Raw genomic sequence first — 144179 nt, forward strand, 5'->3', positions numbered from 1 at the left:
GCAGGCCTGTAGGCACTGCAGCAGGAGAGACAGACGGAGGGTGGGAGGGAGAGAGAGAAAGGAAGCAGAGGTGGGAGAGATGGAGGGTGGGAGAGGAAGGAAGGAGAGAGAAGAGAGAGAGCGAAAGAGAGAGAGAGAGGGAGATAAAGAGAGTCAAGAAGGAGGGATGAAGAGGAACAGAGAGGTAGACAGACCGGGAGAGAGAGAAAAGAGAAAAGATAGGGAAGACAGAAAGATAGGGAAGACAGAAAGCGAGAGATGAATGAAAGAGAAGGAAAAACATATTTTGCTCCTCTACCTGCAATCCCTCCCTCTTATCCCTCATCTGCTCTCCTCCTCTCCTCTCCACTCCTCCTTTCCTCCCCCACTCAATCCCCTCCTCCCCGTTCATCCCTCTCTCTCTAATGAGTTATTGGGCCTGTCTGGCCCAGGAAGAGAGCAACCATCTCTCCCCAGGCTGGCGCCCTGACAAGCCTAAATCACTACCCCCCATCATCCCACCTTCCTCCATCTCTTCCCCTAGGTGTCCGGGACACCCCATCCCTCTCCCCCTCCCTCCCTACCCCCTGCCTGCCTGCCTGGCTGGCTGTGCTGAGGTGTGTAAAATATTAATGGTGCCCCATTGATTGGGGCAGGCGGCGTTAGGAGGCCATTTGTAGGAGGGCTCAGGTCTCTTCCTGAACACAACAGACAGCTCATTGGTAGCTACAGCAGGAGGTGGGAGGGAGGGAGAGGGAAAAGGAGAAGGGGGCGGTAGGGCACAAGTCTCAACTGAGGAGAGGTCCCCACTACAAGACAGCTCACTTACAGAGAGGGAGATGGAAGGAGAGAAGGGGAGGGATGGAGATGGAAGCAGAGAAGGGGAGGGAGGGAGATGGAAGCAGAGAAGGGGAGGGAGGGAGATGGAGGGAGGGAGGGAGACGGAAGGAGAGAAGGGGAGGCAGGGAGACAGAAGGAGAGAAGGGGAGGCAGGGAGACGGAAGGGGAGGCGGGGAGACGGAAGGAGAGAAGGGGAGGGAGGGGAGGGAGACGGAAGGGGAGGGAGGGAGATGGAAGGGGAGGGAGGGAGACGGAAGGGGAGGGAGGAGGGGGTATTTTGTCAGAGCTGATGGGAGGATAGGGGGTTACCGGGTGCTTTCCTCTCCCTCTCTCCCTCTCTCCCTTTCTCCCTCTATCTCAGACTCCTGTTTCTGTGACGACTGTCAGTTGCCGTGACGAGGAAACATTGTGGTAATAATATTCTACAGCTGCGTCTCACTCCACCTCACTCTGTAATTGGTACATTGGTGGAATGAAACAGGATCACACACTACCTAAAATGGACAAAAGAGACGTGTGTGTGTGTGTGTGTGTGTGTGTGTGTGTGACACCTGGCTGACAGTGTGTCTGGCTGTCTTGCTGTCTGTGCTGTAACATCTCTCTCTGTCACTGCTGCCGCCTGAGAGGAGATGAGCTGCCATGTGTTCTGTTACTCATCCATCACATATGGCAGAACACAGCCACACATATATGTACACACACAGACCAAAGACAGAGTGCACACACACACACACACACACACACACACACACACACACACACACACACACACACACACACACACACACACACACACACACACACACACACACAGATGAAGAAAAGAGACACAACATAGACACAACCTTTGTCTGTCATTATGTTGCTGGCTGTCTCCCTTTATCAACCCTCTCCCTCCGTTTGTGTTTAAATGGCCCAGGCAGGGTAACATCATGGTTTGTGTTTAAATGGCCCAGTCAGGGTAACATCATGGCCCAGGCAGGGTAACATCATGGTTTGTGTTTAAATGGCCCAGTCAGGGTAACATCATGGCCCAGGCAGGGTAACATCATGGCCCAGGCAGGGTAACATCATGGTTTGTGTATAAATGGCCCAGTCAGGGTAACATCATGGTTTGTGTTTAAATGGCCCAGGCAGGGTAACATCACGGTTTGTGTTTAAATGGCCCAGGCAGGGTAACATCACGGTTTGTGTTTAAATGGCCCAGTCAGGGTAACATCATGGTTTGTGTTTAAATGGCCCAGGCAGGGTAACATCATGGTTTGTGTTTAAATGGCCCAGTCAGGGTAACATCATGGTTTGTGTTTAAATGGCCCAGGCAGGGTAACATCATGGTTTGTGTTTAAATGGCCCAGGCAGGGTAACATCATGGTTTGTGTTTAAATGGCCCAGTCAGGGTAACATCATGGTTTGTGTTTAAATGGCCCAGTCAGGGTAACATCATGGTTTGTGTTTAAATGGCCCAGTCAGGGTAACATCATGGTTTGTGTTTAAATGGCCCAGTCAGGGTAACATCATGGCCCAGTCAGGGTAACATCATGGTTTGTGTTTAAATGGCCCAGTCAGGGTAACATCATGGCCCAGTCAGGGTAACATCATGGTTTGTGTTTAAATGGCCCAGTCAGGGTAACATCATGGCCCAGGCAGGGTAACATCATGGCCCAGGCAGGGTAACATCATGGTTTGTGTTTAAATGGCCCAGTCAGGGTAACATCATGGTTTGTGTTTAAATGGCCCAGTCAGGGTAACATCATGGTTTGTGTTTAAATGGCCCAGTCAGGGTAACATCATGGTTTGTGTTTAAATGGCCCAGTCAGGGTAACATCATGGTTTGTGTTTAAATGGCCCAGTCAGGGTAACATCATGGTTTGTGTTTAAATGGCCCAGTCAGTGAGTCCCAAATAGCATCCTATTCACTCTGTTGCACTACTCTCTTTTTTATAATATTGACAGTGGGCTGCCATTAGAGAAACAACCTGGTAGACTGGATGATGCTGCTGATGATGACAATGACGAAGACGATGATGAAGACGGTGATGACGAAGACAATGATGAAGATGTTGATGCTGCTGATGAAGATGATGACGAAGATGGTGATGACGATAATGATGAAGACCTGTGATAGGTTCTCTCTGTTATTCAACAACAGTGTTTATACCTAAACTGAATGAAAATGGTTGCTTAGATTTTCCATTGTTTGTTTTCAGGGTTAGCTCTCCTATCAGACAATCACATATTCATATCCCTCATTGTTCTTTTGAAGATAAGTGGGGTTTAATCCCCCATAACAATTCGTAATAGTGTGTTTTATTCACGTTCAATTACCACACGCCTAGTTGACCTCCGCTCCCATCTCACAGAACCTAGCCTTGCGTTTTATTGGAACATGTGCTACGATGTCTCAGTCCTACACACACACACACACACACACACACACACACACACACACACACACACACACACACACACACACACACACACACACACACACACACACACACACACACACACACACACACACACACACACACACACACACACACACACACACACACACACACACACACTAGCTGGCAGGATGAATTGTAGTAAGAGACTATTAAAGCGTGTGTGACAGGGGTCTCTATCTCTGCTCTCCTCCTGTAGCGTTTCATTCAGAACCCATTTGTCTCCTCCATAGATTTCCTATTTTTAATGGAACTGAGCACAGGGCAGGGTGAGGGGGGACGGGGGTGAGGCAAGGCGGTGAAGGGTGGGGGTGAGGGGGGACAGGGGTGAGGCGAGGTGGTGAGGGGGGACAGGGGTGAGGCGAGCGGGGACAGGGTGAGGCAAGGTAGTGAGGGGCGGGGATTAGTGTGGGACAGGGGTGAGGTGAAGTTGTGAAGGGTAGGGGTGAGGTGGGACAGGGGTGAAGGGTAGGGGTGAGGTGGGACAGGGAGGAAGGGTAGGGGTGAGGTGGGACAGGGGGGAAGGGTAGGGGTGAGGTGGGACAGGGGTGAAGGGTAGGGGTGAGGTGGGACAGGGGTGAAGGGTAGGGGTGAGGTGGGACAGGGAGGAAGGGTAGGGGTGAGGTGGGACAGGGGTGAAGGGTAGGGGTGAGGTGAAGTGGTGAAGGATAGGGGTGAGGTGGGACAGGGGTGAAGGGTAGGGGTGAGGTGGGACAGGGGTGAAGGGTAGGGGTGAGGTGGGACAGGGGTGAAGGGTAGGGGGGAGGTGGGACAGGGGTGAAGGGTAGGTGTGTGGTGGGACAGGGGTGAAGGGTGGGGGTGAAGTGAAGTGGTGAAGGGTGGGGGTGAGGTGAAGTGTGGGGTTAAGGGGGAACAGGGGTGAGGCAAGGGGGGACGGTGTGAGGCAAGGTAGTGAGGGGCGGGGATTAGCGTGGGACGGGTGAGGTGAAGGGTGGGGTGAGGGGGGACAAGGGTGAGGTGAAGTGGTGAAGGGTGGGGGTGAGGTGGGACAGGGGTGAGGGGAGGTGGTTAGGGGTGGGGGTGAGGGGGGACAGGGGTGAGGTGAAGTGGTGAAGAGTGGTGCTGAGGGGTGGGGGTGAAGTGGTGAAGGATGGGGGTGAGGGGTGGGGGTGAAGTGAAGTGGTGAAGGATGGGGGTGAGGTTGTGGGGGTGAAGTGGTGAAGAGTGGGGCTGAGGGGTGGGGGTGAAGTGGTGAAGGATGGGGGTGAGGCATCGGGGTGTTAAATAATAGATACTCCTCCGTCCTCGTTCCCAGTTCCCCTCGCCCCGGGGTGTGTGTGTCACTCTCCACCACAACGAGGAATAGGAGAAATTCTCTCGGCGCCTTGGGGGGTAGGGGGGGGTATGGTAAACTGTCCATTTGCCATTATCACTGGACTGTCGTGGTAACCCCTCTACCCCCACGGTAAAGGACGTTTAGCATGAAGAGCGGGTGGATATGGCGTGAGGTTGATATATCGCCGTGGCCAGGCGGGAATGAATAGGCTGGTAATTACTCTGTAAAAAGGCTGGTCGGACAAAAAGAGCAGCGCTATAATTTGAATTGTTTTGTTTCCCTGCAGCCAGAGCTGATTGACACCTAGCCAATGGGAACCGTTATCTATATCCATCGAGCTAATTGTAAAATTGAATAACGTTCTTGAGGAGGGGTTTGATCGATATCTCTCTCTCTCTCTCTCTCTCTCTCTCTCTCTCTCTCTCTCTCTCTCTCTCTCTCGACATGGAAAGTTAAATTACTTACATTGTCAAAGTATACATATAACAAAAATTGTAGGACCAACAGCATTAATAATAACAGTAGTAGTGGAAATGGGACTACCATTAACAGCAACTACAACAACAATATTAATGAGAATAATAATACATTAAAGCAATGGTAGTAGACCAGTCTAAACATGACATGGTATGAAAGCCAAAACAAAACTAAATGGGAAATATTATTGACATTTCATTGCACTTTCACTCGCTGTCCCTCAGGTTGTGGCAGGAGGACACATATTTGGCTTTTCACCCAATAAATATTAGATTTTTTCTTCCTATTTTATCATTTCAAATTCTTTGTACTGAATGTACCCAACTGAATGTTGGGAAAGAAAGATTTTATTACTTGGGTCTGAGTATTTGTCACAGTGTAATAGGAAATGCAGCTCTTTCTCTACCTCTCCCCTGGAGCAGAGTGAGCAGAGCCTGTCCTCTCTGGGCAGTCATATTTGCCTGTGACGACCGGTCTCTATAGCCAGACTGTGCTCACTGAGTCTGTACCTAGTCAATGTTTTCCTCAGTTTTCTATCAGTCACAGTGGTCAGACAGTACATGGTGGCAGACTGTCTGTTTAGAGCCAAATAGCATTGAAGTTGACTTAGATTTGTTGTGGTGTCTTCTCTTGCTTAATTTCTGACATTGTAGAGCTGTGTGATGGAATGTTTTGGGGTCACTTGTTTTTAGATGGTTGTAAAATGTGATGGCTCCTTTTTCTATTAGATTGAGGAGAGGGTTTTGGCCCAATTCTGCTCTACATGTGTTATTTGGAGGTTTTCTTTGCATTTGCAATAGTCTTGCAAAACTGTGCATGCAGTATTTCGTTTGGATGTTTGTCCCATTTGATGAATTCATTATTAGAGATTGGACCCCATACTTCACTGCCATATAAAGCAACTGGTTCTATAACTGATTGGAAGATTTTTAGCCAGATTCTAATCGGTGTGGCCGTGGCTAGGGGGTCCAGGGTGCTGGTCCCGGGTGTTGTGTCAGTGATCTCGGCGGGGTGGAGATTGCTCCGCTGTTCCTGGGTGGAGAGGTCGGGCTGCGGTTTAAAGCAACGTCCTTGAGAGTCTTGGCAAGGATGGGGACTGTCTCCCTGTCCGGGTGAACATGGTCATAGAGACAGTCCAGATCGAGGGTGGGATGGTGGGCCAGGTGTACATTGGGTCGCAGGGCACAGGCTGGTTTTTATTCTTTGGATTGTGGCAGGGTGGAAGTCCTTCCTCTGTTGAAGGGTTGACACCACAATTCTTGAGTTGGGGAAGATTGCGGAGGCCTTCTCAATCACTCCCCGTAGTGAAGTCGCCACCGTCTCCTGCTGAACACGCAGGTCGTTGCTGTTGATTATGTGGCTTGGCGACCTGAGCTGGGTCTTATTGAGCAGCTCCATGGCACACTGCATTGTTGGGCACCACACCTTTCTCGTTTTGTGTCTAGGGAAAAGTTTATTCTCCTGAACATACGTCCATTTGAGTCCATTAACAGGACAATGTCAGCCAGTGTTTCTTCTGGAAAGGAGGGGATAGTGTGGAGGCTGGTGGGTGTTGGAGCTGGGATGTGGCTGGTCTGTGCCGATGCTGCTGTCAGTGGGTGGCTGCTCTGTGGGCTGGGGGGAGGTTACAGAGTGGTGATCTAGATGCACCAGCAGCCTGTCCTCTGTTCTTTGTTCTCTCCTGCAGCTCTCTCTCTCTCGCTTTCTTTGTCTCTCTCTTTGTCTCTCTCTCTCTCTCAATATAAGGGAAACAGAGGTTGACATTGCGAAAGCAAGTGAATTTAACTACACAAGTCAGTTAAGAACAAATTCTTATTTACAATGACGGCCTATTCCGGCCAAACCCGGACGACGCTAGGCCAATTGTGCGCCACCCTATGGGACTCCCAATCATGGCAGGTTGTGATACAGCCTGGAATCGAACCAGGGTCTGTAGTGACACCTCTAGCTCTGAGAAGCAGTGCCTTAGACCGCTGCGCCACTCGGGAGTAAAAGTGAAATAAACAATAAAAAATCTATTATTTTTTTAAGTTCCAAAAGAATATAGACTTTTCAATGTCATATTATGTCTACGTACAGTGTTGTAATGATGTGCAAATAGTTAAAGTACAAAAGGGAAAATAAATAAACATAATATAGGTTGTATTTACAATGGTGTTTGTTCTTTATTGGTTGCTCTTTTCTTGTGGCAAAAGGTCACAAATCTTGCTGTTTTGATTGCACACCCAGTAGATATGGGAGTTCATCAAAATTGGATTTGTTTTCGAATTCTTTGTGTGTCTGTGTAATCTGAGGGAAATATGTGTCTCTAATATGGTCATACATTTGGCAGGAGGTTAGGAAGTGCAGCTGTTTCCTCATTTTGTGGGCAGTGTGCACATAGCCTGTCTTCTCTTGAGAGTCAGGTCTGCCTGCGGTGGCCTTTCTCAATAGCAATGCTATGCTCACGGAGTCTGTACATAGTCAAAGATTTCCTTAAGTTTGGGTCAATCACAATGGTCTGGTATTCTGCCACGGTGTGCTCTCTGTTTAGGGACAAATAGCATTCTAGTTTGCTCTGTTTTTTGTAAATTCTCTCCAATTTATCGAATAATTATATTTTTGTTTTCTCATGATTTGGTTGGGTCTAATTGTGTTGCTGTCTTGGGGCTTTGTAGGGTCTGTCCCTCTCTTTCTCTTTCGGCTTCTTGCCGACCTGCCGACCTTCCTTTTCACTCATCCTGGTCCCTTAACCACCCTATCTCTCTCCCCCTGTGCTTCTCTCCTTCTCTGTCTCTCTCTCCCTCTGTCCTTCTCTCCCTTTCTGTCTCTCTCTGCCCCTGTCCTTCTCTCCCTCTCTCCCTTTCTCTCTGTGTGTGTGTGTGTGTGTGTGTGTGTGTGTGTGAGAGAGAGAGAGAGAGAGAGAGAGAGAGAGAGAGAGAGAGAGAGAGAGAGAGAGAGAGAGAGAGAGAGAGAGAGAGAGAGAGAGAGAGAGAGAGAGAGAGAGAGAGACTAGGGTAATTGAGCTCAGAGGGATTTCTGTTTTCAGTGGCAGAGAGGAAATTAGAATCTTCAGAATCCATTAGAGATGCTTCTCCACAGTTGATGTGTTTGTGCGTGGCACCCTATTCCCTATGTAGTGCACTACTTTTGACCAGGGCCCTACAAAAGGAATAGGATGCCATTTGGGACACACCCTACCTCTAACACAGAATTTGGAGGTTTCTTTAAAATTCAAATCAAAGCTGTTGAGGTTCGCTAATATACTTGATACAGTATGTATTTTACCAATTAATAACTGACCTATTGCAAAAGAATACGAAATTAACATATTAGACTCTTTAAGTAATTTGATTGGATGAGAGAAAATACGTGTTCTTTGTGCATTGCATCATCCATGACTTAATCAGTCATGTCATGTTTAGTGTGTGTGTGCACACGCGTTTGTGTGTTATACAGGTGTGCTGAATGCTTCTCTGACACTGAGTGAGTGTAACTCCACAGGATGCAAATATAGAGAGAGGGGATGGAGGGAAGAGATGGAGACCAGGGGAGCAAATGAGAAAGAACAGCAGATGGTCTCATGCATCCTCCCTATAGAGCAATCACTCTCTCTGCCCCTCTCTCTCCCTCTTTCTCTCTCCGTTTATCTCACCATCTCTCTGCCCCTCTCTCTCCCTCTTTCTCTCTCCGTTTATCTCACCATCTCTCTGCCCCTCTCTCCCTCTTTCTCTCTCCGTTTATCTCACCATCTCTCTCTATTTTACTCCCCCTCTCTCTGCCTGTTCATTTGCACAAATCTGCACAGCACAGTGCATATGTAGGTGTGCTTACAGAAACTCACACACAGTGCATTCGGACAGTATTCAGACCACTTTACCTTTTCCACAATGTTAGTTTACAGCCTAATTCTAAAATTGATTAAATACGTTTTTTTCCCTCATCAATCTAATCACAATTTTTAGAGGAAAACCCCCCCATAAATAACTTATTTACATAAGTATTCAGACCCTTTGCTATGAGACTTGAAATGGAGCTCAGGTGCATCCTGTTTCCATTGATCATCCTTGAGATGTTTCTACAACTTGATTAGAGTCCACCTGTGGTAAATTCAATTAATTGGACATGATTTGGAAAGACACACGTTTGTCTATATAACATCAGTTGACAGTGCATGTCAGAGCAAACACCAAGTCATGAGGTCAAATTAATTGTCCGTAGAGCTCCAAGACAGGATCGTGTCGAGGTATAGATCTGGGGAAGGGTACCAAGAAATGACTGCAGCATTGAAGGTCCCCAAAAACACGGTGTCCTTCATCATTCTTAAATGGAAGAAGTTTGGAACCATAAAGACTATTCCTAGAGCTGGTCGCCCAGGCATACAAGCAATCAGGGGAGAAGGTCCTTGGTCAGGGAGGTGACCAAGAACCCAATGGTCACTCTGACAGAGCCCGAGAGTTTCTCTGTGGAAATGGGAGAACCTTCCAGAAGGACAACCATCTCCGCAGCACTCCACCAATCAGGCTTTTATGGTAGAGTGGCCAGACTGAAGCCACTCCTCAGTAAAAGGCACATGACAGCCCGCTTGGAGTTTGACAGAAGGCATCTAAAAGGACTCTCAGACCATGAGAAACAAGATTCTCCGGTCTGATGAAACCACGATTGAACTCTTTGGCCTTAATACCAAGAGCATCCCGGAGTCACTTCTTCACTATTGAAGTTGACACTGGTGTTTTGTGGGTACTATTTAATGAAGCTGCCAGTTGAGGACTTGTGAGGCATCTGTTTCTCAAACTAGACACTCTAATGTACTTGTCCTCTTGCTCAGTTGTGCACCGGGCCCTCCCACTCCTCTTTCTATTCTGGTTAGAGACAGTTTGCTCTGTTCTGTGAAGGGAGTAGTACACAGCATTGTACGAGATATTCAGTTTCTTGGCAATTTCTCGCATGGAATAGCCTTAATTTCACAGAACAAGAATAGACTGACGCATTTCAGAAGAAAGGCCATTTTGAGCCTGTAATAGAACCGACAAATGCTGATGCTCCAGATACTCAACTAGTCTAAAGGACAGTTTTATTGCTTCTTTAATCAGGACAACAGTTTTCAGCTGTGCTAACATAATTGCAAAAGTGTTTTCTAATGATCCTTAGAAAGCCTTTTAAAATGATAAACTTGGATTAGTTTACACAACGTGCCATTGGAACACAGGAGTGATGGTTGCTGACAATGGGCCTCTGTACGCCTATGTAGATATTCCATTAAAAATCTGCCGTTTCCAGCTACAGTAGTCATTTACAACATTAACAATGTTTACACTGTATTTCTAATCAATTTGATGTTATTTTAATGGACAAAAAATGTGCTTTTCTTTAAAAAAAAACAAGGACATTTCTAAGTGACCCCAAACTTTTGAACGGTAGTGTATGTAAATGTGATATTTCAGTTTTTAACCTCTTTTTGCTTTGTCATTATGGATTATTGTGTGCAGATTGATGATGACATATTAAAATCCATTATAGAATAAGGCTGTAACGTAACCAAATGTGGAAAAAGTTCATGGGTCTGAATACTTCCCGAAAGCTCTGTATCTGTGGGGTTGTGAAGAGCTAACAATCTGATCAGATTTACTCAGATTCACTTCTGTCACTATTGGGAAAAAGTCAAGGTGACAGTAATATTAAAAACCAAGGTGACAGTAATATTTGTCTGTTTGCTTTTGGAGAATGTGTTGGCATATGCAGCAGTGGGGGTTGGGTGAACTGCATTATGGTAGTATCTTAAGACCTGAAGACTTGTTTTTGCCATCAGAGCTGAAGCCCTATCATACTGGCTGTGTGTGGTGAAACTAATTTGGATCTATACACTCAATATGTTATCACACAGGCCCTTAGCTCATTTTAAAGGTGTGTGAGTGTGTTATGTTGTGTGTGTTTGTGTGTGTGTGTGCATGCATACGTAGGTTTATATGCACATTCATGTGTACTTGCATGCACTTGTAGGTGTGTGTGTGTGTGTGTGTGTGCATGCATACGTACGTGTATATGCACGTTCATGTGTACTTGCATGCACTTGTAGGTGTGTGTGTGTGTGTGTGTGTGTGCGGAACAATTAGCTGGTTTAGTCTGACTTCATCTCCCGACGTTCTGTGACAAACGTTACATTTAGGCACACAGAATCAACTCTCCGCTAAGGTTAGGCATTCACTCCAACTGGCGTAAGTTAAAGGGTTAAGGTTTGGGATAGTGCTAAAACAGAAAAATAATTCCACGGTTAAGTTTAGGCATTGATTTTGACTGGGCTAAATCACTGTGGACGGATGGAGGAGTGGACTAAGATTAAGAAACAAGCTCCTGCTCTGTGGACTGCTGGTTCTGTCCCAGGCACTTTGTTGTTGCCTCAAGTGGCCAGTTTGGACGGTGTCTCTCGACGTCCTGGGGACCTGAACAAATGTTGAATTTGGCCTTGGATCTGGGGTGGTCCCACTGGGTTCTAATGGGGAAATAATGTCAGAGCCAGTGGGAACTTTAATCCATCTGGGTTGATTCTGTTTCCATCACAGTTATTGATCACTAGTCAGGTGACAAATCAAACAGGAGGTCGCTCTGCTCTGCTCTGCTCGCTGGCAGGGTCTGGTGTGTGTGTGAGTGTGTGATTGAGTGTGTGTGTGAAAGAGTGTGTGTGGGGCATGTCTGACACAGCATGTTAGTGTGTCTCCATGCATTACAGAATCAATAACAACAGAAACAACTGCTGTTAGAAAGTGTTTTGGGACAGCATCAGGTTAGATAAAAGTCCTCTGTCAGTGATGCCTGGGACAGCATCAGGTTAGATAAAGGGCCTGTCAGTGATGCCTGGGACAGCATCAGGTTAGATAAAAGACCTCTGTCAGTGATGCCTGGGACAGCATCAGGTTAGATAAAATGCCTCTGTCAGTGATGCCTGGGACAGCATCAGGTTAGATAAAGGGCCTGTCAGTGATGCCTGGGACAGCATCAGGTTAGATAAAGGGCCTGTCAGTGATGCCTGGGACAGCATCAGATTAGATAAAAGTCCTCTGTCAGTGATGCCTGGGACAGCATCAGGTTAGATAAAGGGCCTGTCAGTGATGCCTGGGACAGCATCAAGTTGGATAAAAGGCCTCTGTCAGTGATGCCTGGGACAGCATCAGGTTAGATAAAGGGCCTCTGTCAGTGATGCCTGGGACAGCATCAAGTTGGATAAAAGGCCTGTCAGTGATGTCTGGTTACATCTAATTGAGCAGTAGGTTGGCTACCTCTGATTCTATATTCATTGATAACAGTGAAATAATGCTTTAATGCACCCATCCTTCTCTGTGTTTAATCTCTGTATCTCCTCTCTAACCTTACCAATAGCACCTCTATAACACTCCTTCTCCCCCTCTACTCCCCTCCTCACTCTTTCTTTCTTTCTTTCTCTCTCCATCTCCTCATCCCCCTCTCCTACTCGCTTTCCCTCCCTCCCTCATCCCCTTCTCTGTCAATGCTATTGGCTTTAAAGGGGCAGCAGATCAGCTGCTGATTAATGCTGCATTTTGGGGGCCATTTGTCTGCACTGCTGCTCCCGTCTCTGATTACCCCTCTCCCTACCTCCTCCCATCCCTCTCTCCCACCACGTCACCCTTCTCCATCACCTCCTTCCTCCCATCCTGCCCTCTGCTGCCCCTGTCTATGACAGCTCCCCACCACCACCTCAACGGAGATGAATGACCCGCTCTGTTGCTGGGGGATTAAAGTAGTCCTGGTTACCTGACTGGACAAAGTGGTTGTGATTGGTGACCAATGCACTTGAGAGCGGGGGGGATCTCTCTCTCTCTCGCTCTCTCTCTCTCTCTCTCTCTTTAAAACAGAGCAGGTTTTGTCAGTGTGTCAGCAGGTTGTGTGTGTTTCTATCAGGGCAGGGTAAGGTCCCGGCTGTGTGACACTGATCATGGCAGACAGAGATTGGCGAGGGCCAAATAGGGAAGAGACTGGAGAAACCATTTACCGGCCACCGCTGGACACTGATGAATGGACACGGGCCGTTATCGAGCACTACCCTAATCAGCCCAACGATCCACTAGCAACAACATCAGTTTTGTCCCAGCTCATAAGGGGCGGGACATCAGCCACGTCAGGTCCCATTGGCCCAGCCCTCTGTCACTTGGAACAGACCATGATTAGGTACATTGCCCGATTATCAAATACAAGGAGCTCGTCTGGGGGACGGGGACGGGGGGATGGGGGGGGGGGGGGGGGGGAGGTGTGTGTGTGTGTGTGGGGTTCGGTGTGGAGGGAGGGGTGTGTGTGTGTGTGTGTGGGGTTCGGTGTGGAGGGAGTGTTGTGTGTGTGTGTGTGTGTGTGTGTGTGTGTGGGGTTCGGTGTGGAGGGAGGGGTGTGTGTGTGTGTGTGTGGGGTTCGGTGTGGAGGGAGTGTTGTGTGTGTATGGGGGGTGTTTATTACTGATACATCAGGCATTGTATGATAATAAATCCGAAAAGTACATCGTTTTAAGAATTAACAAAAACTCAGGAGAGGACCATAGCATTTTAACTAGTTGCCTTATACTTTTCCTTCAATTCGCAAGAGGCTTGAATGTATCTCACCAGAGAATGAATCCTAGCGAGCGAAACAGCACCCCTCTGTCTCTGTATGTGTAGCCCATCTATATGATCCTGTCTGGTCCAAACGAGTATGACATTGTTGCCGCCCATAGCATTCCTTGATAAAAAATTAGAATAAAATAATAGCCAATCAGCTTTGAGCTAAACTGAGTGAGCTCAACAATGAATGATCCTGGCGTACCAAAAGAAAAAGTGTCAATAGGAGCCAGCTTGGATTTGGCTTCACTCCAATCACATCACATCGAGAGCATACGCCATTGACAGAAACTCGTTGTGCACCTCGTTGTGTTGATGACCTTAGTTGGCTGGCTACCTAGCTAGCTAGCTAAAATTGGCCCTTTCCTAAATTAGCCAAGAATGGAGATAGAGATTTGGACTTGTGGTTTTACTTAATTTTCTGTACTGTCAAATGATTATGAAGGCGATTCTGATCCAACCATACATTCATATGTGCCCCTGGCCTGGGAGGATGGAAGTTCAATATGTAGTAGGCTAATTTTAAACTATCTAATGTTGCCCATGAATCAACAGCCTGATCAAATGGAAATGGCAGACTGAAGACAGAGGTGCAGAATGCCTGAAGATAAAAACGAAATATTAAATATCTGTAAATTTGACTAAATATTAGCACTCCACTTCACATCCTGGTGGGCAATAACCTTCAATCTGGATAAAAACAAATCATAAGGCTAGAGAAATGTATCAACCAATATTATCAACACAGTCAACACCAAAACATGTCGGAGAGTAAGCTTGGAGAACCAATCCCTAAAAGAAAAAGGAGACTCCTCGACTGGAACAGTCGATTTATGCTTTTCACCACCTGGAACTGTAAGTGTAGAAACCGACCTGATAAAGTTGATAAATGATAAACATACTAGAACTAGTCAGTAAAGATGTACAGGAGTTGAAGGCGAGCCTCGAGATGAGTGACGTAAAAGCTGCGACAATGGAGAAACAAACAAACAAGCTACAGTCAATACTATTGAAACGGACGTTAAAGAAGTTAAAAAAGAGGACATGTTTCTGAGAGAAGCCTTACTTGAAATACAGACTAGATCTATGTGAGAAAACCTGGTACTTACCCTTATTAAAGAAAATGAGCGTGAAGATCCATAGAGTGTGCTGAAAGAATTCCTGGCGCAACAGATCGACAAACTCGAATGTGTACATCGTTTCTGACAAAGAAGACAGTGATACGAGCGCCCAATCATTGCCAAATTTGCATTCTTTAAAGATAAAGTAATGGTTAAAAGCCTGGGCAAAAGACTCTCTGTCACAAAAATAGGCATGAATGATCAGTTCCCAAAAGAATTGCAGAACAGCACAAAGTTCTGTACCCAATCTTCAAAGTGAATAGACTAAAAGGGAAACATTTAGCTCTCGTAGACGATAAACTGTACATTGATAACCAACAGGTTGCGAGACACCAAGACTCCTCCATGGCTATTCTAAATAATACAAAGTTCCCATAGAGGAGTCGAATAGTGGAACACCCAATACTAGCCATGGTAGGGATTGTAATAACAAACAGGAAAACAATCAAATACAACAATTGACAAATACTCTATACCATTCAAGATAGGGAATGTTGTAAAATAATTAGTATTGGGCTTCCTATTTATAGTATTTATAAATAGATAATACAGCATTAGAAGAAATTATTATTCCTTCTATCTTAAACTAGAAGGAACAGGAACACAAAAGTAGTAAAAAGCCCAAAATGAGTTAGGAATCAACATGGTAGAGATAAAAACACAGCAAACAGAGGATATAGAAGGCACCGTATGTGAGGACAGTATATGTGGGGGAGTGTGGTTGTGATGGAAGATGGGGGGTGTGTTTTTGTGATTTGAAAAGTGTGATGAGTTAAGTTTTTATTTAACTAGGCAAGTCAGTTAAGAACAAATTCTTATTTTCAATGACGGCCTAGGAACGGTGGGTTAACTGCCTTGTTCAGAGGCAGAATTACAGATTTTTACCATGTCAGCTCGGGGATTCGATCTTGCAACCATTCAGTTTCAAGTCCACGCTCTAACCACTAGGCTACCTGCTGCCCCAAGTGAGTGAAAAAGAAAAATGGTTGCAAACGCCAGAGCACATGTGTGTCTGCGAGAAGGAGTTGTGAAAGTTTTCAATTTTGTGCAGATATGGGATATACATTTAAAATAACTGAACATCTGTGCTTGTGGCTGTTTGTGGGGCAAGGGTGGGGAGAGCATGTGTATGTATCCCACATCTGTTGCTATGGGGTAATGATGTTAGGGACAGTATAGGATGAATCACAATAACAACTTCTCCCTCAATGTGAGCAAGGCAAAGGTGATGATTGTGGACTACAGGACAAGGAGGGCCGAACAGGCCCCCATTAACATCCACGGGGCAGTAGTGGAGCAGGTCGAGAGTTTTCAAGTTCCTTGGTGTCCACATCACCAACAAACTATCATGGTCCAAACACAACAAGACAGTCGTGAAGAGGGCACGACAACACCTTTTCCCCCTCAGGAGAATGAAAAGATTTGGCATGGGTCCCCAAATCCTCAAAAGATCTACAGCTGCACCATCGAGAGCATCCTGAACGATTGCATCACCGCCTGGTATGGCAACTGCTCGGCATCTGACTGTAAGGCACTACAGAGGGTAACCTGTTAGACACATGGCTACCACAGCATTCTGCAGCAATACGCCATCCCATCTGGTTTTTGACTTGGACTATCATTTGTTTTTCAACAGGACAACAACCCAACACACATCCAGGCTGTGTAAGGGCTATTTCACCAAGAAGGAGAGTGATGGAGTGCTGCATCAGATGACCTGGCCTCCACAATCCCCCAACCTCAACCAAATCGAGATGGTTTGGGATGAGTCGGACCACAGAGTGAAGGAAAAGAAGCCAACAAGTGCTCAGCATATGTGGGAACTCCTTCAAGACTGTTGGAAAAGCATTCCAGGTGAAGCTGGTTGAGAGAATGCCAAGAGTGTTCAAAGCTGTCATCAAGGCAAAGGGTGGCTATTTGAAGAATCTCAAATATAAAATATGTTTGGATTTGTTTAACCCTTTTTTGGTTACTTCATGATTCCATATATGCTATTTCATAGTTTTGATATCTTCACTATTTTTCTACAATGTAGAAAATAGTAAAAATAAAGAAAAACCCTTAAATTAGTAGGTGTTCTAAAACTTTTGACTGGTAGTGTAGGTATTACAGAATCGGTCAGGGAGAGATTGAAAACGTCAGTGAAGACACTTGCCAGTTGGTGAGAGCATGCTCGGAGTACAAGTCCTGGTGATCCGTCTGGCCCCGCGGCCTTGTGAATGTTGACCTGTTTAAAGGTCTTGTTCACATCGGCTACGGAGAGCGTGATCATACAGTCGTCCTGAACAGCTGGTGCTCTCATGCATGCCTCATTGTCGCTTGCCTCGAAGCGAGCATAAAAGGCATTTAGCTCGTCTGGTAGACTTGCGTCACTGGGCAGCTCGTGGCTGGGTTTCCCTTTGTAGTCCGTAATAGTTTGCAAGCCCTGCCACATCCGACGAGAGTCAGAGACGGTGTAGTTGGATTCAATCTTAGTGCTGTATTGACGCTTTGCCTGTTTGATGGTTTGTCTGAGGGCATGGCGGGATTTGTTATAAGCGTCCGGATTAGTGTCCCGCTCCTTGAAAGCGGCAGCTCTAGCCTTTAGCTCGGTGCGGATGTTGCCTGTAATCCATGGCTTCTGGTTGGGTAATGTACATGCGGTCACTGTGGGGATGACGTCGTCGATGCACTTATTGATGAAGCCGATGACTGAGCTGGTATACTCCTCAATGCCATTGGATGAATCCCGGAACATATTCTAGTCTGTGCTAGCAAAACTGTAGTGTAGCATCCGTGTCATCTGACCCCTTCTGTATTGAGCGAGTCAATGGTACTTCCTGCTTTAGTTTTAGCTTGTAAGCAGGAATCAGGAGGATAGATTTGTGGTCAGATTTGCCAAATGGATGGTGAGGGAGAGCTTTGTATCCGTCTTTGTACGTGGAGTAAAGATGGTCTAGAGTTTTTTCCCCTCTGGTTGCACATGTGACATGCAGGTAGATATTAGGCAAGCTGATGGAAAAGATGATTGTCAATAGATTGTTCTATTTCCTGGAGCACAGAGGTTTATTGAGTCAATGTCACAGTGGATGCTGTAAAGGTAGATCTACCTTGGATGCATTAGTAAAGGTGAGCAATGAAATGGAAAAAACTGGTCATGAAAGAAGTTTTGACATAGAAAATGACTACGATACTATTGGAGCTTCCTTATATGCTGACAATGGAGCGATTTAGAAGAGGGGAAGGAATGTCTCTCGTGATCAACAAGCTATATTGGCAGTTGAAAGATGGTCGATTGACTGTATGTTCTTCTCAAAGAAGAATGTTGCTGATAATAAGCAGTTTGGCTCGAAAGCATGTGGGTAGGGTTTCTATGTTCAAATATTAAAGTGTATGGTTCAATGAGAGATATACAGATATCACCCTATTCCCTATATACAGTGGGGAGAACAAGTATTAGTTCGTGTAGTTCTGGGCTGATCCCTCACCATCCTCATGATCATTGATGCCCCACGAGGTGAGATCTTGCATGGAGCCCCAGACCGAGGGTGATTGACCGTCATCTTGAACTTCTTCCATTTTCTAATAATTGCGCCAACAGTTGTTACCTTCTCACCAAGCTGCTTGCCTATTGTCCTGTAGCCCATCCCAGCCTTGTGCAGGTCTACAATTTTATCCCTGATGTCCTTACACAGCTCTCTGGTCTTGGCCATTGTGGAGAGGTTGGAGTCTGTTTGATTGAGTGTGTGGACAGGTGTCTTTAATACAGGTAACGAGTTCAAACAGGTGCAGTTAATACAGGTAATGAGTGGAGAACAGGAGGGCTTCTTAAAGAAAAACTAACAGGTTTGTGAGAGCCGGAATTCTTACTGGTTGGTAGGTGATCAAATACTTATGTCATGCAATAAAATGCAAATGAATTACTTAAAAATCATACAATGTGATTTTCTGGATTTTTGTTTAAGATTCCGTCTCTCACAGTTGAAGTGTACCTGTGATAAAAATGACAGACCTCTACATGCTTTGTAAGTAGGAAAACCTGCAAAATCGGCAGTGTATCAAATACTTGTTCTCCCCACTGTAACTGGAAATATCATGCCATTAGAGTTGAAACAAAGTGTAACAAGGTGGTGAATCTCATGCTCTGTGGTTATGAACGGGGTGCTGATAGACAATCACTTATAGACAGCTATAGAGCTCTGATCAGAACAGCAATTGTTAATGGGTGAGTAGTTTATGGAACAGTTGCGAATACTTTCCTTCAGAGGCTGGCCAGAATCCAGTATAGAGCTTTAAGGATATGTATTAGTGCATTTAAATCAATACCTGTAAGTGCATGATTAGAAGAGACAGGAGAGATGCCTTTGGACATATGCCAACAGAAATTGTTGTTAGCTTATTGGCTTAGACTGAAAAGTTGTAAGGTTGGTCATCCCACTGGTACTGTTCTAGATGACTGTCGGGAATATACTAGTAGACAAGGCAGTGGTTTTGGTTGGACAGTTGGAAAGCTTGCTGATGAGAGTGGTCTGACGGAGTTGGATGTTTGCCCCTCTGTGGTGACGGTGGATGCTCCTCATTGGTTACTACCAGATCCTGTTGTTGATTGAACCTTGTTAGAGAAAATAAAAGATTGATCAGAAGTGAGTGATATATATAGGGGAACTGGTTGACAATTATATTGGTAGAATCGAAAGATAAGGTGTAGTAGTGAGATTCCGCTGGGTCCCAGTGTGAATGAAACAGTAGATCAGGTAGCCAAAAGGGCTTTAAAACGAGATATAATTGATATTTGTGCTCCATTGGGTAGAGGCAAGGCCAAATGTAAGATTAGAGCCATTATGATAGATGCTTGGCAGAAAATGTGGGACAGCAAGCCCAAGGGCCGGCATTTGTAAGACATTGTACATTGAACTCGTCATTAAATCTGGTTGGCAAACATGTGAATGCTTTGTGTACAGAGTGCATGGTTGATGAAATAGTGAAACGTGTTGACGTATTGTTGTAAGTACCAGTATGTGGAAGAGTGGGAAAGATTGATGTGCACGGTTATTGAAATTGGACAGGGATGGGGGGGGGGGGGGGGGGGTGGAATGGATTTGGGGGATGGGTGGGGGTTTGATAGTAGTTAGTAAGGCTTTTCTTATTAGTACAGGATTAGATAGGAGGGTTGAAGGTAACATATGGAATTGTAATAAAATGGTCATACATGGACCATTTAGCTATTTTATTTAGAATTTTAAAACCCCTTTAGGTATAAAAATGTTTTATATTACTTGATGAAATATTGAATTTGGTTTTTACTACTATAGCCCATAGAAACGCATTGAATAACACATTCATAAATGGCAAAAAAGACAGTCAAAAAATGTATCATAAGGAAGAAGGTTTTGAAGTGTCTGTCGTATATCTAGGAGATATAAGAAAGCTCAGGAAATATTTTTGTATTTTTGTTGGAACAAAAAACCTTCCTCCATCCTTCCATTCGTTTGTATAGGCAACCTTCAGACCAGTCCTGGGACACCTATTGGTGTCGGACGCTACAAATGTTTTCGGGATGTCTTGGGGTCTGACAAACATCGCTGTAGCTCCACCACCTTCCACCGCAGAGGCAGAAGGCCGACTGTGGCAGAGAGTAGGCCAGAAGGCTAAACTAAAAAACCTTAAATGGAATGTAAGCCTACTTAAACAAAATATCCGATGGCGGATGTCACGCCCTGGCCTTAGTTATCTTTGTTTTCTTTATTATTTTAGTTAGGTCAGGGTGTGACATGGGGGAGTGTTTGTGTGTTTTGTCTAGTCTAGGGTGTTTGTATTGTCTAGGGGGTTTTGGTAGAGTTCATGGGGTTGTGTTCAGTGTAGGTGTTTATGTAAGTCTATGGTTGCCTGGATTGGTTCTCAATTAGAGACAGCTGTCTATCGTTGTCTCTGATTGGGAGCCATATTTTAGGCAGCCATAGGCATTAGGTAGGTTGTGGGTAATTGTCTATGTTTTGACATTAGTTGCTTGTGTCTGCACTTTCGTTTGATAGCTTCACGGTCGTTTGTTGTTTTATCTAGTTTGTATTAGTGTTCGTGTTCGTTTCTTCTTCTATTAAAAAGAAGATGTATTTATATCACGCTGCGCCTTGGTCCTCTCTTTCACCTAACAACGACCGTGACAGCGGAGCCGCAAAAGCACATCTGTGCAAGGGTGTTTACTTACATAGTGATTCCCCCAAAAAACAGTACTGCCCCAAAAGTATAGACATAAATGATGGGGCCAGGTAGTGCTGCCCCGTCAATGTATCAATGGAAAAATCCCCCTTTTGAACTGATAGAGGGGCTCCTTATGTAGGGGGAAGCCCCTCCCATCAGAACAATGAATTAATCAAGGCATAACTCATTATAGCACTTAATATATTAATATAACACATTTACATAACTCCACCGCTACTGACATGGTGTCTTACAATACACACATTCACATGGACTCGCAATTCAGGACATGCACTACAAAGCCAGCCCGATTGCAGTAGCTCGGGTCCTTATTCTAGCATACCCGGAAGCTACATAGACGGAGAGAGAGGGACAGAAACAAACGGAGCGCTCATCCAAAACATTGATAAGTACAATAATCACTTAAATTAAACATGAAAGCTTGTCTGTGTATTCTTTATACCATACCAACCTGCTAATGAAGGTATGTATGAATAATGTGTGTAATGTATGAGCTGAGATGGCTAGGTTAACTTGTGTGTCGACCCACATTGCTAACGTAGCTGAACATGGAGCAAAGAGGGGGAGATGCTTACCAGATGCTGCCTGTGGCCAGTGACGGACTTCTCCGTCACGCGGATGCGGTGGATTGAGATGCAGCCCATGCAAAAAAAACATATCTCTAGCTTAAACTGATGGATTTTGTGTGGGATTTTTAAAATGATGTTACCTAGATTGACGCACGGGTACTTCAATAGACTTTTAAGGATTGACTATTGCCTTGAAAGCAGCTCCTCAACAAGCATCAGCTGCTAATCAGAGGTGTAAAGTACTTAAAAATACTTTAAAGTACGTTTTTTGGTATCTGTACTTTACTTAACTATTTATATTTTTTTACTACATTCCTATAGAAAATATGTACTTTTTACTCCCATACATTTTACCTGACAACCAAAAGTACTTGTTACATTTTGAATGCTCAGGAAGGACAGAATTATGTTCCATGAACCTATCAATATAACATGTTGCCATCCCTACTGCCTCTGATCTGGCGGACTCACTGTACACAAATACTGCGTTTGTAAATTATTACTGAGTGTTGGAGTGCGCCCGTCTATCTGTATATTTAAAAAAAACTAGAAAATCGTGCCGTCTGGTTGGCTAAATATAAGGACTTTGATGTATAGCATCAAAGTATGACAATTGAGTACACTTTCCACCACTGTATACAAGTACATTTAAAACCAGATACTTTTAGACTTTACTCAAGTAGTATTTTACTGGGTGAGTTATACTTGAGTAATTTTCTATTAAGGTACCCTTACTTTTAATCAAGTATGACAATTTAGTACTTTTTCCACCATTGCTGCTACTCATTGGTAATCAGCATCCACACCTGTCCTCACTCTAAACCTGACCAAACAAACACACTTCCTCTTTGTTCTGCAGTGCATGTTGCATTGCACGTCACTGTGCGTTACTAGCCTTAAGTTTTGCATCCCTCTTCCTCCTCTTCTATCTAGTATCTCTTAGGTTCTTCCAAGGATCACTTGGGGGGGATTGCCATCACCACAGCCTAACTCCCACAGCCTGAGGATGATGTCTACAACCCTAACTCCCACAACCTGAGGATGATGTCTACAACCCTAACTCCCACAGCCTGAGGATGATGTCTACAACCCTAACTCCCACAACCTGAGGATGATGTCTACAACCCTAACTCCCACAGCCTGAGGATGATGTCCACAACCCTAACTCCCACAGCCTGAGGATGATGTCCACAACCCTAACTCCCACAGCCTGAGGATGATGTCTACAACCCTAACTCCCACAGCCTGAGGATGATGTCTACAACCCTAACTCCCACAACCTGAGGATGATGTCTACAACCCTAACTCCCACAGCCTGAGGATGATGTCTACAACCCTAACTCCCACAACCTGAGGATGATGTCTACAACCCTAACTCCCACAACCTGAGGATGATGTCTACAACCCTAACTCCCACAGCCTGAGGATGATGTCTACAACCCTAACTCCCACAACCTGAGGATGATGTCTACAACCCTAACTCCCACAGCCTGAGGATGATGTCTACAACCCTAACTCCCACAGCCTAAGGATGATGTCTACCAGCCTAAGGATGATGTCTACCAGCCCGAGGATGATGTCTACAACCCTAACTCTACAGAGTCCACGCACGGCATCCGGTTCACTCTCCTCTTCCTGAATCCTCATTCTCACATTCCTTACATTTCCTCAATAAATATTCAAAACCCATTTCAATGTCTGGTCCTTAAACTCGTGGAAAAATGAATATTGGGTGATATTTGATATTCATAGTTGGACATTTCATTTCCGTAGGGTTGTCGACAGATTAGAATGGTTCAAAATGTAAAACATAAAAAACTTAGTTTTTTTGTCTCCCTCCATTACACACATAAAGATGTAACAGACACAGGGTACAGGACTCCCCATCCGAACGTGAAATATAAGATGTACAATACCAACTGTGAAATGTCATATTTCACCTAGAAAGCCAGTCACCTGCCCAGAGTCTTGACTGATAAACAATTAAATATCACACCAGCCTGGCGCGTCGGGCAACGGAGTGCAACGCATTCACAATTCACTAGACACCCTAATTGCTTTGTAGAACAATTTAACAAATAAATACAAGATTCTGGAGAAATCTTTTAAACACTAATAGCATCAATCCAACAAAAAATATATACTACAAATTCATATTTTACATCATGCAATAAAAACAATAACAAATTAAGAACAAGTATCATATTGATTTTCTTCAAATGGTTTGGAGTTTTGTGTTTTGGATGTAAGGAGTCCCACGATGCACACTGAAAATTGGAGGTATAAATTACTGTGCTGAAATACTTATCAATGAATACTCAATATCTGAACTGCACACACACACACACACACACACACACACACACACACACACACACACACACACACACACACACACACACACACACACACACACACACACACACACACACACACACACACTTCCCTTGAGGACGTTGCAGCAGCATTTCATTTGATCAGAAAATGTACTATAGGCCCTGTAGGGGAAAAAACTGTTTGTGTGCGTCTGTGTGTTCCTGTGTGCGTCTGTGTGTTCCTGTGTGTGTCTGTGTGTTCCTGTGTGCGTCTGTGTGTTCCTGTGTGTGTCTGTGTGCGTCTGTGTGTTCCTGTGTGTGTCTGTGTGTGTCTGTGTGTTCCTGTGTGTGTCTGTGTGTTCCTGTATGCGTCTGTGTGTTCCTGTGTGCGTCTGTGTGCTCCTGTGTGTGTCTGTGTGTTCCTGTGTGTGTCTGTGTGTTCCTGTGTGTGTCTGTGTGTGTGCAAACACTTGTGCATTTGCCCCTATTCAGATGTTACCCTGCATACTGTTGAGGGTGTCAACATTGATAAAGGTCAAACAAAACTGTACTAAGTTTGAATCACTCTTTCTGTACAAGTGTGCATTGTGCATGTATGCACTTTTGCATGTGTGTGTGTGACAGAGAGAGTCCTATGAATATCAGTAGAGCTGCAGAGTAGTGGCTCCTCTGACAGTGTCATCACAGGTTATAGGCTTGAGGGACCCAACCAAGAGAGAGGAGACAGATACGGGCTGAGGGGGCTGGCCAGGTTTTTGGTTCAAGTGGACAGCGTTGTCAGGACACAGGACAGGAGAAGTGGGGGGGGGGGGGGGGGGGGGGGGTGACAGATGCCGTCTTATTTAATGAGCCTTCACCCGATTCCCCCACTTTCAATTTACGTGCTGTCCGATATTCCTACAATCCCCAAATAGATACTCAAACACACATACAGAGCCGTGCACGCACACACATGTACGTCCCCCCTCCCCCAATGCCTTGCTGCTGGCAGGTTAATCCTTGGAGCGTTTAATAATTAATTCATTAATGAATTTCCCTCCTTTAATTAGTACAGCTCACCTGGTAGAGCTGACGGGGTGCTGCTGGTGACCAGCTCTAGTACAGTAGAAAGAACACACACATACAGAGGAAGGTGTGTATGTGTTCAGTCTGCTGGCCTGTCTTTGTGAGAGGGGAAGTGACATAAGCCAGCAGCCATGAAACACATCCTGTCAGCACGCCCCAATCACAGCACAGCCTGCGCTCTGCCAGACCTGACACACACACACCCACCCAGGAAGTCCACGCACACGCCTTCCATAAGGAGACAACACACCCAAACCTCTCTGGTACATCCTCCCACCATATGCTGCCCCCTTCTCCGTATTTCTCGCCTGACAGAAGGCCTACATCTTACGAGTTCCAACCCAACTTTGCTATTTAGTGACTTCTTTCACGATGATCTTAACTTCTGTTGTGCAGAAAGTTCATACTCTTATCTTGTGTATTTTATTCATCTTGTCAGTGTATTTGTTTTTAACTCTGCATCGTTGGGAATGGCTCATAAGCAAGCATTCACATTAAAGTCTACACTCGTTGTATTCGGCGCATGTGAAAAATACTATTTCATTTTGACTTGATCTCTATGCAGCATGTGTGAGAGAACCAGATACAGCTGGAGGAGAACGGTTGGCAAGGAGATGTATTATAGAACACTGTTAATCCATCCCTACCATGGCGGACCTAGAAATCAAATCCAAAACACAGCGTACCCCAGAAGCAGTCAACACCATAATACCAGTCACCCAGAAAACATACATCTATACACCATAGTTTCAGGATTCTTTTCACCATTAACAAATCAGACAGACATTGTGAAGATGTAAAGGGGATGAATACACTGAACTGGTTTAATCTCCTATGAAGTTCATTTTAGATGTTCAAATGCCCTCTACTGGGCTGATAACACAGTACATCTAGTGTGGCATCCAAAACCCAACTAGATATAACTACATATTCATACATACATAAATACACACACACACACAGTACCAGTCAAAATTTGAGACAACTACTCATTCAATGGTTTTTCTTTATTTTTTACTATTTTCTACATTGTATAATAATAGTAAAGACATCAAAGAAAAGAAATATCACATATAGAATCATGTAGTAACCAAAAAAAGTGTTAAACAACAACTTAAAGTAGCCACCCTTTGCCTTGATGACAGCTTTCACAGTCTTAAAAGTTAATTTGTGGAATTTCTTTCCTTATTAATGTGTTTGAGCCAATCAGTTGTGTTGTGACAAGGTAGGGGTGGTATACAGAAGATGGTATTTTACCAAATAAGGCTAAGTCCATATTATGGCAAGAACAGCTCAAATAAGCAAAGAAAAACAACAGTCCATCATTACTTTAAGATATGGTCAATCCAGAAAATTAAGAACTTTGAAAGTTTCTTCAAGTTCAGTCGCAAAAACCATCAAGCACAATGATGAAACTGGCTCTAATGAGGACCGCCACAGGAATGGAAGACCCAGAGTTACCTCTGCTGCAGAGGATAAGTTCATTAGTGTTAACAGCCTCAGAAATCCCAGCCCAAATAAATGTTTCACAGAGTTCAAGTAACAGACACATCTCAACATCAACTGCTCAGAGACCGTGTGAATCAAGCCTTCATGGTCGAACTGCTGCAAAGAAACCACTACTAAAAGGTCACCAACAAAAAGAAGAGACTTGCTTGGGCCAAGAAATAAGAACAATGGACATTAGACCGGTGGAAATCTGTCCTTTGGTCTGCTGAGTCCAAATTTGAGATTTTTGGTTCCAACCGCCGTGTCTTTGTGAGATGATCTCCGCATGTGTGGTTCCCACCGTGAAGCATGGAGGAGGTGGTGTGATGGTGCTTTGCTGGTGACACTGTCAGTGATTTATTTAGAACAAGGCACACTTAACCAGCATTGCTACCACAGCATTCTGCAGCGATACACCATCCCATCTGGTTTGCACTTAGTGGGACTATCATTTGTTTTTCAACAGGACAATGACCCAACACACCTCCAGGCTGTGTTAGGGCTATATGACCAAGGAGGAGAGTGATGAGTGCTGCATCAGATGACCTGGCCTCAACAATAACCCGACCTCAACCCAATTGAGATGGTTTGGGATGAGTCGGACCGCAGAGTGAACAAAAAGCAGCCAACAAGTGCTCAGCATATGTGGGAACTCCTTTGAGACTGTTGGAAAAGCATTCCAGGTGAAGCAGGTTGAGAGAATGCCAAGCGTGTGCAAAGCTGTCATCAAGGCTACTTTGAAGAATCATTTTATATATAATATATTTTGATTTGTTTAACACTTTTTTGGTTACTACATGAGTCCATGTGTCATTTCATAGTTTGTCTTCACTATTATTCTACAATTTAGAAAATAGTAAAAAGAAAGAAAACTCATTGAATGAGTAGGTGTATCCAAACTTTTGACTGGTACTGTATGATACACACACACACACAGTATTCGGAAAGTATGCAGACCTCGTGACTTATTCCATATTTTGTTACAGCCTTACTCAAATTAATTTAATCTGTTTTTTTTTACCCTCAATCTGCAATGTTCAGCAAGTCATTTTGGTTTAAATGTGCTTTGGTTTAATGACAAAGCAAAAATGACAAAGCAAAAACAGGTTTTTAGAAATGTTTGCAAATGTATAAATAACAGAAATACCTTATTTACAAAAGTATTCAGATCCTACTGATGTAAATTAAATTGATTGGGAATGATTTGGAAAGGCACACACCTGTCTATTTATAAGGTCCCACAGTTGACAGTGTCAGAGCAAAAACCAAGCCATGAGGTCGAAGGAATTGCCCGTAGAGCTCAGAGACAGGATTGTATCAAGCTCACAGAACGGGATCGCCGAGTGCTGAAGTGTGTAAAAATAGTCTGTCAGACGCTATCTGCCCCAATGCATAGAACCACCTTTAAAGTTTGGTGGAGGATGAATAATGGTCTGGGGCTGTTTTTCATGGTTGGGGCTAAGCCCCTTAGTTTCAGTGAAGGGAATTCTTAATGCTACAGCATTCAATCACATTCTAGACGATTCCGTTTGGTGAACGCCGTTTCCTGTTTCAGCATGACAATGCTCCCGTGCACAAAACGAGGTCCATGCAGAAGTGGTTTGTCGAGCTCAGTGTGGAAGAACTTGACTGGCCTGCACAGAGCCCTGACCTCAACTACATCGAACACTTTAGGGATGAATTGTAACGCCGACTGCAAGCCAGGCCTAATCGCCCAACATCAGTGCCCGGCCTCACTAAGGCTCGTGGCTGAATGGAAGCCAGTCCCCGCAGCAATGTTCCAACTTCTAGTGGAAAGCCTTCCCAGAAGAGTGGAGGCTGTTCTAGCAGCAAAGGGGGGGACCAACTCCATATTAATGCCCATGATTTTGTAATGAGATGTTCGACGAGCAGGTGTCCACATACACATGACCTAAAGTATCTACAGAACTTAATATTGAAGGAAAGCCCATGGATAACCTTAAACATAATGAAAAGGAGACTATTTTTTGGCAGAAGAGACAACAAACCAAAGCACATTTAAACCAAAATGATTTGCTGAACATTCCAGGAATTCACAAAGGACATAGACAATGACACCGGCTCCGAAAGTCAAACAATTATCAAGTTAGTTCTTCAAAAAACAATATTTATTGATACTTGGAATACTCATTTAAAAATCTTTTAGAAATCTTTTTTTTTTTAAACGAGCCTATACAACACACTCCTTAGAACACAGTTTAATAGCGCAAATAAAAAAATAAACAAAGTATAATTCATAATTTAAGAATCTTTCCCAGTATCATTGCAGGTTAAGTGATATCATTTTTTTTCTTTTTTTTTTTTTAACATGTGAGGCACAAGTTAGAGTTTAAGACTGAGATACTGCATTAAGACAATGCTACGTTTTGGAGAAGAGACTTGTTCAAGTGCCTTGTTCACTAGCAACACCAGTCAGTCCACAATAGTAGGTGTATCAATATAATAACATATATCCTTTAAGAAAACATATAGTTCAGACATTTTAAAAGACCGATAGGGGACACAGAGAATGCCAGCGGAGAACCACGTAAAAAGGCCTTACTACTCCGCCTCATCTTCAGAGGTCTGAGAAGCGCACCTGGAACAGCAGCAAACAGAGTCTTTGGGGCGGCTTCCCGGACAAAGACTACACTTAGTCCTGAACTAAAAAGCACTTTCAATCATTTAGCATCATTTTGGTGCAGGACTAGGCTGAATATTTGTCTGTGAAACAGCCACTTTGTGCATGCGTCAGGGCTCTGTGTGTTCCTGGTCACAAGAGGATTCTCTGCTGAAAAATCCTCTGTCCCTGATGGTTAGGCTTCCATCACAGTTTTCACAAGTGCTGCTGTCACAAGGTAGGGGGCTGGAGCTCTGGGGGACCCCCGAGTCAAGGCTGTGGCCTAGAACGGATGATGTGGTGCTGGAGAGGCAGAGAGAAGAGGATGAGGGCACTCAATGAGTAACAGGTCATGTGCCCATTTTGGCTTACATAATTTCTCCGTCAACAGTTCAGCAACTTTGTGCATTATTGTGCATTTATTCCATGGACAATCGTCTCTGTTGTGAGAATCAATGGATGACATTGAAAATCCATCGCTCAATCTGTACATTTTGGACAAGAAATCACAACGTGCCTGTACGCTTACCTGTCGCAGTTGGAGTCGCAGTACTCCTTGCGGCTCTTCTCTACGGGGAAGCGTGTGCGGTGGCAGTCGCTACACATCTGGATGGCCTGGGCCACTGTGTAGCGTGTCTGGCCCGAGACACACGCCTCCATCTTGGTCACGCTGAGCTGGGATTGGAGGAACAGGTGCACTCTACTGTCAGACAGCAGCAGGGGGTCCTGGAGCACACTGATGTTGAGAAAGATCTACCCAATTAATCATAAAGAACACCAGCCAAAAAACTAGCAGTAGATACATACATACAACTATCAAGAACACCATATACAGTTGAAGTCAGAAGTTAACATACAGCTTAGCCAAATACATTTAATCCTAGTAAAAATTCCCTGTCTAAGGTCTTAGAGATCTTCTGTTGAATCTGACAATTAATCTTGATGGTTGTAAAGTCGTCTCAAATAAACCTGTGAAGGACCTCAGCGTTACTCTGGACCCTGATCTCTCTTTTGACGAATATATCAAGACTGTTTCAAGGACAGCTTTTTTCCATCTACGTAACATTGCAAAGATCTGAAACTTTGTCCAAAAATGACGCTGAAAAATGTAATCCATGCTTTTGTTACTTATATAGGTTAGACTACTGCAATGCTCTACTTTCCGGCTACCCGGATAAAGCACTAAATAAACATCAGTTAGGATTCTAGCAGCCGTATTTAGCACTGACTAGAACCAAAAAATTTGATCATATTACTCCAGTGCTAGCCTCCCTACACTGGCTTCCAGTTTAGGCAAGGGCTGATTGGCCGTGCTGCTGCTCCAGTTTCAACTGCTCTGCCTGCAGCTATGGAACCCTGACCTGTTCACCGGATGTGCTACCTGTCCCAGACCTGCTGTTTTCAACTCTCTAGAGACAGCAGGAGTGGTAGAAATACTCTTAATGATCGGCTATGAAAAGCCAAGTGACATTTACTCCTGAGGTGCTGACTTGCTGCACCCTCGACAACTACTGTGATTATTATTATTTGACCATGCTGGTCATTTATGAACATCTTGGCCATGTTCTGTTACAATCTCCACCCGGCAGAGCCAGAAGAGGACTGGCCACCCCTCATAGCCTGGTTCCTCTATAGGTTTCTTCCTAGGTTTTGGCCTTTCTAGGGAGTTTTTCCTAGCCACCATGCTTCTACACCTGCATTGCTTGCTGTTTGGGGTTTTAGGCTGGGTTTCTGTACAGTACTTTGAGATATCAGCTGATGTAAGAAGGGCTATATGAATACATTTGATTTGATTTAGGTCAGTTAGGATCACCACTTAATTTGAAGAATGTGAAATGTGAGAATAATAGTAGAGAGAATGACTTATTTCAGCTTTTATTTATTTCATCACATTCCCAGTGGGTCTGAAGTTAACATACACTCAATTAGTATTTGGTAGCATTGCCTTTAAATTGTTTAACTTGGGTCAAACGTTTGGGTCAAAACCTTCCACAAGCTTCCCACAATAAGTTGGGTGAATTTTGGCCCATTCCTCCTGACAGAGCTGGTGTAACTGGGTCAGGTTTGTAGGCCTCCTTCCGTTCAACTGATGTCTCATCCCTGGACAGATGTGCTGCTCAGAATGAATAAATTAAATGTGAGTCCTGTGTGTGTTATATAATACTACTTACTCTATTTTATTATGCACTTAATTTAACATGTTATTATTATTATTTTTTTTCGATGGCCGTGAGGTGTTTTTGGATTTTGAGTTCCTCCTGTGTGCATTTTTGTTTTTAGACTTTAAGGTGTAACCAGCAAAATTACTCCTTGAGTTTATTTTTATAATTCTTTTTATTTTATTTACTTTTACTTTACTTTTGCTTTTTCAGTTCTGCCCACAAATTTTCTATAGGATTGAGGTCAGGGCTTTATGATGGCCACTCAAATTCCTTGACTTTATTGTCCTTAAGCCATTTTGCCACAACTTTGGAAGTATGCTTGGGGTCATTGTCCATTTGGAAGACCCATTTGCGACCAAGCTTTAACTTCCTGACTGATGTCTTGAGATGCTGCTTCAATATATCCACATAATGCCATCCATTTTGTGAAGAGCAACAGTCCCTCCTACAGCAAAGCACCCCCCACAACATGATGTTGCCACCCCGTGCTTCACGGTTGGGATGGTGTTCTTTGGCTTGCAAGCCTCCCTCTTTTTCCTCCAAACATAATAATGGTCATTGTGGCCAAAGTTATATTTTTGTTTCATCAGACCAGAGGACATTTCTCGCAAAAGTTTGATCTTTGTCCATATGTGCAGTTGCGAACCGTAGTCTGGCTTTTTTTAAAGCCGGTTTTGGAGTAGTGGCTTATTCCTTGGTGAGCGGCCTTTCAGGTTATGTCGATATAGGACCCGTTTTACAGTGGATATAGATACTTTTATACCTGTTTCCTCCAGCATCTTCACAAGGTAATTTGCTGTTGTTCTGGGATTGATTTGCACTTTTCGCACAAAAGTACATTCATCTCTAGGACACAGAATGGGTCTCCTTCCTGAGCGGTATGACAGCTGCGTGGTCCCATGGTGTTTCTACTTGTGTACTATTGGTTGTACAGATGAACGTGGTACCTTCAGGCATTTGGATATTTCTCCCAAGGATGAACCAGACTTGTGGAGGTCTACAAAAAAAAAATATTGGCTGATTTCTTTTGATTTTCCCATGATGTCAAGCAAAGAGGCACTGAGTTTGAAGGTAAGCCTTGAAATACATCCACAGGTACACCTCCAATTGAATCAAATTATGTAAATTTGCCTATCAGAAGCTTCTAAAGCCATGACATAATTTTCAGGAATTTTCCAAACTGTTTAAAGGCAGTCAACTTAGTGCATGTAAACTTCTAACCCACTGGAATTGTGATACAGTGAATTATAAGTGAAATAATCTGTCTGTAAACAATTGTTGGAAAAATGACTTGTGTCATGCAAAGTAGATGTCCTAACCAACTTACCAAAACTATAGTTTGTTAACAAGAAATTTGTGGAGTGGATGAAAAACGAGTTTTAATGACTCCATCCTAAGTGTATGTAAACTTCTGACTTCAACTGTAAGTCTTAGAGACATTACAACAGTGTGTGGTAGGAGGTTGAATGAATTGTTATTCTGAGCACTCTGGTACCCTATACCAAAGCACCACAACAGGAGAAATGGAGAAGGAGATTGTAGTCTCAGCAGGGGTAAAAGTAGATTTATTTTCTTCCTGGGTACGGAACCTCCTATGTGTGTGCATGTGTACAAAACATTTTATAGAAATACATAATAGAATCTATATGGGCCTAGTAGTAAATATTACTAATTTAACTCAAATGTATTACCTTTTAATGTGGCATAAACACCAGTCATTATGTTTTAATCTGATTGTCAAACAATCAAAAGGGTTCCTGTAGGCTACCCACACACGACAGCTGATTGTCATTATCCCTATACTTGTAGCCTGAAGTGATAAGTCTACTGCGGTCTGCGCGTGTCAGTCATCACTGCCTTGGAAAAATGTCGGTGTTTCTACCACACCGCCTTCTAGACCATATATACCACCTGTTTAACCTCTCTTGGGTATGTGAGACGTTAGCGTCCCACCTCTTCAACAGCCAGTGAAACTGCTGGGCGCCAAATTCAAATACAGAAATACTCATAAAAATTTAGAAAACAAAACATTTTACATAGGTTTAAAGATTAACTTCTTTTGAATCCAGCCACGGTGTCAGATTAAAAAAATGCTTTACGGCGAAAGCATACCTTACGATTATTTGAGAACATAGCCCACTAAACAATTCATTACAAACAGTAACCAGCCAAGTAGAACAGTTACACAAGTCAGAAATAGAGATAAAATGAATCCCTTACCTTTGATGATCTTCATATGGTTGCACTCAGCAGACATTCATTTACTCAATAAATGTTCCTTTTGTTCGATAAATTCTCTTTATATGCAAAAACCTCTGTTTTGTTTGCACGTTTTCTTCAGTAATCCACAGGCTCAAACGCAGTCAAAACAGGAAGACAAAAAAATATAAATTGTATCCGTAAAGTTCATAGAAACATGTTAATATTCAATCCTCGGTTTGTTTTTAGCCTAAATAAACGAAAATATTTCAACCGGACAATAACGTAAAAAAAGGTAAACAAGAAACGCACTCTCTCCGTCTCGCGCATGAAAAAGCTCTGTGACACTTTAGGGTCGACTCATTGAGACTGCTCTAACTTTTTCATTTTTCAGAATACAAGCCAGAAACAATTTATAAAGACTGTTGACATCTAGTGGAAGGCATAGAAACTGCAACTTGAGTCCTAAGTCAATGGATACTGTAATGGCATTGAATAGAAAACTACAAAAAATAATAATAATAACTTCCTGAATGGATTTTTCTCAGCTTTTCACCTGCCAAATCAGTTCAGTTATACTCACAGACACAATTTTAACAGTTTTGGAAACTTTAGAGTGTTTTCTATCCAAATCTACCAGTTATATGCATATCATATCTTCTGGGCCCGAGAAACAGGCAGTTTAATTTGGGCATGCATTTGATCCAAAATTCTGAATGCTGCCCCCTACCCTAGAGAAGTTAATCCATTTTTTATTTTATTTTTTAAATACAGCTGACTGGAACTTAGCAATGTGGACAAAATTCCATATCGCGATAAATTGCCTGAATTGATGCAATAAATAAAATAAAAAGTTAAATAGATTTATTCTAATTTAAACTACTACTTTGGCGATTGTAGCCATCAATTGTCCCATTAACCCATATCAGAAAACCTCTTTAATTTCAAACGTCACATTTCTCTAGTATAGGCTATTTATCGTAATGAAGGATATCAGCAAAATGCCGGCAATAAGTGATCGGTATGGTCAGTGTCGATCATTTTTGGTTTATCGCTCCAGCTCCATGGCTGACATGATAAATACCCACTTGTTGAACCAACGTGGAAGACGTTGAACTGACGTTTGTGCCCAGTGGGTAATGTTGTAAAAGCCTAGTTTTCTTGAAATGTTGTTTTAAGTATTGTGATAGGCACATATTTTGCCAGGACAACGTACTGGACCGGCTTACTTTCACTCCTGGTCATCAGTACGTAATGTTTTCTGTTTCAACGCGTTAAAAGTGTGGAGTGGAGGAAATTAATGAAGTAGCCACAAGATGGCGTTTGGTGCCATAAAACCATGGGTATAACTTCTTATACAGGGCAAGCAGAGGATTTCCAAAACAAATGTCAAAATACAGAGAAAACAAAAAACAAAAACAGAATTAATTAGATAGCAGGCCTCAATTCCAAATAAATGGCTGCAGCAAAAGTTTCCTAATGCACACAAGGGGTTCTACACTACAGAGTGATATGGACTGCTTGACCTGATTACTGGTTGCATCAGACACACTGATGGGCTACATCTAGATTCTAGCTCATCCCTTCAAGCCTTTTGAACATGCACAAACTGGTAGTCATTCACAAGGCTGAGGGTGAGAGGGCAACTGAGGAGAGGAATAGAAGAGGACACTCACGTCTCTAGAAACTCCTGTAGGCCCTTCATCCGCTGGTTGACCTGATAGGGGTTGTTCAGACTGAAGAACGGATTCCAGGGAGGTAATTTGGGCAACTCTCTGGAAAGAGACAACACGTTGAACACCTTATTTGGATACACAAAACATTGTACAAAAATAAATAATAATGCCTTATAATAAACTCAAGTCATAAGTTTCGATTTCATACAATGTGACTAGTCGACCCCTGGTAAGGATACAACGTGACTAGTCGACCCCTGGTAAGGATACAATGTGACTAGTCGACCCCTGGTAAGGATACAATGTGACTAGTCGACCCCTGGTACGGATACAATGTGACTAGTCGACCCCTGGTAAGGATACAATGTGACTAGTCGACCCCTGGTAAGGATACAATGTGACTAGTCGACCCCTGGTAAGGATACAATGGGCAAGTGCATACCCTGTGTATGCATCATTGCTTTAGGAGGAGTGAACAAATTATGCAGTGAAGACCATCAGTGACGTATTCCAGGGTTATACGTACATGAGCATAGCATTGTCCTGCAGACGCTGCCGGAGCCAAACAAACTCACTGTACTGCCTACGCACACAGGACGTCTTCTTCCTAAAACACATGCTATTGGTCTACAGTCAGGAAGCAGGAAGAACAGACAGGAAGGTAGAGGTTGCCAGTAAGTCTCCTCAGATTCCTCGTTATATCAGAAGCTGAATATAATGTTTAATGATGATAAGATGATCAAGCGGAGCATGCCATTCAAGTACAGTACTCACATGTAAACAGATCTCGTAGTCGATGTGCGTGTGCCAGAAGTCATCTTTGTGGAACTGTGGATCCTGGACCCAGACACTGACAAACTCCTTCAAAAGCCCCCAAAACAAAGTGTTGTTCAGAGGTGAAGTGTGCCTCAGATACCATGCACATCCCGATCTATCCATCTTTTAAAAATGTTATTTTTACACAAGAACAATGAGGCCACAGGATAGGAAACCCTTCAGCAGAAATATCACCTAACCTCCTCAATCATCCAAGACAAAAACGAATATATAGGTCAAATCCACAAAATGAGATTGAGGCTTAATATGGAGAATGAATAAGATCACCAAAATCTACAGCATGTGCAAGTTTTTGTTCCAGACCAGCACCAAAACACTAATCAAGAATATTAGCTGTGGTTAAAGAACAAAAGCTCTCAGAGCAGGATTAGTGACTACTGCTGTAATGGAGTAATGACAGACGGATCGATCACGCACCTGTTTCATTACACTGTCAATCCTATCCATTATAGAATGGAATCTGGGGGAGAGAGGACAGAGACAGGGCAGACACAATTGGTAAACAGTGAGGCAAGAATGAGGTTATAACATGTTGTGCTTCTCTAGTAACCAGTGTCTCTATGCAGTTATATGAGTCAGAGGGGGTTCTTTCTCACAGAAAAACAGATACACGCAGCAATGTTTAGCCAAACAGTCAAAGTCCACTGTTCTCAACCCAAGATGCCCAAAAGAGCATATTTTGGCAAAACAGCAAACCTCAACTGCTTAGAGAAGAACAACCTAAACTGCATGAGCGCTCTAACAACACAAGCTATTGTATTTTTTTTTAACAAGGCCTAGGAAGTGGATTTGCTGTGCGAAGAGAAATCTGCCTTATCCATAAACAGCTTATCCACTCAGTAATAAAACAGCACAGTCCTGTAAACAATACAAAGCCTAGGTAAGCATGTGGCACGCTGCAAAAGAGTAAAGCTACAAGGTATACAGAACTAGTGTAAACACTGACACAAATTCCATTCATATAAAGCAAAGTTTATACTGTACTGGTACACTTTGGAAAGTACAGACCTTTGTAAAGGCTTTTGAGAACGAGCGGAAGTGAACCCTGGAACGCCAAAGAACTTCTGGTGTGTTTGTAAACAGCTATTCCATTGCGGCTGTAAACAGCTAGCTAGCTAACTTAGTCTAGTTTTCTCAAGGTTAAAATTACAATAGTATTTGCGGGCGGGATGGTCCTTACGTCCAGGGACAAATATATTTTAGAAAATTAAAGTTGACCGATTTTGCAAAGAAACATCGCATGCATTGTCTGAATGAATAGTAACGTTAGCAGCAGAGGTGGCTGCGCCAGGATTATGTGTAGCACATGGTTAACAATTTACCCATCTATTATAGTTCATGTCAGCTAGCTAGCTACATATAAATATGATTGACAGCCATCCAATATTTGTTTTCAAACGTTAGCTTGATCTGCTAAAAACAATGTTAGCTACCTAGCTAGTGAACAGATTCAGTCCCAAAGACAGAAATAGGATAATACAAAAACACAACGAAATATCCAATGGTATATCACCTTGGTATAATGAAGTACGTCCTGGTCTAATTGAGATGTTTCCTAACCTCAGTTACAGAGACCTGTGAAAGCTGTTACATCCTGTCTGCGGATGAAGGTTCCAACGAATGTGCCGAGTCCTGGAGAGACTAAAGGGTCTTTCTCCAATGGGTTATATATGCTATTGGTTTACTGTTAGAGTTAGTTGTAGGACTACAAAAATACTGTTAAAAGTATCAATGCATAGACGTAGAAAATGCATGGCCAACCTTGCTCCCAGAGATCTAGCTGCTGGTTTCTGTTCCGGCCCAACCCTGACATTCTGCTTATTATTTGTATTAGACACTATTCACTTAACTATTCAATCATCTTGATTTGGAATAGGATGTATGTCTAAACCCACAAAACCATGACCTTAGTTGGGATAGGATAAGAGCACTTCAGATCACAGGGTGGGTGACATCACCACATGATGGCTACTGGCTACTCTGTCAATCACCACATCCTCATTGGCAGACTCGACAGCCTTGGTTTCTCTAATGATTGCCTCGCCTGGTTCACCAACTACTTCTCTGATCGAGTTCAGTGTGTCAAATCGGAGGGTCTGTTGTCCGGGCCTCTGGCAGTCTCTATGGGGGTGCCACAGGGTTCAATTCTTGGACCGACTCTCTTCTCTGTTTACATCAATGATGTCGCTCTTGCTGCTGGTGATTCTCTGATCCACCTCTACGCAGACGACACTATTCTGTATACTTCTGGCCCTTCTTTTGACACTGTGTTAACAACCCTCCAGGCGAGCTTCAATGCCATACAACTCTCCTTCCGTGGCCTCCAACTGCTCTTAAATACAAGTAAAACCAAATGCATGCTCTTCAACCGATCGCTGCCTGCTCCTGCCCGCCTGTCCAACATCACTACTTTGGACGGCTCTGACTTAGAATATGTGGACAACTACAAATACCTAGGTGTCTGGTTAGACTGTAAACTCTCCTTCCAGACCCACATCAAACATCTCCAATCCAAAGTCAAATCTAGAATTGGCTTCCTATTCCGCAACAAAGCATCCTTTACTCATGCTGCCAAACATACCCTTGTAAAACTGACCATCCTACCAATCCTCGACTTCGGTGATGTCATTTACAAAATAGCCTCCAAAACCCTACTCAATAAATTGGATGCAGTCTATCACAGTGCCATCCGTTTTGTCACCAAAGCCCCATATACTACCCACCACTGCGACCTGTACACTCTCGTTGGCTGGCCCTCGCTTCATACTCGTCGCCAAACCCATTGGTTCCAGGTCATCTACAAGACCCTGCTAGGTAAAGTCCCCCCTTATCTCAGCTCGCTGGTCACCATAGCAGCACCTACCCGTAGCACGCGCTCCAGCAGGTATATCTCTCTAGTCACCCCCAAAACCAATTCTTCCTTTGGACGCCTCTCCTTCCAGTTCTCTGCTGCCAATGACTGGAACGAACTACAAAAATCTCTGAAACTGGAAACACCTATCTCCCTCACTAGCTTTAAGCACCAGCTGTCAGAGCAGCTCATAGATTACTGCACCTGTACATAACCCATCTACAATTTAGCCCAAACAACTACCTCTTTACCTACTGTATTTATTTATTAATTTATTTTGCTCCTTTGCACCCCATTATTTCTGTCTCTACTTTGCACTTTCTTCCAATGCAAACCAACCATTCCAGTGTTTTTTTTAGTTTTTATTTTACTTGCTGTGTTGTACTCACTTCGCCTCCATGGCCTTTTTATATTTTTATTTATTTATACATATATCTGTTTACCTTCACCTCCCTTATCTCACCTCACTTGCTCACATTGTATATAGACTTATTTTTTTTTCATTTTTTTTTTTTCACTGTATTATTGACTATATGTTTGTTTTTACTCCATGTGTAACTATGTGTTGTTGTATGTGTCGAACTGCTTTGCTTTATCTTGGCCAGGTCGCAATTGTAAATGAGAACGTGTTCTCAATTTGCCTACCTGGTTAAATAAAGGTTAAATAAAAAAAAATAAAAAATAAAAATAGGGCTTAGATTCACTTTGTCTTTCCTTGATTGCTCACATCCTATCTGCCCACCTGTATTGTATCACAACTGTATTGGAGGAGAAGGTATAAGGTCCCTCCCCTCTGACCTTCTCCAATGGGTTTTTAGAAGGAGGCAAGGAAGGATGAATTGAGAAAGAGCCTAGCACTCACCTGTTACACATTCAGCCCTCTGCTAAACTCACTGACCTCCTCCTTCTCCGCATCAACCTCAGCAGCCAGCAGAGACAACTGTGTGAACTAAGTCAATCTAGCACGCACATAATTCCTTTTAAAAGGCATTCATTCTGCTAAACTGACTCCGATCACACAGTCGGCAGGTGAGTTATACGGTCGGTGGCGTAGGAAGACGTGAAAGGGGTGTGACTGTAGCAGAGGTAAGCTGCATGCGAGTTCTAGTAGCCACTGTGATGTCATCCCCCCGAGACTTGTAGTGTCTCCGGTCTATCGTGAATGTATCTACAGTATATTTTAATACCGTAAGCATCTCCTGCGAGTTTGTGCTGATTTGCTTAATTCTACAGTCTTCTACAGTGGTTGGCATGCTACCTACATACATGGAACTCATACATTACAGGGCTGCTCTGCAGTCCATGTAAAAGTAACACTTCACTGTGGTCACTCTCCAGGGTAGTGGTCCCGTGTGGCTCAGTTGGTAGAGCATGGCGCTTGCAACGCCAGGGTTGTGGGTTCATTTCCCACGGGGGGACCAGGATGAATATGTATGAACTTTCCAAATTTGTAAGTCGCTCTGGATAAGAGCGTCTGCTAAATGACTTAAATGTAAATGTAAATGTATTTCTCTCTTGCCTCCACTATCCGTACTCTACCCTTTCGGTTACAGTGGATGTGAGATGATTAATGGCATGCATGCCCAATGCAGACATACACTATGATTGGATTAGTATTGGCCATGTCCAATGAATAGGGATGAAACGGTTACCAGTTTCACGATAAACCACAATAAAATTCCCGATGATTATTATTACCATTTCAAATTATCATTAAAACTGTGTTTGATTACCACGGTTTGAAAAACTCACGGTAAATACTGTCCAGCATTAACCAACGTTAGCAACAGTCTGACGCAGGCACAGCACGCAACGTGGGTTTTGTTGTGTGTGAAAAAACATGGCGGAAGGCAGTGACTGCACTCGGGAGATTTTTCGGGCCTTCTAAGAGGACCAAATCTGAAGTATGGTCGTATTTTGGGTTTTACAAGAGTGCTGAGGGAAACTTAAATCGAAGATGGTCTCCCTGTCTGCAGAACATGCAAAATTAAAATAAATAAAAAATTTAAAAAATTTAAAATAATATTTATATCGCTGCGAAAGGGGGCAACCCTTCAAATCTCTTGAGTCATCTTCGTGACCACCACCCACTGCTTTATAGCGTATGCAAGGTAAGTTAACATTTTCCCCCATATTGAGCTCAAAGTTATGGTTTGTCTGTCCAACTGGCTAATAGCTTGTCAATAATGTAAACTGAAGCTTTCAGTGTTACCTACTCTTCTGCTACTGTATGCGTTGGGTGTCTGCAGCCTCTGCAGACTCCATTGCACACGATCACACGTTATGTAGTTTAGTCACCCAACCAACATATTTTGTTCAATTAAAATTCAGCAGATGTTGACTTGGTTGTAAAAGTGTTCCAAAAGGAGAAACACTACTCCTATATTTGTCAATTGTTGGGCTCATTGCAATTACTATCACTGTCTTCTTAAGACTCATTTGTATTTATGTAAATTGTGCATGGGGTTATTGCATATACAACACAGAAGATAGACTCTGTGTGTCTGTGTGAATAATAATGTAACACCCAAAATAATAATCTGTGTGTCTGTGTGAATAATAATGTAACACCCAAAATAATAATAATACATTTACTATTCCCTTGTTTAGAGTGGGAGTGCAGCAGGCAAACTCAGTGATGCTACCGGTCCCTCGTCTACAGTTGTGACAAACACTCGAGCAAGCATTTAAAAGGCAGGCTGTTTATGCACACACATCAAAACATGCTCAAGACCTCACTGTAGCCCTTTCATATTACATTGCAAAGGACATGATGCCATTTCATATTGTTGAGAGGCCTGGCTTTCTGAGGCTGATGAAGGTTGCCGTGCCTCACTACAAAGTGCCATCACCAACATTATTTTACAAGACTGAAATCCCAAACCTGTACAACCAGGTTCAAGCTGATGTTGGTAAAAGTTTGGCTCAAGGCACATGGTTTGCTGTAACTACTGACCTCTGGAGTGGTCAACCCTACATCAGCTTCACTGTCCATTACCTTACCCCAGACTGGCAACTAGAATCAAACTGCCTGGAAACACAGTTCTTCCCAGAAGATCACTCGGCTCACAACAGTTTTTTGAGAATATGCTGGAAGAGTGTGGGGGGGGGGGGGGGGTCAACAAAAACGACCTGGTCTGCATAACCACAGACAATGCAACAAACATGATCAAGGCTTTTGAAGAGTTCTGTGGCTTGGGTGCTTTGGCCATAATTTTAACCAGGCCATCTCAAAGGCTCTGAAAATTCAGAGTTGACACAGCAGTCAAGTCCTACTGTCATCTGGTCCAAGGCTTCTCACAGAGCTGGAAGAGAAAAAGAGAACTGAGAGAAAAGCAAGCTGCTCTCAACATGCCACAGAAGGCTCTGATCCATGATGTGGTGACTTGATGGGGATATACACAAGATGCTTGAGCATTTCTTCAGCCAACAGCAGCCAGTCTGTGCGACTGGCTGGAGAAAGAGGAACATGGCATCTGATGCCCAAGGATGCCAACATAAGTGTCATGGAGCAACTGTGCCAGCGCCTTGAACCTCTGAGAAAGTTTATAGATACACTTGCTTCAGAGACACGAGTGACACCGTTAGGCATCAAGCCTGTCCTGGACCACATCACCCATGATGTTCTGGTGGAAAAGGATGTGTGTCCAGGAGGAGGCCTTGAAGCTGGCAGCTGCACAAGTCAGAGAAGAACCACAAAGCACCAGCAGCGCCTCCACCACCAACATCCCCACAGCGGCATCGGAGGGGAAAGGCCTGGCTGGGTTGCTGAGAAAGATCACCGCTCTGCTGCCTTGTTGAGGTAAAGAGGGTCAGATCCCCCCCCAATCCCCCCCCCAGAGAGTGTTCAGTGCCAGCAGGCACATTGTCTCCCCTCGCAGATCACTACTTAAACCGGACAAAGTAAATATGCTGACATTTTCACATTTCAATCTCAAGTGAACAAAGACGCATACAAACAGGATGTTAGGCCACCAGCACCTGGTTTCTGTATGAAGGAGAGAACGGACATTTAATCAGCGGTGTTCATTTGATTTGTTTACACATTTTGTGTTGTTATTTTAATGTAAAGACCTGCACATTGGATGTGTTTACATATGGTTGTATTGTCCTTACATGCACATTGCTTTACTTGTGTTGCTTTTATATGCACATTTGATTTGCTTACTGAAGGTTGTGTTCATTAAAACCTGCAGTAGGGAAACTTTTACCTCATGGGTTGTGCCATCTTTAACATAACTGTTATTATTTTAATGTTTATGCACACAAGAAGTGCATAGTGCAGCTAATTTTATTTGTTGGTTTCAATATAAAACTTGGTGAAATGATTTCAGTTAAAAATATTTAAAAATCCTGTCTAGGAGCTCTTCGGACAATTGCTTCGACATCATGGCTTGGTTTTTGCTCTGACATGCACTGTCAACTGTGGGACCTTCTATAGACAGGTTGCGTGCCTTTCCAGATCATGTTCAGTCAATTGACTTGACCACAGGTGGACTCCATCGCAAGGATGATCAATTGAAACAGGATGCACCTGAGCTAAATTTCGAGTCTCATAGCAAATGGTCTGAATATTTATGTAAATTTTTTAAACATTTGCTAAAATTTCTAAAAACCTGTTTTTGCTTTGTCATTACTGGGTATTGTGTGTAGGTTGATTTCCCCCCCCCCCCTCTTCTATTTAATACATTTTAGAATAAGGCTGTCACATAACAAAATGTGGAAAAGGGAAGGGGTCTGAATACTCCGAATGCACCGTATATTCAAAAGTATGTGGACACCCCTTCAAATTAGTGGATTCGGCTGTTTCAGCCACTGTATAGTGTATCATAGGATGCCTCCTTTCCAACAAGGCAGTTTGCAAAATTTCTGCCCTGCTAGAGCTGCTTCGGTCAACTGTAAGTGTCGTTATTGTGAAGTGGAAACATCGAGGAGCAACACCGGCTCAGCGGAAGGCCACACAAGCTCACAGAACAGGATCGCCGAGTGCTGAAGCATGTAACCATCTGTCGAACGCCATCTGCCCCAATGCATTATGCCAACTGTAAAGTTTGGTGGAGGAATAATGGTCTGGGGCTGTTATTTAATGTGAAGGGAATTCTTAACGCTATAGCATACAATGACATTCTAGACAATTCTGTGCTTCCAACTTTGTGGAAGGCCCTTTCCTGTTTCAGCATGACAATGCTCCCGTGCACAAAATGAAGTCCATACAGAAATGGTTTGTCGAGATCAGTGTGGAAGAACTTGACTGACCTGCGCAAAGCCCTTACCTCAACCCCAACCCCATCGAACATTTTGGAATGAATTGGAACACCGACTACAAGCCAGGCCTAATCTCCCAACCTCACTAATGCTCGTGGCTAAATGGAAGCAAGTCGCGGCAGCAATTGGAGGAGGGGGGGGGGTTTCCTGCTGCTAGCTGCCTTTTTATGTAAACAATGTGGCTGGAAAACATTGGAATCGTATGCTAGCTACATTTAGTTTAGTTATATTATTTGTTGTTGTGAGAGAAATTCATCTAGCTGGCTAACATGGTAAGCTGATCTTTCTCTACCTTTACATCACGCTAGCTAGCTCTGTGGTTACTTGCTGTGCTAGCCAAATGTAACACCACCAGAACAAAACGGATAATGAAACAGGAAACTAACATTGTCTGATTATTTTGTTTAGTGGATCTGGTAGCAACAAGTCAATGTGTGTATATAACTATTTTCTTCTGTTTTAGTTTTTTGGGGATCAAGAAACACGAACTTGTGATTGCTAGCCAACTAGCTAGCTATAAGCGCTGGATGTGTACTGGTGAACCTCTTGGTTGTGTGTGTATTATAGAACGTGTTATTGTTTTGACAGTTGAAAGGATCTATTAAAAGAGACCGAACATTGAAGTAGAACTGGGCAAAAGACATGCTACAATAGGCAAATGTTAATGGGACATCAATGGATATTGGTTTGTTGAGAAAATAAATCCAGAACTGCTAAAACGTTTCCCACTTCTAATGAAATAACAATGAAGAATTGAATTAATAAGGAGATTTATACAACCTGGGAGCCAATTTCTTTTTCCATGTGGCCCCGGGCCCTAGGGGACATCTTGTTTTTGGAGAGCCAATCTTTCAGGGTACAGTGGAGACTCATTTTTCCTGACAACAAGAGCTATTCACATTTCAGAGAGACTCATGTTTCCTCCACTCACTGCCACTTCCAAGAACTGAGGACAGGATACAGGGATAATTAACCTACTCAAGCAGAGCCCTGTGCAGAGATACAGGGATAATTAACCTACTCAAGCAGAGCCCTGTGCAGAGATACAGGGATAATTAACCTACTCAAGCAGAGCCCTGTGCAGAGATACAGGGATAATTAACCTACTCAAGCAGAGCCCTGTGCAGAGAGTCTAATGCCAACCTCTCACCAGAAAAGGCTATCAACTAACCCAATCCTACTAAACATCACATGATATTATTCGTGCCACTATTGGCCAGTTAACAGCACAACAGATCTAATTTACTGAGATTTAGTTAAACTCCCTATGCATGGCTAACTTCACACAGCATGACTGACTGATAACATGTAGATATGCATCAACAAATCTGACAAATCAGTTATATGCCACAGAATTGAATACATTGTGTATAATTCTACGGTAGCCTATTAATAATACTGCAATCGTCATTGTACCAGGAATGCAGAACTGTGTCTGAATTCTTGTTCACATTGGCAGTTTGAAGGGACTCCAATCAACAAACAAAATATTGCATATACGATTTGAATCTTTTTCCTGCAGTCTGATATGCCAAGCCACATTTCAAACTCCCTTCGTTGGTGGTTTGAAGTCAGACACATCTTATTCCTGCCCATGCGACTTGAGTCTGTAAGGTCAAATCTGATTTACTTGCCCTCAACTGGTTTTTAAACTTACTTGGCATATCTTGATTCTTGGTAGTTACTCTGTTGGCAGTTTGCCAAGAACATGTGGTAGCTAACAAGCTTGTTATTTTTTTACAAACAAATTTGTTAATGTGCTAGAAAACTAAACTGCCATCTAGTTGCTGTGGCTAGTTAAAAAAGGACTTGTTATGAAAGATGGATCATCTCATCCTTTGAGGCTTTAAGTGTCCTTACACTTTGATTTTGAACATTCAAAGCCACTGGGAAACGTCCATGGCAGACTTTGTTGTCACCTTATCTTGCTACATATTTGTTGAGTGATAGGAAGCATGAGCACCACCCACCAATCCGGCTACACCACCGTGCACACACCTGTCGTTACTATGACAACTAGTGTAGCCATGTCAGCAAATGACTGCCATCTAAAACATACACAAATCCGATTTGGTTACTTGCTGTTTGGACAGTCAGGGCTGTTTAAAACCAGAGTTCAATCAAAACAACAAAAGTGTTTCTAGGATGTGCAAATTAAAGTATAAATTACGGGAAGTCCACCATAACGGAATTACGACTCCGATTTTTCACTTTAAAATGTATGCCAACAAAAAAACAGATTTCAATTTAACAAACTATGCAACTTTATGCACAATGACTGCTTTGAACAATTTACACGGTAAAAAAAAAAAAAAAAAAAACGTACTGGAAAAACTACAGATGCAAAGTTTTGTAACAGAATTACGGTAAAATCTCCCTCAGTTCTCCCTGTATATGCAGTTCTTCCTGTAAATGTGTTTTTGTAAAAATGTCCCTAGAAATTGTTAAAAGTAGTCTTTGATTTGTTCAACTTTGAAATGAATGGTTTTTGGAATTGCCCTTATACAACTACTTGAACAACATCCTAATGATTGAAACGATACAGCCTTTCCTCATTCTGTTGAGTTATATTTTACAGTTACAAAAATGTATTTGTTGCGAGTTTTAATAATGCGAGTTTGCTTGGAAGCAATTGGAGAAAGTGTGACAGACAGGTATGTTCGGTTAGAAATTGGCTAAACTCAGAGGTTAGCTAGACCGCCTGCAATAAGGTTAAATACTGCACATAGATAGGCTAAGCAGCAATAAAAAAAATCACGCTCCAAATTTCTGTTGAATTACAAAACAATTCTGAGAAATTGTGATTGCCTTCGAGGTAGCATACATTTGATTGGCATTTGAACCGTTGCAAACGCATGAGCCACACATTTGAAACACACCAGGGAATCCATGGCAATCGGAAAACTTTCCACCAAATGAAAAGCATGCTTATCTCTGATAATATAGCACTATGTTTCTTCTTACCCTTCAGCTGGAAATTCGTTTGATAAGACTTGGTGCCGCTGGGGCGGACTTGATTCCTTCGCTGCGTGCTCTGTTCGCGGTTAAACCGACTGTACTTGTTGTCTGAAGAACTTGAGGATGACGCGCCCGCTCTGTTGCTTAATTTTGCTCGTGCACGTTCCTGTTCTGAAATCAGGGAGTATTTTAACCAAAACTTCAGTGCACAACAACGCATTTAAAAACAAATCAAACAACCCTTTGACTGAGCTACAGGAGAGGATACATTTTTCTTTGCTGAATAATTCCCCATAGGCAGTACGTAGCCTCACACCGGAAATCCATCCAGCACATTGGGGACGACGAAATAAGAGAGCCCATTCATTTTAAATGAAGGGGGAACGAAGTTGGTTGGGAAGCAAAGTGGGCGGGGGACCGTGACCAGTTTAGGACCAAAATTTGAAAGCCGAACTTTTGTTCAATACATACATCGTGTACTCCGCGACATCGCCGTGCTATTGACCAATCGAAGCTCACGATAGCTTCCAGCCCCTACTGCATTTAGCCGGCGACAGGTAGCCCAGAGCTGTTGGACCAGTAACCGAAAGGTTTCTAGATCAAATCCCCGAGCTGACGAGGTAAACATCTGTTCTGCCCCTGAACAAGGCAGTTAACCCACTGTTCCAAGGCCATCATTGTAAATAAGAATTAGTTTTTAACTGACTTGCCTGTTTAAAAAAAAGGACACCTAGCACTATGTAGCCTGCTTCCTAGCACCAAGATGAGGGCGAAGCAAGCTTGCTATCTGCATTTATTGAATTTGGCCTTTACTATTATAGCACATAGAAACGCATTGAATAACACGTTATGATATGTAAAAAAAGAAAAAGAAGAAATCATGAGGAATAAGATTTTGAAATGTCTGTCCTATATCTAGGAGATATAAGAAAGCTCAGGAAATAAATATATTTTCTGGCACAAAAATGGTTCTGGGTTACCTTCAGATGAGTGGGGGTCGTAGAGCAGAACGGTGTGAGAGTGGGGTCATAGTTACTAGGCCAAACCAAAAACGCTACGTACGTTTTTGTGAGAAGACCGATTTTCGGGAAGGCCGGCACCAGCGATGTTCTAGATTGAGACGCAGCCCATGCAGATGTCTCTATTTTAAACTGACAGATTTTGATGGACATTTGTGTATTATGTTAATTAGATTGACGCATGTGTGCATCAATAGACTCTTATTAAGTATTTTAAGGACAACGTCCTTATTATGATAATAACTTATCAACCATCATATGCAGAAACAAAGAAGAAGAAAATGGATGGATGAGGACAAATCCCTTAATATGCTTCTGTCATGTCTTTTCAGATCAGTGCAGTTGAAGAAAAGGAGTCAATGAGAGGAGCCAAGGAGAGGAGCCAAGAAGAGTAAGACACTTAAGTCTATAGAGGCTTCTTAGGACAACCACGGGACTTGGGACATAACAGACCATGTTGATTCTTATTCATATAACTTAATCTATGGCTGTCCTTACAAACCTAGAACAGTATGATGCACTAAATGTGATGGTAGAATACAAAGTGCTGTCCAAGACAATTAAATTGATACAGATGGGATTATCAATATATCCAAAATATCCTTTGAGCAAGCAGTTGGTCAAATGTCATAAAATCCATGACACACAATCAGATTTAGCTTGTTATAGGAGTTTTTCAATCTTTATTTATACGTTTTCACCTTCATCATGTTTTGTGGGTTAACCCTATAGCTGATCAAAGGTCGTGCAATACATGTAGGTCAACATATAAACATCTACTACTGTAGGAGTCCTACATCTCTGGTTTGTCAGCTACTGTCTAGTTCTAGACCTAGGCTCTGTCCCAAATGGACCATATCCCCTATGAAGTGCACTACTTTTGACCAGGGCCCATAGTGCACATGGGCCTCGGTAAAATGTAGTGCACTATATAGGTAATAGGGTGAAATTTGGGATGAATCCCTAGTCTGTCCATCTACAAGTACTTAACTAGATTTGCCTGATTGAGCATAGGACTCTGCCTGATGTGGAGCTGCTGCCTGGATGCCATTGTGATGCTGCAACACAACGTCAACATTCTAACCCTAGCCCACTTACCTAGACTTATCCTGTCTAATCGTCTGCCTCTGATAACATTTAGAAAGTACTGTATGTTGTGGACATATGCCTAACTTGTCGAATGTAAAAAAAATACATGTAAAAAAGTGCCCGTTAGGAATGTTCTTCATGATTTTAGGGAATCACTCTTTCCTTGTTTTCACTCAAGAGGTTCACTGGTTTGAGGGATAGAATACCCCCCGTTCTCATTACAAAAGGGAATAGAATCAAATCAAGTTTGATTTGTCATATGCGCCAAATACAACAGGTGTAGACCTTACAGTGAAATGCTTACTTACAAGCCCTTAACCAACAATGCAGTTTTAAGAAAAAAAAAAAAAAGTTACAAATAATTAAAGAGCAGAAGTAAAATAACAATAGCAAGACTATATACAGGGGTTACCGGTACAGAGTCAATGTGCGGTGGCACCGGTTAGTCGAGGTAATTGAGGTAATATGTACTTGTATGTAAAGTTATTAAAGTGACTATGCATAGATAATAACAGAGTAGCAACAACATAAAATATAAAATGGGGGGGGGGGTCAATTTCAAATAGTCTGGGTAGCCATTTGATTAGCTGTTCAGGAGTCTTGTGGCTTATGACTGGTTAGAAGCCTCTTGGACCTAGACCTGGTGCTCCAGTACCGCTTGCCATGCGGTGGCAGAGAGAACAGTCTATGACTAGGGTGGCTGGAGTCTGAGAATGTTTAGGGCCTTCCTCTGACACCGCCTGGTATTGAGGTCCTGGATGGCAGGAAACTTGGCCCCAGTGATGTACTGGGCCTTACGCACTACCCTCTGTAGTGCCTTGCGTTCGGAGGCCGAGCAGTTGCCATACCAGGCAGTGATGCAACCAGTCAGGATGCTCTCAATAGTGCAGCTGTAGAACCTTTTAAGGATCTGAGGACCCATGCCAAATCTTTTCAGTCTCTTGAGGGGGAATAGGTTTTTGCCTTGCCCTCTTCACGACTGTCTTGGTGTGCTTGGACCATGTTAGTTTGTTGGTGATGTGGACGCCAAGGAACTTGAAGCTCTCAACCTGCTCCACTACAGCCTCGTCGATGAGAATGGGGGCGAGCTCAGCCCTCCTTTTCCTGTAGTCTACGATCATCTCCTTTGTCTTGATCACGTTGAGGGAGAGGTTGTTGTCCTGGCACACGGACATGTCTCTGACCTCCACCCTATAAGCTGTCTCGTCGTTGTTGGTGATCAGGCCTACCACTGTTGTGTCATCGGTAAACTTGATGATGTTGTTGGAGTTGTACCTGGCCGTGCAGTCATGAGTGAACAGGGAGTACAGGAAGGGACTAAGCACGCACCCCTTGAGCACTCCCCCGTGTTGAGGATCATCATGACGGATGTGTTGTTACCTACCCTTACCACCTGGGTGCGGCCCGTCAGGAAGTCCAGGATCCAGTTGCAGAGGGAGGTGTTTAGTCCCAGGCTCCTTAGCTTAGTGGTGAGCTTTGAGGGCACTATGGTGTTGAACACTGAGCTGTAGTCAATGAATAGCATTCTCACATAGGTTTTCCTTTTATCCAGGTGTGAAAGGGCAGTGTGGACTGAGAATCTAGAAAAGTCTTGTGTGGTTAACCTGTCAGATGTTAAGTCCCCTATATGGGGGACTTTGAGCGGTTCTGGACCGTTCCGACTGACATTGTGGTGTACAAAGCGCTCTGTGAACGCCATATGGTCCTGTGCCTTATAGTGGCAGACAGCTCCATCTGTTTGCTCTCTCCTAGGCTAGTGGCAACACTTCCACATTTATTACATATCCAAAGAAATTTGAAGAACTGACTGGTTGGAATCAAATCATATCAAATCAAATTTTATGTGTCACATACACATGGTTAGCAGATGTTAATGCGAGTGTAGCGAAATGCTTGTGCTTCTAGTTCCGACAATGCAGTACAAGTGGCTAGTGATACATGTATTACATAAAGATGGCAAGATGCAGTAGATGATATAGAGTGCAATTTATACATATACATATGAGATGAGTAATGTAGGGTATGTAAACATTATATTAAGTGGCATTGTTTAAAGTGGCTAGTGGTACATTTTTACATAATTTCCATCAATTCCCATTATTAAAGTGGCTGGAGTTGAGTCAGTATGTTGGCAGCGGCCACTAAATGTTAGTGGTGGCTGTTTAACAGTCTGATGGCCTTGAGATAGAAGCTGTTTTTCAGTCTCTCGGTCCCTGCTTTGATGTACCTGTACTGACCTCGCCTTCTGGATGATAGCGGGGTGAACAGGCAGTGGCTTGGGTGGTTGTTGTCCTTGATGATCTTTATGGCCTTCCTGTGACATCGGGTGGTGTAGGTGTCCTGGAGGGCAGGTAGTTTGCCCCCGGTGATGCGTTGTGCAGACCTCACTACCCTCTGGAGAGCCTTACGGTTGTGGGCGGAGCAGTTGCCGTACCAGGCGGTGATACAGCCGGACAGGATGCTCCCGATTGTGCATCTGTAGAAGTTTGTGAGTGCTTTTGGTGACAAGCCGAATTTCTTCAGCCACCTGAGGTTGAAGAGGCGCTGCTGCGCCTTCTTCACAACGCTATCTGTGTGGGTGGACCAATTCAGTTTGTCCGTGATGTGTACACCGAGGAACTTAAAACTTTCCACCTTCTCCACTACTGTCCCGTCGATGTGGATAGGGGGGTGCTCCCTCTGCTGTTTCCTGAAGTCCACAATCATCTCCTTTGTTTTGTTGACGTTAAGTGTGAGGTTATTTTCCTGACACCACACTCCGAGGGCCCTCACCTCCTCCCTGTAGGCCGTCTCGTTGTTGGTAATTAAGCCTACCACTGTAGTGTCGTCCGCAAACTTGATGATTGAGTTGGAGTCGTGCATGGCCACGCAGTCGTAGGTGAACAGGGAGTACAGGAGAGGGCTCAGAACGCACCCTTGTGGGGCCCCGGTGTTGAGGATCAGCGGGGTGGAGATGTTGTTACCTACCCTCACCACCTGGGGGCGGCCCGTCAGGAAGTCCAGGACCCAGTTGCACAGGGCAGGGTCTCGAGCTTGATGACGAGTTTGGAGGGTACTATGGTATAAATGCTTAGCTGTAGTTGATGAACAGCATTCTCACATAGGTATTCCTCTTGTCCAGATGGATTAGGACAGTGTGCAGTGTGGTTGCGATTGCGTCGTCTGTGGACCTATTGGGTCGGTAAGCAAATTGGAGTGGGTCTAGGGTGTCAGGTAGGGTGGAGGTGATATGGTCCTTGACTAGTCTCTCAAAGCACTTCATGATGACGGAAGTGAGTGCTACGGGGCGGTAGTCGTTTAGCTCAGTTACCTTAGCTTTCTTGGGAACAGGAACAATGGTGGCCCTCTTGAAGCATGTGGGAACAGCAGACTGGGATAAGGATTGATTGAATATGTCCATAAACACACCAGCCAGCTGGTCTGCGCATGCTCTGAGGACGCGGCTGGGAATGCCGTCTGGGCCTGCAGCATTGCGAGGGTTAACACGTTTAAATGTTTTACTCACCTCGGCTGCAGTGAAGGAGAGCCTGCAGGTTTTGGTAGCGGGCCGTGTCAGTGGCACTGTATTGTCCTCAAAGCGAGCAAAAAAGTTATTTAGCCTGTCTGGAAGCAAGACATCCTGGTCCGCGACGGGGCTGGTTTTCTTTTTGTAATCCGTGATTGACTGTAGACCCTGCCACATACCTCTTGTGTCTGAGCTGTTGAATTGTGACTCTACTTTGTCTCTATACTGGGACTTAGCTTGTTTGATTGCCTTGTGGAGAGAATAGCTACACTGTTTGTATTCGGTCATGTTTCCGGTCACCTTGCCCTGGTTAAAAGCAGTGGTTCGCGCTTTCAGTTTCACGCGAATGCTGCCATCAATCCACGGTTTCTGGTTTGGGAATGTTTTAATCGTTGCTGTGGGTACGACATCGTCAATGCACTTTCTAATGAACTCACTCACCGAATCAGCGTATTCGTCAATATTGTTGTTGGACGCAATGCGGAACATATCCCAATCCACGTGATCGAAGCAGTCTTGAAGTGTGGAATCAGATTGGTCGGACCAGCGTTGAACAGACCTGAGCGAGGGAGCTTGTTGTTTTAGTTTCTGTTTGTAGGCTGGAAGCAACAAAATGGAGTCATGGTCAGCTTTTCCGAAAGGAGGGCGGGGGAGGGCCTTATATGCGTCGCGGAAGTTAGTATAACAATGATCCAAGGTTTTTCCCAGCCCTGGTAGCACAATCGATATGCTGATAGACTTTAGGGAGTTTTATTTTCAGATTAGCCTTGTTAAAATCACCAGCTACGATGAATGCAGCCTCAGGGTGTGTGGTTTCCAGTTTACAAAGAGTCAGATAAAGTTCGTTCAGGGCCATCGATGTGTCTGCTTGGGGGGGAATATATACGGCTGTGATTATAATCAAAGAGAATTCCCTTGGTAGATAATGCGGTCGACATTTGATTGTGAGGAATTCTAGATCAGGTTGAACAGAATGACTTGAGTTCCTGTATGTTGTTATGATCACACCACGTCTCGTTAATCATAAGGCATACACCCCCGCCCCTCTTCTTACCAGAAAGATGTTTGTTTCTGTCGGCGCGATGCGTGAAGAAACCAGCTGGCTGCACCGACTCCGTTAGCATCTCTTGAGTGAGCCATGTTTCCGTGAAGCAGAGAACGTTACAATCTCTGATGTCTCTCTGAAATGTTACCTTGCTCGGATTTCATCAACCTTATTGTCAAGAGACTGGACATTGGGGAGTAGTATGCTAGGGAGTGGAGCGCGATGTGCCCGTCTCCGAAGCCTGACCAGGAGACCGCCTCGTCTGCCCCTTTTACGAGGTCGCTTAGGGTCGCCGGCTGGGATCAGATCCATTGTATTGGGTGGAAGGAAAAACACTGGATCCGTTTCGGGAAAGTCATATTCCTGGTTGTAACGATGGTGAGTTGACGTTGCTCTTATATTCAGTAGTTCCTCCCGACTGTATGTAATGAAACCTAAGATTACCTGGGGTACCATTGTAAGGAATAACACATAAAAAAACAAAATACTGCATATTTTCTTAGGAACGCGAAGCGAGGCGGCCATCTGTGGCATCCTATGACGGTGCCACGTTGAACGTCACTGAGCTCTTCAGGAAGGCCATTCTACTGCCAATGTTTGTCTATGGAGATTGCATGACTGTGTGCTCGATTTTATACACCTGTCATCAACGGGTGTGACAGAAATAGCCGAATCCACTAATTGAAGGGGTGTCCACATACCTTTGTATATATAGTGCATAATGAAGCAACAAATTGCTACTTAATTTCAAGATTTTTTAAAATTATTTATTTATTTTGTTAATTAAATTAATTACTTTGAATCAAATAACCTTCAAAGACTACATTCTGCAGGGCCTTTGGAGTGGCACAACAGTCTGAGGCACTGTCTGAGGATCTCTAGCAACTCCTCGTGTTGGGCTGGTCGCTAGCCGAAGGGTTTTTTCTCTGACACATTGATGTGGCTGGCTTCTGGGTTAAGCGATCAGTCTGTCAAGAAGCAGTGCGGTTTGGCAGGGTCGTGTTTCGGAGGATGCGTTCCTCTCCCGAGTCCGTAGGGGAGTTGCACTGAGGAGACAAGACAGTAACTACAAATTGGGGAGAGAAAATGGGTAAAAGTACAAAAAATAATAATCATAATTTTTGCACACCCTCATGACAGTGCTATTTGCTAATAATGTCCCTCTTGTGCATGTCATCATTAAGGCCTACCTTCCTTACAAGGGTAGGGCTTGCACTAATCCATTTCATGACGGCATGTAGCCGTAGAAGTCAGATCTGGAATCCTTCAACATGGTTTGCTTCATTAACTGTATAATAAAAAGACAAACCCACAAACTGATATCAACCTTTTATTTTATTTCAATTTATTAGCAAATGATTACCACACAGGTTATCTCAGATGTGAGTGATTTTCCTATTTCTAATAGTATTGTGTGTCATACAGCATAAGGGCCTCTTGTTGGCCGTAGATGGCATTATGTCATTATAGGGATATTTGGATTACAGTTTCCCAGCCCAATGCAAAGGTCTACAGTGCATTTTGGTCGCATATACTCCTAAATATTACGCTATGCGACTTGAGATTTGAATGTGGCAGCACCAGTACGCCTAGAAAAAAATCACCCAGAAAATAATTGTTGTAATTATTACTTCACTGTCCCACAGCCTCTGAGTGCCATAAGGAATAAAATCACGCAAATTCGTGACGTCATGCGTTCACCATTACTACAGCGAAACGGCTTCTTTCTAGCCCAAACCGTTCAAATCGTATGACCCACAATACCACCACAACGTTTCTTTCTTCCTATCGCAGGTTGGCAGGACCGCGTTTTAAGTTCATAAAGCGTGTAGCGGGCCGTTCTTAAACTACTCACCAGCCGCTAACCATGTTCAGTCATGTTACAGCATTAGCTAGCGCAACCTGGTAACCACGGATGATAGTTATCATTATCTTTGTTGTAATTTTACCAGTAGTATGCATGCAACACTTGGTGGCATAGAAAGAAAGGGAGAGCTTCTTTGAGAGATGCATATAGGCCGAATGTAGGCTATATCTCAATCTTACAAATAGATTTTTCTGGTGCTCCTGAATCCTGTATATTGTAATTGCTGGCAATTCTTATCATTTATACCTTAAATATTTTTCATTATGCTCCTTAGAAGAACATGTGATCCTTGAAACAAATGTCAGCATAGAGCCCTGCATTGCATTAGTCCCCACAGCATGAGAGCTCATTCTTCACATGCAGTTCAGGTGTCACATGGGCTGGCCAGCCATGGGTGGTAGCAAAATAGGTACATATGAGGGCAATGCACGCCAGCAGTTTCCAGATGGGATTGTAGCTGTTGAATGGCCTCCAGACATGTGGCAGTCTAGTGGGAGACTGATGGTGGAGTGGACCTATCGAGGACAGTTCTGGGAGATTCAGGGTGGCATTGACATTAGAGAGGTGTGTTGGTTCAATGTGGTGAACACCTGTCTTATGAGCTTGTCATCATCTGTAGTTGCATCCTCCCCATATACCACAATGTCACCAACTCAACATGTACGGCAACTCCAGGGCAGACAGCCAAGATAATAAATATTCATATTGATATTTCAGCCTATTGTATCTCTCTGTTTACAGGTCCATATTCCCAAGATGCATTCATATATCTCATTGCTGTTTGGTTGTGTATGTAGAGTAGATAACTGACTACCGGTACTAGTATTCCCGAATTCTAGCAATAGCAGAGCTTGCAATAATTATTGTTTTATCTTTATTTAACTAGGAAAGTCAGTTAAGAACAAATTCTCATTTACAACGATGGCCTACCCCGGCCAAACCCTAACCCGGATAATGCTGAACCAATTGTGCGCCGCCCTATGGGACTCCCAATCACGGCCGGTTGTGATACAGCCTGGAATCAACCAGGGTCTGTAGTGACGCCTTTAGCACTGAGATGTAGTGCCTTCGACCGCTGCGCCACTAAGGAGCCCAAGTTGCCAGTTGCCTGAGGGAAGCTACAGTTTTGACGAGCTGTCGTCGTGGAAAAATCCCAGAGGCCAGAGGACGTTGCTATGAAAACTCCTTGTATTGTATCATTGAGGTCTAAAGTCCATCTCCGGCCCCCTAATGCCAGTCATGGGACCCCTGTTCCCGCAGCTGCTATGCTATCCATGCCAGCTGGGCAGCAGAGACGTAACCCTAAGTGTCCCATTTATTTTGTCTAAACTGTACCAAAGTTGTCTGTAAACACAGACCTAGGAGCAGTGTCTAAAGGCAGCTTTCTACTCCTTCCAAATCCTGACTGCTAAGCAAAATAATTATGGGATTTCCTGCAAAAAAAGCCTCCCCGTGTTGCCTCCTCCAAAATACAAAAATATAATTTGATGGAGGTAACCACTCGAACAAACTTTGTAAACTCTATGATCCATACCTCCCAGAGAGACAACTGGTTCCTGACCTTTGGGATCAGGTCATAGTGACATTATCAACATTAGTGATCAGTGGGGTCAGAAAGGGAGGTCAGCCTTTCATTCTTGTGGGACTTTCCCTATCTAATTTGACTTTGGGGTTCAATGAATTGTCATATCTGTCTGATCTCATCTTTCAGGGAATTAGTGACTGCTGTCCCTCACCGAAGACTATTAAGAAAGTCTGTGAAGAGTAGGCTAGCTTCCATGGCCTTTACAGATTAATTCAGTGTATTCAGTGTATTCAGTGTGTTTAAGGACTCAAATGCATTGCATTATGCAGAATAAAAGTGAATACAACAGCACAAAACAGATGTTAAACCTTATTTATGATGACCCTACTAAACGTTCCTAAGAGTAAATAAGAATTATGGTGGGCCCATGATGTTTACATTTTTATTTTAGTATCGATAGTCAAAATAATGAGGTTCAATGAACCACAGAATGGAGTGGGTCTGAACAGATACAGGAAACTGCCCTGCCTTCTGTATGTTCACAGACAGATTTGACAAACATTTAATAATATATATATTTATTTTGTCATTTTTTGGGGTCTCAACTTACTGTTGAGAGTTAGAATAATATAATACACAATTTTGAAACTTGGTTGTGCATCAGCAGTCACTCAATTAGCCCATGTCAGCTAGACATACATTTGTAAAATTAGTAAACGTAAATTAGTCTCGTGACCAGCTATCTAAACTTTTAGTAAGCATGGTCGAATTACTGACCATGGTGGGGCCCATTGTTCAGTTATCATATTAAAAACAGCAAACATTTGCCTCCACTCAATGGCAAAATGTGTAGAATTGCGGGGAATTAGCTGAAAAAATAAAGGCAGGTAATTTAAAGGTGTTTTTTCTCAGGTAAAGGTTGACCTCATTTAGGTGACCCTCAGTAGCCGTCTAGTCTAAAAGTGTTTCTTCCCAGTGTCAAAGTTCAACGCCTATCAGCTACAGGTTAGTGGTTGTCCCAAACCATTGATCTAAGGTTGACATTTTTACATCATTTTTTATAGAATGGTTTTAGGATTGAATTAGTGTAGGATAAGCTGATCCTACATCTGTAGTTGGGAGCTTGAGGTTACATCTAAACTCTAGTAATTGAGGAGATTTGCAGAATGTTTCTTTGTTTGAACAAATTAGAAATGCATTAACCAGTTATGCAATCAGTAATCCTGTTTATTTCAGGAAAATTAGAGTCAACCTGGCTGGAAAATGCTGCATAGTCAGAAGTTTGGCCCATCTGGGAAATGTGACTAAAACATGTGCTTAGAGCAGGTGAGCTATTCAGTATTATAAACTGGGTGGTTCAAGCCCTGAATGCGGATTGGCTGACAGCTGTGTTATATCAGTGCTGCTGATGATGTTGATGAAGATAATGATGTTTCTTACAGGGTGGTCGAGGTATCAAGGGCCCACAGGGAGCCGTTGGCAAGAAGGGAGAGAACGTGCGTGAACAAACTAACTTCACACTTGTATTTCACACTATGGTCTGTTTTCTGCTATTATTACAATTTAGAAACTCGGTGGTTCGAGCCCTGAATGCTGATTGGCTGACAGCTGTGGTATATCAGACCATATACAACGGGTATGACAAAACATTTATTTTTACTGCTCTAATTACATTGGTAACCAGTTTATAATAGCAATAAGGCACCTCGGGGGTTTGTGGTATATGGCCAACATACCACGGCTGCAACGACTCTCGTTGGTGGTAGAAAGATTAGACTAAGGCGCAACGTGGAAAGTGTTCATGATTTTAATTCCAAAAAAACACTCAAACAAAATAAAAAACAAAAATGCACAGTTCTGTCAGGCAACAGTAACTAAACAGAAAACAAGATCCCACAACCTAATGGTGGGAAAAAGGGCTGCCGAAGTATGATCCCCAATCAGAGACAACGATAGACAGCTGCCTCTGATTGGGAACCACACTCTGCCAAAAACAAAGAAACAGAAAACATAGAATTTCCCACCCGAGGCACACCCTGACCTAACCAAACATAGAGAATAATAAGGATCTCTAAGGTCAGGGCGTGACAACGGCTAAGGGCTGTGTCCAGGCATTGCGTCGTGCATAAGAACAGCCCTTAGCCGTGGTATATTGGCCATATACTTGGGCCTTATTGCTTAAATGTATAACTGTTTCCCCAAATGGTGGCTGCTGTCTAAAGACTGATAGCCAGTGTGTGCTGCATGTGTTTTGAATGTGATAGCAAACAAACAAAACAGGACAGTAACATTCACCACAGAACAATGAAAAGAGAGATTAAAACATTTGCTGTTAAATGGAAATGTTATAAACAGAGAGCCCATTGTTTTTATCATTAGACATTGTTTTGATAAACATTCTGGAATGTTCTCACCCTCTACGAGCCAAAGGTATGTTGGCCCTTGCCAAACTGAAGAAACAAAATAGCAACCATATTTCCCCATTCCAGAGAGGTACATCACATAACAGGATCACCAATTTTAGTCAACATTCAAATAGCTCATAGTTTCCAGGATGTCACTAAGCCACCTTTGTCACATGTAGGCTACATTATAGATACAATTCATAACCTGCTTTTATACAATGGGAAATGGGGGTATAGGAAACATTGGAGATATTTGGCACACCATCGCTATTAGGGACCAACATGTATAAGTCTATTGTCTGGGTAGGTCAATAGTCTTTCAACAAATCACCTCAGTAATTCATAATTTCATGTGTTCTGTAATTTTGCTATACAGACTCATCTATTTTTATGTGAACACCATCCAACAATAAAGACTTGAGGTCACTATTTTCTAAATCAGCTTCCCTAGTGACAATGACTGACTGCCGTCACCTACTGGTAGAATTTTACAATGCACAAAACAGATAAGCAATTCACTGCCTTCTTTCATGTCAGAGGCAATGGCTCAGACAATGACAGGGTTTAATGATTGGTGTCTTAAAGCAACAACAAAAAATCCTATGACTGAAATTTAAGTCGATCTCAAATTGATTGTCTCGGGTCAAGTTAACCTCCCCTTTTATGTAAGACAGTCATGACTATCATGCTTTTAGGGAAAAAGGTTCATTTTGTACATGTATTAAACTGCGAGTTTGACCAATTCCAGTCCTCTTGCTTAGGTGGTCCGGGATCCTTATGTAGAAGGACCCCCCTCAGACGATCTCCGCAGGTGAAGAAGCCGGATGTGGAGGTCCTGGTCTGGCGTGGTTACACGTGTTCTGTTGTGAGGCCGGTTGGAAGTTCTGCCAAATTCTCTAAAACAAAGTTGGAGGAAGTTTATGGTAGACAAATTAACAATAAATTCTCTGGCAACAGCTCTGGTGGACATCTCTGCAGTCAGCTTGCCAATTGGCGTTCCCTCAAAACTTGAGACATCTGTGAGATTGTGTTGTGTGACAAAAACTGCACTTTTTTAAGTGGCCTTTCATTGTCCCCATTACAAGGTGCACCTGTGAATGCTGTTTAATCAGCTTCTTAATATTCCACACGTGTCAGGGGGGGTGGACTATCTTGGCAAAGGAGAAATGCCCACTAACAGGGATGTAAACTAATTTGTGCACAAAATGTGAGAAAATAATATTTTTGTGCATATGGAACATTTCTGGGATTTTTTTTTTTTCTCATGAAACATGGGACCGACACTTTACATGTTGCGTTTATATTTTTGTTCACTGTATTATTCACTCAAAACATTTGAATTTGTTTCTATTAAAAAGTATGTCATTGACCTTTTAAGACGATGTTGCCACTTTAAGAGCTCTGTTGCGCAGCTGCTCCTAAACCAAGCTTGAAGCTCAGGTTGTAAAACGAAGCCATACGCGCAACTGAAAGAGTAGAGAAATAAACGTATTAACAATGTAAAACTGGGAGCCCCATCTTTAACAAAGGCCAAAACTGCTTTCAAAAGTGTTTCCCCGCGACTGCATTAAGAATTGTTGTGCATTAACTGTTAACCTCCAATGGCTCTTGCAACTTGAATGCGTCTGAGAGGAATATTTATCTCACATAGAACAAACAAGCCGACTATGTAAATGATTCCATTATGGGGTTGTCTGAGTTTGTTTTAATAACACTTGGAAGTTACATCCTGAGTGGTCAAGTACAGGCTTTGAATTATTTTGCCAGCAGCTGAAGTAGCCTAAACACACCGCTGTCTGAGTTGAGCGCTGCTGTGCTGCGTATTATAGACTATTTAATTCCCTTCATCTGAACAGCAGAGTGTCACCAACACATGTATTTTATTTTTAATTAACCTTTATATAACAAGGCAAGTCAGTTAAGAACAAATTCTTATTTACAATGACGGGCTACCAAAAGACAAAAGGCCTCCTGCGAGGATGGGGGCTGGGTCAAATTTTTACATTGTTTTTATATATATATATATAAATTTAAGACAAAACACACGTCGCGACAAGGGAGACAACACAACACTACACAAAGAGAGACCTAAAATAACAACACAGCATGGTAGCAGCACAAAATATGGTACAAACATTATTGGGCAAAGACAACAACACAAAGGGCAAGAAGGTAGAAACAACAATACATCAGGCGAAGCAGCCACAACTGTCAGTAATAGGTCCATGATTGAGATAAAACTGTCCAGTTTGTGTGTTTGTTGCAGCTCGTTCCAGTCGCTAGCTGCAGCGAACTGAAAAGAGGAGTAACCCAGGGATGTGTGTGCTTTGGGAACCTTTAACAGAACGGATGTGGAGGATGAGGGCTGCTGTAGATATCTCAGATTGGGGGGAGTGAGGCCTAAGAGGGTTTTATAAATAAGCATCAACCAGTGGTTCTTTCGACGGGTATACAGAGATGACCAGTTTACAGAGGAGTATAGAGTGCAGTGATGTGTCCTATAAGGAGCATTGAGGGCAAATCTGAAGGCCGAATGATAAAGAGCATCTAGTCGCTCGAGAGCACCCTTACCTGCCGATCTCAAAATTATGTCTCCGTAATCTAGCATGGGTAGGATGGTCATCTGAATCAGTGTTAGTTTGGCAACTAGGGTGAAAGAGGCGCGATTACAATAGAGGAAACCAAGTCTAGATTTAACTTTAGGCTGCAGCTTTGATATGTGCTGAGAGAAGGACAGTGCACCGTCTAGCCATACTCCCAAGTACTTGTATGAGGTGACTACTTCAAGCTCTAAACCCTCAGAGGTAGTAATCATACCTGTGGGGAGAGGGGCATTCTTCTTACCAAACCACATTACCTTTGTTTTGGAGGTGTTCAGAACAAGGTTAAGGGTAGAGAAAGCTTGTTGGACACTAAGAAAGCTTTGTTGTAGAGCATTTAACACAAAATCTGGGGAGGGGCCAGCTGAGTATAAGACTGTATCATCTCTATATAAATGGATGAGAGAGCTGCCTGAGCTATGTTGTTGATGTACATTGAGAAGCCTTGGGGTACTCCCTTGGTGACAAGCAGTGGCTGAGACAGCAGATTTTCTGATACACTGCACTGTTTGAGAGAGGTAGTTAGCAAACCAGGCCAAAGACACCAATACTCCTTAGCCAGCCCACAATACTGGAATGGTCTACTGTATCAAAAGCTTTGGCCAAGTCAATAAAAATAGCAGCGCAACATTGCTTACAATCAAGGGCAATGGTGACATCATTGAGGACCTTTAAGGTTGCAGTGACACATCCATAACCTGAGTGGAAACCAGATTGCATACCAGAGAGAATACAATAGGCATCAAGAAAGCCAGTCAGTTGATTATCGACAAGTTTTTCCAACACTTTTGATAAACTGGGCAAAATAGAAATAGGCCTATAACAGTTAGGATCAGCTTGATCTCCCCCTCTAAATAAAGGACCAACCGTGGCTGCCTTCCAAGCAATGGGAACCTCCCCAGAAAGGAGAGACAGGTTAAAAAGGTCAGAGATAGGGTTGGCGATGATAGTGGCAGCAACCTTAAAGAAGAAAGGGTCTAAACCATCTGACCCAGATGGTTTTTTGGGGTCAAGTTTCAGGAGCTCCTTTGGCACCTCGGACTCAGTGATTGCCTGCAGGGAGAAACTTTGTAGCGGGGCAGGGGAAAAAGAGGGAGAAGCATTGGGGATAGTTGCATTAGAAGGGGTGGGAGATGAGGAAATGTTGGACGGGTAAGGAGACATGGCTGAGTCAAATAGGAATCGTGACTTAATGAAGTGGTGATTAAAGAGCTCAACCATGTGCTTCTTGTCAGTAACAACCACATCAACATTAAGGGACATGAGCAGCTGTGAGGATTTAATCTCCAGGCCTTTAACCATTTTCCAGAACTTCTTAGGGTTAGACCCACAGAGAGAGAACTGCTGCTTAAAGTAACTAATCTGGCTTCTGGATGGCCTGAGTGCACTTATTTCTCATTTGCCTGAATGAGAGCCAGTCATCCTGAGTGTGAGTGTGCCGAGCCTTTCGCCAAATGCGGTGGAGTAACTCTGCAAGATCGTGGTCAAATCTGTTTTTAATTCTCATTTTCTTTATGGGGGCGGGGTTAACTATATCACTGAAAATATAAAAAAAGAAGGTCCAAGCGTCTTCGACAGAGGGGATCAAGCTGATTCTATACCATTTTACAGAGGCCAGTTCATGAAGGCATGCTCATTAAAGTTTTTTAGCAAGCGACTATGACAAATCAGGACAGGTCGTTTCACTGTGCAGCCATTACGAACACAGGCTGTAAAACAATGATCAGTGAGGTCATTACAGAAAACACCAGACTGATACCAACAGTTGAAGTCGGAAGTTTACATACACTTAGGTTGGAGTCATTAAAACTCGTTTTACAATCACTCCACAAATTTCTTGCTACAAACCATTGTTTTGGCAAGTCGGTTAGGACATCTACTTTGTGCATGACACAAGTCATTTTTCAACAATTGTTAACAGACAGATTATTTCACTTATAATTCACTGTATCACAATTCCAGTGGATCAGAAGTTTACATACACTAAGTTGACTGTGCCTTTAAACAGCTTGGAAAATTCCAGAAAATGATGTCATGGCTTTAGAAGCTTCTGATAGGCTAATTGACATCATTTGAGTCCATTTCAGGTGTACCTGTGGATGTATTTCAAGGCCTACCTTCAAACTCAGTGCCTCTTTGCTTGACATCATGGGAAAATCTAAAGAAATCAGCCAAAACCTCAGAAAAAAAATTGTAGACCTCCACAAGTCTGGTTCATCCTTGGGAGCAATTTCCAAATGCCTGAAGGTACCATGTTCATCTGTACAGACAATAGTATGCAAGTATAAACACCATGGGACCACCTGACCAGGTCCTAAAACAACGGGACTCCCTAAATCTTTCTCAGATTACCAATCCCACAAGGTACGACTCCAAACACCCAGAAAAGGCTCCTCTCTTTGTTATCCTCACAAATAATCCTTATACAGTTGAAGTCGGAAGTTTACACCTTATCCAAACACATTTAAACTCAGTTTTTCACAATTCCTGACATTTAATCATAGTAAAAATTCCCTGTTTTAGGTCAGGTAAAATCACTTTATTTTAAGAATGTGAAATGTCATAAAAGTACAGAATTATTTATTTTAGCTTTTATTTCTTTCATCACATTCCGAGTGGGTCAGAAGTTTACATACGCTCAATTAGTATTTGGTAGTATTGCCTTTCAATTATTTTATTTGGGTCAAATGTTTCTGGTAACCTTGCAAAAGCTTCCCACAATAAGTTGGGTGAATTTTGGCCCATTCCTCCTGACAGAGCTGGTATAACGGAGTCAGGTTTGTAGGCCTCCTTGCTCGCACACACTTTTTCAGTTCTGCCCACAAATGTTCTATAGGGTTGACGTCAGGGCTTTGTGATGGCCACTCCAATACCTTGACTTTGTTGTCCTTAAGCTATTTCCCACAACTTTGGAAGTATGCTTGGGGTCACTGTCCATTAGGAAGACCCATTTCTGACCAAGCTTTAATAACTTCCTGACTGATGTCTTGAGATGTTGCTTCAATATATCCACATTTTCCTGACTCATGACATTTTGTGAAATGCACCAGTCCCTCCTGCAGCAAAGGACCACCACAACATGCTGCCACCCCCTTGCTTGGTGTTCTTTGGCTTGCAAGCCTCCCCTTTCCTCCAAACATAACGAAGGTCATTATGGCCAAACAGTTACATTGGTTTTATCAGACCAGAGGACACGGTGTTTATACTTGCGTACTATTGTTTGTACAGATGAACATGGTACCTTCAGGTGTCTAAAAATTGCTCCCAAGGATGTACCTGACTTGGAGGTCCACATTTTTTCCGAGGTCTTGGCTGATTTTTGATTTTCCCATGATGTCAAGCAAAGATGTACGTAGTTTGAAGGTAGGCCTTGAAATACATCCATACCTCCAATTGACGTCAATTAGCCTATCAGAAGCTTCGAAAGCCATGACATTTTCTGGAATTTTCCAAGCTGTTTAAAAAAGGCAGTCAACTTAGTGTATGTAAACTTCTGACCCACTGGAATTGTGATAGTGAATTGTATGTAAATTTGCAACTTCAACTGTACATGTCATCTCAAAACCAGCCTCCCCCCTGGAGACTTCTATTGCAGATCTACGCTGACCTCAAACTTCTCCAGAATCAAAACGACAGAAATCTGGCACATTGACAGAACTTTAACCCCAGAACAGTTATCTTCTGGCAGAGTTGTAGTCTATGGTTACTAGTCATGAGCCATAAGTTACAACTGTGTTAGTGCATCGCTTTGTAACAAAACTCAGCCCAGACAGAGGGGGTGGTAAAATGAAGCATATAAACCTTTATTGAACAGCTTCTCGGAAAAAATATTTACAAAGTGAATATACAGCAAAAGACATACTGTTCAAGGGATTCAAGTATGCAACCATTGGGGGGAAACCAGTTTCATGGGAGGGAGAAGAGGGGAAAGGGGGCTAGACAGTTAACAGAACAGCCATGCACCACCTTGAAAATACATGTCTGACAAGTGATTATATGGGTGGGGGAGAAATAAATCAAGATTTCATATGATCCACGGTGTTCATTTTCAAACATAACTATATCGACTGAGGAACTAGTCCCTGACAGTTTTGGATGAGGAATAGGTCCATGAAAAGAGACAAATCACCCATCCCCTTATTTCCACATCCTACCCATTTCGCCACATCCTCCTCAGTCCCTTTCCTAGTAAACAATGTTGTCCTATCACTAAAATATGTCCCAAAGCACAGGCGTTCAACCGACTGCTCTGCACTAAAACTATGGCTAAACATTGTAAATGTCAAAAAAGTACAGAGGGGCGAGAGAAGAGACGGAGAAAAGTCTTGAGGCAGGATGGAGGTCGAAGGTCAGGGGGGGCCACAGGGGACATCAGCTGGGCAAGGAAGGGGTGCTACTGCGCCTCATCCTCAGGACAGGAGTGCCAGGTCAGCCTCTCCTCGTAGAAGGAGATGACCACCTGAGGGCAGCGGGTGTTGGCCTCCCGGGCCGGGACTAGGTCTGCCTCGTCCGAGTCTTTCCTGAAGAGCCATGGGACAGTGGTTGGTGTTTACTAGTGGCTACTGATCCAAATAATAAGGTTGACCTATTCAGCTAGTAGCACTATTCAGTATAATTAAGTTCAGGTGCACATTATAAAAATAGAATGTGAAGTTCCCGAAGGCAGTCATTTATGGAGGTGAATATCGTTATAAAACAGGGAAGATATTACATGTGGCTTGGGCTCTGCAACAATGAAAAGGGGGTGATATTTAAGAGGAACAGCACAAGCTAGGCGGCTATGTTTTACAATTTGAGACTCACCACTTCATCAAGAACATAAGTTCTCCACTACTGTCGGTTGCGCCGATGATCCTCTCTGGGTCCAGGCTCCTGGCAAAGCCCCGTGGCTTGTCACTCTGAAACACACACAGTACAGAAATAAACGACAGCTTCCATGCAACCCACCTGGCAAATCGGAACATACTGATAACCATTGCACACAGACTAGCCGACAACACCACCCTACAATGATTTTAACCACTCACCACATCCTTCTTCTTCTTGGCTTTGTTTTCCTCTGTCTCCGGCTCATCTGTTGAGGACTTCCTCTTGTTGGAGTCAGGCTTTTCTACCACGTTCTTCTGGGCTTCAAGGAAGGCCGAGATCAGCTCAGGACAGTCCAGGTTATCCTCTGGCTCCCAAGTGTTATCCGCTCTGAAAGGAAAGAATAGTCACTGGATATTTCTACAAAAGACCATCAGCATGCTGCTAAGAAGGGTAACACGTGCTCTAGAAATGCAGCACACTATTAACATTTTTCAAGTGAGCTATACCTGTAACTAAAATGGCAGTCAAATTCAATTCACAACTCAGATTATTTAAACTAGCTAGGTTCTGCAAGATAAGCATGCCACAGACAAGCACGACCCCATATCAGGGAAGCACTTCCAGGCCATCAAGGCGGTGGGCCTGGGTCCCCGGAAACTGTGCACTCACTCTGTAAATCCTTTCCACTTGAGGAAAAATTCCACCTTCCCATTGACGATGCGCTGGTCCATCACCTTCTCCACAACATACTCCTCTGGCGGCTCTGCCTCCAGGACCTCCTTCTTGCCTTTGCCATTCTGCTTTTTACCCATGTTTGGCTGCGAAACAAGAGGGGAGGAGGTTTTCATCTTTTTAAAGAGACGAATTTGGGTTTTAATAACATGAGACCACCTGACACAATGTTTACACAGGTTATTGTCCAGAACAGGGTTTCCCAAACTCAGTCCTGCACCCGTCCCCATGCATGTTTTGTTTTACCCTCTAGCACTACAGAGCTGATTCAAATAACCAACTCATTCAAGCTTTGATTTTAGTCAGCTGTGTAGTGCTGGGGCAAAAAACAAAATGTGTACTCAGGGGCCACCCCCAGGACTGAGTTTGGGAAACCCTGGTCCAGAATATCAATACAATAATTAAAACACTTGTAGTTTGCTGTACGCCCACAATAAACTGGCCAGTGAAAACCTCTAAGTTAAAACAGGGGGGGGGGGGGTTCAATTTATCATAGGAACGGGATACAAAATAAGACAAGAGTGTGCAGACCCCTCGGAGCGGAGTGTATCCAACTGGATAATACATACACGAGCGCTCAAAAGTTTGGGGTCACTTAGAAACGCAAAGACGTTACCTGTACATTTTCCACCACCCAATTAAATACCACTTTATTTTCCATTCCAACCCGTGTAGTTACAATTATTCCAAGTTGACAAGTTTTTGAAAAGCACATTTTTTGTTCATTAAAATAACAAATTGATCAGAAATACAGTATAGACACCGTTGATGTTGTAAATGACTATTGTAGCTGAAACAGCTGATTTTTTAAATGGAATATCTACATAGGCTTACAGAGGCCCATTGTCAGCAACCATCACTCCTGTGTTCCAATGGCATGTTGTGTTACCTAGCCCAAGTTTATCATTTAAAAAAGGCCAATTGATCATTAGAAAACCCGCTTGCAATTATGTTAGCGCAGCCGAAAACTGTTGTCCTGATTAAATAAGCAATAAAACTGGCCTTTGTTTAGACTAGTTGGGTATCTGGAGCGTCAGCAGGTTCGATCACAGGCTCAAAATGGCCAGAAACAAAGATTTTTGTTCTGAAACTCGTCTATTCTTGCTTTGAGAAATTAAGGCTATTCAATGCAAGAAATTGAAGATCTCGTACAACGCAGTGTACTACACCCTTCACAGAACAGTGCAAACTGGCTCTAACCAGAATAGAAAAAGTGGGAGGCCCTGGTGCACAACTGAGCAAGACGACAGGTACATTATAGTGTCTAGTTTGAGAAACAGATGCCTCACAAGTCCTCAACTGGCAGCTTCATTAAATAGTACACGCAAGATACCAGTCTCAACATCAACAGTGCAGACAGATGTGACTCCAGGATGCTGGCCTTCTGGGCAGAGTTCCTCTGTCCAGCGTGATTTATTTTGCCCATCTTAATCTTTCCTTTTTATTGGCCAGTCAGATTTGGCTTTTTCTTTGCAACTCTTTCGTGTCTTTGCTTATTTTAGCAGTTCTTGACATAATATGGACTTGGTCTTTTACCAAATAGGGCTGTTTGTATTAGAGGTCGACCGATTAATCGAATGGCCAATTTCAAGTAAATAACATTGGGTAATCAACATTTTTGGACACCGATCTTGGCCGATTACATTGCACTCCACAAGGAGACTGCGTGGCAGTCTGACTATCTGTTATGCGAGTGCAGCAAGGAGCCATGGTGCTAGCTAGCGTTATACGTATCTTATAAAAAAATAATCAATCTCAACATAATCACTAGTTAACTACACATGGTTGATGATATTACTAGTTTATCTAGCTTGTCCTGCGTTGCATATAATCGATGCGGTGCCTGTTAATTTATCATTGAATCACAGCCTACTTCACCAAACGGGTGATTTAACAAGCGCATTTGCGGAAAAAAGCATAATTGTTGCGCGAATGTACCTAACCATAAACATCAATGCCTTTCTTAAAATCAATACACAGAAGTAAATATTTTTAAACCTGCATATTTAGTTAAGAAATTCATGTTTGCAGGCAATATTAAACTAAGGAAATTGTGTCACTTCTCTTACGTTCATTGCACGCAGTCAGGGTATATGCAACAGTTTGGGCCGCCTGGCTAGTTTGCGAACTACTTTGCCAGAATTGTACAAAATTATGACATAACATTGAAGGTTGTGCAATGTAACAGGAATATTTAGACTTATGGATGCCACCTGTTAGATAAAATACAGAACGGTTTCGTATTTCACTGAAAGATTAAAAGTTTTATTTTCTAAATTATAGTTTCCGGATTTGACCATATTAATGACCTATGGCTCGTATTTCTGTGTGTTGTTATAATTAAGTCTATGATTTGATTAGCAGTCTGACTGAGCGGTGGTAGGCAGCAGCAGGCTCGTACGCATTCATTCAAACAGCACTTTCGTGCGTTTGCCAGCAGCTCTTCACCATGCTTCAAGCATTGCGCTGCTTATGACTTCAAGCCTATCAACTCCCGAGATTACGCTGGTGTAACCGACGTGAATAGGCTAGGTAGTTAGTGGGGTGCGCGCTAATAGCGTTTCAAACGTCACTCGCTCTGAGACTTGGAGTGGTTGTTCCCCTTGCTCTGTGGAGCGATGGGTAACGATGCTTCGAGGGTGGCTGTTTGAGCCCAGGTAGGGGCGAGGAGAGGGACGGAAGCTACACTGTTACTGGCAATACTAAAGTGCCTATAAGAACATCCAATAGTCAAAGGTATATGAAATACAAATGATAGAGAGAAATAGTCCTATAATAACCTCACCCTAAAACTTGTTACCTGGGAATATTGAAGACTCATGTTAAAAGAAACCACCAGCTTTCATATGTTCTCAGCAAGGAAGTTAAACGGTAGCTTTTTTACATGGCACGCATTGCACTTTTACTTTCTTCAACACTTTGTTTTTGCATTATTTAAACCAAATTGAACATGTTCCATTATTTATTTGAGGCTAAATTGATTTGATTGATGTATTATATTAAGTTAAAATGAAAGTGTTCTTTCAGTATTGTTGTAATTGTCATTATTACAAATATATATATATATTTTTTAAAAGGCCAATTAAATCAGTATGTTTTTTTTTGCGGGTCACCCAATAATCGGTATCGGCGCTGAAAAATCGGCCGACCTCTACTTTGTATACCACAACACAACTGATTTTCTCAAACGCATTAACCTCTTGACGCCAGGGGTCAGATTTATTTTTTATTATAAATAACCTTCCCAAGGTAAACTGACTATTTCTCAGGTCCAGCTCGTAGAATTTGCATATAATTTACAGAAAACACTCAAGTTTCCAAAACTGTCAAAATATTGTCTGTGAGTATAACAAAACTGATTCTGCAGGCAAAAACCTGAGAATCTAACCCGGAAGTGATATTAAAAAAAATAAAAAAAAATAATCTGTTTCCTGACCTGTCTTTCCTCCATTTAACTTCTTGCGACTACAGGGGGTGCTGTTTTCTAATTAGCATAATTGCATTACAGACTAAACGGCTTCCTACTAAATTCTTGCTCGTACAATATGCATATTATTACTATTATTGGATAGAAAACACTCTATAGTTTCTATAGGCGTTGGAATTTTGTCTCCGAGTGGAACAGAACTCATTCTACAGCAATTTCCCTGACATGGAGTCAGATTTCACACATTTTGGCCCCCGATCTGGAGTCAGTTTAAAGGCGACTGTGAACGCTATCAGGATACGGACACTGCTTACGTCTTCCCCTGGATGCCTTTACGTGATGACGATTTGAATGGCATCGATTGCGCAATCACAGCCACTATAAATGAAAAAATCCTGTAGGTAGGAACTCTTTTCCAGCTGCACCGGATGCGCGTTGGACACCGCGCTGCTCTTTTTCCAAACATTAGTGTAGGCAGTAATATTTATCCTGTCATGTTTTTACCCGTTATAGGTGTTAACAGCATCATAAGGTAGTTAATTTGAACCGTTGTATAGCAATTTATATCCTTTTAGTGCGATTTTGAGGCATTGCTTTGATGTGCACTTTGACGCGCTGGGCACATTTCGGGGTCCCGGTCATACGTTAGTGGGCATTTCGACGGACAAGTGGAATCTTTCGACCAAAAGAAGATTAGACCCAAGAAAAGATTCTTTGCACAAGATTCTGATGGAAGAACAGCTCAAAGTAGGAACAATTTATTATGATAAATCGTGTTTCTGTCGAAAAATGTTAATGGCTTATGACGCCATCTTTTTAGACGTAGCTTCGCTTGGCGCAAACTGTATTGAAAAGTAAGGATAATTTAAAAAATGTAAATCAGCGATTGTATTAAGAATTAAATTGTCTATCAATCGCTGTCCACCCTATATTTTTTAGTCACGTTTATGAGTATTTATGTATACGACTAGATCACTGTCTAATATGGCGCACGACATTGTCTGACCAGCTGGGCAACTTTTGTCATTGTCTAACCATGATTTTGGTGGCTAAATATGCACATTTTCAAACAAACTGTATATGGATTGTGTAATATGATGTTACAGGAGTGTCATCGGAAGAATTCTGAGAAGGTTAGTGAAAAAATTAATATATTTTGGCGATGATATGATATCGCTCTCTTTGGCTAGAATCAGTGCTCGGGTAACGTTTGCATATGTGGTATGCTAATATAACGATTTATTGTGTTTTCGCCGTAAAACACGTAGAAAATCTGAAATGTTGTCTGAATTCACAAGATCTGTGTCTGTCCATTGCTATGTGCTGTGTATTTTTAAGAAATGTTTTATGATGAGTAAATTGGTAATACAAGTTGCTGTCTCTAGTAATTCTAGGAGCTTTGGTGAGATTTGTGATGCTGGCTGCAATGGCAAACTATGATTTATAACTGAAATATGCACATTTTTCTAACAAAACCTATCCTATACCATAAATATGTTATCAGACTGTCATCTGATGAGGTTTTTTCTTGGTTAGTGGCTATCAATATCTTAGTTTAGCCGAATTGGTGATAGCTACTGATGTTGAGAGAAAATGGTGGACAAGAAAAATTGTGATTTTTGCTAACGTGTTTAGCTAATAGATTTACATATTGTGTCTTCCCTGTAAAACATTTTAAAAATCTGAAATGGTGGCTTTATTCACAGGATCTGTATCTTTCATTAGGTGTCTTGGACTTGTGATTTAATGATATTTAGATGCTACTATTTAATTGTGACGCTATGCTAGCGATGCTAATCCGTGTGGGGGGGGGTGGGGGGTGATCCCGGATCCGGGGTAGATACTCGTGAAAGGTTAAAGGGGTATCAACCAGATTCCTTTTCAAATGGCTTCCTCAGGCTGTGACCAGGCTTTAGACAGTTTCAATCAAGTTTATTTTATATAGCCCTTCGTACATCAGCTAATATCTCGAAATGCTGTACAGAAACCCAGCCAAAAACCCCAAACAGCAAGCAATGCAGGTGTAGAAGCATCTGCATTGCTTCAGGCTTTTATTTTGAAAAATGAACTAGATTTTTCAAAGGTAGTCAGATGTCCTCTGAATAGTTCCAGCGCGCGAGAGGGGAGCGCTCCATTTTCTTTCTCTCTCTTATTGAATAGGTTACGGTCTAAATATTATAGATTATGTTTGTTAAAAACAACCTGAGGATTGATTATATAAAACATTTGACATGTTTCTACGACCATTACGGATACTTTTTGGAATGTTCGAACGGAACGAGGCTGTAGTTTTCTGAACATAACACGCAACCCAAACGTTTTTTCTTTCTTATAAAAGTAATATTTATCTAACAAAAAGAACATTTGTTGTGTAACTGGGAGTCTTGTGAGTGCAAACATCCGAAGATTATCAAAGGTAAGCGATTCATTTTATTGCTTTTCTGACTTGTGACCAAGCTAATATAAGGCTAACTGTTCTAGCATTGATTGATACTCACAAAAGCTTAGATATGCTTTGCAACGAAAGCAAAATCTATTATCAGATACGATAGGTGGATTAACAACAAGCTAAGCTGTGTTTTGGCATATTTCACAATAAATATTTTTTGTAATATTTTGCGCCCTGCAATTCAGCGGTTGTTTAGGAAAATTATCCCGTGAAAGGGATCCGTGCGCAGAGAAGTTAGGGAAATAAATTCCACGAATTAAGGCACACCTGTTAATTGAAATGCATTCCAGGTGACTACCGCATAAAACTGGTTGAGAGAATTCCAAGAGTGTGCAAAGCTGTCAAGACCAAAGGGCGGCTACATAATATCAACTATATTAATTTGTTTAACACTTTGTTACATGATTCCGTATGTGTAATTTCTTAGTTGATGTCTTCACTATTATTCTACAATATAGAACATAGTATAAATAAAGAACCCTTGAATGAGTAGGTGCCCGCCCCCCCCCCCCCCCCAATCTAAAACCAAAGATGCGCCCCTGCTCATAAATTTGGAGAAAAACTACCTCAAACGTTTCAAAAATGCTTGTCATTTCCCCCAGAGGATGTCATTATCCTCCTGAGGAAGATGGGGTGGCCAATAAGCTGTGCACTTACATTAATATTTTAAATGACCAGTACAGGTCCACACCATTCTGTTGGGGTAACGTAAACTCATCCCATTCCGTACAAATGTGCGTAACCGCGACATTCAAACGAGGCTACAAAGAAAACTAATGGGACTGTAGCGACGTCAAAGTGGGGGGGGGGTGAACTAGGTTTCTATTCAAGCGTTGATCGACATGGTAATGGCTCTATAGTATTGGAGAAAGGGTGAACAAAAAAAACTGACCCCCGTTACATCTTGACTTGTCGTAACGTACGTACAACTATTTCTGTATTACAATCTCTCTCCACCAGGTGTAGCACTTCTCTTATCGTTTAAAAACAAGAATTGAACAGTGACGTGTTGAGGGATACCTAGTCATTTTTTTCATCATCATTGCATGCTATCATCTTTCTCAAAACCGCTGTTAACTTCTAAGATCGCTTTAGCACCGCCCTAAAAACCGATTCAAATTCGACACAAACCTTCAAATAGCTATGTAATGACACATTATATAAACTCTATATAGTGTTTCGTTTACATTTTAGAGGCGATAAGTTGGACAGATGAAGTGAAAAAAGCAATTTTCCCACACGACATCTGTCCTTCTCACTACCACGCATTAGTTTTGCTTCATCACCCGCCATTTTTAAAAAGACCCGAAATGGCTTATTGCCTGCTTGAATTATGCAGAAACGGGCAGTGTTTAGGTCATGTAATCGATTTTGTTGGAAAGGAGAGAAATTGTGCTTTACAATGGTATTGACATTACAGTTGATCTGTAAGAATTACGTTTTATGGGCGCTAAAATAAGGGAAATTGTACGGACCAAGGCGATGCACGAGTTTACGTTACTCCCAAACCATTCCAACACAGAAAAGCTTCTTTTTAACATGGTTACGCGATTACCATCTTTTGGAAATAAAACGATTTCACTCATACCGCAAATAATTATTGGTAATATTCCATAGAAATCTGGAAACACTGGACAGTTACTTTAAAGCTTAAAGTAGTGATACCTCTGTCCCAAATATAGCATTTCCCATCGTTCTGTTATTATCCCTACCGAGCTATTAACACGTGTCTCTCTTCAAGTCGGTAGTTGCCAAGCAACATTAGATCATTCGATCAAAATGCTCAAAGTGGAGGGAATCAGAGCTCGTGCGCCTTGCACTTCACCAATATCCTCGCTAACAAAATAACTGTTAGCTAAACAAAGGGCACACAGGTCGTCATTTTATTATCGGTAACGTTTGCTAGCTATATTAAATTATAGACGTTTAAGCGCACATAATCTAACTTTATGCACAATCCGTTGAGCCCCCCTCCCCCAAAGCCATTTTTTTCAGGCCTAGTCTAATGCCTGTATTGATTTTGCTAGCGAAGTAGCTACTCAATTTAATATGGATGTTTAACTAACGTTCACTAGAAAATAAACGTTACTTTCTAAACCATATTGTAGCTATATTGTCTAAACTTTTAATTTTACTCATTACGATCTATCCTGATGCTTAGTCACGTTACCATGCCATCTACCTCGTACCTCTGCACATTGATCTGGTACTCCTGTATATACAGTAATACATTATTGTATTTTGTTCCTCGTGTTACCATTCAATTTTGCATTGTAGGAAAGTGCTCGTAAGCAAGCATTTCACCGTAATTCTACACCAGCGCATGTGACCAAATTTGATTTGATTTGAAACAACCGGCGGGAGCTTAGCCAACTAGGTAGTGTGCCAACATTAGCTAGCTAAATAAACGTTTGTTATCCAGTTATGGTGGGAACGTTAGCTTGCTAGTTAAGTGGAATTGAACTATGTTCACTAACAAGCTTCCAGGTGCTTATCAGACGTGGTTTAACAAAGGCCGGACAAATTGTGATTGCAAGGCCCAAAACCTGCAACCTGAACATAGTTACACTAAGTTACCTAGTTGATTGGTCAGTGAGAATTAGACCTTCCTTTCCTAAAATGGCAGCTAACTCACAAGTTACATAAGCGTTCTAGCTAACACAATGGAATCACTTTGTCAGTGTAGCTAACTAGCTAAACTGTAGCAGGTTGGCTACTGGTGGCTAGCATGACCGTGCGCTAAAGCAAAATAAAGACGACACATATGTATCACAGCAATTATAAGTGTACAGCCTATACTTTGCATAAACATTTGACGTTGGATCTTGAGGGACTCACCTTGCAAATCAAGAAAAAGCTGATGCAGAACGTACGACGGAAAAAGGACAGGCAGCTTCGTTCTTACCCGCGTGCGGTGCAGAATATATGTTGCAGCTGCGCGCGCGCCAAAAATAACCTCCCTTTTCTACGGGTGCCGCAAGGGTAACTAAACTTCCTTACGTGGTTGTTTCAAAATAAATGTTCATGGATGAATCCAAACGCCAGAAAAGAGCTTTAAATCCACATCGTGTAAAATGCACCCTCCGAAAACCTAATGAGATACAACGTAATCGTTTTACCTTTAAGTCAAATAATATAAATCAATCAAATGTTATTAGTCACATACACATGTTTAGCAGATGTTATTGTGTTGTGAAATGCTTGTGTTTCTAGCTCCAACAGTGCAGTAATATCTAAAAAGTAATATCTAACAATTTCACAACAATACAATTTGGTCTGAACCTGGTTTCCCAAAAGCACCTTAAAAAGAAAACTCCACCCAAAAACTGTCTTTTGGTATTTGTTTCATTACTCCATTGCTGACATTGTCCCAAAATGTTTTACTTGTCAGCAATCAAGTTTTCAAACTACACTACAGTGCATTCGGAAAGTATTCAGACCCCTTTATTTTTCCCACATTTTGTTACAATACATACAGCCTTACTAGTTAAATATATACATTTTTTAAATAATCATTCTAAAATGTAGTAAATATAATATTTAATCATACAGACAATACCCCAAAATGACAACTTAAAAACAGTTTTTTATACATTTTTGCAAATTTATATAAAAAAAAATGGAAATACATTTACATAATTACTCAGACCAACTGCAGTTGGTACGACATAGGTCTCACCAGTCATAGCCATAGATCACTATCTAGGCTCTGGGCCTCACAGTATCCCAGAGGGAAAAATCATCTAATGTAACTGGATTGAAAAGAGTTGTGTGAGAAAATGGTGCTATAATTTGAGAACTGAAATACTGGTGGTTGTTGTTACTGCATATCCTTGGATATTCTGCAATAATTGGCAGTTGAGACTGTTCTGTAATTTTTTTTTTTTCATTGCAATTCACTACAAAGCTGTATTCAGCTTAACTCAATACTTTGTTGAAGCTCCTTTTGCAGCGATTACAGCCTTCTTGGGTATGATGTGGCACACCTGTATTTGGGGAGTTTCTCCCATTCTTCACTACAGATCCTCTCAAGCTCTGTCAGGTTGGATGGAGAGGGTCGCTGCACAACTATTTTCAGGTCTCTCCAGAGATGTTAGATAGGATTCAAGTCCAGGCTCTGGTTGGGCCACTCAAGGACATTCAGTCTTACAAATCATGACCAATCATTTGAATTTACCACAGTTGGACTCCAATCAAATTGAAGAAACATCTCAAGGATGATCAATGGAAACAGGATACACCTCAGCTCAATTTCAAGTCTCATAGCAAAGGGTCTGATTACTTATACTTAAGTTATGTTTTTTACACATTTCTAAAAACCTGTTTTCGCTTTGTCATTATGGGGTGTGTGTAGATTGATGAGTAAAAATAAATAATTAAATCCATTTTAAAATAAGGCTGTAACACAAAATGTGGAAAAAGGTTAGGGATTTGAATACTTTCTGATTGAAATGTATATATACAAAAGTATGTGGTCACCCTTTCAAATTAGTGGATTCGGCTCTTTCAGTCACACCCGTTGCTGACAGGTGTATAAAATCAAGCATTCAGCCATGAAATCGCCATAGACAAACATTTGGCAGTAGAATGGCCTTACTGAAGAGCTCAGTGACTTTCAATGTGGCACCGTCATTGGATACCACCTTTCCAACAAGTCAGTTCATCAAATTTCCAGAGTTGTGCAGCGGTCTAAGGCACTGCGTCTCAGTGCTAGAGGCGTCACTACAGACCCTGGTTCGATTCCAGGCTGTATCACAACCAACCGTGATCGGGAGTCCCATAGGGCGGCGCACAATTGGCCCAGTCGTCCGGGCTGGGTTTGGCATGGGTAGGCCGTCATTGTAAAAAAAGGATTTGTTCTTAACTGACTTGCCTAGTTAAATAAAGGTTACATTTAAAAAAGTAGTCCACACAAGCTCACAGAATGGGACCGCCAAGTGCTGATGCGCATAGCGTGTAAAAGTTGTCTGTCCTCGGTTGCAACACTCACTACCGAGTTCCAAACTGCCGCTGGAAGCAACGTCAACACAAACACTGTTTGTTGGAAGCTTCATGAAATGGGTTTCCAGGGCCGAGCAGCCGCACACAAGCCTAAGACCACCAAGCGCAATGCCACACGTCGACTGGAGTGGTGTAAAGCTCACCGCCATTGGACTCTGGAGCAGTGGGAACGCATTCTCTGGAGTGATAATTCACTTTTCACCATCTGGCAGTCTGACGGACGAATCTGGGTTTGGCGGATGCCAGGAGAACGCTACCTGCCCCAATGGAAGTGCCAACTGTAAAGTTTAGTGGAGGAGGAATAATGGTTTGGGGGTGTTTTATAAGGTTCGGGCTAGGCCCCTTAGTTCCAGTGAAGGGAAATCTTAACGCAACAGCATACAATGACATTCTAGACGATTCTGCTTCCAACTTCGTGGCAACAGTTTTGGTAAGGCCCTTTCCTGTTTCAGCATGAAAATGCCCCCGTGCACAAAGCGAGGTCTGTACAGAAGTGGTTTGTCGAGATCTGTGTGGAAGAACTTGACTGGCCTGCACAGAGCCCTGACCTCAACCCCATTGAACACCTTTGGGAGGAATTGGAACGCTGTGAGCCAGGCCTAATCACCTAACATCAGTGCCCAACCTCATGAATGCTCGTGGCTGAGTGGAATCAATGTTCCAACATCTACTGGAAAGCATTACCAGAAGTGGAGGCTGTTATAGCGGCAAAGGGGTCCCCATGATTGCTCATGATTTTGGAATGAGATGTTCGACGAGCAATTGTCCACATACTACATGACATTGGGTTTGTAACTTTCAAAATCTTCCCCTATGATGCATTTTCCATCATATGATGCAAAATGTATCATACAGAGATTACTTCTGTATTTTGAAAGTTACATATCTTTTAAACTTGATTGCTGACAAGCAAAAACAATTTGGGACTATGTCAGCATTGGAGTAATGAATCAAATACCAAAAGATAGTTTTTGGTTGCAGTTTTCATTTAAGGTTAAGTTCATCAATAGAAGCATGAAACCAAGCCCTGCTCCAGTAGAGTAGCCTGTGTGTATATTGAGAGTGAGTCTTGAGGTGGGCTATGCCGTCGACAGGATTACACATAGAAGTGTTCAGACCAAAGACCCAACACAGACAACTTAGTTTTCTTAAACATTTAATTTTTTTTCTTAGGAAATAACCATATCACCAAGAACATCATTAGTGCCCTTAGAAAAAGGAGATTTAAGTCACATAACTCAGTTTAACATCCTGCCCCGTACAGCTTTAACACAAATCAATCCCAGTCGAGCAAAGCCATGTTTATATATAAAACAATAAAGAAAAAAACGTTTTTTATTTTATGGATTTGTAAAAATTAATTCAGCCTCATTTACTGGAACACACATGGCAATCAGAAAACACACAACTAAAAAAAAGTGCCAAAAAAATAAAAAATAAAAATACAATTAGAAAATGAAAAGATCTGTTCAACCTGGGAATCGGATTGGTTTTATCCAAGGCAAAACTAACTTCTGAGACGTAAAGAAAATCTTCAATGTTTATTGAAATAAAGACTACAAATGTTTTCACTTGCTTGATGTAGGTACTATATAGCCTACCTCCGACTTTCTTGTATAACTCTGCACAGTATACTTTTTTCTGGTTTTATCTTTCAGTACAAATTTTCTTCAATCTCAGAGCATTTCTCAAATAATACATAAACACATACAACAAGCACACTTGACTTCGGAACACAAAAGTGGGTGAAGGCATTGTTTCAAGAAGTTAAGGAGGGTTAGGTCAGTTGCCCTTGTGTTCCCCAACCACCCATCCCCCCATGGAATAAAAAAAAGGTCTCTCCCAAAATCAGCCCAAACCATCCATATAAATCCATTGTAGTTGTGAGGTAGAATGAAAACCATCAAACTCAAAGCCCCGTTTCAAAATATCAGAGGGAGGAAGCATACAGCGCTTAAGAAAAATAAAAATGGAATAAAAATGTATAAAAAGTGATCATACATAAAGCAATATCTACATCTATGCATCACTTTAAAAATAAAATGTAAAGTCTCAAATGTCATATTTCAAATGACATGTCAAGCACGTCACCAGTTAGATTCAGTTTTGAAAGAATTTCAACTTAAAACTCCAGAACTAGGATCTATGGAGGAACATTGGTCTTTAGAACGTTAGAAATATTTATCAATAGATGCCCAAAAAACTACTATCAATTTCCAGTTGAGGTTAAAGGCCCAGTGCAGTCAACATTCTGTTTTTCCTGTGTTGTGTATCATATTGTACAACAGCTGATGAAACAACACTATAAGTGTGAAAAAATGTAATCAGTGTTATTTTCTCATAGATGCTGGTTGAAAATCTACACAGGACCTTCGACATCAGCAAGTTTTGCATGGGTGGAGTTTCAACTTGCCTGGTGATATCACCAGGTGTTAAATTAGTTAATAGACCAACAAATTGAGTTCCAAACCGCTCTGCCAATAACAGCTAGTTTTCAGTGCCCCCCCCACTCAGACCACACCCAGACAGTCCAAGCAAAATTCTTGCCAGCATTTTAATGGAAAACTATTACAGTAAGGTACTTCATTGTCACGCAGAAATTATTTGATATAAAAAAAAAAGTCTGCATTAAGCCTTTAAGCTATATAATTGAAATTCCCTTTCTTTTTAACTAGCCTATATTTTATTTTAGTTGGAAATATTACAATTCTCCTTGTAAGAAATGCTTTAAATGATAAAACTCTTTCATTTATATAGCAAGAAACCATTAGAGTCCAGTGTTTGAGCTACGTTTCTTTTTCCAGAAAAAAAAATCTCCATCATTCACACATAATCCATAATATTTGTATTTACATGCACGTTTTTGGGTTTAAATTTTTTCTGCGTTTCTGTCCTTTTAGGCTCCCAAGGTCGGAGAGTCCGGACAAGAAGGAAGAGAAAGATCCGGAAACACAGTCACATGACCAGAATCTGGCCCATAAGTTCAGAGAAAACAATAGCACATCCTTAAAACTTCAAGTCCCAGCATCAAGGCTTCTTCTCCTTCTTCCTCTTGTCCGTTTTACCTCCAGCTGTCGTCGAGGCAACACCAGGCCGCCTGATCTGCTGTACCACGACCCTCCCATTGGCCCCACACTGCAGGGTGTATCTCTCTGGGGTCAGGGGTCGTCCAGAGTCGTCCCTCAGCCTGGAAAGGACGTCCCTGGAGAGGTGCTCCATGCGATGGCCTGCAGCTCCCAGAGCCTTGGTTGTGTGCTGCCTCTCCCTGAGCAGCCGGTTCCTCTGGGCCTGCAGCCTCTCCACCTCCTCCTGGAGCCCTGTGATGGCATCCAGCTTGCGCTTGCGGCAGTTCTGTGCCGCCAGCTTGTTCTTCCCTCGCCTCCGGATATCCCTCAGGAGGGTGACCTGGGCTGCAGATAGGCCACGCCCCTCCAGCAGCTCCAGGAATTCCTCCACAGGCATGCTGACGATCTCTGTTGCCGAGAGCGGGACGTGCAACGCCCGGGCGCGGAGTTCGTCGCGGCTAAGCTCTCGATCTTCGTAATCCTCCCCGTCATCGTCTTCGTCGCTGAAAGGCTCCTGTTTGATGGTTTTGTGGGGGAATGTGGTGGCTGATGGGTGGGAGAAGGCTGGGGTGGAGTAGCTGTGGTCGTGCCACACACTCTCACTGAGGTCCACAGGTGACCATGATGTGTCGTAGTCGGCAATGTCCTTTGAAGGGAGGGAGTCCGCCTCGCTGCTGTAGCCCGTAGCTCCGCCCTCGTCCTCACAGAACGAACTGGAAGACGCTGACGACACCTCTGACGCACCTGGGAGTCAAATGTACATAGGAATATGTAAGCTACTTTAGAATGGAGATGTAGTATGCTCAACTAGCTATTCAGAAGTGTGTAATGTTTAGAATGCTGCAGATATACAGTACCAGTCAAAAGTTGACACTATTTTCTACTTTGTAGAATAATAGTGAAAACAAACTATGAATTAACAAATAAGGAATCATGTAGTAACCAAAAAAAAGTGTAAAACAAATCAAAATATATATTCTTCAAAGTGGCTACCATTTGCCTTGATGACAGCTTTGCACACTCTTGGCATTCTCTCAACTAGCTCTTCCAACAGTCTTGAAGGAGTACCCACATATGTGCCGGAACACTTGTTGGCTGCTTTTCCTTTCAAATGGTATCAAGAATATGCATATCTTTGCTTCAGGTCCTGAGTTACAGGCAGTTAGATTTGGGTATGTAATTTTAGGTGAAAATTGGAGAAGAAAAATCTTTGGATCCTTTTAAACAAATCAAAATATATTTGAGATTCTTAAAAGTAACCACCCTTCGCCTTGATAGCAGTTTTCACACTCTTGGCATTCTCTCATCCAGCTCCACCTGGAATACTTTTCCAACAGTCTTGAAGGAGTTCACACATATGCTGAGCACTTGTTGGCTGCTTTTCCTTCACTCTGCAGTCCAACTCATCCCAAACCATCTCAATTGGGTTGAGGTAGGGTGATTTTGGAGGCCAGGTCATCTTATGCAGTACTCTATCTCTCTCCTTATTGGTCAAATATCCCATAGACAGCCAGGAGGCATGTTTGGGTCATTGTCCTGTTGAAAAACAAATGATAGTCCCACTTAGCGCAAACCAGATGGAATGGTGTAGAATGCTGTGGTAGCCATGCTAGTTAAGTGTGCCTTGAATTCTAAATAATCAGCAACAGCGTGACCAGCAAAGCACCCCCACACCTCATCCTCCATGCTTCAGTGGGAACCACACATGCAAAGATTTTAGTTAAAATCTTTAACTAGGCAAGTCAGTTAAGAACAAATTCTTATTTACAATGACGGCTTACCCCGGCCAAACCCTAAACCGAATGATGCTGGGCCAATTGTGTGCCGTCCTATGGGACTCCCAATCACGGCCAGTGATTGGAATCGAACAAGGGTCTGTAGTGATGCCTCTAGTACTGAGATGCACTGCCTTAGACCGCTGCGCCACTCGGGAGCCATCATCCGTTCAGCTACTCTGCATCTCACAAATACACGGTTGGAACCAAAAATCGCAAATTTGGACTTAGACCAAAAGGACAGATTTCCACCTGTCTAAGTGTCCATTGCTCGTGTTTCTTGGCCCAAGCAAGTCTCTTCTTATTGGTGTCCTTTAGTAGTGGTTTCTTTGCAGCAATTTGACCATGAAGGCCTGATTCACGCAGTCTCCTCTGAACAGTTGATGTTGAGAGGTTTGTTACTTGAGCATTTATTTGGGCTGCAATTTCTGAGGCTGGTAACTCTAATGAACTTATCCTCTGCAGCAGAGGTAACTCTGGGTCTTCCTTTCCTGTGGCGGTCCTCATGAGAGCCAGTTTCATCATAACGCTTAATGGTTTTTGCAACTGCACTTGAAGAAACTCAGTTCTTGAAATTTTCCAGATTGACTGATCTTCATGTCTTGAATTAATGATGGACTGTCATTTCTCTTTGCTTATTTGAGCTGTTCTTGCCATAATATCAACTTGGTCTTTTACCAAACAGGGCCATCTTCTGTATACCACCTCTACCTTGTCACAACACAACTGATTGGCTCAAACGCATTGAGGAAAGAAATCCCACAAATTAACTTTGAACAAGGCACACCTGTTAATTGAAATGCATTCCAAGTGACTACCTCATGAAGCTGGTTGAGAGAATGCCAAGAGTGCGCAAATGTGTCATCAAGGCAAAGGGTGGCTACTTTGAAGAATATAAAATATTTTAATTTGTTTAACTTTTTTTGGTTACTACATGATTCCATTTGTGTTATTTCACAGTTTCGATTTCTTCACTATTATTATACAATGTAGAAAATAGTGAAAATAAAGAAAAACCCTGGTATGAGTCCAAACTTTTGACTGGTAATGTATGTGTGTAATCTATAGGCTACGGTTGAGGAGATTCCTTCTCATGCAAATCAGAGGATCATCATGTCCCCTATCTGAACATTGCACCTTTCTAAAGCAGCCCCAGAAGTCTTCCAACTCACCTGGGGAGGTCGGGCCTCGAGAGCTGCTCTCCAGAGAGAGGCCGGAGTCTGAGTCAAGGTCCCCCAGGACCCGAGGGTCGATGCCTTGCAGATTCCCCAGCAGCTGGGCATCCATATTGTCCAGGCAGCCCTCCAGCCCCAGTAGGTTGATCTGGTCAAACACTGCCTCATCCAGACAGCCACCTAGTGCACCATGGGACAACGTTCCGTTACTCGTTCCATTGACCACTGTGGTAAATGGTAGTGCGGCCAGCCCTGTGGTCGTCCCTGGTGACGAGTCAGAGGAGTTTGTGGACTCTAGTTGGAAAAGGGGCCCTCTTGGTTGCCGGGCGACCAGGGTCCTGACTCCACCCCTTGGTGGGATCATATCGTAGGTGGAACCTGTTACCATGGCGTCGCGGAGACTGACGTCCTGGCTGATGGCGCTGGATATGACGGCGTCGAGGTCAGACAGCTGCTGAGGAACCAGTGGGTCTAAATCCTGGATAACACAACACATACATATTATAAAAAGCGCAGACATACACACATCCTGACGGGCCTGAAATACAAAGAGCAGAACACAGTATTACACAGGTAAATCACAGCATCTCCCAGGTAAATCACAGCAACTCCCAGGTAAATCACAGCAACTCCCAGGTAAATCACAGCAACTCCCAGGTAAATCACAGCAACTCCCAGGTAAATCACAGCAACTCCCAGGTAAATCACAGCAACTCCCAGGTAAATCACAGCAACTCCCAGGTAAATCACAGCAACTCCCAGGTAAATCACAGCAACTCCCAGGTAAATCACAGCAACTCCCAGGTAAATCACAGCAACTCCCAGGTAAATCACAGCAACTCCCAGGTAAATCACAGCAACTCCCAGGTAAATCACAGCAACTCCCAGGTAAATCACAGCAACTCCCAGGTAAATCACAGCAACTCCCAGGTAAATCACAGCAACTCCCAGGTAAATCACAGCAACTCCCAGGTAAATCACAGCAACTCCCAGGTAAATCACAGCAACTCCCAGGTAAATCACAGCAACTCCCAGGTAAATCACAGCAACTCCCAGGTAAATCACAGCAACTCCCAGGTAAATCACAGCAACTCCCAGGTAAATCACAGCAACTCCCAGGTAAATCACAGCAACTCCCAGGTAAATCACAGCAACTCCCAGGTAAATCACAGCAACTCCCAGGTAAATCACAGCAACTCCCAGGTAAATCACAGCAACTCCCAGGTAAATCACAGCAACTCCCAGGTAAATCACAGCAACTCCCAGGTAAATCACAGCAACTCCCAGGTAAAACCTAACATATTTGGGGTATGAAACAGTAATGACTATAACTACAGTTCCCTGAAGGAGGGAAACTATTTACAACATACTATGGGTGAGTCTCACCACTTCAGTTGAAGGGATTGTAGATCCGCCTGACAAGGCCAATAAAATCAGACCTCGCTGGAGGCCCGGCCTTCTACAGGTGATAAGCGTGAGGTTCGGAATCATTCCTTCGATTTAATACCGCTCTTCACCGTGCCCAAGAACAGGCGGTACGGAGTCAAATAGGTGTTGTACCTGGTTTCCCTCCTTTAGGGAACAGTAGTTATAGTCATAATACTGAGAGCAGTGACTATATACAGGGAGCAGTAACATCCAAGCAATAAAACCTCCCAAAAGTGTATGGTGATCCACTGACTCCAGAACCTCAAAAGGGGGCCTCACACAGTGCCTCCAAAACCAGTGCCAAGGTTTTGAGACCGGTCTAAGATGACGTACACCTTTCCCAAAATGCACCACCAGGGGATGAGCCCCTGCTATGGCTCCGTCAACCCCCACATGACACGCTGAGACCGCTTTTACATTACATTTTTTTATTTTCATTTGAACCTTTAACTAGGCAAGTCAGTTAAGAACAAATTCTTATTTACAATGCCGGCCTACCCGGGCCAACGCTGGTCCAATTGTGTGCCGCCCTATGGGACCCAATCACGGCCGGATGTGATGCAGCCTGGGTTTGAACCAGGGGCCGTAGTGATGCCTCTTGCACTAAGATGCAGTGCCTTAGACCGCTGCGCCACTCGGGAGCCCAAGTGAAGAATGCTCGAAAAGCTCCTGTAGGAACATAAGGATGTCCCTCACAGAGCACTGAAAAGTCCATTATCTTGGGACCAGAGCTCAAAGCTGGCCACTTCTACACATACAGCCCTCTACAGCCCTTGCAGACAATGGTAGCAATAACTTTCAGAGGTAAACCTCTAACCATCAGATCAGCCCTCTCAGGGGCCAAACCCATGGGAACCAAATCTCTGGCCTCGATTGCCAAACTTGCCTGTGCACCTAGGACAAGAGTTTTCACAGATCCCCGCCTAAAAAGGCGCATGATCTCCGCGAACCAAAGCTGCCTGGGCCAATGGGGAGCCACAAGACTCAATGGTAAGCCCTAGCTGTGCACCCTCTCCAACGTGGGCTGAATCAGAACCACTGGCGGAAACGTGGAAAGGAGGGTCTGAGGGGCCCTCAACGTGCAATCTCATCTAGAGTCCGAACCATATTTTTTGGATCCGATACCTATTCCGATTTTAGAGTGGTAACATATCTGCCAATATTTCTATTCTTATAGTTGGAGTGGGAAAACATATATTTTGCTGTACGGATTGTGCTTAATTCCTTAGAATCTAAGACATTGGGGGAGAGGGGGTGCTAATGTGACATATGGAATTGTTTTAAGATGTTCATACCATTACTACTAAAGCCCATAGAAACAAATAGAATAACACACACGGCAAAAAGAAACAAGGTTGAATTATCTGTCCTATATCTAGGAGATACTAACAACTCAGGAAATATATATACTTCCTGAGTTTATATACAGTACCAGTCACAAGTCTGAACACACCTACTCAATCAAGGGTTTTTCCTTATTTTTTTATTTTTGACATTATAGAATAATAGTGAAGACATCATAACTATGAAATAACACATATGGAATCATGTAATAACCAAAGTGTTAAAGAAATCAAAATATTGAGATACTTCAAAGTAGCCTCCCTTTGCCTTGATGACAGCTTTGCACATAAAAGTTAATTTGTGGAATTTCTTTCCTTATGTGTTTGAGCCAATCAGTTGTGTTATGACAAGGTAGGGGTGGTATAAAGAAAATGGCCCCATTCCTTTACACTTGTGTGTATAAGGTAGTTGTTGTGAAATTGACAGGTTAGATTACTCGTTGGTTATTACTGCATCGTCGGAACTAGAAGCACAAGCATTTCGCTACCCTCGCATTAACATCTGCTAAACATGTGTATGTGACAAATAAAATTAGATTTGATTTGACCAAGTCCATATTAGGTCAAGAGCAGCTCAAATAAGCAAAGCGAAACGACAGTCCATCATTAATTTAAGACATGAATGTCAGTCAATCCAGAACATTTCCAAGAACTAAATTATTTCAAGGTTATAGCCTACAAAGAAATACATTGTGAAGCATCTGCGAGTTCGACACTAGGCTGGCAGGGACATAAAGCTAGCTACCCTCCTTGTTCCTTTCTGTTAGCATGTGCACGTACTAGTAAGTACACCATTATGCTTTCGGGATACGTGTCTTTTCAGATTCCACAATGATTGGACACTACATCACAGCACTCCCTCTCTTGCTCTTGGTTCTCCTCATCTTCGTTAGTCACCTTGATTTTGCACCTTTTTTAAAATCAGTTTCATTATAAAAATATTGAGTGAATCCATGACAGTAGTTAAAATCAAGGAGCTATAGCAGCACACAAGTAGACTACAAATGTATGCTGGGCCAGGCATGCCCCGAGATCGTGAAGTGAGTGGTACTGGAGCTCCAGCCCTTGGGAAACTCTCTCCACGCGACAGTCAAATTGGGCACGCTCCTCTCATCACTCACATATTCTGGTCGGAGCACACAGCGAGACTCCCGTGAAGTGCCCTCTGAAGGGGCGGGACCTTGTGGACTGGGAAAGATTGGTTCTTCATCCATTTCCCCCACGCTTGACAACTGTGTATCTGAACATGGAGAAGGAACACTTCATCGAACTCGCATACGGGAGACAACGCTTAACACCCGTGAACACGGTGGAACTTGGTTTAAAAATAAATTAAAAACTCTACATGTGCCAAGATTTGCCTAAAGCCTGGCTCACTCTGGGTACACGGGCTCCGGCGATCAGTGATGTGCCCCGATTGGCCTTGCCACCTGGGGGTACTGTTGTCACAATGAGCCTCACTCGGTTTAGGCAGTAAGATGCGGTCTGGTAACTGTCTGGCACCGATCTCTGGACCACACGCATTAAATATAAACCCAAAGAAAAAGTATTTTATCATGGAGGCTACCCTACAGACCAGTCATAGGTACTGGCCACAAAGCGCGCCGTAACCTAGCTGGGAATGGGACCGACAGCTCAGAAAACTGACCCCTTCTGTTGTAACAGACAAGGGCGATTCATAATTGTATCTAATTCCTAGGAGCGTGGGATAATAGCGTGGGCGTGTCCAACCCTTTTCATTCCCTCGACTCCGCTAGAAACAACCAATCAACTATAGAGCCCATAATCCAAGATGGCGTAGCAGTCAGATGTCCTTTGTCCTCGTCCTGTCCCGTGTATATATATTTTATATATTTTTCTTCGCATTTCTTTTTATATATATTTTTTTCTTCTTAAAAACTCAACTTCAAAACACTCTCCTGCAACCCACCTCACCAAATGTGGTGCGGATCTGTTTTTTTTCCTCAAAGGTATTATTCACCTCGTATCCGAAATCAACAACAGAAGCTAGCCAGAAGTTAGCCAGCTCACAAGCTAACGTTAGTAGTTCAGCTAACCACAGCTAGCGCTCATCAGCTATCCTTTAGCTCGGAAAACTATTGCCAGTTTTGTACAACGCGACAGACCAGAGCATACCAGACCTTTTTTCTCTCCATATCCCCGGATTTTTACCGCAAGCTCTGGACATTTACACCTGGATCTTGCAGCTAACCAGCTGCTATCCGAGTGACTATTGGCTAACATCAATTCCAGAGCAAACACCAATTATCCCGGAGCTAGCCAGCTGAAGAGTTCCATCAGCCACTCCTGGGCTACAATCACCTATCCGGACCCGTTTACTGCCGATGCGGAGCCCCACCGGGCCTTCACGACTGGGATACCGACGTTATCTGCCCGAGGGAGTTATTCAACTGGCCCCTCCATCGCGACGTAACCTGAACGCCCATATGCTAACTGCGGCACGCTAATCGTTAGCTGTCTTGAGCATATCGGCTGCTATCTGAACAGACAACCTCTCTTTCGCCATCGCCATCCGGCTTGGATTCTCTGTCGACACGACCACGTCTGGTCTGCAGACGAATAGCCCATCCGCTGTGCCCTCAACCGGCCTCCGTCTGAGCAGACCCCCTCCGTCTGAGCAGACCTCCCCCCGGGCTACTAACTTTAAACGCCGCGGGCTAGTTTAGTGGAGGCCTCACTGCCCCATCTACGGCTGCCCCCTGGACACTATGATCACTTGGCTACATAGCTGATGCCTGCTTGACTGTCCATTAATTCACGGTACTCCATTCCGTTTATTTGTGTTTTATCTGTCGGCTCTGTGCTTTAACTCAGGATCTGTGTGTAGTTAATCTGACCCTCTCTGCCTAGCCGTCGCCATTTTTACCTACTGTTGCTGTGTTAGCTGACTAGCTGCTGTTATATCACCTGTTGTTTTAGCTAGCTCTGACTAGCTGCTGTTATATCACCTGTTGTTTTAGCTAGCTCTCCCAATCAAGACCTGCAATCACTTTACGCCTTACTGCATGTCTCCCTCAAATATCAATATGCCTTGCATACTGTTGTTCAGGCTAGTTATCATTGTTTTGGTTTGCAATGGACCCCGTAGTTCCACTCTCCGTACCTCTGATACCTCCTTTGTCCCACCCCCCACACATGCGGTGACCTCACCCATTGAGACCAGCATGTCCAGAGATACAACCTCTCTTATCATCACCCAGTGCCTGGGCTTGCCTCCGCTGTACCCGTGCCCCACCATACCCTGGTCTGCACATTATGCCCAGAATCTATTCTACCAAGGCCATAAATCTGCTCCTTTTATTCCTTGTCCCCAACGCTCTAGGCGACCAGTTTTGATAGCCTTTAGCCGCACCCTCATCCTGCTACTCCTCTGTTCCTCGGGTGATGTGGAGGTAAACCCAGGCCCTGCATGTCCCCAGTCACCCTCATTTGTTGACTTCTGTGATCGAAAAAGCCTTGGCCTCATGCATGTCAACATCAGAAGCCTCCTCCCTAAGTTTGCCTTACTCACCGCTTTAGCACACTCTGCCAACCCTGATGTCCTCGCCGTGTCCGAATCCTGGCTTAGGAAGGCCACCAAAAATTCTGAGATTTCCATACCCAACTACAACACTTTCCGTCAAGATAGAACTGCCAAAGGGGGAGGAGTTGCAATCTACTGCAGAGATAGCCTGCAAAGTTCTGTCATACTTTCCAAGTCTATGCCCAAACAGTTCGAACTTCTAATTTTAAAAATTAATCTCTCCAGAAATAAGTCTCTCACTGTTGCCGCCTGCTACCGACCCCCCTCAGCTCCCAGCTGTGCCCTGGACACCATCTGTGAATTGATCGCTCCCCATCTAGCTTCAGAGTTTGTTCTGTTAGGTGACCTAAACTGGGATATGCTTAACACCCCGGCAGTCCTACAATCTAAGCTTGATGCCCTCAATCTCACACAAATCATCAAGGAACCCACCAGGTACAACCCTAAATCCGTAAACATGGGCACCCTAATAGACATTATCCTGACCAACTTGCCCTCCAAATACACCTCTGCTGTCTTCAATCAAGATCTCAGCGATCACTGCCTCATTGCCTGTATCCGCCACGGGTCCGCGGCCAAACGACCACCCCTACCCCTCATCACTGTCAAACGCTCCCTAAAACACTTCTGTGAGCAGGCCTTTCTAATCGACCTGGCCCGGGTACCCTGGAAGGATATTGACCTCATCCCGTCAGTTGAGGATGCCTGGTCATTCTTTAAAAGTTACTTCCTCACCATATTAGACAAGCATGCTCCGTTCAAAAAATGCAAAACCAAGAACAGATATAGCCCTTGGTTCACTCCAGACCTGACTGCCCTCGACCAGCACAAAAACATCCTGTGGCGAACTGCAATAGCATCGAAGAGCCCCCGCGATATGCAACTGTTCAGGGAAGTCAGGAACCAATACACGCAGTCAGTCAGGAAAGCAAAGGCCAGCTTTTTCAAGCAGAAATTTGCATCCTGTAGCTCTAACTCCAAAAAGTTCTGGGATACTGTAAAGTCCATGGAAAACAAGAGCACCTCCTCCCAGCTGCCCACTTCACTGAGGCTAGGTAACACGGTCACCACTGATAAGTCCATGATAATCGAAAACTTCAACAAACATTTCTCAATGGCTGGCCATGCCTTCCTCCTGGCGACTCCAACCTTGGCCAACAGCCCCTACCCCCCCGCTGCTACTCGCCCAAGCCTCCCCAGCTTCTCCTTTACCCATATCCAGATAGCAGATGTTCTGAAAGAGCTGGAAAACCTGGACCCATACAAATCAGCTGGGCTTGACAATCTGGACCCCCTATTTCTGAAACTGTCCGCCGCCATTGTCGCACCCCCTATTACCAGCCTGTTCAACCTCTCCTTCGTATCATCTGAGATCCCCAAGGATTGGAAAGCTGCCGCGGTCATCCCCCTCTTCAAAGGGGGAGACACCCTGGACCCAAACTGTTACAGACCTATATCCATCCTGCCCTGCCTATCTAAGGTCTTCGAAAGCCAAGTCAACAAACAGATCACTGACCATCTCGAATCCCACCGTACCTTCTCCGCTGTGCAATCCGGTTTCCGAGCCGGTCACGGGTGCACCTCAGCCACGCTCAAGGTACTAAACGATGTCATAACCGCCATCGATAAAAGACATAACTGTGCAGCCGTCTTCATCGACCTGGCCAAGGCTTTCGACTCTGTCAATCACCATATTCTTATCGGCAGACTCAGTAGCCTCGGTTTTTCTAATGACTGCCTTGCCTGGTTCACCAACTACTTTGCAGACAGAGTTCAGTGTGTCAAATCGGAGGGCATGTTGTCCGGTCCTCTGGCAGTCTCTATGGGGGTACCACAGGGTTCAATTCTCGGGCCGACTCTTTTCTCTGTATACATCAATGATGTTGCTCTTGCTGCGGGCGATTCCCTGATCCACCTCTATGCAGTCGACACCATTCTGTACACTTCCGGCCCTTCCTTGGACACTGTGCTATCTAACCTCCAAACGAGCTTCAATGCCATACAACACTCCTCCCGTGGCCTCCAACTGCTCTTAAACGCTAGTAAAACCAAATGCATGCTTTTCAACCGTTCGCTGCCTGCACCCGCACGCCCGACTAGCATCACCACCCTGGACGGTTCCGACCTAGAATATGTGGACATCTATAAGTACCTAGGTGTCTGGCTAGACTGCAAACTCTCCTTCCAGACTCATATCAAACATCTCCAATCCAAAATCAAATCTAGAGTCGGCTTTCTATTCCGCAACAAAGCCTCCTTCACTCACGCCGCCAAACTTACCCTAGTAAAACTGACTATCCTACCGATCCTCGACTTCGGCGATGTCATCTACAAAATAGCTTCCAATACTCTACTCAGCAAACTGGATGCAGTCTATCACAGTGCCATCCGTTTTGTTACTAAAGCACCTTATACGACCCACCACTGCGACCTGTATGCCCTAGTCGGCTGGCCCTCGCTACATGTTCGTCGTCAGATCCACTGGCTCCAGGTCATCTACAAGGCTATGCTAGGTAAAGTGCCGCCTTATCTCAGTTCACTGGTCACGATGGCTACACCCACCCGTAGCACGCGCTCCAGCAGGTGTATCTCACTGATCATCCCTAAAGCCAAAACCTCATTTGGGCGCCTTTCCTTCCAGTTCTCTGCTGCCTGCGACTGGAACGAATTGCAAAAATCTCTGAAGTTGGAGACTTTTATCTCCCTCAACAACTTTAAAAATCTGCTATCCGAGCAGCTAACCGATCGCTGCAGCTGTACATAGTCCATCTGTAAACTACCCACCCAATTTACCTACCTCACCCCCCATACTGCTTTTATTTATTTACTTTTCTGCTCTTTTGCACACCAGTATCTCTTCTTGCACATGATCATCTGATGATTTATCACCCCAGTGTTAATCTGCTAAATTGTAATTACTCGATTTATTGCCTACCTCATGCCTTTTGCACACATTGTATATAGATTCTCTTTTTTCTACCATGTTATTGACTTGTTTATTGTTTACTCCATGTGTAACTCTGTGTTGTTGTCTGTTCACACTGCTATGCTTTATCTTGGCTAGGTCGCAGTTGCAAATGAGAACTTGTTCTCAACTAGCCTACCTGGTTAAATAAAGGTGAAATAAAAAATAAATAAATAAATAAACTGTATCCCTAGACACCTCATAGGGACGGCAGGTATCCTAGTTGTTAGAGCGCTGGGCCAGTAACCGAAAGGTTGCTGGATCGAATCCCCAAGCCGACAAGGCAAAAATCTGTCATTCTGCCCCTGAAGAAGGCAGTTAACCCACTGTTCCCTGGTAGGCTGTCATTGTAAATAAGAATTTGCTCTTTACTGACTCACCTAGTTAAATAAAATTAAACATTTTATTTTACTAAATAAAAACCAGTGAGCTATATGTAAGAATCAGCAAGGAATCACAGTAATGAGCCAATTATGGGGGAGGGGCGCCCCATTGTGGACGGTGACCCAACTTGTCACTCATAGTGGGGAGATTGATATAGACCTTGAACCCTGTGAACACCATGGAACACGGGGTAACAGAGGGGACAGCATTAAACATGGACAAGCTTCCAACATACGTTGTGCTTCCGTGAGACTGTATAGCCTGCATGAAGCCTGGCCCCTCTAAGTGCTCAGGAGGCTCTGATAATTGCTGACGTAGTACCCAGTTTGTAAATCGTGGGGGCACGGTTGTCACAGTAATGTTTTTATGGAGGGGCACACTGGTTACTCAGACCCGTTCCAAAGCCCCTCGCTCCGGGGGTTACCCCAGCTAAGCGCTCGGGGGGCTGCATCTTCATCTGAGGTCCACGCAAACCCCATTTCCTTCACTCCAGGAACTGAAAATAGGAATGTGGTTGCCACAACAATGGGGGAAAGCAAGTAAGTTACACTTGCCAGAAGTTAAGCATGCTAGCTGACACTAGCCAGGAGACTTTTTAGCATAAGCTAGGCTCACGAGCCTGACTGCAGCATGGTCCATTTAGAATGGCCAAGTGACTTAACACTACGTGCAACTCTACTGTGAGGAGGCAGGAATAGATAGTAATACAGTAGCTAGCTCACCTAGTTGGGCACGCTCATCAGGCTACGCAGCTGCGTAGCCTGGCTAGCACGCTACGCAGCGCTCGTTTAGCTAGCCCGGTCTCGAAAGTCCACGGAGGACCGGATCACTGAAGTGGGACCGGACCCTTCATCAACAAATCTGGGAAGAGGGGCAAGTGGTGTTTGACCGAGGCAGACACAGGCGGCAGGGGGTACCCACCGAACCTGGCCAGCCTCTCTCTTTGAGTAGCCTCCCGTAACTGGTGACAGAGTGCCCAGGAGCTGGGTTGGGCGCAGGCAGCCACCGCAATACCCAGGCAGCCACCGCAATACCCAGGCAGCCACCGCAATACCCAGGCAGCCACCGCAATACCCAGGCAGCCACCGCATATGCTCTGACCACCCCATCCATTTCTGCTTCCTGCTCCTCGGTCCCAGCCGAGGTACCGGCATCCAAGAAAGGAAAGTCGCCATCAGTAATTCCAAGCTTCCTCAAGAAGGCTACATGTGTTTCCAGAGAGTTTGTACGCAGTGTGACAACGCACACATGGACTGTTTCGAGCGAGGGCCGCCTGAGCGTACTCTAAGCCGAGACAAACTACACAGAGCGTAAGTATCTTTCAGAGAAATGCTATAACCGTCTGACTGGGCGATGATCTCCACCCAGAACCCGGTTTAGCCATCGTTGTCTCAGTCGTTTTCTTAGCCATCTTACTCAGTGCGCCAGGAAATGAATGAATAACTCATTGTTTGTGATTTGAAAACATATGATAACTACAACCTTCCGCACACAACTCCCAGGGCGTGAGCACACTCTACTACGGGACAGTTAAGTTGGCGCGACGCAAGACAGTCTCGTTTTCCAATTGTTTGTTTTAGTAGCGTGAATCATTCCTGTTCACACGAGGTGAAGAGCAGAATAATTCAAGAAATGATTCCGAAGCCTCACGCTTATCATCTGTGGAAGGCGGGGCTTCCAGCGAGGCACAAATTTTATTTCATTGGCCTTGTCAGGCATAATTGTAGATCCTTCAAAACGAAGTCGTAAGAATACGACTCCCCCTTGGTATGTACCGAAAACTGACTAAGGGAACCATATTACCTAACTTAGCAATCGCCTTCTCTATTTCCAAATATCACAATGACATCATCATCATCATCAAGGGGCACCACTTACGTCAAATTCAGAGACGGGTAGAGACAGGAAGTGGCTCCAGTGCTGGTGGATGTCGATGGCAGGGGGGCGGGGGTCCTCAGGACAAGCGGGAGACGCTCCGCTAGTGAACAAACCCTGGAATCAACAACACAGTCAACAAACACAGTCAAATCTGTGATGAAAAACATGCTACATGCACACAACGAAAACATGGGACAAGGCAAGCACAGCACATACCGCACACACAAAACATGAGGGTCATCACAGACTGAGCTAATAGTATGATAAATGAAAACATGCCTACCTGTTCTCTAGCTAGCCTACATTCCAAGACACATTTATTTGAATTCTGTCTCGTCACTGTATGTACCTCTTGTTCTAGTGCTGAACTGAGAGCCAGCTGAGTCAGGGAAACCGGTTCCTCTCTGGCTTCATCACCATCAATCTGCCCATTCAGTAACTCAACCTCCTGATAAACAGGAAAAGAAATATGGAAAGGAACAACCAGAATAAATTGAGGAAGTGAGAAGTAGAGAGAAAGAAAGATGTGGGGTGGATAATGAGAGTACAGAGGAAAAGGGAAGAAAGAGGACAGAAGATGAAGGTGGGAGAAGGAGACCAGGACAAAGACAGACATTTGTTAGCCATTAGTGTTGCACGGTATATAACGAAACTTCTGTACAGTTCAGATACTAAAACATGAAAACTGGTTTGGTACTAGAATTGGTTACTTTCGGTACTTCTGTCAAATGTGTCTTACGTCATATACGGATTGAGGATCGAGTCTGACAAATTACTAGACAATCTCCTCAAGGGGGCAGCAGCTAGGCAGGCTGCGCATGCAGCCGACACAGCGCGAGCCACTTATGAGAAGCAAGCGAGAGAAGAAGCCATGCTGTCTGCATTTTCTCTAACGAAAACATAACTCCACGCCAACTATGGGAACACTTTGATTACTGAGCAGATGAGGGCCAGCCCACCGAAACAACTAAGCAAAATATGTTACAAAGCAGTGCAGGCAAGGGAGGTTTAGTTACAAAATGTCCAAATATTATGCACTTTATATTTTTGTTGTTGACATTTCCGTTGTAACGTTGTCGTTATTCTACTAACTGACATGAACATACACTGAGTATACAAAACAGTAAAGATGCACTACTAAGATGCAGAATCACTGCACCATTTCCTGGTTGCTAAAATTCATGCTAGCTAAGATTTTGAAAGTATGATGTTGACATGATCAGTCCAATCAAAGCTTTTCAACTGAAATAGCACATTTTATGACCTGGTGGTAATGACATTTCCCCTCAGCTATTTGGGGAAACCAACAAAAATCTTTATATTCTTCAATAGTGTGCTCTCAGCCACTATTAGATCATGCTTACAGACAGAGTGAATAATATATTCAGATAGATAAAAAGCACTTTCAAGATTTTTCAAAAACATTTAACATCCAAAAAGTGCCTGTATTTGCAAAACCAACCAGCTAGTCTTTTAACACCTTCATTAGAAAACCGTGTTTACTGAAACTGTTTTTGAATACATTTGATAAAAAATGATATGTCAGACTGATTGTCAGTCACAGGTGTGTGTGTGTGTGTTTTATTTTACTGTATCCCTACACTTCCACAATGTATGGTAAAGCGTATTTCTTACAACCTAGTCAGCAGCACTTCTTAGTGATTCCAATTTGCATCACAGACTCCTACATTTATCACCTTTACCTGCAACTGAGGTTCTCGCCGTGTGCGGTGGTGCGTGCCTGTAATCCAAGTCACTGGGAGGCTGAGGTTGGCGGATCGAGTGAGCTGAGGAGCTCTGAGCTGCAGCATGCTATGTCGAACGGGTGTCCGCGCTAAGTTCGGTATCGATATGGTGTTCCTGGGGGAGCCCGAGACCACCAGGTTGTCTAAGGAGGGGTGTACCGGCCCAGGTCGGAAACGAAGCAGGTCAAATCCCCCGTGCCGTCCAGTAGTGGGATAGCGCCTGTGAGTAGATGCTGCAGTGCAGCCTTGGCAAGACATCGAAACCTAACCTTTTTTTTTTTTATCTGCTTCATGATTTGCCTCCACGAAATGTTTAGCAGCATGAAAAGTCGGCACGTTTTTTGCAGGTCACCAAAAACCATTACGATTATACCTTCTGATTAATGAGAATTATACTGACTCCTACTGATGACATTTGTGAATACCGGTAACAAGTGGCGATTTTAGCATGTACATCTTGCTGGAGCAAAAAAAAAAAAAAACACTAAATAATATCCATGCCAGCAAAGCCGCTACACAACAAAACACTAAACAATACATGAATTGCACTATAACGGTAACAAACAGTGCCCACAAACTGTTAGGGCCTACATAAAGCTGTCCCAACAGCAGAGTCCCAACACCTTACCACTGCTACACCTGGCTATCAGTGGAGCCTTGTCTGGCAGCAAAACAGTTAATTCAGCCTCATTTACTGCCTTTTTAAAAAACAGAGCTGATGTGGCTGACTTGCTTTAACAAATGTGGTTTCTACTGACAATTGAGATGTACAAACTATGGCATAAGGGAACGACGAGCGGATTAGAGGCAATCCGTAATTTCCATTAAGTCAATCATGAGCGAGCTAAAAACTCAGCAAAAAAAGAAACGTCCCTTTTTCAGGACCCTGTCTTTTCAAATAACTTCACAGATCTTCATTGTAAAGGGTTTAAACACGGTTTCCCATGCTTGTGCAATGAACCATAAACAAATTAAGAACATGCACCTGTGGAACGGTTGTTAAGACACTAACAGCTTACAGACGGTAGGCAATTAAGGTCACAGTTATGAAAACTTAGGACACTAAAGAGGCTTTTCTACTGACTCTGAAAAACACCAAAAGAAAGATTCCCAGGGTCCCTGCTCATCTGCGTGAACGTGCCTTAGGCATGCTGCAAGGAGGCATGAGGACTGCAGGGCAATAAATTGCAATGTCCGTACTGTTAGATGCCTATGACAGCACTACAGGGAAACAGGACGGACAGCGGATCATCCTCGCAGTGGCAGACCACGTGTAACAACACCTGCACAGGATCGTTACATCCAAACATCACACCTGCGGGACAGCCGCAATAGGCTGAGAGAGGCTGGACTGAGGGCTTGTAGGCCTGTTGTAAGGCAGGTCCTCACCAGACATCACCGGCAACATCGTTATGGGCACAAACCCACTGTCGCTGGACCAGACAGGACTGGCAAAAAGTGCTCTTCACTGATGAGTTGTGGTTTTGTCTCACCAGAGGTGATGGTCGGATTCACTTTTATCGTCAAAGAAATGAGTGTTACACCGAGGCCTGTACTCTGGAGCGGAATCAATTGAGGTGGAGGGACCGTCGTGGTCTGGGGCGGAGTGCATCATCGGACTGAGCTTGTTGTCATTGCAGGCAATCTCAACGCTGTGCGTTACAGGGAAGAGATCCACCTCCCGCATGTGGTACCCTTCCTGCAGGCTCATCCTGATATGACCCTCCAGCATGACAATGCCACCAGCCAAACTGCTCATTCTGTGCGTGATTTCCTGCAAGACAGGAATGTCAGTGTTCTGCCATGGGCAGCAAAGAGCTCGGATCTCAATCCCATTGAGCACGTCTGGGACCTGTTGGATCGGAGGGTGAGGGCTAGGGCCATTCCCCCCAGAAATGTCCGGGAACTTGCAGGTGCCTTGGTGGAAGAGTGGGGTAACATCTCACAGCAAGAACTGGCAAATCTGGTGCAGTCCATGAGGAGGAGATGCGCTGCAGTACTTAACTTCTCTTGGGTAGGAGGCAGAATTTGGAATTTTGGATGAAAAGCATGCCCAAATTAAACTGCCAGCTACTCATCCCCAGAAGATAAGCATATTATTAGTAGATTTGGATAGAAAACACTCAGAAGTTTCTAAAACTGTTTGAATCATGTCTGTGAGTAGAACAGAACTTATTTAGCAGGCGAAACCCCGAGGACAAACCATTCAGATTCTTTGTTGTTGTCACTCTTTTCAATGAGTTTTCATTGGGAAACCAGATTTCTAAGGGACCATCTTGCAGTTCCTACCGCTTCCACTGGATGTCAGTCTTTAGAAATTGGTTGAGGTTATTCCTTTGTGTAATGAAGAAGTATGGCCATCTTGAAGGAGGGTCACTCGAAGTGTCCTGTTTGTTAGAAGCGAATGACCAGAAAGCTAGCCACAGTTGGTTTTAATCCTGTATTGAAAACAGATCATCCCGTCTTCAATTTGATCAATTATTTACGTAAAAGAATACCTAAAGTTGTATTACAAAAGTAGTTTGAAATTCTTTGTCAAAGTTTACAGTTAACCTTTGAGATATTTTGTAGTCACGTTTCACAATTTGGAACCAGTGTTTTTCTGGATCAAACGCACCAAATAAATTGACATTTTGGATATATATCGACGGAATTAATCGAACAAAAAGGACCATTTGTGATGTTTATGGGACATATTGGAGTGCCAACAACAGAAGCTCGTCAAAGGTAAGGCATGATTTATATTTTATTTCTGCATTTTGTGTTGCGCCTGCAGGGTTGAAATATGCTCCTCTCTTTGTTTACAATGGTGCTATCCTCAGATAATAGCATTGTTTGCTTTCACCGAAAAGCCTATTTGAATTCTGACATGTTGGCTGGATTCACAACCAGTGTAGTTTTAATTTGGTATCTTTCATGTGTGATTTAATGAAAGTTTGATTTTATAGTAATTAATTTGAATTTGGCGCTCTGCATTTTCTCTGTCTTTTTGCCAAGTGAGACAGTAGCGTCCCGCCTAAACTCAGATTTTTGGATATAAATATGAACTTTACCGAACAAAACATACATGTATTGTGTAACATGAAGTCCTATGAGTGTCATCCGATGAAGATCAAAGGTTAGTGATACATTTTCTCTCTATTTCTGCTTTTTTTTTTTACTCAAGGAGAATACGGTTCTTATCCAGTTACACAAATCCACAAGGAGTCAGCAGAAACCACATTTATTTAAGCAAGTCAGCAATAAGCTCCACTCTCGGGACAGCTTGGTGTAGACTAAAAGTTTGTGGGCACCGTTTATCACTGTTATAGTTAATTGAATGTATTGTTTAGAGTTGTGTAGTGGCTTCGCTGGCATGCATCTAAAAAAAAAAAAATGGTTGTTTGCCCTATCAAGATTGACATGTTCACATCGCCACTCATAACAGGAGGCGCTGTTTTCTGCTACAATGAACCCCAGTAGCGAAGTTAAATGACTCAGGCCCCACCTAACTGTTACTAGAGTGCTGTTAACCACAACTTATCAGTCTGTTGACAACTGCGGTCATTTACAAGGTTGATGCTAGGCTTCGATGGTACACTGTATACCGGGGTATTTGGAAATAGCCAGGGATGGTTTTTCAATACTGTTTAAACTATTTCTTTGACATTTTGCAATAAATATTATTTGTAGCTACTGCCTGCAGTCAACTGTGCAATATGTTTGGAGAAAAAGCAGATTGCGTACTTCATTTCACCGGTCACATTATGAAGCTTACAGTAGTTCCCCAGAACAGTTGAGCCAGTCATGAGTTTGTTTGTAAATAGCACAATGGGAGAAAGCGGGAGCAGTTGAGTACAGCTGTGTACTGACAGGGGTTGCGTTTTATCAGTGACGTGCAACTACAGTTTTCCTTAACAGAAAATACATTAGTGCAACACATTCAGAAGAAGATGGCTTCATTTTCATCAGATGATAACAAGTAAGTAACAAGTAAATGAGCTACAACAAAAAAGCAAAGTCAAAACAATGCATGGCCATAATATTTCTAATGTTTAGCATAGAAAGAATGTAGCCAGCTACATTTCCTAGGGTTTTGCTTAAGTCTTGCATTTTACCACAGAAAAGTAGGCTGGCTGCAACGAGAAAATGCTGAGCAGAAATTACAATAAAAAGTATTTTGCGTTTACAAAATGCATGAAGATATTTCTTTGGCATGATCTTTTTTTCCTGTGTGAAAAATGAAGAAGTTGACCTTCCTAGTTATCTAAGTATGTTAGTGAATTGATAAGGTAACGGGGCATCATATTGTGTAAGTGTTCTGCCGTGTTTGAGAAGTCAAAGCCCTTTGGATGAGTTATCAGTGGCAGCTGTACAGATATCTTTTGATTTCCTTGCATTTTTTCCCTCCTCTCCGCTCTCAGCCCCTTCCGCTCTCAGCCCCTTCCGCTCTCAGCCCCTTCCGCTCTCAGCCCCTTCCGCTCTCAGCCCCTTCCGCAACTTCTCTGAGCAGAGCAGGGAGGCCTGTTGCCCTAGCAACTCCAGCCATATGCTGCTTCAGAGCATGTGAGTGGAATTGAGCAGTTGGAAATCCCTCATGGAGCAGTGCCTTCTTTCCAACCGCTCAGAGCTCACAAGACAAAAAAAAAACAGCAGCTCCAAATTCACACCATTCATTAAAATCACAATTTAACCAACACACATCTATTTTTGTGACTACCTGGACCTACCATTTGCTTTTGAAGTATTGAAACCAAACCATGTGATTTGAATGAAAAGTATTTGAATAAACAAAAAGGTGAATGTAAAAATAGCACAATTTCAAATAGGCTACATGTCATATTAAAACAACATATAAACACTCAAAATAGGTCAGGAGCCAGACGGGGAGCCTAAGAAGGAAAACAAATGAGTTATTTAGGCTATATTATTTCAATTATTTCCAGGCTATAGCCTACAAAGAAATACCTTGTGAAGCATTTGCGAGTGCGACGCAATAGTCTTGTAGGGACATATTTTGTTGTATTAATCATTAGTCTATACATTTTGCATATAGGCTGTGGCTTACTTGGAATGAAATACAAATTAAATTTTAAAAATGACAGTGCTTCAATTCATTTTCTGGCCAGTCTGGGGCTTTAGGATCATGGGATGGGGCCTGGAGAGTCGGCCAGCAGCGGAGAATATCCTCTCCACACAGGCAGAGCCACTGGGGATGCTAAACACACACTTGGCCATTCTTGCCAGGCTGGGCAGAGATTTTATAGATATATGTAGGCCTAAAAGGTTTTTAGGCAAAATAACCCAATCAAAACAGAATGCTTCTTGAACGTGGGAATATACCAGGCCTATTGGCCAAAAATCAATGATGGCCTATTGTATATAGATTATAGAACAAAAATGAACTAAACATTTAAGAGAAAATATTTTTTTGGGTTTATAAATACTTCGTTACAAAGACACACGTAGTTATCTACTCATTCCTTTCTTTTAGGATGTAGTAAGTATACCATCATACTTTCAGGATAGGTGTCTTTTCAGATTCCACAATGATTCATTAGTTGTGGAAACTACATCACAGCATTCCCTCTCTTGCTCCTCATCTTTGTAAGTCACCTTGATTTTGCACCTGTGTGTTTTGTCAGTTTCTTTATGAAAATATTTATTGAACTCCATGACAGTAGCTAGATCAAGTGGCTATGGCAGCACAGAAGTAGACTATAATGCATGCCCCGAGATCGTGAAGTGAGCGGTACTGGAGCTCCAGCCCTTGGGAAACTCGCTCCACGCGCCAGTCAAATTGGGCACGCTCCGCTCCAGCTCTACTCACATACTCTGCTTCAGAGCCAGTACCGTTCTTCCTTCAGACAAGCATGTGTCCAAATTTTGTTCATTTGCACAATGTCTCGTTCACATTCGCTTGGATATGACATTCGGTAGCTCCTACCGACAATGCATTCGGGAAACTATTCAGGCCCCTTGACTTCTCCCACATTTTGTTACAACATTATTCTAAAATGGATGAAATTGTTTCCCCCCCTCAATCTACACACAATACCCCATAATGACAAAACGAAAACTGGTATAGAAATGTCACATTTACATAAGTATTCAGACCCTTTACTCAGCACCTTTGGCAGCAATTACAGCCTTGAGTCTTCTTGGGTAGGACGCTACAAGCTTGGCATACCAGTATTTGGGGAGTTTCTCCCATTCTTCTCTGCAGATCCTCTCAAGCTCTGTCAGGTTGGATGGGGGTGTCGCTGCACAGCTATTTTCAGGTCTCCCCAGAGATGTTTGATCGGGTTCAAGTCCAGGCTCTGGCTGGGCCACTCAAGGACATTGAGACTTGTCCCGAAGCCCCTCCTGCGTTGTTTTGGCTGTGTGCTTAGTGTCGTTGTCCTGTTGGAAGGTGAACCCTTTCCCCAGTCTGAGGTCCGGAGCACTCTGAAGCAGGTTTTCACCAAGGATCTCTCTGTACTTTCCTCCATTCAGCTTTTCCTCAATCCCGACCAGGGTCACAAAGGGTCGGAAACTGTCCGTGAAATTTCCAGAAGTTTTCCATGGGAAGTTATTTAGCGAATTTAGCTTAAATTCATCAAAAAAGGTTCGCTTATAACAGCGAACCTTTTTTTGTGGGATACACATAAGGCAATTCTAGGTCTTGTGGCATATTTTGATTAAACTAACCCTAATTCAATGGAATTGCAACCCTCTGCATGCACAGTGCATTCTTCCATCACATGTACAGCTGATTCTCAAGATTTTGCACACTAATGAGATGCTATTGAGCCCACACTACTACACCGTCTGAGCCAAGGACTGCATGCTTTCTGGTAAGATTTTATTCAAATACTGGTTGGGGTGAATGTATTTTATATGACATACATGATTTTTTGTTAACTAGTAAATAGTCGCCGACAGCAAAGTGTGTTTAAATCATTCGTAATTTGTTAACAATTTCTGATAGCAGGCTGAAGCAAGCTAAAACTAACTGAGGAGTGTTAATTCACCTGTTTCCATACATGTTTCATTTAAAAACATTTATCTTATAAAAGGAGTTGTTTAATCTAACTGCTAAACAGTACTTGTTTCCCCCCCTAATCTTTACAGGAAAATGCCACGTACACTATGTGATGTGTGGAGACATTTCACTGCAGCTAATGTAGAAGGAAAAGCTGTGTACATTTGCAAATACTGTGCCAAATCATATGTGAAGAATGCAACAAAGATGCAGAATCATCTGGCCAAGTGCATAAAGTTCCCTCAGCACTCACAAAAAGCAACCTCTGACAAAAGTCCCTCTACTTCTATTCGAGGTGAAAATGATGAACCAGACACCTTATCGATAGCAACAGCTCATGGTCCTCCTGGAATCAGGTTTTTTTTGACTCAATGGAGGAACGTAGTCAGAGAAATGCCGATGAATGTCTTGCTCAAGCTGTGTATGCAACTGGTTCACTCTGATGCTCACAGGCAATGTGTATTGGAAGAGATTTATGAATGTTCTTCGCCCAGCATACACCCCTCCAACCAGACATGCTTTATCTACTCATTTGCTGGATGCAGAGTTCAGAGTTCAGAATTCAAGTGAAGGTCAAGCAAATCATTGAGAAAGCAGACTGTATTGCAATCATCTCTGATGGGTGGTTGAATGTTTGTGGGCAAGGAATAATTAACTACATCATCTCCACCCCTCAACCAGTATTCTACAAGAGCACAGACACAATGGAAAAACAAAAACACTGGTCTCTACACTGCAGATGAGCTGAAGGCAGTCAATGACCTTAGACCACAGAAGGTATTTTCACTGGTGGCAGACAATGCTGCGAACATGGTCTAAAGTGGAGGAGCCCCATTGGCTGTACTGCTCATGCATTGAATCTGCTCAAGGACATCATGTTAAGGGCCATCAAGTTATAACAGTAATCTACCTCACCAAGCAAAGTGAGAAGAATAAAAGCACCACATTGAAGCTGCCCAGCAACACCCGCTGGGGTGGTGTTGTCATTATGTTTGACAGTCTCCTGGAGGGGAAGGAGTCTCTCCAAGAAAATGGCCATATCACAGTCTGCCGATATGGACAGCCGCCATCAAGAGGATCCTCCTGGATGATGTATTTTGGGAGAGTAGTAAGCAGCCTGAAACCTATAGCAGTAGCCATTGCACGGATTGATGGAGACAATGCCATCCTGTCTGATGTTCAGACTCTGCTTGCAGAAGTAAGAGAAGATATCCGTACTGCCCTGCCCACTTCACTGTTGCTCCAAGCAGAAGAAACTGCAGTTCTGAAATACATCAAAAAGCGTGAAGATTTATTATCGATGTTACCAAACAGATTTTACTTGTTTTCCCAAAATAAGCACTGGGTAGCTGCAGAGGAACAGGATTGGAGAGCCCATGGCATACAGAGTTTGGGGAGAATATCACCTGTCACGCAGCGAGAGCATGCGCCTCAAACAGTGGTTGATGCGTGTAGTGAACTACAGTTGAAGTCGGAAGTTTACATACACTTAGGTTGGAGTCATTAAAACTCGTTTTTCAACCACTCCACAAATTTCTAGTTAACAAACTATAGTTTTGGCAAGTCGGTTAGGACATTTACTTTGTGCATGAAACAAATACTTTTCCAAACAGTTGTTTACAGACCGATTATATCACTGTATCACAATTCCAGTGGGTCAGAAGTTTAAATACACTAAGTTGACTGTGCCTTTAAACTGCTTGGAAAAATCCAGAAAATGTCATGGCTTTAGAAGCTTCTGATAGGCTAATTGACACCATTTGAGTCAATTGAAGGTGTACCTGTGGATGTATTTCAAGGCCTACCTTCAAACTCAGTGCCTCTTTGCGTGACATCATGGGAAAAACAAAAGAAAATCAGCCAAGACCTCAGAAATGTTTTTTTTTGTAGACCTCCACATGTCTGGTTCATCCTTGGGAGCAATTTCCAAACGCCTGAAGGTACCACGTTAATCTGTACAAACAATAGTACACAAGTATAAACACCATGGGAGCACGCAGCCGTCATACCGCTCAGGAAGGAGACTCGTTCTGTCCTAGAGATGAATGAACTTTTGTGCGAAAAGTGCAAATCAATCCCAGAACAACAGCAAAGGACCTTGTGAAGATGCTGGAGGAAACGGGTACAAAAGTGTCTATATCCACAGTAAAACGAGTCCTATATTGACATAAGCTGAAAGGCCGCTCAGCAAGGAAGAAGCCACTGCTCCAAACCACCATAAAAAGCCAGACTACGGTTTGCAACTGCACATGGGGACAAAGATCGTACTTTTTGGAGAAATGTCCTCTGGTCTGATGAAACAAAAATAGAACTGTTTGGCCATAATGACATCGCTGTGTTTGGAGGAAAAAGGGTGACGCTTGCAAGCCAAAATACACAATCCCAACCGTGAAGCACGAGGGTGGAAGCATCATGTGTGGGTGCTTTGCTACAGGGGGGACTGGTGCTCTTCACAAAATAGATGGCATCATGTGTAAGGAAAATTATGTGGATATATTGAAGCAACATCTCAAGACATCAGCCAGGAAGTTAAAGATTGGTTGCAATGGGTCTTCCAAATGGACAATGACCCCAAGCATACTTCCAATGTTGTAGAAAAGGCTTAAGGAGAACAAAGTCAAGGTATTGGAGTGGCCATCACAAAGCCCTGACCTCAATGCCATAGAAAATTTGTGGGCAAGCAAGGAGGCCTACAAACCTGACTCAGTAACTCCAGCTATGTCAGCAGGAATGGTCCGAAATTCACCCAACTTATTGTGGGAAGCTTGTGGAAGGCTACTCGAAACATTTGACCCAAATTAAACAATTTAAAGGCAATGCTACCAAATACTAATTGAGTATATGTAAACTTATGTCCCATTGGGAATGTGAGCATTCCCAGAAATAAAAGCTGAAATAAATAATTCTCTAATATTATTCTGACGTTTCACATTCTTAAATTAAAGTGGTGATCTTAACTGACCTAAGACAGGACATTTTTACTAAGATTAAATGTCAGGAATTGTGAAAAACTGAGTTTAAACGCATTTGGCTAAGGTGTATATAAACTTCCAACTTCAACTGTAAGTGTTCTTATGCTTATTTCTCAGCTGCTCATATTAAGTACAGCTCCGCTGTAAAAACGTAGTAGTCTACCAGGCATCATTGAAAAATGGACTGGCAGGAAAGCGTGCTGCCTCCATTTGCTATTCCTGCCCATTGGATAATGGTCCATTTAAATTTAAACTAATTTTACATATAAAGACAAGATTACATTGTGAATAGTCTGATGTGTGAAAATACTTGATGAGAGAACAGCTGTGCATCCCGAGGGAAGGAACAGTGTACAAGCTTTTTTTACTACTTTCTCAAATCAATAGGCTCTAGTCACATCATGCAGCCCATATACGTTCTCATTTCTAAGACATTAAGGTTTGTATCATTCACAACTAAAGTTGCCAAACAACTCTAAATCTAGTATATATGACCTGTTTCAAACGCTCAACATGGCCACTTCACTAGGCACACTCGCTCCGGAAAGGGAAAAATATCCTTTCTATTTTAGTCAATTATATTCAAAGGTTAAATTATATTCATCATACTATAAAATCATATAAAATAATGGCATGGGACTTAAGCATATCCTGTCTTCTAAATGAACCAGCCTACAGCCTATGACATGGAGCATAGCCAGGCCAACTCATTCTGTTCTTAGGACTCGACTCAAATAAATAATGGACTTATTGTGATGTACAGTATATTACATTTATTTATTTTACTTTTTAAATGTAAATGTTCCGAAGGCGGGCATCAGTAGCTTGTATGCATGGAAATGCTAAACGTGCTTATGTTAATTAGCGGGCAATTACCGTGACACCAGCATGCTTTTGCATGACAATAACCGGCTGACAAAATGTCATGACCGCCACAGCCCTAGGTTACACAATACAAATCTAACAGCTGCAAGTGAAGTCGTGGGGGATAAGATAACCCGGTCTTTGACATTGGACACTCCCAAGCCACAGCAGTGTTTTTCACTACAGTGAGTGCGGGCCTTTGTCCCTACAAAAACACACACCCAAGGCCCAAAGAGTATGTAACCCTATGGGTGGAGAGAATAAGTAATTCAAACCCACAACTTACACAACAGGGTTCGTCATGTTTTACCACAGGGGCGGATGAGAATACAGCAAGAGTACAGCATTTGCATATACGTTAATGCCAGAGGCAAAGGGGTTGACTAAAATTGAACTTAATCCCAGTCCTCTTCTGACTAGCTCGGTCTGGACTTGTAAATTGTGAAAGTGGAACTTCTTCAACGATAACAAAGTTTTGTAGCCTAAATCCAACTGTCATCGTTGTAAGAATGTAGAATTTCCTGCACCTTCTTTGGAAAGTGTAGTGCGTGATCTTCTGAACAGAAAAACTGAAACCTAAAACAAGGTTAATAGTAAATTAAACTCAGACAAAAAAAAAATCTAGGTAAATTGATGGCATCCAAATCATCTTAAACTAGAGTTGCCTTGGGCCTGCTGTATTTGAGGACAAATGCTTTTACAAAGAGGGGGCAGGTACTAGGCCCTTACTTCCCCACCTATTCTCCTGGCCCACAGCTGGTGAACAAGGGTAAAGTGTGAAGAAATAACAGATTCATCAACTAACTAGCCTCAGGGAATCACATCCATTGATCCAGCAGCTGTTCTGTCTCACTCCTCCTCAACCATAAAAACTGCAACCCTGGGAGATTCATTACTAGTGATGGGAAACAGGCTCTCTCAAACATTTGGGTCTTAAACCAAATTTTTCCCGAAAATGTCATGATGTTAAAATTAAGAAAAGATAAGGGGGAAATGAACTGGTTGTTTTATGCAACAGGGCCCTGTCCCTTTAATGGCGCATCTAGCACGTGATGAATGTGCCAGTCCAGCAACCTGCTGCTGCTCATTTCATGTTAAAGTTTGAAAATAACAAATACATACAAATTATATACTTCTGTCAGGTTAGCCTACTTTGCTGTTAACATTTAATTGACAAGGGTTTGGGGAAAGTAAGATGATTACTGGCCACACACGGGAGTGATAGACAAACACGCACAAGAGACAGACGAAATAATGCTGGAAATGAATTGGCAGATAGTGTTAGGTTTGACTATGTAAGCCAATAGTGGCTAACCAGGGGTGTGATAATGTCAATGTTGATTAGATAGTAGCTTGCGGTGTCTGATACTTGTGAAATTTGTTCGTGGCTGTTTGCGGTGGAACACTTAAATTGCATGTACTTTCAGAATTGTTTGGTGAGCTGCGCTGGTAGCTCGCTATCGACCTGTTGGAGAGAAGACCTCTGTCGTTAATTACGTTGTGCTTAGTCAGGAGATACCAATCTAAAGGTCATCTAGCTTTAAAAAAAAAAAAACATTCAAAGTGAAAGTGAATGTAAAAGTTCAGCATGCCATGTGCATAGAACCTTATCAGTTGGTGTCATAACAGCAAGTTAGCTAGCTAGTAACGTTATTGGCCTAACGTTAGCTGTTTAGCTGGCTATCACAATACACTTGTCAGTCCCATTGTCAGCTACACTTAGTGTAGCTAAAGGCCTAGTTCGCATTTCATCACAATAACTCCATGGGCGACACATTAGTTAGAGTAGATGAAGTTTGAAACCAGATAAAGTTAGCTAGTTGGCTGCAGTACTCGCCTCTTTGGGTATCTCGCAGGCTCCAGTGCTGGGATAAGGCCCAGGCTCAGTGCTTAGTTGGGTGGCAGTCTGGCACTCCTCCTGCCGGCCTCTCAACCTAGGGCTAACAGTAGAACAGCTCTCGTCCTCAGCGAGAAGGTCAGAGTCGTTGGTCTCTTCCCCGGTGCTCTCTGACGACAGCCCTGCGTTAACATTACTGCTACTCGTGTTGTTCGGTGGCTCTCCGAATTCCGATCTGTCAGGTACTTGGTGCACGAGCCACGCGCTCAACTGCGTAGGGAACCGGGCGGGCGACCCAAGAGCCCTCACCTCGTCCAGAAGCCGACGGCTGGCGAAGAAATAGTCCAACTCCGGACATTTGGGGTGCACGCTGTACCCGTCCCAATTGTCCCTCAAACTGTGAAACGGTGTCTGGATAAAGGCTGAGCTGGGACCGTCGTTAATCTCTAGCGGTGAGTAGTAGCCGTTCCAGTAGCTGTCGACATCCACGCGAACTCCGATCAAACTGAGTAAGATCGTAAACTGGATTAGTCCCTCTGTGAAGTATTTCTTCACGTTTTGCATCTTTTTATTTTTGTGGGGGAGAACGTCAATAAAGAGAAACGCTGATCCTAGAGTTCCCTTTAGCACACTAAACAAAGACAATGCAAAACAAAAGAGCACGAGTTCCTTTCCCCTGTCAGACAAAGAGGTCCGCCCGTCCCCGGCGAAAACGTTAGCTAGCTACTGCACTACCGGCTTCTGATAACTTCCTGACAGAAACATGCTCTTAAACGAACAACTGTACCACGACCACATATAATTAACAATTGAATCATAGATGAAACTATAATTAACTGTAATCTCCCTTGTTTATTTGTCTGCCTTGTTTTAATCTAATTATAATATAAAATATATATTCCGAATCGGTTCTCTCCTGGGTTTAATGTTTATTGCTCTCTCACTCCCTACCTGCCGCGTGGAGGAGTCTTGGGGAAGGATTTGCATAATTTACACAATGTGGGCCCATAGCTCATCGCATCAGGCTCCGATTGGCTGAAAATGTATTCTGTCATGTAGTGAGCCAATTGTAGCATCCCACCGCTCTTACTTAAATAAAGAAATAACGCCCCCTTCATTGGATTTCTGGCCCAAACACAGCCTTATGAACATACATTTATACTTAGCAATGTGCTTGAAAGTAATTTTATTTAATCTTGCAATATCTGAAACGGTTTACAATGTGTATCACAAGAACATCACCGTTATTGTGAAATGTTACTTTGCCCTTTAGTGTCAGGGGCGGGACCTCGACAGTACTTCCGGGGACATTTTCTTTATGACGTTTGGCCTACTGACCTGCTTTCAACACTACACGATATGTACAGTACAGTGTTCACAACCATGTACCAACAGGTCATGTTGTTCTTGGGAACTCAGCAATTAATTCAAACATGTTTCAATAAAGTCTTTAGTTATGAATGATAGTTACTTAATCCTCTTCATACCTATGTGAAACATAAGGCTTCCACGAGAGAGTGCTACTGTTGCTTGTCTGGAGATTGTGTTCCATGACAGAACACAGTCCTTCATCTCCTTCTCCCACCTCAATAATGATATATATTGGTACATTTGATTAGTATTTTCTCTCATACAATAAAAAATATTGATGCCTAGACAAATAAAAATGTAAAGACAAAAATGATTAGACTTCTATAAAATGTTGAACAAGTGCATGACACTTTCTTCAGTAGAGGTAGAGCTAGTGGGCCTAACTAAGTAGAATTATCAAATGTTTGATTTGACTGTACAACACTGCCATCCTCTATTGCTTGGCCAGCCAGACCCTGACAACAGATGATCAAATGGCGATGCATGTTCTGTGATCTTTTGGGAAACCATAACGCCCCCTAGAGGCATAGTTGAAACTAAGCGCGTATACAAATGCCACTTCAGCAAAACGATGACCATATTCTGTGAATGTTGTAAGGCAGGGGTGTCAAACTCATTCCACGGAGGGCCTTGTGTCTGCAGGTTTTTGGTCTTTCCTTTCAATAAAGCCCTAGACAACCAGGTGTGGGGAGTTCCTAACTAATTAGTGATGTTAATTCATCAATCAAGTACAAGGGTGGAGCGAAAACCCGCAGACACTCGGCCCTCCGTGGAATGAGTTTGACACCTGTGTTGTAAGGGATTAATGTAGTATTTATCAGGCTATGTTTGTGTCACAGAACACATAACTGACTTCCTTTCCATTCCTCCATGACCACAGATGGAGAGAACAGTGTCAGGCAACACTTACTCCCACTAGGTATCACTTTCCAAATAGTTTTAGATTCATGCTTGTGAAGGAACACAATAAGGAAAGGAAGCTTAACTACAGTATTGAACCAGAGAGTACCATTCAAATCATGATGAATCAGTGAGTTGTAATGTGCACTTTTATCTAATTTCACATGCAATGTAGGCCTACTCTATAACCTACTCTGTAACCATATAGGACTTGGGACAAAATGTTGTTTGGATGATTAGACATAGGCTTGTTATAAGTTATCAATGAAACAATAGCCAACTATCCGCTGTGGTGGGGTGTGAGGTATGTGGTGGTGGTGATGGATGGTGGTACTGGTGATCATGATAATGATTCAGAAAAAAAAGCGGTTGGCTTTTTGGTCAAATATGGCTCCTACACACCCCCTGCTGGCGGTTAATGGAACATTCTATGGAAATCAGACATTGGAAGGCCCTTGCATGGGGGTTTGCCATCACATTCAGTGTGGACCAGCCATGACCTACTGTAGGTATACAGGTGAACAACATGCTTATTTGCAGTACATTATGATACAGCATTATTTCCTCACAAAAATACCCCACTTTTCCATTCAATGCAGCAAGTATGTCTACAGGCCTACTCTGTTTATCACCTCTTTTGATTCCATTGATTTCATTTTGTGCCATTGAGAAATGTAGCTGTTTACTAATTGCTCCAACGGTATATTTCGCCCTTTAGTCGTTAGGATGAGCTTCTTCAGTTTGGTCCTCCTTAGAATACGCTTTCCTTTGCTAATGTAGTTTACGGTAGTTAAATTTTGAATTGCTCGTCACTTTTACATTTATCTAGTAAGCACAATATAATTCACTTCCTGTCTCACAGGCATAGCAGGTGTACATATGGTAGCTTTTATAATGTTACCTCATTAGCAGAGCAGGTATTTATATGGTAGCATAGGGCAATCTGTCATCAGCATCTGTCTGGAACTATCATGTTCCACACACATCAACACTAGTCGTGAAGAGGGCATGATGCCTCTCCCCCCTCAGGAGGCTGTAAAGATTCGGCATGGACCCTCAGATCCTCCAAAAGTTCTACAGCTGCACCATTGAGAGCATCTTGACTGGCTGCGTCACCGCTTAGTATGGCATCTGTTTGGCATCTGACCGCAAGGTGCTACAGAGGGTAGTGTGTACGGCCCAGTACATTACTGGAGCCGAGCTCCCTGCCATCCAGGACCTTAATACCAGGCGGTGTCAGAGGAAGGCCCTAAAAATGGTCAAAGACTCCAGCCACCTAAGTCATAGACTGTTCTCACTCTCTGCTACCACACGGCAAGTGGTACCAATGCACCAAGTCTGGAACCAACAGGACCCTGAACAGCTATAAGACTGCTAAATAGTTAATTAAATAGTTGACCAATAACTGCCCAGAATATCTGCATTGACCTTTTTTGCACTAATCTCTTTTGACTCATCACATTTGCTGCTGTTACTGTTTATTATCTATCCGGTTGCCTAGTCACTTTATCCCTACCTATATGTACATATCTACCTCATATACCTTGTATCCCAGCTCATCAACTTGGTACTGGTACCCCATGTACAGTGCCTTCAGAAAGTATTTATACCCCTTGACTTATTCTGACATTTGTTGTGTTACAGCTCATTTACATAAGTTAACCTTTGGCGCCGATCACAGCTGTGAGTCTTTCTGGGTAAGTCTATAAGAGCTTTCCCTACCTGGATTTTGCAACATTTTCCCATTTATTCTTTTCAAAATTCTTCAAGATCTCTCAAATTGGTTGTGGATCATTGCTAACAACCACTTCAGATCTTGCCCTAGATTTTCATATAGATTTAAGTCAAAACTGTAACTCGGCCACTCAGGAACGTTCACTGCCTTCTTGGTAAGCAACTCCAGTTTAGATTTGGCATTGTATTTTAGGTTATTGTCCTGCTGAAAGGTGAATTCATCTACTAGTGTCTGGTGGAAAGCATTCTTAACCAGGTTTTCCTCTAAGATTTTGACTGTGCTTAGCTCCATTCCGTTTATTTTTTATCCTGAAAAAGTCCCCAGTCGTTAACGATTACAAGCATACCCATAACATGATGCAGCCAGCACTATGCTAAATATGGAGAGTGCTACTCAGTAATGTGTTGTGTTGAATTTGCCCCAAACATAACACTTTGTATTCAGAACAAAAAGTGAATTGCTTTACCAATTGTTTTGCAGTTTTACTTTAGTGCCTTGTTGCAGACAGAATGTATGTTATGGGATATTTTTTATTCTGTACAGGCTTCCTTCTTTTCATTCTGTCAGTTAGGTTAGTATTGTGGAGTAACTACAATGTTGTTGATCCATCCTCAATTTTTATCACGGCCATTAAACTCTGTAACTGTTTTAAAATCACCATTGGCCTCATGGTGAAATCCCTGAGCAGTTTCCTTCCTCTCCAGCAACGAAGTTAGAAAAGACGCCTGTATCTTTGTAATACCTGGGTGTATTGATACACCATCCAAAGTGTAATTAATAACTTCACCATGCTCAAAGGGATATTCAATGTCTGTTATTCCATTTTAAATTCAGGCTGTAACACAACAAAATGTGGAAAAAGTCAAGGGGTGTGAATACCTATCGTTACTCATTGTATATTTATTCCTTGTGTTATTATTTTTCTATTTATTCCTGACTTATTGTTTGTAAAACGAAATTGGAAGATTTTTCTTACTCTATAATATATTTATCTCTTTGGAAGGGCAAAAATAAGTAAGCATTTCACTGTTAGTCTACACCTGTTGTTTACTAAGCATATGACGAATACAATTTGATTTGGCCCCCGAGGAGCATTCCTTGGAGATGAGGCCTACTCCAAACTATTCAATAAAATTCCATGTTCTATTCTGTCTCTGTTGTCATTCAGTCAAGACTGTACTTGATTGAACTCGTTTTGCTTATTTTATGGGGCATATAAAAACTTATTATTCAAGCATTTCCTAATCAATTTGCAATCATATATAGTGAAATTGGATTGGCTATTGATTTGGAGCCACGTTGTATGTAGAACACTTCTCAACATTTATCTGAAATTATGAATTTCGGTCTCTAGGATAATCACTAATCATTTCAAGTAATTGGTCAATATAAAGATATAAATAACATTATTAACTTGTCAATAATTATCTGTATATGTTTCTTGCATAAAACCATAGGATCATAAAGATTCTAAGACATTCCTTCACATCACTAACGTTATGTAGAAAAATTACATGCCTTTTTCATGACTGTAGTATTTGAGGCAGAGGTGACCAAATAGGGAAGGAGAGCACGTCCCAATAGGGATGGAGAGCACGTCCCAGTATGCTTCTTCGATTTTTCATTGGTTCAATTTAGTTCTGACCTCGCCCAGGGGTTGGGGGAATATTATTAAAACCACTCCCACATCTCCCTCTGATTGGCTTAACTGTGTACTAGGAACGCCCAGCTGTTGAATACTATGTTTCCTACTTAACCTCTTCGACGCTGGCGTCATCATGTCCAGGAATTCATAAAGCACATTAATTCGCATATTTCCGTTCGTTTGCTCAATATTAAATACATTTAGTTGCAGGTACAAATACAATTTCCTTTCGTGAAAATGTCTACAATTTATTTCTGATGTTTTTGTAGCCTAGGCATATACTAACTACACTGGACTATTTTTTATAGCAGAAGTATATACCAAAAATGTTCAGGCAAAAATGCATGCGTAAAAAAACGCGTTAACTCAACTTGGCATTAATGTGGAGTACAATACATTGTTAGCAATATTATTACACATTAATTTCTACACAATACAGACTACACCTTTTTAGGCCATGTCTGGTACTAAAAATATTTTCATAGTGTAAAAGTGATTAAAATATAATGTTGGCCTACAATTTTAATAAAGCATGCAGCGCAAACTATAGGCCTAAATTGACCTTATTTTATAAGAATTACCTGGAATTAAATTACTTTTAGTCCTAAGACTATTAATCAAATCGAAGTAAACAATTTTGTAACTTTTTTTATTAACACTTTAATTTGATGAATCTGTTAGAATTGACGTCAGGGCCACTGGACAACCAACACAAATAAAACAAGAACGCATGCAGCATTTTATCTTTGATAGTGAAGAAAACGAATTCTTTAGACTCAAACAACTTCAATGAGTTGCCCTGGTATAATAACGCAACTACAACAGTTTGGCAAAGCAGGGTGGTATTTAACATCTGTCAATAGAGAACATGCCAGCTTTTCAAATCCACTGGTTAGTGACGGTGCGACAAATCCCAAACGATGAAGTCCTCAAGTTGTGGTGTTTAGCTTTGATATCCATAAATAATGATCGAGCTCGTTGATCTAACGCCAGCATCAACGGCTTGATTAATCCGCAAGTATTTTCATAACGAGGTGAAACACAGTTAAATCAACTTTGAGACATTCTGGACAGATTTATTGTGGAAAGCTCTTAAATCACAGCGTGAGCTGCTCGTGGAGAGAAGGGGATTGGTCGGCAAGCAAGTGACGTCTTGAAGAGTGACATGATAGCAGAGAGAATGCGCAGAAGTTGTATATTGCCGCAAGGAATCGTGGGATCTCAAGGGTAACAAATTGTAGAGTGGAAGAATTCGCTGCTCCTTTGCACTTCTCTTCGGCTATTCAATGAACTTCTAAAATGTTTTTATACCAAATTTTGGTCACTGAGCTGTAAAAATACACCTTTTGTAAAATTCTGTAATAATAGACTGAGGCTGTCTTGATTTGCTCATACATCCTTTCTTACAGGGCAATAGCTAGCTCTATAATATTGCTTTGCTTATTTCAGTTGGAGGGAAGAATGAATGTTCAAATACCCATGACAGTGAGAGAAACATAAATAATGAATAGGCTATAAACTATTAGGAAAGTATATAAAAGTGAAATAAAAAGTGAAACAGCAGAACTTAGACATTTTACCACTTTATAATAGCCTACTGATTATTTAAGCTAATTTCCCAAATAAAGTAACTTATTATACTAAATAAATCATGTAGCCTATGCTGATTGTGATGACAATGTGATGATTTTATGATAACATAAACTAAAATAGTTGTATTAAATTACATATAGGTTGCATTAATTTCAATAAATATGAATAAGTATCGTGATTTATTTAATCTGTTTCCAAAATCTATTTCAGATTGTATTTTAACCCAATATGTAAAAACAATGCATTTTAGGCTATAGTCTAGTTCTCTCTCATAGACATGATTTTACGTATTGTGATAATTTTAGTTTAAATAGACAGTGGTAAATATTCGTGTCATCATTTGGCGTAATTGTATTTTTTTCTAACTAATCAATTAACTAGGTTTAGATCAATATAAAATGTTAATAAGTAGCAACCCGTGCCTATTAAATGTTAATTAAAGTGTATGCATGCAGCTTCAAATATGGTTCATGAACAATAATTAAACAAAAATTCATAGCTAGTCTATTCTTGACGTTATTTGTATCCCATACAACAGAAGTTCTCGCATTGCTCTGCAGTACTCAGAGCTCCGTCGCCCAACGCTTCAAACATTCAACTGGCGTCTCTCTCCCTCAAGAACCACAACTGCTGCTTGATTGACAGCAAGCACAATCCAATAAAATGACTGTGATTTAAATACAGTTTTTCTATTGGACAAATATTTCATTCGTCAGAGGTGAACTAAGCCAACCACAGAGGGTATATTACCATAGTTTCAAGGCCACATTTCTGACAAGCTATTTGGCGCCTCGCCGTGGACAGATATAGTCCATTTTTAAGGGGTGTTCTTTTTTGCAGAATGAGTAATAAAGAAAAATTAAAATGGTCAGCAGTTTTCTTTCTTTTTTTTCATTCCCTTTCAATACGGGTTTTTGTTTTATGTTGATGGAAGAAGCAGCCCTCGTTAACTTAATATTTCCCCACGGTCTCGAGGAAATTGATTGAACATGTTTTTGGTTTCTTTCGATAGGATAAAATGGAGAGAAATACAGTGCTTTTGCTATAATGCCAGGGTACTTTTGATGCAGTCATTGACGCAAATGGAGGTTACATTTTCATTAGCCTATCTCTCATGGTTTTGGATTAACGCTTGCTATATATTGACTAATTCAAATATCTAACGCGGTATTATGCTTGTAGGCAGCTACTGTGTGGAGCCCCATCCTTTTTCCAAACAGTTGCATTCTTTATCATACCACAAGAGGCCGCTACTAACCCATATAATAGACCCAAAAACTAAGCATGACCACACTTTTGTCAACCACATTCAACTATTTGAATTCATTCAACAAATAAACTATGCATCGATGTACTTGTAGTGTATCTATGGAGTTAAAATTGAGAGAATGAGAAATACTGCACAATTAATAAGGCCTATATAGGCCTGTAGGTGCAGCAATGAATGAAAAAGCTAAACTGGTCGAATCCATCATTAACCCCCCCCCCCCCCCTCTCCCCCCTTCCTCTTCCCTGTGGGCCTCTAGAAGTTGTGGAGGCCAGAACTAAGGCCAGGCGTTAACAGAAGGTTTCTCAGCCTGGGCAGCAGCTGCGGATTAGATGTGGGACCGTGAGATGGCTGCCTTGATAAAGCTTGCTTGGCTCACAGAGATTGGCAGCTTTCTCCCTGGAAAAGAAAAGAAAAACCTCTTATGCAAACAGCAGAAAATGTCCTAGCCACGCAGGAAAACAGCCCTATGTGACGTGACCTGTGGTGCTGCGGAATTATATCAGCTATATACTTTACCAGTCAAAAGTTTGGACACACCTACTCATTCCAGGGTTTTTCTTTATTTTTACTATTTTCTACATTGTAGGATAATAGTGAAGACATCAAAACTATGAAGTAACACATATGGAGTCATGTAGTAACCAAAAAAGTGTTAATTAAAAATATATTTTTCAAAGTAGCCACCTTTGCATTCTCTCAGCCAGCTTAGACTTGTTTTAATACTTTTATTTATTTAACTAGGCAAGTCACTTAAGAACAAATTCTTATTTACAATGATGGCCTACATCGGTCAAACCCAGACGACGCTGGGCCAATTGTGCGCCGCCCTATTGGACTCCCAATCACGGCCGGTTGTGATACAGCCTGGAATCGAACCAGGGTGTCTGTAGTGACACCTCTAGCACTGAGATGCAGTTCCTTTGACCGCTGTGCCACCCAGGAGCTGCTTGAGGTATTCACCTGGAATGCATTTCAATTAACAGGTGTGCCTTGTTAATTTGTAGAATTTATTTTGTTCTCAATGCGTTTGAGCCACTTTTTTGTGTTGTGACAAGGTAGGGGTCGTATACAGAAGATAGCCCTATTTGGTAAAAGACCAAGTCCATATTATGGCAAGAACCGCTCAAATAAGCAAAGAGAAATGACTGTCCATCATTACTGTCCAGTCTCAAAATCATTACTGTCCAGTCTCAAAAACCTTCGAGCGCTATGATGAAATTGGCTCTCATGAGGACCGCCACATGAAATGAAGACCCAAAGTTACCTGTGCTGCAGAGGATAAGTTCATTAGAGTTAACTGCACCTCAGATTGCAGCCAAATAAATGCTTCACAGAGATCAAGTAACAGACACATCTCAACATCAACTGTTCAGAGGAGACTGCCTGAATCAGGCCTGCATGATCGAATTGCTGCAAAGAAACCACTACTAAAGGACACCAATAAGAAGAAGAGACTTGCTTGGGCCAAGAAACACGAGCAATGGACATTAGACCGGTGGAAATATGTCCTTTGGTCTGAATCCCAATTTGAGATGTTTGGTTCCAACTGCAGTGTCTTTGTGAGACGCAGAGTAGGTCAAAGGATGATCTCCAGATGTGTGGTTCCCATAGTGAAGCATGGAAGAGGAGGTGTGATGGTGTGGAGGTGCTTTGCTGGTGACATTGTGAGGGATTTATTTAGAATTCAAGGCACTCTTGACCAGCATGGCTACCACAGCATTCTGTAGCGATACACCATCATTTATTTTTTTAACAGAACAATGACCCAACACACCTCCAGGCTGTGTTAGGGCTATTTGACCAAGAAGGAGAGTGATGGAGTGCTGCATCAGATGACCTGGCCTCCACAATCACCCGACCTCAACCCAGTTGAGATGGTTTGGGGTGAGTTGGACAGCAGAGTGAAGGAAAAACAGCCAACAAGTGCTCAGGATATGTGGGAACTCCTTCAAGACTGTTGGAAAAGCATTCCAAGTGAAGCTGGTTGAGAGAATGCCAAGAGTGTGCAAGCTGTCATCAAGGCAAATGCAAAAGATACTTTGAAGAATCTAAAATATATTTTGATTTGTTTAACACTTTTTTGGTTACTACATGATTCCATGTGTGTTATTTCATCGTTTTCATGTCTTCACTATTATTCACTATTAATGTAGAAAATAGTAACAATAAATAAATAAATAAAACTTTTGACTGGCACTGTACGTAAATCACAGACAGTTACACACACACACACACACGCACACGCACACGCACGCACGCACGCACGCACGCACGCACGCACGCACGCACGCACGCACGCACACACACACACACACACACACACACACACACACACACACACACACACACACACACACACTGTTCATGAGGCGTAATCTGACTTCAGTGCTGTCTAGATTTAGGTGAAGGGTCAGTGAAGCAGATGCCAGCTGTATCACTATCATATGCTTCTAGAATACAGAACATCAGACACCTCAGAGTGTTCTAGAATACAGAACATCAGACACCTCAGAGTGATCTAGAATACAGAACATCAGACACCTCAGAGTGATCTAGAATACAGAACATCAGACACCTCAGAGTAATCTAGAATACAGAACATCAGACACCTCAGAGTGATCTAGAATACAGAACATCAGACACCTCAGAGTGATCTAGAATACAGAACATCAGACACCTCAGAGTAATCTAGAATACAGAACATCAGACACCTCAGAGTGATCTAGAATACAGAACATCAGACACCTCAGAGTGAATTAGAATACAGAACATCAAACACCTCAGAGTGAATTAGAATACAGAACATCAGACACCTCAGAGTGATCTAGAATACTGAATATCAGACACTTCAGAGTGATCTAGAATTCAGAACATCAGACACCTCAGAGTGATCTAGAACACAGAACATCAGACACCTCAGAGTGTTCTGGAAGCACAAGGAGCCTTTCCTCCCTAGGACCTGAATAGTACATGTTTAATGCAAGTCTGTTTAAAACGTGTGTTTATTGATGTAACAGTGCCTATATGGAATGACTGTCTATGTCTGTGATGTGTTTAGCTACTGTGTTTGTTCCACTAATGGACCCTCCTAAGCCCCCCCACCACACACCCTAGCCCCTCTTATCATATCCATGTACTCCCATGGGATCTGATTAAAAGGGTTTCCAGCCAGAGAGAGAAGAGGGGAGGGGATATGGGACAGTGGGAGAGTGGTCCTCATTACCCCCTGGCTGCATCCCAAATGGCATCATATTCCCTATATAGTGCACTACTCTTGACCGGAGCCCTATGGGCCCAGTTCAAAAATCGTGCAGTACATAGGGAATAGGGTGCCATTTGATACACGCACCCTATGTAAGGGATGAGGGTAACAGGGGTGGGATGGGTGCTCTCCTTCTTCTTCCTAATCAATACAGATAGCCCCCCACCCCAGGTCTGCTCTCTCACACTAGACTAATGTGTCTGGCATTGACAGAGCCAAGTTATAAGACAAGGCTACAGTATTACACAGTGAATCTATATCAGCGCAGACAGAATGGTTTGATTTTCCAGATACAGATGGAGAATGTCTGGTCTACAGCGGTGCACTGTAAAGATAGTAGGTTACGTTGTAAACATTGCTAGGGCGCATTCGATTGCATTCTAGCTTCAGTCAGTATTATTCCATTGTTGACCTGTAGGAAGGTGTTACCACCATCTCCCCTACACAAGGGGTGTCACACTACGGGAACCAAAGGGTCCAAGACCAAGAGCCGGAAACTTCTGAGGGATGCCTGGGGTGTCTGTGGAGGATGACCTCTGACCCCTGTGACCTCCTGACCTCACGACCTGGGGTCAGAGAGGGAGTGGCATCGGGGAAGGGAGGGGGTGGGCTGTGGAGGAGACGGAGTAATTGATGGAGTGATGGAGGGAGGCCTGGGGGTATGGGGGAGAAGGGGAGGGCCGGGGATATGGGTGAGGAAGGGAGGGCTGGGGCACAAACACCAGTGATGGGAGTGGTGTGTGTATATATGTGTGTGTGTGTGTGTGTGTGTGTGTGTGTGTGTGTGTGTGTGTGTGTGTGTGTGTGTGTGTGTGTGTGTGTGTGTGTGTGTGTGTGTGTGTGTGTGTGTGTGTGTGTGTGTGTGTCTGTGTGGCTCAAATGAAGGAAGGTCCAGTTCCATGGCCAGTCTCTGGTCGGTGTGCACATGTGACATACACATGTATCTCCCAGTATAAAATATATATTTGGTGCGAATCAATGAATATTAGAATTGTTCTTGAGTAACTTGTTAGAATCATATAAGCCACTCAGTATAGCCCTTTCAAAAACTCAGAATTGCATTTTTCTCTGTTTGAGGTCAAAGGGCAGGCTGAATTGCTGGAGTCATAGAGAGGGGAGAGAGGAGGATTGGGGAGAGAAAACGAGAAAGGGGGGAGGGACACGCGGAGAGTCTGTAATGGCTGACAGATGTTTACAGGGGCTTGACGGCACTTCTATGATTGGGGGAAGAGGTGAGATAGTGTGTGTGTGTGTTTGTGTATGTCTTGTGTGTTTGTGTGTGTGTGGATGTTTATGTGTTTATGTGTGTGGGTGTGTGTGGGTGTGTGTGTGGGTGGCTGTGAGGGGTAATCATAACCCTCCAAAAGTACCCCCCCCCCCCCCCCCCCCCGTCAGCCATGGGGACAGACCGTGAATGTCCCTCTTTTCTGCAGCCCAAACACCCAAATCACCCGAACACTAGCCTCCCCTGTCAGTCTCTCTGGCCCAACTTTGTCCAGAAGGCCCAGGTCTAGCTAGCTCGGGGCCCAGGGCCCGGTGGTACTGTGTGGGCCTCGTATCCCCCAGGCTCTGGTCAGAACCACCACTCTGACTGGGCTCTTTCACACAGACAGGATTCCAGGATTCCTCTGAGCTCCGTAACCCGGTCCAGTGTGGATTGTGCCAAAGCTGTTATTTTAGAGAGTCGTACCTGGAGAGAGTTGTGTGTGTGTGTGATTGACCATCATCAGTGCCTCTCAGTCTTGTCTGTCCACATCACAGTAATCCACAAGGTTCTGATAACCACATAGAGGCTCTGTCTGTCACACCATGGAACATGTACATGCTCTGCCCAAATAAGAATAGCGATTCACTGTTCAGAGAAGTGGATGATTCTATCCATAATGCAAAGCTTCCCGATGTGAATATTTTAAAAGATATACCTCGAACAGGAAAAGTGAATAAATAAATATATTTTAACCAGGTTGTCAGAGTTTTTACAGCAACATTCTTTAGAAACGATGTCACAGTTACAATACTTGGCTTGTGAATGAAGAACTTCCTCATCTGATTCCCCTCTACATCAACCGTGCTATAGGAATAGGCTTATGGGTCTCAGTTGGTACATCAATCAACCCCGAAAAAGGCACAGAGGCACTCTGTGCCTGAATGTTGGTGCTTTATTACCCATTAACATTGGGAACATATATAGAGTGTTAAACTTTATTTTTTTCCATCTGTCAAACTGAAAATAATACATTCCTACTCACCTCAATGTTTTCCCTTTGTAGTCTTTTTGAAATTCCCAATCATCACTGCCTCTTTTTCCTATTTACCCAAATCAGGCAGTGGATTGACATAATGACGTACTGGAATTATAAACTCCATTTCCAAATAAAACATTGAAGTATTGCCGTTTTACATAAACCCCTAATGCATGTTGAATAAACGTGTTATGAATGTTGTCATAAATTATACTGCAACGTTCATGAAGGTGCGATAAGTGGTTTCATAAAAGTGTTATGAATCTATTACATATACTCCCTTCAAGTAAATTGTTACCTTTTAAGAAACCATCACAATGTCAACATGAGACTTCTGGGTATTTCCATGTCGTCGAGGGGGAACGGGATTTTAGCAAACAGGCATATTAATGCTGATGACCCTTGATTTGCCACGCTCGGCTGAGAGAAAACAGACTTGTTTGAGAGAAAGAGTCTGGCGCATAGATCTGCTCCCCCCCCTCCAGGACTAACAGGAAGTCAAACCACGGAGCGAGAAGGGATTCAGTTTACACACCTTTTAATCTCTGAATTCCTGTGTGAATCATAAACACAAACAAACAGAAGCTCATTTAGAAACGTGGATGGCATCCCAGATGGCACCCTAATCCCTTTATAGTGCTGAACTTTTCACCAGGGACCCAAAGGGATCTGCCCAAAGGTAGTGCACTATATAGGGAATGGGGTGCCAGCCCTGGTTAAAGGTAGTGCACTATATAGGGAATGGGGTGCCAGCCCTGGTTAAAGGTAGTGCACTATATAGGGAATGGGGTGCCGGCCCTGGTTAAAGGTAGTGCACTATATAGGGAATGGGGTGCCAGCCCTGGTTAAAGGTAGTGCACTATATAGGGAATGGGGTGCCAGCCCTGGTTAAAGGTAGTGCACTATATAGGGAATGGGGTGCCAGCCCTGGTTAAAGGTAGTGCACTATATAGGGAATGGGGTGCCAGCCCTGGTTAAAGGTAGTACACTATATAGGGAATGGGGTGGCAGCCCTGGTTAAAGGTAGTGCACTATATAGGGAATGGGGTGCCGGCCCTGGTTAAAGGTAGTGCACTATATAGGGAATGGGGTGCCAGCCCTGGTTAAAGGTAGTGCACTATATAGGGAATGGGGTGCCAGCCCTGGTTAAAGGTAGTGCACTGTATAGGGAATGGGGTGCCAGCCCTGGTTAAAGGTAGTGCACTATATAGGGAATGGGGTGCCGGCCCTGGTTAAAGGTAGTGCACTATATAGGGAATGGGGTGCCAGCCCTGGTTAAAGGTAGTGCACTATATAGGGAATAGGGTTCCCTGACCAGCGTTCTCCATTTACGGAAATATTAATGCGATGTTGTGTAACTTTGCCTACAATGGCTGTTGTTCATTTCCTCTGAAAACTAGAGACACAAGTTACTCAAATCCATAATACTAATGTGTTTAGATCACTCATTTATAATAAGTCATTTATTTTTCCCTTATTTGAATGATAATTTTTTGACGTCATATACCTTTTTGCTTGTTGAAAGTGTGTGTTATAATATGGTAATGGCGCCTTTTCAATGGAGTAGAAGTGATTTAACCCATTTTCAAACTGTATATAATATATGTTTATACTCAAAATATCCATCTGATACTGTAATGCTACTGCCAGGGGTTGGAACCAAAATAATTTCCCCATCGTTTCGTGCTGAACAGAACCATATATTCTTTTGTTTCCGTTCCACTGTTCCAACCAGCAAAAAAAAGTTCTGAAATAGTTCGAACAGAAAAAAAGTTACGGTTTATATTGTTCCTTTCTGATCCTTTTTAAACCTCTGAAAATAACAGTTTCGTACCGGAACAGTATAGGTCACTTTTGTTCCCAGTTCTGATTCTGTTCCTTGAAAAATGTAGTTATTTTTCAGTTTTCGGATCTGTTCCCTGAACCGGTTCAAACCTCTGGTTACTACACGCAGGCCCTCCTCTACCCCGCTCTCTCTGTCCAGAAGGCCCAGGTCTAACTTTCTCCAGAAGGCCCAGGTATAGCTAGCTCGGGGCCCAGGGCCCGGTGGTACTGTGTGGGCCTCGTATCCCCCAGGCTCTGGTCAGAACCACCACTCTGACTGGGCTCTTTCACACAGACAGGATTCCAGGATTCCTCTGAGCTCCATTACCCAGCCCAGTGTGGATTGTGCCAAAGCTGTTATTTTAGAGAGTCGTACCTGGAGAGAGTTGTGTGTGTGTGTGATTGACCATCATCAGTGCCTCTCAGTCTTGTCTGTCCACATCACAGTAATCCACAAGGTTCTGATAACCACATAGAGGCTCTGTCTGTCACACCATGGAACATGTACATGCTCTGCCCAAATAAGAATAGCGATTCACTGTTCAGAGAAGTGGATGATTCTATCCATAATGCAAAGCTTCCCGATGTGAATATTTTAAAAGAACCAAGTGAATAAATAAATATATATGCTCTGTCCAAATAAACAAGGCAGAATATATATTTTTTCCAATATTCAAAATAGCTGATTCGCTGTTCAGGGAAGTGAAGGATTCTATCCATAATGCAAAGCTCCCTTATGTGCATGGGGTTGTATTCCCAGGGGTATGACTGGTGGACTGTAATGAGAATGAAGACTTAATCCACTCTGACATGACACCAAAGAGACTGACCCAATCCTTTGTCAATCATGTGTATCTATCTCTTTTTGCTCGCTCGCTCACACACGCACACACACCCACCACAATAATAATAAAATGGCCCATCTTTGTTTGTGAATGACGATGCAGTCCTCCTGAAAAGAGCACAGAGGGATAGAGAGGGGAATTTGTAACCAGCTCTCACAGTCTCACATCCGAATTCGACATTCATCTATTTTTCTCAAATGTCAAATTTCGAAGTTTATGCAAACATCACATTTCAAAGTGTTTAAGGTTCAGTTTAGGCATTAACTCCACAATTTCTAAGGTAAGGATTAAGGTTTGGGTTAGGCTTAAAACTAAAATATCAAAAACAACTTTCTATCGCTGGTGTTGCTATCGCAAACTTGCAACCTTTAGAATCAGAGGCAGATGCTCACACCCATCCGTCATCCCCCTCTAAAATACCCAAGCAAAACCGAAACCTACCTGAAGGTAACAGCTCTCACAGTTGCCCCTAGTGGCCGGTTTCCACTTCATCTCCCAACGTCCTCAGTCATGGATGGACGTTGAATACTGACTTGTATCACGGGTGACCTGGCTGGGATTTTGGGGGTTGTTAAACGGTGCATTAGAAGGACTTGTGATTGGGAGTTGTAGCTATAAAAGCTAACGGCCAGGCCACATTCATGTTTTAGTGTGTTGGCTCAGTGTGTTTAGGGCATGGTATACACTGTTCGTTCAGCCCTGGGCCATTTCAGGACAATGCAGCAGGGTGATTTAGAGAGAGTTGTATACACACTCATAGAAACTTCTTACTTTGTATTTCTTCACCCACTTGAATTATATCAAACAGTAGATACAAAACATATATCCGACTAGTACCCTGATGTTTTTTGTTGAGTTTGTGATTTGCTGAGTGATGTGCCAAGTTGTAGATAAGATTTGTCATGCTTTATTTTTAGGACTGAGAGAGGCACATTCACACACACACGCACACGCACGCACACACTCACACACGCACATACGCACAAATGCACGACACATGCACGCACACATGCACGCATACACACACAGGTTCAATGACACTCTCCAATGGTCACAAGCACACACACTCTCCTTCTCTCTTTCATACACACACTGCTGATATAGTTTCATATTTTAATCAAAGTATCCCACCCGTCTGCTCTCCTTAGATTAGAAGCACTTTACAGGGAGAGGGCTGGAGGTTGAATAGTCTGGAAAAAGCAGCTAGATCCAAACTGACAGATCAGAGAAGGGAAAACAGATGAGAGAAAGTAAAGAATCAAAAGAAAAGAACAAGTAGTGGAAGCCACCAGAGAAAGAAGCATGGCCTTCTCTTCCCAGCTCCAGTTTGGATTGTACCATCGCCAGTTTCTACCCTGAAGCCGTTGGTTTGGTCCATTGGTCTTTGACTGATGCTGAACAGACTCCACAATGATGATGAGGGTTTGAGTGTGTGTGTGTGTGTGTGTGTGTGTGTCTCACATTCTAAGAATGTCCTTGTCCTCTTAGCTGTTTTCCGCTAATGGGCAAAGCTGTCAGCATGAAAAACATGGAGAGTTATTGTAGAATCTCCCGAGTGGCGCAGCAGTCTAAGGCACTGCATCGCAGTGCTAGAGGCGTCACTACAGACCCGGTTTCGATCCCGGGCTGTATCAAAACCGGCCGTGATCAGGAGTCCCATAGGGCGGCACACAATTGGCCGAGTGTTGTCCGGGTTAGGGGAGGGTTTGGCCGGGGTAGGTCGTCATTTTAAATAAGAATTTGTTATTTACTGACTTGCCTAGTTAAATAAAGGTTAAAAAATATATAAAAATAAAGATACAGTTACAACCAGAAAGATAGACAGACATTCCTCTCCTTCCATCAAGCTCCTGAATGCAGTACTGGATATTCTTACTTCCTTTGCCTGCTGATCTTTGATTGGTGTTTAGGGTCACTAGCTTCCTGAATGTCTTGCAGATTCAGTACTTTCAGAAAAGCATTCATACCCATTGACTTATTCCACATTTTATTGTGTCACAACCTTAATTGAAAATGAACAAAATATATATTTTTCTCACCCATTTACACACACTACCCCATAATATTTGGAAATTCAACGAAAATTAAATAAAGAAATATTTAATTGACATAAGTATTCACATCCCTTTACTATGACTCTCCACATTGAGCTCAGGTGCATCCAATTTCCTTTCATCATCGTTGAGACATCACTACAACTTGATTGGAGTCCACCTGTGGCCAATTCAATTGTTTGGACATGATTTAGAAAGAAACACATTTGTCACTGGTCCCACAGTGAATGTCAGAGCAGAAACTACCATGAAGTAAAAGGAACTGCCCGTAGATCTCCGACCAAACTGAGCAACCGGGCAAGAAAGACCTTGGTCAGGGAGATGACCAAGAGCCCAATGACCACTGACAGAACTAAAGAGTTCCTTGGCTGAGATAGGAGAACCTGCCAGAAGGACAACAGTCTCTACAGCACTTCACCAATCTGGGCTTTATGGGAGAGTGGCCAGATAGAAGCCACTCCTGAGTAAAAGGCGCACCTGTAGTTTGTAAAAAGGCGTGTGAAAGACTCTGAGACCATAAGGTAAAAGATTCTGTGGTCTGGTTAGACAAAAATGTTACTCTTTGGACTGAATGCAAAGCGCTGTACAGTATCTGGAGAAAACCAGGCACATGACCCGTCTAACACCATCCCACCATGAAGAATTGTTGTGGCAGCATCATGCTATGGGGATGCTTTTTAGTGACAGGGACTGTGAGACTGGTAAGCATAGATGAATCAATGAATGGAGCCAAATACAGGCAAATCCTTGATGAGAACCTGCTTCAGAGTGCAAACAACCTTAGACTGGGGGGGGTGAAGATTTACGTACCAACAGGACAACGACGCCAAGCATACAGCCAAAGCAATGCTGGAATGGCTTCAGAACAGGAATGTGAAAGTAGTTGAGTGGCCCAGGCAAAGCCCAGACTTGAATCCCATTGAAAATCTGTGGAAAGACTTGAAGATTGCTGTTCACCGCCGCTCCCCACCTCACTTAACAGAGCTTTAGAAAATCTGCAAGGAAGAATGGGAGAAAATCCTTAAATCCACATGTGCAAAGCTGATACAGACATACCCAAGACAAGTCAAAGCTGTAATTGCTGCAAAAGGTGCTTCTACAAAGTATTGACTCAGGGGTGTGAATACTTATGTAAATGAGATATTTCTGAATTTAATTTGCAATAAATTTGCAAACATTTCTAAATGTGTTTTCACTTTGTCATTATGGGGTATTGTGTGTAGATGGGTGAGAAAAACCACATTTAATCTACAAGAAATTCAGACTGTAAGACAACAAAATGTGGAATAAGTCAAGGCTTATGTATACTTTCTGAAGGCAATGTATGTGTTGTTTTCAACCCTTCTTTGTTTACCAGCCAAGTGACTTTAACTTCCATATGATGGTGTGCATGCTTACCTGACCGACTTAAAAACTGGCCACTAAGGGCAACGGTGAGTGCTATTACCATCAAGAAGGTTTGGGGATTGCTAGAGAGGTGTGAACGGGGATGGCTGATGGGCATAAGCCGCGAGCTCCGGCTCCAAGGGTCCTGTGTTCAATCCCAGCGCTAGGCACAATTTGTTTTTTAAAGAATAATTTAGTTGCTAATGGCAGCCTGCAGTACTCCAGAGCGAGTCTGTAACTTCACCTCCTGGAATAGCAAATGTTGTGTCTCCATGAGACGCCATCTTAACCGACTTAATTTAGCTTTAATGCGCTATTGAGTCTTCACATAGGAATGAATGGTTGAATGGTGTCAGGTGATCGATGGCTTTGTCCATTCATATATACAATCATTGCCTTGACCATTCAGAATGAATGCCTTAACTTAACCATGTAGTTGTTTATGTTTTAACCCTCCCAAACCTTAACCCTTAACTTAACCATGTAGTTGTTTATGTTTTAACCCTCCCAAACCTTAACCCTTAACTTAACCATGTAGTTGTTTATGTTTTAACCCTCTCAAACCTTAACCCTTAACTTAACCATGTAGTTGTTTATGTTTTAACCCTCCCAAACCTTAACCCTTAACTTAACCATGTAGTTGTTTTGATTTAACCCTCCCAAACCTTAACCCTTAACTTAACCATGCGTACTTCATGCCTAAACGTAACCCTAGAAATGTAACTTTGCATGTTTGGTGTGTAGTCAAAACTATCTTTACTTAAACCCCTTCCAAACCCCACTTATGACCCTAGCTGACGCAGCAGGTCAAGAACACTGGTGAAAATATGGAGAGATGGGGGTGCGGGGTGAGGAGAGAAACGGGGCGGCTCGGGGAGAAGGGAGGAGGGGAAGAGAGTGATGGGATGAAGCGAGGGGGGCCCCCTCTCTCTCTATGATGATACAGTCATCCGTCATCACAGTTGTCAAAACGATATGGATCAACGGCTCCCATTTCCCCCGCTCTGGTGTGTGTGTGACTGTGTGTGTGTGACTGTGTGTATGTGTGTGCAACTGTGTATATGTGCATGTGTGTGTCATTTCTTGTTTGCACATCACTGAACCAAGACATTTACATATAACACCACTGTCATACCAAGCTGTCTAAACCAGTATGTAAAATGGATTTACGATGAGGAAACCAACAAAAAAAAACTTATTTTCCTTTTCCGTTTATCTCAATTGTCTATTCATAATGAAGCCACGTAAACAGATGACTGTAGAAACGCACCCTTGACAGTGTCTTGCTTCATCATTATTATTCAACAAGAGTTCTCTTCTATTTGTTTCACAGACCGTGTTAAATTAGCTCCAACCAGATGGAGCCTGTCTCCCTGCCAAGCATGTTGAAGAAGCCATGTGTGGCTTCTTCTCTCATTCTGTTCATTCCTTAGTTAGTTCTCTCTCTCTCTGTGTGTGTGTGTGTGTGTGTGTGTGTGTGTGTGTGTGTGTGTGTGTGTGTGTGTGTGTGTGTGTGTGTGTTGAAGAGCGTGACAGAGTGAGGTTGTATGTGTACTGTATATGTGTGTGTTCCTGTTTGTGTATATTTTGTTTGTGTGTGTTTGCATGCAGGTGTTTGTGTGTGTGTGTGTGTTTGCATGCAGGTGTTTGTGTGTGTGTGTGTGTGTTTGCATGCAGGTGTTTGTGTGTGTTTGCATGCAGGTGTTTGTGTGTGTGTGTTTGCATGCAGGTGTTTGTGTGTGTGTTGCAATATATGAAGCTGACTTCATTCTTTTGCTTTGTTATTGTCCAGCTGCTGTGTCGTAGTTTAATCTCTCTGCTCCACACATGTCCTGTCTGTCCTGCCAGAAACAAGGCCTTTTGGTGTGTGTGTGTGTGTGTGTGTGTGTGTGTGTGTGTGTGTGTGTGTGTGTGTGTGTGTGTGTGTGTGTGTGTGTCTATCCTGTCAGTAACAAGGACAGGCTTTTGGAGAGGGAGCAAAGTGGAGGGGCGGAGAGGCAGGGGGTTGGCAGGAGCATGTGGTGCTATCCACTGTGTGTGTGTGAGCAGTACCAGGCCAGGCGTTGACGGGATCTATAGGGGAGCCATGAGGGTCCATGGGTCAGCCGGTTGAGTTTCAAACTCAATGGTCCTGTGCGTGTGTGTGCGTATGCCTATGTGTGTGTGTGCCTATGTGTGTGTTCCAATCCCTATCGCTGGGTGATGTCATCACAGCTGCCGGGCGGCTGACAGACAGTTTCCCGCACCGCAACATGAGGCCTTATGGTTCGCCTGTCAGCCTGATTGACAGGTGAATGAGACCAACCAGGGCCTGCCGTCCCTGCCCCTCGGGGACTGGGACTGAGTGACAGCCAGTGAGCAGCCAGAAAGAGCTTCTATGAACCTTAAAGTAATCTCTTCAACTCTCTCTTTCTCTCTCTCTGCTTCACTCTCTCTTTTCAAGCATATTTTTATTTTTATTTCTTTCTCTTTTCAAGCATCTCTCACTTCTTTCTCTCCTGGACTTTTCTGTCCCTTTCTATCATTTCTTTCTCTGGCCTCTCTCTTTTCTTTTTCACTCCTCCTCCTCCTCCATCTTTCTCTCTCTTTCATTCAGTGTGTCTGTCACTACTTTGTCCTGTTTTGTCTCACTGTATCATAGAGCCCTGTGAGGCAGCTTGACTTGATCTCTTCTATGCCTTTTAGTTAAAATCGGACAAGTAGCGGGTAAACTTCATCAGGCTCGAGGACCCCAGCAAAAATCAACTTTTTTTTCACAGCTTTCATTTATCTGCATTTGACAAGCTTTTTGAAATGAAGCAGACACTGATTTGAATAATACATTTGAGTACCATTTGTCACCATTGTAGTTTGAGTTATATTTAGCCTCCCAATGAGGTGTTTTATCATGTTCTTTTAAGGACAACCAGGGCTACAAGTACAACCCAAAACTATTTGAAAAGACCGTTGCATTTATGAGTTTTATTGGTTGGTGGCAGTGGTAGGATTTCTGACACTGTGACACTCAAATATTATGAATTATTTACAATTCTGTTTCCGGGTTGTCCTCTCTCCATTCTCTCTTTTCTACACTGTCATTCTGTCAATTACACTGGCAATCTCTCTCTTCCACCCCTTTACAATGTCAATCTCTCTCTTCCACCCCTTTACACTGTCAATCTCTCTCTTCCACCCCTTTACACTGTCAATCTCTCTCTTCCACCCCTTTACACTGTCAATCTCTCTCTTCCACCCCTTTACACTGTCAATCTCTCTCTTCCACCCCTTTACACTGTCAATCTCTCTCTTCCACCCCTTTACACTGTCAATCTCTCTCTTCCACCCCTTTACACTGTCAATCTCTCTCTTCCACCCCTTTACACTGTCAATTTCTGTCTTCCACCCCTTTACACTGGCAATTTCTGTCTTACACCCCTTTACACTGGCAAACTGTCTCTCTCTTCCACGCCTTTACACTGGCAATCTCTCTCTTCCACCCCTTTACACTGTCAATCTCTCTTCCACCCCTTTACACTATCAATCTCTCTCTTCCACCCCTTTACACTGTCAATCTCTCTCTTCCACCCCTTTACACTGTCAATCTCTGTCGTCCACCCCTTTACACTGGCATACTGTCTCTCTCTTCCACCCCTTTACGCTGGCAAACTGTCTCTCTCTTCCACCCCTTTACACTGGCAAACTGTCTCTCTCTTCCACCCCTTTACACTGTCAATCTCTCTCTTCCACCCCTTTACACTGTCAACCTCTCTCTTCCACCCCTTTACACTGTCAATCTCTCTCTTCCACCCCTTTACACTGTCAATCTCTCTCTTCCACCCCTTTACACTGTCAATCTCTCTCTTCCACCCTTTACACTGGCAAACTGTCTCTCACCCCTTTACACTGGCAAACTGTCTCTCTCACCCCTTTACACTGGCAAACTGTTTCTCACTACCACCCCTTTACACTGGCAAACTGTTTCTCTCTTCCACCCCTTTACACTGGCAAACTGTCTCTATCACCCCTTTACACTGGCAAACTGTCTCTCTCTTCCACCCCTTTACACTGGCAAACTGTCTCTCTCACCCCTTTACACTGGCAAACTGTCTCTCTCTTCCACCCCTTTACACTGGCAAACTGTCTCTCTCTTCCACCCCATTACACTGGCAAACTGTCTCTCTCTTCCACCCCTTTACACTGGCAAACTGTCTCTCTCTTCCACCCCTTTACACTGACAAACTGTCTCTCTCTTCCACCCCTTTACACTGGCAAACTGTCTCTCTCTTCCACCCCTTTACACTGGCAAACTGTCTCTCTCTTCCACCCCTTTACACTGGCAAACTGTCTCTCTCTTCCACCCTTTACACTGGCAAACTGTCTCTCACCCCTTTACACTGGCAAACTGTCTCTCTCACCCCTTTACACTGGCAAACTGTTTCTCACTACCACCCCTTTACACTGGCAAACTGTTTCTCTCTTCCACCCCTTTACACTGGCAAACTGTCTCTATCACCCCTTTACACTGGCAAACTGTCTCTCTCTTCCACCCCTTTACACTGGCAAACTGTCTCTCTCACCCCTTTACACTGGCAAACTGTCTCTCTCACCCCTTTACACTGGCAAACTGTCTCTCTCACCCCTTTACACTGGCAAACTGTCTCTCTCTTCCACCCCTTTACACTGGCAAACTGTCTCTCTCTTCCACCCCATTACACTAGCAAACTGTCTCTCTCTTCCACCCCTTTACACTGGCAAACTGTCTCTCTCTTCCACCCCTTTACACTGACAAACTGTCTCTCTCTTCCACCCCTTTACACTGGCAAACTGTCTCTCTCTTCCACCCCTTTACACTGGCAAACTGTCTCTCTCTTCCACCCCTTTACACTGGCAAACTGTCTCTCTCTTCCACCCCTTTACACTGGCAAACTGTCTCTCTCACCCCTTTACACTGGCAAACTGTCTCTCTCACCCCTTTACACTGGCAAACTGTCTCTCTCACCCCTTTACACTGGCAAACTGTCTCTCTCACCCCTTTACACTGGCAAACTGTCTCTCTCACCCCTTTACACTGGCAAACTGTCTCTGTCACCCATTTACACTGGCAAACTGTCTCTCTCACCCATTTACACTGGCAAACTGTCTCTCTCACCCATTTACACTGGCAAGCTGTCGCTCTCACCCCTTTACACTGGCAAACTGTCTCTCTCACCCCTTTACACTGGCAAACTGTCTCTCTCACCCCTTTACACTGGCAAACTGTCTCTCTCACCCCTTTACACTGGCAAACTGTCTCTCTCACCCCTTTACACTGGCAAACTGTCTCTCTCACCCATTTACACTGGCAAACTGTCTCTCTCACCCCTTTACACTGGCAAACTGTCTCTCTCACCCCTTTACACTGGCAAACTGTCTCTCTCACCCCTTTACACTGGCAAACTGTCTCTCTCACCCCTTTACACTGGCAAACTGTCTCTCTCACCCCTTTACACTGGCAAACTGTCTCTCTCACCCCTTTACACTGGCAAACTGTCTCTCTCACCCCTTTACACTGGCAAACTGTCTCTCTCACCCCTTTACACTGGCAAACTCTCTCTCTCACCCATTTACACTGGCAAACTGTCTCTCTCACCCATTTACACTGGCAAACTGTCTCTCTCACCCCTTTACACTGGCAAACTGTCTCTCTCTTCCACCCCTTTACACTGGCAAACTGTCTCTCTCACCCCTTTACACTGGCAAACTGTCTCTCTCACCCCTTTACACTGGCAAACTGTCTCTCTCTTCCACCCCTTTACACTGGCAAACTGTCTCTCTCTTCCACCCCTTTACACTGGCAAACTGTCTCTCTCTTCCACCCCTTTACACTGGCAAACTGTCTCTCTCTTCCACCCCTTTACACTGGCAAACTGTCTCTCTCACCCCTTAACACTGGCAAACTTTCTCTCTCTTCCACCCCTTTTACACTGGCAAACTGTCTATTTCTTCCACCCCTTTACACTGGCAAACTGTCTCTCTCTTCCACCCCTTTACACTGGCAAACTGTCTCTCTCTTCCACCCCTTTACACTGGCAAACTGTCTCTCTCTTCCACCCCTTTACACTGGCAAACTGTCTCTCTCTTCCACCCCTTTACACTGGCAAACTGTCTCTCTCTTCCACCCCTTTACACTGGCAAACTGTCTCTCTCACCCCTTTACACTGGCAAACTGTCTCTCTCTTCCACCCCTTTACACTGGCAAACTGTCTCTCTCTTCCACCCCTTTACACTGACAAACTGTCTCTCTCTTCCACCCCTTTACACTGGCAAACTGTCTCTCTCTTCCACCCCTTTACACTGGCAAACTGTCTCTCTCACCCTTTTACACTGGCAAACTGTCTCTCTCACCCCTTTACACTGGCAGACTGTCTCTCTCACCCCTTTACACTGGCAAACTGTCTCTCTCACCCCTTTACACTGGCAAACTGTCTCTCTCACCCCTTTACACTGGCAAACTGTCTCTCTCACCCATTTACACTGGCAAACTGTCTCTCTCACCCATTTACACTGGCAAACTGTCTCTCTTCCACCCATTTACACTGGCAAACTGTCTCTCTCACCCATTTACACTGGCAAGCTGTCTCTCTCACCCCTTTACACTGGCAAACTGTCTCTCTCACCCCTTTACACTGGCAAACTGTCTCTCTCACCCCTTTACACTGGCAAACTGTCTCTCTCACCCCTTTACACTGGCAAACTGTCTCTCTCACCCCTTACACTGGCAAACTGTCTCTCTCTTCCACCCCTTTACACTGGCAAACTGTCTCTCTCACCCATTTACACTGGCAAACTGTCTCTCTCACCCCTTACACTGGCAAACTGTCTCTCTCACCCCATTACACTGGCAAACTGTCTCTCTCACCCCTTTACACTGGCAAACTGTCTCTCTCACCCCTTTACACTGGCAAACTGTCTCTCTCACCCCTTTACACTGGCAAACTGTCTCTCTCACCCCTTTACACTGGCAAACTGTCTCTCTCACCCCTTTACACTGGCAAACTGTCTCTCTCTTCCACCCCTTTACACTGACAAACTGTCTCTCTCACCCCTTTACACTGGCAAACTGTCTCTCTCACCCCTTTACACTGGCAGACTGTCTCTCTCACCCCTTTACACTGGCAAACTGTCTCTCTCACCCCTTTACACTGGCAAACTGTCTCTCTCACCCCTTTACACTGGCAAACTGTCTCTCTCACCCCTTTACACTGGCAAACTGTCTCTCTCACCCCTTTACACTGGCAAACTGTCTCTCTCACCCCTTTACACTGGCAAACTGTCTCTCTCACCCCTTTACACTGGCAAACTGTCTCTCTCTTCCACCCCTTTACACTGGCAAACTGTCTCTCTCTTCCACCCCTTTACACTGGCAAACTGTCTCTCTCACCCCTTTACACTGGCAAACTGACTCTCTCACCCCTTTACACTGGCAGACTGTCTCTCTCACCCCTTTACACTGGCAAACTGTCTCTCTCACCCCTTTACACTGGCAAACTGTCTCTCTCACCCCTTTACACTGGCAAACTGTCTCTCTCACCCATTTACACTGGCAAACTGTCTCTCTTCCACCCATTTACACTGGCAAACTGTCTCTCTCACCCATTTACACTGGCAAGCTGTCCCTCTCACCCCTTTACACTGGCAAACTGTCTCTCTCACCCCTTTACACTGGCAAACTGTCTCTCTCACCCCTTTACACTGGCAAACTGTCTCTCTCACCCCTTTACACTGGCAAACTGTCTCTCTCTTCCACCCCTTTACACTGGCAAACTGTCTCTCTCACCCATTTACACTGGCAAACTGTCTCTCTCACCCCTTACACTGGCAAACTGTCTCTCTCACCCCTTTACACTGGCAAACTGTCTCTCTCACCCCTTTACACTGGCAAACTGTCTCTCTCACCCCTTTACACTGGCAAACTGTCTCTCTCACCCCTTTACACTGGCAAACTGTCTCTCTCACCCCTTTACACTGGCAAACTGTCTCTCTCACCCCTTTACACTGGCAAACTGTCTCTCTCACCCATTTTCACTGGCAAACTGTCTCTCTCACCCCTTTACACTGGCAAACTGTCTCTCTCTTCCACCCCTTTACACTGGCAAACTGTCTCTTTCTTCCACCCCTTTACACTGGCAAACTGCCTCTCTCACCCCTTTACACTGGCAAACTGTCTATCTCACCCCTTTACACTGGCAAACTGTCTCTCTCACCCCTTTACACTGGCAAACTGTCTCTCTCTTCCACCCCTTTACACTGGCAAACTGTCTCTCTCTTCCACCCCTTTACACTGGCAAAATGTCTCTCTCTTCCACCCCTTTACACTGGCAAACTGTCTCTCTCACCCCTTAACACTGGCAAACTGTCTCTCTCTTCCACCCCTTTACACTGGCAAACTGTCTCTTTCTTCCACCCCTTTACACTGGCAAACTGTCTCTCTCACCCCTTTACACTGACAAACTGTCTCTCTCACTCTCTCCATCTTTATCTTTGTCTGTTTATCCAACTCTGACTAGGTCTCATTTGTCCATCACTCTTTCAATCTGTCTCGGTCTCACTCTCTCAGCCACTCTACATTGTATATACAAAGTATGTGGACACCCCTTCAAATTGCTGGATTTGTCTATTTTAGCCACATCCGTTGCTGACAGGTAAATAAAATCAAGCACACAGCCATGCAATCTCCATAGCTAAACATTGTCAGTAGAATGGCTTTACTGAAGAGCTCAGTGATTTACAACGTGGCACCATGATTGAGTTCTCTTCATCTGGTGGCCAGGACAGGAGTTTGAAGAGTGTGTGTGTGTGAGAGGGAGTGTATGTCCCACATGTGTGCCTTTGTTTGGATGTGTGTGTGCATAATATGCATGCATAAGCCTACTGGAATGTGTGTGTATGTGTGTGTGCTCTCCAGTGGATTAATTTGTCTTGTTGAGGGATACTGTGATGTTTATCTCAGTGACATGGACAAATAAACGAAAGCAGGACCAATCTGAACGGGACAACCAGTACCCGGCCTTTTATGGTCCTGTTGGTGTGTTTGTTTAATTTTGGGCTTTCCTTTCAATCTGTCCATGCTTGTGTAACAACCAAATCTCACGTAAGGCCCCCAAAAGGCAAGAGACCTTGTGGAAACAACTGGAAAAATATAGCGTTTCGTAGACACCTTTCTTGCAGTCCAATGACCAAAGCGCCCTCTAGTGGCCTCATGGGTGGAATGTTATTATTTTTCACAATTTCATAATTAATGAACATTATTTATTTTTTATTTGCAGAAAATACAGTATTTCTATGTCAAACTCTTTTGTTATATTTCAGTCTTCTGTGATGTATATAAAGTGCAATATCGAGATTCAAGCTCAAAATGGAATACATTTAAACTCTATATCTGACATGGTACAGGTGTCTTCTTCTTTTTTAAGCCCATAACCATGTGTGAGGTGAATACTTTTGTTTAAGACTACCAAGAAACACTCTATGTGACCATGATTCAGCCCACTTCAGTAAAAGGTTACTATTATAACTCTAGATGACAAATTTAGCACAGCTAAATAACCATTAGCAATTAGCTGTTGTGGCTTAAGCTCCTGCTATTGTAGCAGTGGTCAGCTCCATCACTCTCCTGAAATAGAGACATCGGCATCTGAGTTCTTTTTAATTTGAACATTTGATGTGAAACAGAAGGAAGCTTTTATGTGACATTTTTGTTGCAATTATTGAAATCTTGTATCTCGAAAAACTCCAAAAGACTGCACTCTTTATTTTGGCTTTACTTCTTGAACGTAGAGCAATTTTTTCTCTGTGAGCCATGAAAGAGCTAACTTTCTGAGCACGGATTCCAATCGAAATGATAACAAAGTTATGTCTCACACTGGAATGGAAAATATAATTGCTGCAATAAGAGGTTTAAGCCAACAACCTATCATGGAGAGTTGAATGGCGACATGGGGGTGGGACAGGTGGTCAGAGATTGACCTTTTGACTAATGTGAGTCATGTGGTTTGACAAATAACCAGACAACCAACTTGAGAATGTCAGTTTGAATTTAAACTGAAACACCCCCCCTTTTCAATCTTGGAGTGTCTGTGTAGTGTCTCCGCAGTGAAAATATGTGTCTGTACACTCCAAATCAACCCAACTCAAACATCCACTTACCTAATGACCCCCCCCCCCAAACCCGGATTATATAAATGTATAGGATGCATAACTCTGCAAACCTTTCGGCTCTAGTGTACATAAGGATATCTTTGTTTTGTCTCTGTGGATGAGTTATACGACATTCAAAAGTCAATTACTTAAAACCGTTTTCTTTCACTTTGCTTTCAATATAAATTGAGTCATATTTTACAATGTAAGACAGTCACAATCAATTGAGCTATTCACCTTCTGTAAAACTGAGGACAATTACTTTAATATTTAGTTCAAAACTGATTTGATCTATTAGAGGGCAACAGCCAGCAGACCAGGATTTAAACCAGCAACCCTTGCAGTTATGCCATCACACGACCGGTGCCATTAAGGCCCAGACCTTAAAGCAGAGGCCAAGTTAAAGGTTACATTAGTACTGCCAATGTGAGACTTTTGGTAGATAAAAAACAAATCAGGCTTTGCATGTGTAAATGTTGTTTAAAGCACTTTTAAAACAAAACCAAATTCTGGTGTAAAAACCATGGAAATTAAAAATATAAAATCACATTTTTAAGTAAGTGGGAATTGGTCTGAAGCCAAAAAAGAAAGGAAATTCACATGAGCACCACAATGCCTACTCCACCCATGCTCTACCAAGGCTTCCAGCACACAGCTTTGACCTACTACAGTAGCTATGTTGGTCTATTCTACTTCAAACAATGTGTAACGGAGAACCCGGGATGAAAGTAACACTTGTATTTTTTTTCCTATTTACTCAGAGATTGATAGAGCTACAGACACCATATTTAATGACAAACAATTTATGTATGATAATGGTGCCGGAGGGGATGGCAGTCGTTTTACGGGTTCCTAACCAATTGTGCTATTCTGTGTGTTTTTTTTGCATTGTTTGCACGTTTTTTTGTACGTTTTTTGGTACATAATGTTTCTCCCACTGTCTCTTATGACCGAAAAGAGCTTCTGGACATCAGATCAGCGATTACTCACCTCGAACTGGACAAAGATTTTAATTTAACGAATCGGATACAAAAGATTTATGGCTCCTCCAGGACGAGGCCCAAATCCCTGTAATTTGCATGAAGAGGAAACGCCAATACAGGGGGTGCAGATCCAGGTGCTTGATGAGAATTAATTGGCGAGTGGATAATCCGCCTTTGCCATCCTTCCTACTGGCGAACATGCAATCACTGGAGAATAAACTGGATGAGCTCCGTTCGAGACTATCCTACCAACGGGACATTGAAAACTGAAAGATACCTTATGTTTCACCAAATTGTGGCTGAACTAGGACATGGATAATATACAGTTGGCTGGGTTTTCCTTGCATCGGGAAGGCAGAACAGCAACCTCCGGTAAGATGAGGGGTGGTGGTCTGTGTTATTTGTCAACACTAGCTGGTGCGCAATCTCTAATGTTAAGGCAGTCTCAAGGTTTTGCTCGCCTCATGATAAACTATAGACCACATGTCACGTTCCTGACCTATTTCTGTTAGTTTGTTGTATGTGTTAGTTGGTCAGGACGTGAGTTTGGGTGGGCATTCTATGTTGTCTGTTTCTATGTTGGTTTAGGGTTGCCTGGTATGGCTCTTAATTAGAGGCAGGTGTTTGGTGTTCCTCTAATTGAGAGTCATATTTAGGTAGGTTGTTTCACAGTGTTCGTTGTGGGTGGTTGTCTCCTGTGTCAGTGTTTGTCGCACCATACGGGACTGTTCGGTTTGTTTTGTACATCGTCATTTTGTGTAGTCTATTTTCCCTGTTCGTGCGTTCTTCGTGTTTAATGTAAGTTCGTCGTCCAGGTTTGTCTACTCCGTTTGTTGTTTTGTTAGTTTATAGTGAAGTTCGTGTTTTCGTCTTTTCTTTAAATAAATTATGTATTCACAACCTGCTGCGCCTTGGTTCAATCACTACTCCTCCTCTTCGGTTGTAGAGGAGGAGGAGAACCGTAACACCACACTATTTATCAATATTTTTCGTAGCCGTCTATTTACCACCACAAACCGATGCTAGCACTAAGACTGCACTCAATGAGTTGTATAAGGCCATAAACAAAAAATAAAATTCCACCTCATCCAGAGGTGGCGCTCCTAGTGGCCGGGGACTTTAATGCAGGAAAACTTAAATCCGTTTGACCTAATTTCTACCAGCATGTCACATGTGCAACCAGAGGAAAACCAAATCTAGACCACCTTTATTTCACACACAGAGATGCGTACAAAGCTCTCCCTTGTCCTCCATTTGGCAAATCTGACCGTAATTCTATCCTCATGATTCCTGCTTACAAGCAAAAACTCAAGCAGGAAGTACCCGTGACTCACTCAATATGGAAGTGGTGGAAGTGGTCGGATGATGCGGATGCTAAGCTACGTTGGTTTCATCCGATGGCATTGAAGAGTATACCACATCAGTCAGCAACTTCATCAACAAGTGCATCGATGATTAGCATGAGGCTGTATGTATTTTTATATAGGCCCATTGTAAATGTGTGTTATTGTAGCTTCACCATCTTTATTGCAAAAAGAAATACCAATACACACATACATTTGAGCTACATATTCAGGTAATGAACTGTCCATTGATCACCACATGTCAATATTACACAGGTAAATCAGGCATGCAGACAGGCTCTATCGACCTCTATATATGAGGGAATGTGTCCAACACAGCTGGTATGTTGGGCACCTTCTGACTTGTTTTCTCTCCATGACATGTTTTGCTAAAATAAAGGTTTAAGGAAATACATGCAGGCACTACATTACTACGAGACAAAACAGACAAAACTAAATCAAAGATGATGGTCTTTTAAGTATAAAAGCAAAGCTCGCTTTCATATCTGGGATTAGTGAGATGTGTGAAGAAGCCAATATTATGGTGGAAGCACCTCCTCTAAGAGAATGAATCAGGCTGTTTGAGAAGGTTTGAATCCTAAGCAACCTGCCTTCACATTGTTTGAAGTACAATATACTAACACAGCTACTGTAGTAGGCCAAAGGTGTGTGCTGGAAAACCTTGGTAGAGCATGGGTGGAGTAGGCATTGTGGAACTCAGGTGAATTTCCTTTATTTTTCTGCTTCAGACCAATGCCTACTTCTCACTTAAAATGTATATTTTTGTTTTTAATATCGTACATTTCTAAATCAGGAATGGCTTTTGAATAGGGAGTAATTGCGGCTAGTTATGTGTCTACCTCATATGTGAGACTGCTGGTGTGGTCAGTTCTTGCTCTGAGGCTGAGAAAAGGAGGGAGAACGTGAATGAGGGAGAAGAAAATGGTGGGGTGAAAAGAGAGAAAATAGAGAAAGGCGGAGAAGAGAAAGGGAGAATCTCAATTGGTTTTGTTCGCCTCCTGCCTCCTCTCCTGTGTTCTGTCCACGTTTTGAAAAAGGTCAAAAGTAATGGAGGAGAGGTGGCGAGGAGAGGGAACGTGGCAACAAGTGCGCTGATATGAAGAAACTCTCTGCTTTTCAACTCGCGCGGCATCAGGCAAACTACGTTTACAGGGGTGG

General features: G+C 43.1%; 3 protein-coding genes and 2 long non-coding RNA genes across 6 annotated transcripts; 2 read left to right on the plus strand and 3 right to left on the minus strand.

Moving 5' to 3' along the window:
* Positions 1–19849: 19849 nt before the first annotated feature.
* Positions 19850–23193, plus strand: LOC129830905 (uncharacterized). The gene is made up of 2 exons (XR_008755649.1): positions 19850–21398; positions 22438–23193. It is a non-coding gene; the product is annotated as an uncharacterized LOC129830905 (long non-coding RNA).
* Positions 23194–25872: 2679 nt separating this feature from the next.
* Positions 25873–47062, minus strand: LOC129830906 (sorting nexin-10A-like). Its single transcript, XM_055893732.1, has 7 exons — positions 46947–47062; positions 36284–36326; positions 35804–35890; positions 35556–35656; positions 35030–35128; positions 29522–29728; positions 25873–29295 (listed from the first exon to the last, which is right to left on the minus strand). Exons 2-7 carry the CDS (start codon positions 36311–36313, stop codon positions 29124–29126), a joined length of 696 nt encoding a protein of 231 aa, XP_055749707.1. The 5' UTR covers positions 36314–36326; positions 46947–47062; the 3' UTR covers positions 25873–29123.
* Positions 47063–47197: 135 nt separating this feature from the next.
* Positions 47198–61040, plus strand: LOC129830907 (uncharacterized). Its single transcript, XR_008755650.1, has 4 exons — positions 47198–47560; positions 48292–48350; positions 58558–58626; positions 60157–61040. It is a non-coding gene; the product is annotated as an uncharacterized LOC129830907 (long non-coding RNA).
* Positions 61041–65772: 4732 nt separating this feature from the next.
* Positions 65773–76360, minus strand: LOC129830908 (chromobox protein homolog 3-like). Of its 2 annotated transcripts, none has more exons than XM_055893734.1 (5): positions 76251–76360; positions 67474–67622; positions 67023–67191; positions 66799–66893; positions 65773–66515 (listed from the first exon to the last, which is right to left on the minus strand). In XM_055893734.1, the coding sequence occupies exons 2-5, from the start codon at positions 67614–67616 to the stop codon at positions 66389–66391; spliced, it is 534 nt and encodes a 177-aa protein (XP_055749709.1). In that variant the 5' UTR covers positions 67617–67622; positions 76251–76360; the 3' UTR covers positions 65773–66388. The 2 variants fall into 2 exon arrangements, with proteins under 2 accessions (XP_055749709.1, XP_055749708.1); XM_055893733.1 differs by having other exon boundaries at positions 67474–67652; positions 76251–76359.
* Positions 76361–79552: 3192 nt separating this feature from the next.
* LOC129830909 (endoplasmic reticulum membrane sensor NFE2L1-like) lies at positions 79553–111358 on the minus strand. The gene is made up of 5 exons (XM_055893735.1): positions 110392–111358; positions 96320–96418; positions 95971–96084; positions 84426–84906; positions 79553–82222 (listed from the first exon to the last, which is right to left on the minus strand). Exons 1-5 carry the CDS (start codon positions 110953–110955, stop codon positions 81441–81443), a joined length of 2040 nt encoding a protein of 679 aa, XP_055749710.1. The 5' UTR covers positions 110956–111358; the 3' UTR covers positions 79553–81440.
* Between the last annotated feature and the right edge of the window lie 32821 nt (positions 111359–144179).

This window comes from Salvelinus fontinalis, chromosome 32 (assembly GCF_029448725.1).
Source record: "Salvelinus fontinalis isolate EN_2023a chromosome 32, ASM2944872v1, whole genome shotgun sequence".
NCBI lineage: Eukaryota > Metazoa > Chordata > Actinopteri > Salmoniformes > Salmonidae > Salvelinus > Salvelinus fontinalis.

Bases quoted from the DNA above. Each gene is read 5' to 3' on its own strand.
- LOC129830906 (XM_055893732.1), bottom strand. From the start codon at position 36,313: ATGGATAGGATTGACAGTGTAATGAAACAG. The intron at 35,657-35,803 runs GTGAGTACTGTA...TCCTGACTGTAG, and splicing joins ACTACGAGATCTGTTTACAT to ACCAATAGCATGTGTTTTAG. The intron at 29,729-35,029 runs GTGAGTGTCCTC...TCTCAACATCAG, and splicing joins CTACAGGAGTTTCTAGAGAC to TGTGCTCCAGGACCCCCTGC.
- LOC129830908 (XM_055893733.1), bottom strand. From the start codon at position 67,652: ATGAAAACCTCCTCCCCTCTTGTTTCGCAGCCAAACATGGGTAAAAAG. The intron at 66,894-67,022 runs GTGAGTGGTTAA...TGTGTGTTTCAG, and splicing joins CCAAGAAGAAGAAGGATGTG to AGTGACAAGCCACGGGGCTT. The intron at 66,516-66,798 runs GTGAGTCTCAAA...ATGGCTCTTCAG, and splicing joins CTTATGTTCTTGATGAAGTG to GAAAGACTCGGACGAGGCAG.
- LOC129830909 (XM_055893735.1), bottom strand. From the start codon at position 110,955: ATGCAAAACGTGAAGAAATACTTCACAGAGGGACTAATCCAGTTTACG. The intron at 96,085-96,319 runs GTACATACAGTG...TGTTGATTCCAG, and splicing joins GTTCAGCACTAGAACAAGAG to GGTTTGTTCACTAGCGGAGC. The intron at 82,223-84,425 runs GTGAGTTGGAAG...TTTGACTCCCAG, and splicing joins TCGAGGCCCGACCTCCCCAG to GTGCGTCAGAGGTGTCGTCA.